Here is a 144,179-nt window from a genome sequence, read left to right on the forward strand (position 1 = left end):
TTTTAAACAGTTTCTGGACCTAGAGTATTTTACAACCCCTTCATTTGATAACTATCAAACCTGATGGCTTAGTTCACTAGCAGCACATCCCAAAGTCACAGGGCTGGGTAAGGTAAGGGGCAGATCAGCTCTCAGGTTACCTTTGAGATACCAGTAAGGATGAGGAAAAATGCTCCTTCCCCAGCTGTGACAGCTCCTTCTTGGAGAAATTTGCATTCACACTGGGAAGCAGCATCCTCCTCTCCTTTACTGGGAAAGAACAGATGAAGCTAACTTTTGAGTGGTCTGAATATGAGTGATTTTCCCAGTAATGAAGAATGAATGTGTGCTTGAAGCTTTTATAGATAAATACTCAAAATAACTCTCAAAAATAATAATATACTCAGAATAATCACATTGACTAGCTATTTTGCTTGGTTATGAGCTCCCAGAGGTGATCTTTATCTTTTTAAATTGTTTCTTCGAAGTTCTTGGATGCAAAAATACCTTTTCCTGTAGGTCCATCTTCTACACCAGCCTTTAAAAATCCCAAGAATGTGAATATATTTTTGAAACTTTAACTACTTTAAATATTTGGCTAGCTGAATTTTACCGTGTTGTCTAGTGGGGTCTCTAAAAAGCACCTCTGTCTGAATTTTCATTGCCTTCATCCCACAAAACCAGGTACTTGGGAACTTCCAGATCTCTGATCCTGAGATCTGTACTGAGGCATCTCAGTACATCCAGAAATCTGCCCTGCTCCTTTTATGAGAAATGAGCAACTTGTTTTCACGCCTCACTTGCAAGAAACAGAAGATCACTGCTGGATTACTGACTTCGCAGCAAGCTGGAGTGTGATATTTGCTAGCAGATTCCTCTCCCAGAGACTTAACTCCAGCCACATCTGCAGCTGTAATGCTGAACCCACCTTCCATCTCTGCAGAGGCAACATTTCCCCCAGGGCTTAGGGAGCAGATTTTTCTACACAGAAGAGAGTCAAAGAAATGAATGTTTTAATTAATAGTCATTCACTAGACAAGCTTTAAATGTAAATACTTTCCTTTGACTGTTTTCTAATTTTCTTTCTTACTAAAGCATTCTTGAATCACCCTGTTCTACTGTTTCACAGGTCTGCTCTCATGTGCATGCAGATAGATTTACGTATTTCTTCTGTAGATCATCCTGCACGTGAAGTTCCTGTTTGAGAAAATGCAGACCTCTACAAGCAGGGCAAGTGTCCCAGCGCACACGCTCTGTTAGTTCACTGCATATCCCTGAGCAAGTGTTTTCAATGCCCAAGGAAAAACTGCCATCTTGCGCTCCAGCTGTAAGTTATGTTGTTGGGCTGGTGTCATGCAGCTGACAGCTACGAGATAGAGAAACAAACAGCAGAATGGTTCTAATAATCCTACCTGGGGGCACAAGAGTTGTTAAACTAGAGTATAAAACCATATTTCATGTTTCTAGGGGACAATATGAAGTCATTGATCCAGGAACATCTTTGTAATGATGGGGTAAACCTCAGCCTTGCCCTCAGTTTTAGCATTGTGTTTCAGGGGCTTCTTTTGAGTTTGTTTGCTAATTCTGCTGGACAAACATCAACTTTATGCATTTCCCCAAATCCCTGACTGGTTGGAAAGGGCTTTTAAAACTACCTTGCTCCAACTCCCTGTCATGAGTAGGGACATCTCCCACTAGACCAGGGTGCTCAGGGAACACTGCCAGGCCAGGAAACACTTCCAGGGAAGTGTTCAGGTCCAAGCTGGATGGGGCCCTCAGAGTAAATGAGTATTTTGGAGAGTGTACAAGAAATTAAGATGCAATTTCAGGATGATTTGTCACCACTGACACAATAGCCTTAGGCCTACCCTTACTCTCCCTGTACCAGTACAAGTGTTTGCAAGGCTATTCAGCAACACACATTAAAACAATCTGATCCAGGCCAAAACTAATCCGTGAATATATCATGGAATAGGACAGGATGGTGGTCCCTGAATGTGAGCACAAATAATTAATTTCCTAGTTCTGCAGAAAACTTCGTGTGACATATTCAGTTTCTTCCAGACAAAAATTAGTATTTATTTGGCCCCCAGCTGAAAATCCCTTCAGCAGACTACTTAAACCAGCACCTTCTTAAACCACAAAACCAACAGGCCGAACACACAATTCCTTTTCTCTTTTATTGCTCCTGCCAATGTGACTACCTTTACACAGGCACACTGCTTTCCTAGATTAAAAACTATTTTATTAATCTGGAAACAGTGTTTTGACCTGCACCCCTCCACCTAAGGTTATCCAATTAACACAGAGTTATTCTTTTAATAAGTTTAACTTTTTTGTTTTCCACATCTGTGTAATGGTTACTTGGCAAGAATACATGCACAGGACGTTAAATGGAGACCAACCCACCGCTAAAAGGTAATGCACATAGAACATAATACAGTACTTAGACATCATTTCAAATAAATACCCACATACAAATGTCATAATTTTAAATGCAACAATATTTCTTATGAATCAATAGTGTAACAGAAGATGGAAGTGTAAGTCCCCACATCTAGGAATAATAATGTTTTTTCCAGCAAACAGAAATCCTCACTGCACTGCCAATATTAGTTCAATTTGTACTTTTATTGAGAAGTGGGAAGGCTCCCCACCAGCAAGTACCAATTTAATCATCCACACGAGCCTCACCAAACCATTGAGAACCTGGCATGGCTTGTTGATGCGCTTCTCTGTTTCTGTTTGCTGAAATCACAATTAGAGACAACGTGCAAAGGAGATCCCGATGTGCTGCAGCTCGCATCTGAACACGGCGCTGTGGCTCCTGCCCCCCACCACCCACACACAGCAACATTCCCGACGCATTCCCGGACTGATACCATACATGTGGTCATACACTGCTCATCTGTTCAACATGAGTCCATTTGGTTCCCAAAGTGTAGACAGGTTTGTTCAGGTTGTGACTTTGATTCTTTTCCCCTCTATACCCTTGAATTTGCAAGGATGCGCATGATGAAATATCATTGACTAACAGAATTTTTTACAATTCCTTGAATATATAAACTCTATAGTAAGCCTACCATTAAAAATGTGCGAAATGGGAGTTCACTTTGCACTTATTGCTCCACATCTTTAACAAATTCCAAACCAGCCATTCTATTCCTAAGTGACAGGACTTAGCCTATGCTACTCTAAGAGTTTCCCTTCAAATGATCAAAGGCACTACTGGCAATAATGAGTGACAGAAAGGCGCTGACAGATAAAACCCTATCACTGACCATTTACGAATTTTTCTTTCTAAATGTACCATAATTTGGCACAATAAAATGAAAAAAGTAACAAAACAATTCCAATTTGGAATTTAACTGGTATAGTTGTATAAAATTCTGTTAATCAATAATGCTTCACTTTCCTAAAACCCAGGAATTCTGGAATTTATATGTAATACTACTTATTTAATATCTTTCAAGTGCCTATTACTGTTTTAACCAGAGCAAAGTCAAGTTTTCTTCTTGTTACATTGAACTATTCCTAAGAATAATAATACAATATGAAAAAACCCCCAGAATTTGAATACCCTGGATTTCTTAATGAACATGGCAGTTAAAAAATCAGTAATTGAAACATATAAAGCATAACATTTTAATAAAAAAAAGATGCTGAAGCACAGCACATAGTTTAGCAGAGCTCCTGCTTTTTGCTGAAACTCTTTTCTAATCACAATCTAGACCCCCCCCCCCCAAAATCTCTGCCACATGCTGATATATAATTAATAAGTCACAAGTTTCAAATTGGAGAGAGACTATGAGCACAAACCACTGCATTTATATAAACTCTTCTACATAAGGAATTAAAGAAGCTAAAGAAAAATATCCAAAGTGCACAGGTTTAGCAATCAGGTAAAAAATTAGCATCTGCAATTAAGTAAATTCCCCCATCCAACATTTCTAGGAGAGCACAAACTAATATGGTGAGCATTACATTTGAAGTAGGTTTCTTCAGCACTTGTAAGGTTTCTTACTGCAGCAGCAGTTACAGGTAAAGCTTGTTTGTTTTATAGCTTCAGGCAGAAAGGGAAGGTTTCAGGTAGTATATAGGAAAAGGTGTTTTTTAAAGTTAGGATCAGGTCAGTGGTTTCCATTCTGTGTGCAATGGGCTACCACTTTGAACCAGAGTCAGGAGGGCTAACAAATGCTGTTGCACTGTTGAAAAGGCCTTCTCCAGGGACTACTCTACAGCTGAAAAATGGAAAAATAAAATAGCATTAGGAAAAAAAAAATATCAGTGTTTATTTCTCAATCAACTGAACACGTAACCCCACCCATGTGCTGCACAGGCAGGTTAGTTGGCTGAGGGTCTGTTAGCTGGGGAAACAGCAGCCACTCCAGCTCGCAGATGCCTTCCCACTGGGTGAACAAGGCTTTGTGGGCTCAGCCTGGAAGCAACAGCTTTGCAGAAAGAAGGATTCTTACAAGTACTGAATAAAGCTTTGCTCTTCAAGCATAAGTTAAAAGCAGTGAGTGTGCAAGAAATGCTTTCGGTGAAGCTTTAGGTTCCCCAGAAACATGCAGGTCAGTATATCATGCAGGCCTATGCAGAGAATCATTCCGAAGAGCCTGCTTGCAGAGGTAGGTGATGGCTTAAGGAATTTTCCATGCTTTACTCCAACCCATTGAGACCAATATGAAAGACTTAGAGCAAATGAACATCAAGAAATTGTTAATCAAAAGTTAAAAGACTCAGTCTTAAATATTACCCAAAAATACAAATGGCAGGATCAATACACTTTTCACCATTCCTCTGTCCTTTTTCTGACAGGATAAACCATAATGGTGATAGACTCAAAAACAGTCAGGTTGGCTCTTAGGGTTTTTCAAATATTTGCAGAAACGACTGAATATGGAAATGATCACTAAGGCTAATTGGGCTAATAGCAAAATTGCTCATACTCAGAAATGAAAGAACGAGCCAAGCCTGAAAGCAATAGCCACTGTCTGGTAACCAGAATTATTACAGAAAATTCCAACTAATTTGAAAAAAAAACAACCTAGCAATGCATTCAATTAGTTTCCCTAGTTTACCTTTTTGCCATAAGTATTTCACTAAAGTACTGTCCCTAGAGACACGGAAGCAGTGAAAACTGTGTTAAAGCTCCCCACTATGGTGGAAGCACAATTGTTATTGAGTCTATTAGAGCAGAGAAAGTTAGCACTCGAAAGCCTGCTTTCACCATGCATTTTTAAATTGTACTTGATGTAGGAATAAGAAGAATAAAGGCCTTTTGGAAGATTGTGCAGCAAAGAGAAAAGCAGGATTGAAAATTATAAAAGATATCTCTTCTAATACATCAATCCTGCTATTTAGCAATATTAAAGCTCAAATTCAGGAGAATTCAGTATTTTCTAGACACACAGGGCCTAGTTTCTAAAACCAGAATTGAAATTTGTTTAAACCCCAAGCAGTCATGTTTTAGAAATGTATTAGAATTTAATCACTTGAGGTTTTTTTCTTCCTCTCAAGATCAATAAATGCAATTCTGGCTCTGGGCTGCAGCATTTCCATGGTTCCCAGCTTTGTGGCAAAGTTCCATTTGTTTAAAATCTCACTGTATTAATTTAGAAGACTTCCCCCGCACATGCCAAAAAATATCTGGGAGGCCGAAATCTCCTACGATTTCCCCTCAGAGGGAACACCAGCCATGCTCTTATTAGCTTCTGTTAGTACTGGGACATCTCCTGCATGCGCATGGGTAGCGCACGGGTAGTTTACAGAGCAAGCTGTGAACATCGACAGGGACAAATGGGCAGGGGAGCGCAACCACAGCACAGGGTTACAATGGCTTTGGGAACCACACTATCAAGCACTCACGGCAAAGGCTCTCCTTTCTTTCAGTAACACTACAGGCACACAAAAGTATTTGAAAGAGTACAAAATGAACAGGGCTTTACATTAAAATAAAGTCTGAGGCGAGGCACTTCAAACTCCGGGTTAAACAAAGAACTGTGCCTTTCAGTGCTCCACAAATTTTCCACCATTTTAGAAGCAACATTTTCAATCTTTTTCTCTTATGTAGGCACCAATTAGAAAGTACACTTTTATACTATCAAACATATTGTAATTAAGTGGGTAAAAAGGCTCGTTTAAAGTTCAATATCGGACAAAGATTTATTTATTTTTGAAGATTAAAATGTGCACTAAGCTACTTCATAAATCATTATTAGCTGGATGATCTGGATCAATTTCCTGTGCCTCTAATGTAGAGCCCTGTGAAACACATGGCTTGCATATGGAATGCAGTATCTGCCATGTACTTAAAAAAATGATCAGAGCTCTGAAATACTACCTATTTAGGTTAATACTGAGAACTGATGAAAACTGTTTGCGACCAACAATGCTAGACCATAGACACATTAATTCTACACATATATACTGTGTGGCTACTTTCCTATAAAGGGTATCTCAGATAGGTTTTTTCCAAAGTTATGCTTGCAAGGAGCAACATAAGACCACACAGATCCTTCCAGGACGTAACTTCTTAAACAGGAACTGTCTAGCAGGCAGAATCCCAATTCTTAACATTTTAAATTTTGTATCAGATGGAGTTAATATTGCATATTTTTAATATAAATGTGCAAGTTTCTTCTGATTATCCCTCTGAAGAGAGGGACGCAGAGCGCAAATAACGTACCAAGTTTTCTTCTAGCTTTTAAAACCTATAAAAGCTTTAGAACTTTGGTTAGTGGTGATACAACAGCAAGTATTTAACATCTGCTACAACAGGCAAATTAGGTTTGACTCCAGTTTCCAAATGCTCTGCATTCCCAAGACATAGCTCTAATTTTAACCTTTGCTTTTCACCACTTAAGCCACAGTAACAAGGAAGATTCTCTGTTTGTTTCTGCCTATGAAAGCATTTATTGAAGTATGCTGTAACCCTGGAGAAAGGGTCACATTTGTGCTATCCAAACTACAGTAAGTAACACCAGATATATCCTTTATCAGGCGTACTATTAACACCATAAACAGCAAACCCCAGACATGTTAATCATGGAAAAAGCTAATTGCTTTCCACTATTAACTTGTTAATAGCATCCCCATACTTATGCATTAGTTACAGTCAAGAACACTGTAATAAACCTGTATTACCTGGTTCAACAACATACTAGTACGAGTCAACTTACTGTGACATTAGATAGTGGGGATTTACGCTGACAGTTACAGCATAAAATAAGATGCAGAATATGGTTTTTCTAGACACGTGACCTAGTCACAATAGATTTTATATTTCTCACTACAAAACACCTGGTTGTTCAGGACAGATCCTTCAGACCTGTCTCCACAGGACCGAATGTGACTTACACTGGGATTACTGCCCTTGGCTTTGGAGGCAGACTTTGTGCGCACCCTTTTGGACTGCTCATGGTCCAGTTCCAAATGCTCCAGGCGCTGAGTCAAGGCCAGTTTCTGTTGGATAGCCATCCGAAGCAAGGAGTTCAGAGTCTTCTTCTCATCCTCGGCTGCTGCAAGTTGCCGCTGCATTTCATCCAGCTGTGTGACATATTCATCGCATCTGTAATGAAATATATCAATCTTCAGCAATCCTGGTTCCATTATAAACACCTTCCAATATAAGCCCTTGTGTCCAGCCTATAAAGCAGTGATAGCTTTGCAGCTGCTTACATACACACTCTCAAACAAGAACTTCAACTAAATTTGTAGAAAACCACAACTACTTCTCACTGGGTTCTTAAAATCCCATACTCAGCACTTCGTATTTGTGCCTTTCAAGATGGTGTATAATTAACAGCCTCCTTGGAGAGCACAAGTGTAACTTGGAGAGCTCAATGTAACTGTACTCATGTCTGAATGTCAGTAAGCTGTCCTCCCATAGCAAGGACACCTCATGCAGTCATATTACTTTTATCTCTGCTTACAGAGATCACCATGGTTCTAAGCCTCAGGTTGGAAAGGGTCTGAGGGCAGCGACACGAGCACTGTGAAATGGTCATCTGAACCGTGCCAGTTGTTACTTTACACAAAGTCCATATAATAAATCTTCACTGGTGACTGAACAACACTATTAAAAACAAGCATCTTTCAGAATTCTACTTTAATCTACTCCAATTATGCTATAAATAGTGGCTGTCTTCTCAATACCAAGAGGCCTGTATTTAATTGTTCTCACCATCAAAATAAATTTTAAAACAATTAAAGGAACTGAGTAAGTCGGAAGGCTGTGGTAAAGCTGTCTGAATACCTCAACGCATTCTATCTACAGTCATTGTCACTGAGCCTAGAAGCTGCATAACTTGCACCATGAACAAGTTAAAAAATTAAAGTCTACATGTAGGCGCATATTTACTGCACAGAGATAACATTTATGCATATGGATAGAGAAGTAAATATTCAGAGGTACCAGCTGCAATTTACCATCTGCAAAATACAGCTTCTTCATAAAAGCAAAAATATCAGCAGTGAAGTTCCCTTAGATTTTGAAATGGAAAAGTCCCTGACTTTATGGGAAATTTATCATTACGTAATATAAAGCAGACTGGAAAAAAAAACCAACACCAAACAAAACCACATTGATATGCAGATTCATCAGTTGTGCTTATACTATCAAGCCTCAAATTCTACTCTCTCTGACTTTAAATAGCAGGATTAGGCCTATATTCCTAATTATAGTTGCTTGGGAATAGAAATAGGAAAAAGAAAAAAACCAGATTTTTATTTTTGAATACATAGAGAGATCAAACAGTAACTCAGAAATATAAATATAAAACTGCATGAACTATAACTGCACTGCAGCTTTATGGACCAGGAAGTTTGGGTGAATTTGGGGCCCCCATACTCACAGGAATCTGTCCCCTTGCATGTCTGGGCATCCTGCTCTGGAGTTCCTCACAGTCTTTCCCACACTGTGCTGCCCAGGAGAAACCAATATGTGAAGGGTCTTTTAAAAAAAACAAACCCAGGAACCTTAGACCTGTTGGAACACCAACACCTGCTCTTCTCAGTTGGGTCAGATGGACCTACACCAACTGCTACACTCCAGCGAGTGGAAGCCAGACCTTGTCCCATTAACCCATTTCAGCTTTAGAGATGAACAGATTGAAACAAGAAGTCCGAAAAGACTAAAATAACCTTGACAGCATAAAAGTCCTCCCCTCTGAGGGAAGGCGTCACCAGGTACAGAATGAGGATGTGGTCACAAAACTGAACAGCTCTCGGCATCCTACAGACCCTGTTCCCTGCTGCTCCAGAGTGTCAGAGGTGTTTTCTTCCCCTGGGGGTGGGAGCAAGAAGAAGCCTTAAAGATTTCTGGGAGGTAAGAGAGGCTGTGGGGTTTAGCCCCAGCTTTCAAATACACTCATGACATCTGAGGTAAAAAGCAAGGTCTGGTTATATCAGAAGTGACCTTTCTGCTTTTCTGCACACACCTCAAACGTGATTCCTCCCAAGTTCCACTATTGCAAAAGAGGGAGATGTCCAGAATAGCACTACCAATTCCTTGAGGACTGGAATATGATTGCTTCAGCAAAATATGATCTGGCACTGGAGTGACTTGTCCCTGTTCCCCTTGTTTTATGCTCAGTATTATCCTCCCAAAATATGTGGGCAACGTAAAAATACAGGGAGGTTCCCTCCCATCCTTTTCCAGCTTCTTTCTTGTGAATCAAAACATATCCACGTTTTTGTACAGAACAGTAAGTTAATGTAGCCCCAAAACTTTCAGCTCAGTGAAACAGTGTCAAGATTGCTGTTGTCTTGATTTGACATGCAGTAGAGGAATGTTTTTCCAGGCCAGCCAAAGCATGGGGGGGAGGGGAACCAATCTCTTTACCTTCACTCCAGTTGGAACAAAAAGAGATAAGGAAAACAAAACCATTGCAGTAAAGCAGAGCAGGGACTTCCCACACTGTCTTACTTGTGTTCTGGTATCACTCCTGCCTCTTGACCAAGCACAGCCAGTTGTGCCAAAGTCAATGGCTGACTGGTGACACAGATGCCTGGTATAGTCTAGAAAGCAGAGAAGTCTTTCCTATGTGAGCCAAGCTGTAATTAAAGCCAGGTTTTTGACTCCAAAAGATTATTGTAGCAAGTCATTATCTCATAGAGCTTCCTGTTAGCACAAAAGTTTACAACATCAACTGACTGTCCTTAGGAATTACAAGGTATTCACTATTTCAAATACCTAAAGTGGTTGCTGGTTTTTTTGTTTTCCATAGAGCTCTATTCAGGGAGTTTTTCCTTTCTTCCCCATAAACAGGAAGTGTTGTCAGTAGCATATATGCAGCTGCAGCTTTTAACTGTACCTGAGTGACTGTTTTCTCCTACAGAAGAGATGACTGGGGAGAGGCAGAAGTGTTAATTACTCTGCTTACGTGCCATCCTGCATCCTGAACCTGCTTTCCTGATTCTTTAATCCAAAAGGAATCATACAGCCTCAACCTCAAAACTTGTCCTGTGCAAGCATGGCTGTCCCAAGTCAAGGAACATCACACTGTACAAAGCACAGCAATCATTTCCTGGAACAAAGGGGCTAGAAGTTTCCTAGAAGTGGCTGTAGATGTTGATCGCACAGGTGGCCTGGGATCTGCCCCACTTTCTTCATTCATGCTGCTCACTGATTCTCAATTCAATTTTCTCAAAAAACCCAGCAATGTTGCCTCCCTACCATCTAGGATAACACGGGCTCTCAACCTGCTTTAGCTGGCAGCAGCAGCTATGGCAGCATATCTTTGTGTTCTGTGTATTTTTACTGCTTTGTTTGATAGAACAATAAAGGCTCCTTCCGTTTTACAATTCCATTTGTCATGTGCTAGGCTACTTCCCAGCTATATATTCAATAAAATCAGAATAGAAGATGTCTTTCTTTTAAAAACACCTTTGAAAGAAAATAATTTAGCTTTCACGCTTTTAGGAGGAATATGAAATCAGTATACGTCTGTTGTAATTTCACACATTTACAGCTTTAAGTAGAGTGAACACAAGGCTTTGATGCTGCCCATTTTCTTACTAATGGTAATTAACAGCAATAAAAATAGTTTAAGGAAACATCAACTAGATTATTAAAAACAACACCAGCTATATACAAATAGTTGGTGTTGTATATGCACAGAGAAAATAAATATCCTGAGTGTTAATTATAATGATGAGAAATAAAAACTAAATCTTCTGAAACTCTGAAGCCAAATCATTGAAAAACCTAACCTGGCATTTTCCAAAGCTGCATACCACTGCTTCCCACAAACATTGGTTTGGCCTTAGTTCTACAGACCAGTTTATGTAAAGGTTGGCATGTAATAGTTTTAATGTCATTTATAGGCAAATTCACTAGTGAATCAAGCTCTGTTCCAGAAAAACCAAAAAGTGATGTAACCAAATGCGCCTGGACATACCCATATTTTTCCTCTCTTCCCTGCAATCAATGAGTATCATGTGACAACTTCCAAGGAAACAAGAAAGGTGACTGACTCAACAGTGACTGAAGGAGGCATTAGAGAGAAGCATCAACTACCTATACCTTCAGAGATTAAATTGTCAACCCACTAAGGAAATTCAAATATGCAGGATTAGAATAACAATTTCTCATCTTTATTAAAAACTGAGAAACGTATTAGCAGAATCACAGTTAAAATTAGATGTAAATGAGCACTGACTGCATTCAGCTGTAAGACATGAGCAACCTGCTGCTTCTAACTCAATCTTTATATTAGAAATTAACACTAAAGACAGATTTTTAACACCTTCCCCCAGCTTTTCCCTACTCCAGGATCTAATTCCAATCTCTTCAGCTCTCTCCACCCCATACCACCCAAGCTATGCATGTGCTTTGCTTCTTACAACATCCAAGCACTGACACTTTCTTTGACTGTCAAACAAAACCAGGACTTGTCAATCTAAAACACCATGGAGACAACTAATTGTGGTTGCAGTAATCTCTCATATTTTAAAGTAACTCGCTTTCCACTTTGATTAAAACCAAAAGGGCAGACAAATTGCCAAAAAAGAGATGGCACAGTGTACTGTGAGGAACTCTCTGCGCTACCAGTATTTTACAGGAATGCATCCTGTGGTTCACTCTCCTTAGCAGCAGTGTTCAAGCAAAGCACCAGGAACATGGGAAGGTCATGTGAAAATAGACACTCCAACAAATCCTTGGAAGAAGACTGTTACAACCCAGATCCAGGGCCTATCTACAGGAGGCACCTTCACCAAGGTTGAATTTCAACATGTGCAGCATTACATTTTAGCTCTCAGACAGAGAGTCTAGAGCAAGCACCTCAGTGCTATAAAAGTGAGCGTGTGCACAATGTCATCTATGGGGATAGCATGCCTCTTGGACAGTGAAATGCCTTTGTCCCACCTGGGCAACTCCTTGCTTTCACATGGGTATTGGCAGCTGTCTTGGCTTGCAAAGCAGGATGTAACCAAAAGTATGTATTCTCTCACCATCTGTTAAAAACCAGGTGGGACAGTGTTCTTTATCTCTTCCACAACCCATCCTTCCTCCAGGGAGGTATCTTCTGTTAATGGGCTATTGAGTCCCACTGCATGACTGATAAAATCACATCATCCCATTGTGAGATGCTCCACCCAGGGGGAGGAGCCAAGTATTTCCTACCTAAATAAAATCTGAGATTTGGAACATCACAGGAGCCTTTTTCCACTGGACTGCAGAGGAAAACTGCACCCATCTATAGGACCAGTGCTTCAATACAACCACATCTGTGACTCCAGGAGGACTGCAGCCACCGTTTAATGGGACTGCTACCAACACCCTGACTGACAGGATGTGAGGCTGTATTCTGACTCTGTCAGTATTTTGTTGTTTTTTATCACTGTATTTTTATTTCATTTTAACTTTGTTTTCCTATTCCCATATGTTTGCCTGAGAGCTCCTTAATTTCAAAATTATAATAATTTGGAGGGTGGGGGTTTACATTCTCCATTTCAAGAGAGGCTCCTGCCTTTCTTAGCAGACATATGTCTTTCAAACCAAGACAGCTGCCCGGACCTTTTTTTGTCTCTAGATGCCATTCATCACCTCTAGACCTAGCACCAGGAATAGAAGGTAAGTGCTGTTGTTCCCGTCTGGGAATCCCTTTCCGGAAATGCTTAAAGTCACACCTTCTGAACCTGGCTCTTCTGAGCATTAATGAGGAACAGACGAGGGAGCTGGGTTTATTTAGTCTTGACAAGAAGAAGCTAAGGGAGGAATCTCATCACTCTCTACAACTGCCTGAAAGGCTGGTAGTGAGGTGGGGCCAGTTTCTTCTGCTGTGCCTGCAGTGAGAGGATCACAGGAAATGGACTTGAGCAGAGACAGGGGAGATTCAGAGCAGATATTAAAAAAATGTTTTCACTGTTAGGTGGCCAGGCATTAGAATAGGTTGCCCAGGGAGGTAGTGGAGTCACCCTCCCTGGAGGTGTTCAAAAAGCATCTGGATCCAGTGCTGGGTGATGTGGGTTAGAGGTTAAGTGGCAGTGCTGGGCTGGCAGCTGGACTTGATCTTAAAAATCTCTTCCAAACTTGATGATTAAGTGATTCTATGTGTCAGCAGAGTTTTATGTCTGTTAACACCACAAAGCACAACTAAAAAGTAGAAGCGAGTTCCAAAAACAAAATAATCAAATTAGCTGACACAGGTCAATGAAATGACAGATATCAACTGTAGGATGGATACTCTAAGACTACCAGGAACTTTTCAACAGCTTTACCTTTTTCTAGATCAAAGTAAAGCAGAGTCCCATCTTCAGTGTACAATAAATTTTGCATTGTTAAATTCACTCCTTCTCAGAGCTAATGGCTTCAAGAATCATTAGCTCTGAGAACAAGTAATTTCCCAGCCAACTTGAATAAGTTCTGTCACTACAGCTTTTTGTTTTGTAGCAGCACACTATATCCACGCATGTTTCTCATCAATTGGAGCATATCACAGACACACAAACTGCAAGAAATGATCTTGGGAAAAAATACTCACTGCTCCACTCTCTGCAGGGGGGATGTGAAGGATGTTCAACTCTTCCCCACATAAGCAAGGAATTTAAGTTTGAGGAGTTTGTTATATTCTTTACCTTGTAGCAAACATAGCTCTCAGGGAAGAGAAGGTGGCAGCATCTTCTTTCAAAGCCTTCAGCTCATTTCGCAGCTTCATCATGGTCTCTGTAACCATTGCTTTCTCATTCTCATACTTGCTTTTTAAGTTGGCAAGGGCTACTTCTGCAGTCTGTTGGTTACCAGGGAGCACAGAAACATAATATTTAATGAAACTCTTCATCAAATGGCTGGCTAAAAGATTTTTCATCACTATTCGCATAATGAAACATTTACTTTGTACTGGAATGTTAAACTTGTGGTCAACTTATCTCGTACAGTTAAAATAAAATTTCATTTCTGAACACTGGGAACAGACATAGCCGTCTCCTACTCCCATTAACCATGCAGCAGCATAAAGGAAGTCACAGAATATAGATGTAGTGAAACCTATCTACTAGCAACACAAAGGAACAAAACAATCCACTTAGTATCTCAATACTTTAAATGCATTTGTCAATCACTAGCACAGTTCTCTAATCCTTACAGCATTTTACGTATTTTACATTTGGGACACCTTTATTCAAATGTGTAAAAGAAAACTTAATGTGTTTATTTCATTCTTAAACAACACTAAGCTTTTTTTTAAAAATTCAATTTAAGCATAGAGAAGAAGATGAAGCATGTCATGTGGTACTTCAATGGCAGTTATTTTCACCTACAGCTCTGCTAAAGTCATTGAATATCCAATCTCTAAAGACTAATTTTTCACCTTTGCTATTTTGACCACATTCTTATACCGCATTCTCATATTGGAAGGCTCTTTTATTTTGCAGTTTGAGAGAGAACAATACTTAAATTTCAGAACTCTTTTAAAAGTAACTCCTAGAATTCTTTTGAGTAGAAAATAGGATTACCTCTTCATTTTAGGCATCCTACATTAAATATGACCTGATGCAATTCAGACAATCAGTAGATTGAAGCTACCTTAACCTTAATGAAGTCTCAGGAGTACATGAGAAGCTGAAGTTACAGTCCCAGTGCTTGTCTTTTAAGTGGGACATCTGGGTGCCTCAAATGGAACAGCCAGCTTAAGCCTCAGACAAGTCAAAAACCAGCAACAGAAGCCCCACAGAGCTGAGGGAATGACAGAAGATGTCAAAGATAAATTGTCTGGTGTTTATGACCTAATTCCCTGACACTGTAATCTTCAAACCTCTAAGACCTGGTTACCTGTTTGTTGGCTTTCAGCACAGTTCTCAGAGTTGCTATCTGTTCCCTCTTGGTGCTCAGCAAGGACTTCAGCTTCAGGATTTCTTCCATGAGAGCTTCCTTGTCTTTGTCCACCACTGGCCCAAGTTCTTGAGTAGCAACGCGCTGCCTGGACAGCTCGGTTGTTCTATCCACAGCAGCTTGCAGGTGTTTGATCTGATCCCGAATTATTGCAATCAAGTTGTAAATGTTCATTGGTTCCTTCCGAGGATCTGACACAGGGGATGGCAGAGATGACACTGGGGATGGGCTGCTGTCACAACTTCCATTCTCTGCCTTACCCAGCTCAATTGTTAACAGCCCTTTAGAAAGAAGAATGGGAGACCTTCTTCCCTTGGTCTCTGGACTACTGCGTCCACCTTTACCCTCCTTGTAGTAGTCCAGCATCACTCTGTTTGGAGTTTCATTGTTGCACATGCAAACATGGTGGTATAAATTGGCCAGCTCTTCACTGAAGGTGACTAGTTCATCTTGGGCCACGCTGAGGCTGCCCTGTGTTTCTCCAGCAACATCACTGACTTTCTTCAGCTCCTTCTCCAGCCTGGCCATCTGTTCTCTATCATGCCTACTGGACTTTTCCAATGAGGTGATCTTTTCAGTGAGAGCTTGGCTCTCAGTCTCATACCTGCTCTTCTCTTCCTCATACTTAGACTCACATTCTTTATATTTTGCCTTCAAATTTTTGAGCTCTTCTTTCAGGTCAGTAATTTCCACCACAGCCACTTTGTACTTGCACTCCAGGATCTCTGGCCCATTGATGTCAACCTCATAATAGTCTCCATCCTCATTGCTATCTCGGTCCTTCTCATTGTCAAGGGCTGACTGACGCTCCTTACTTACTTGGAGCTTCTTCATGGCGTTCAGATTTTCAGTGAGCCTGCCAATTTTCTCATGCTGCTCTGAGAGGGCCCCCCGTGTATTTTCCAGCTGCTTCTGAGATTCCTGCAGTGTTGTTAACAAGTTAACCTTTTCTCTTTCCATCTGAAATGCAGGAACACAAACATCTATGTTAAGGGAACTGTATCACGTAAATGGTTTTAATTCTAAGACACAGCAACTTAGCAAATGGTCCATATAGTTACAGAAATCAAATCACTTGCACATTATGGGAAAGGCTCTACAATGTATTCTAAAATTATCTCAAGTTCATTGCCAATTCTTTCTTATCGCCTCTTCAAAATGCACAGTTTTACATATTTATTTCCTCACTGATGTTTTCATTGTGAAAATTTCCTTTCCGCTAAGGACAAACTAAATTTAATTGCTATCTTCTAAATTATCAAGTAAATTCTAGAAAACACACAGCTACTCTATGGTGAAACCTTGGAACTTCATGAAAGACTCAGAAATATCAAAATTTTTCAAGTTTCTCTCCTTAAATTTCTCGTTTTTAAAAATTATGACAGTTTTTTACACAAAAAATAATACACAAAGATAATTTAAAACATGCTTGACAAAATACTAGTAGGAAACAGACATGTGCACCTTGTTCTAAACTCTTCAACCTCCTAATTGTACAAATAGCACAGAAATGCTTGGTGCTGATTAGGACTTCATGATCTTTGAATTAATTACAGAAAATATAAGTACAAAACTCCTTTCAATGAAGGTGATTGGAATAACTTTCAATTTTGAAACAAACTACTATTGCTCTTGCTAGTGACAAGAAGATGCACTAGACCTTTTCACCAAGGAAAGGATATGACTGCTAATCCCATTGCATTAAAAAAAAAAAAAAAAAGAAAAACAAAAAAAAAAGCTGTGGTTATTCACTGACAAACATTTAACACCCTCAAATTCTAAATCAACTGAAGCCCTTAAAAATACAGTATAAACAGTACGATGTGAGATACCGAAAGACTGAAATTACATTCTAAACAAACCTCAGAAGCTATTTGGAAGTACATGGCTCCTTAGGAAACCCATTTACCTGCATAAGCTGCTGTTTCAGCTTCTGGATTTCAGAAATGTTTAATTCACTTAGAAGATCTGAAACCAGACTGGGGGCTGGAGGGAAGCTTTCATTTTTCTTGGGTGTTGAAGTACTGTTCTTGCCATTGCTGAGTTTGCTGAGGCAGCTTTGTTCAAATCCATTCATGATTTCATCATTATTAGGCTCTGTGGCTTCATCGCTGAACTTCAGCCCATCTAAAGAGATATTTAAGTGGCTGTTGTACATGGAATCATTGATGTTCATGTAGTGAGACAGCTCCTTCCGAAGGTTGTTCTTCTGCTCCCGTTCTGTCTTCAGTGTCTCCAAGGCCTCCTCAAGTTGGCGCTCAGAGATCTCCTTCAGCCGGATGGCATCTTCTAGCTGGCTGTTGAGAAACTCGGTTTCCTCTTCCAGCCTTTTGATCTCATGTTTCAAGCCTTCAAACTCCACCTGGAGATATAAAAATAGGGGGAAAAACCTCTAATGAAAATGGCTGCCTGCAAGGCATCAAGTCATTTTGCTTTCGAATGTTTGACTTAAATATTATAGTAATAGAATACTTTTTTCATTTCTGGAGTCTAGTTTTAGCACCTATGACTGTAAACATGGCTTATGTAATTTACCTTCACAGAGATCACAGAATAAATTCACTAAGCAAACTGTCAAATGAGGTCATCTCTTCTAACTCAATCAGGACAGGTGGGAGATGCAGTGTGTCTGATACAGAAGTATCCCAAAAAAGTCTTTCCTAGGACTCCATGCAAACATTTGTTTGATTAACAAAATCCCTGATCAGCCTTCCCACAAAGTTAAGCTTCACATTTCCAAAACCTGAAAAGGTTTTGAAAAGGTGAGAAAGGTACACTTTGACACTCTGCTTCACTGCCATTCAAATATGGAACTGGGTTAAAACTGTGATCAAGCTCTGCTTTTATACATTCAAAATAAAATGCCTTAGCATTTCTCTCATCATTTCAGTGCATCTTGAAAGGGCTACAATTCAGACTTTACACCTCACACTCACATTGATGAGTTTGATGACATGCTGTCTAATATCTCTAATACTGCACTTTTTTAAACCTCTCTTGCACTGAAATAATGTACACAAACAATTCACATAACATTTTTAATCATTTGGGGGAAGCGTGGAGGAAGCAAACAAAGAATATTTTTCCTTACCCTGAAAGAAAGGAACTCATTCCACATGATAAGTCACACTATTTATTTTTTACTAATCGCTAAATGAATTTTAGATGTCAACATAGAGCTACCTGGGAATGCTGAACCACACCCAACTTACAAACCAGGAATCAAGCATATTAACTCAAGTGTTGCCTGGGAAAACTTGACAGCTGCTTCTAGTTACATCAGTAAGTAGAATAATTTAAAACTAGAATAATTAAAAGTTCATGAAGTAGGACTAAGGTAAGGTAGAAAATTCAATAATCCACTGCCATGAAAAGAACAAGCTCTTAGTTCTGCATACTTCCACTGAGATAAAATATTTCATATTGTAGTCTATTTTCAAAGTTTCCAGAATAAAAATACAGCAGTCAATAACACAGAGATAGCAAAGGTTAAATTTGCTAAAGGTTAAAGGTTTAAAGGTTGTTAAAGGTTAAATTTGTCTCAGGCCAGAAAGGCAGCATTCTCCAGTACTGTTATTCTAGAATGTGAACATGGAACTGGGAACTTTCACCTGCTGCTCTGAAAATGATGAATGAAAAAAAAGGGTAAAAACCAAAAGTAACCAGCTACAAAGGTTTGATTTTACCAGTCCCCTCTCTGTTCGAGCCTATTTCTACAGCACAACAGCCCTTTTTGTCCTACTACAGGATGTTAGGGCATCTAAAACTGCATAATTAGACCAAACATATGCAGATGAGAACATGTCCAACCTGGAACTCTATTTTGGGCAGCGAGGCCCAAAGTAATAGACACTAATACAGAGTTCAATTGGACATAAATAACATACATTTGATATCCCACATATCTAGCTTGGCAGGGCAGCTTTCGTTCAGAATACTGAAGGAGCTCTGCAGCAAATCCTAAAGAGATTTTACCATGTACTGACTACAACACATGGTATTAACATTGAGTTTTCTAAAGAATTTTGATTATTTTGTAGAACTGAAGAATTGTAGAATCAGAGAGGGCAGGAAGGGACCTTAAAGTCCATCTCATTCTTTCTCCTGCCATAGGTAGGAACACCTTCCTCTAGACCAGGTTGCTCCAAGCTCTGTCCAACTTGGCTCTTAACATTTCCAGGCATGGCACACCTGAAGCTGCTCTGGGCAGCCTGTGCTAGGATCTTACCACCCTTACAGCCAAAAATTTCTACTTAATTAATTTCTACATCTATCCCTGCCCTCTGGCAGTGGAAAGCCATTCTCCCTTGTCCAAGTTCACTTTCCAGCTTTCTTGGAGCCCCTTTAGGTAGGTCTCTGTTGGGGGTTGAGTGTTTTTCTATTACTGTGTCAATTTAAAGAATTTTTCCCATTATCATGCCAATGAGCCGGCCAGGTTACACCCAGGACCCTTGACGACTCTAGACAAAAGGGGTAGGTGGGAGCTGGGCTTCAGGAGGGACTCTCATGCTTCCGGAGGCACTCGTGCTTCTGGGGAGCTCGGAGGAGGAACTCCATCTGGAGCCACATTGTGGAACGCAGGAGAGCCAGACCCTCTGTGATCACCTGCCCTGCATCTGCCCAGCTACAGCCTCCTGCCTCTGCAGACACAGCTGACCAACAGAACCCAAACGGTGAGCGAGGAGCTGCCCACTCCAGCCCGTTCCCACCCGAGACCGCATGGCCGCGGCCGCCCCTTCCCACCTCCGCTCCCGCCCGCTTTCTCTAGGACAGAGAGAGAGTGTGCCTGCAGCTAAAGAAAGGACTGGAACCGAGTTATCTGTTCTGTTTTGTTGGCAATTTTAACAACTGCTGTTTTTCTGCTTGTACGGTTAGATATATTAGTAAAAGAGCTGTTATTCCTACCCCCTTATCTCTGCCTCAGAGTCCTTGATTCAAACAATTATAATACTCTGGAGGAGTGGAATTAAAGTCTCTATTTCAAAGAAAAACTTCTGCCTTCATTGGCAGACACCTGTCCTTCAAACCAGGACAGTCTCCCTGGAGCCTTCTCTTCTTCAGGCTGAACACCATCAGTTCTCCCAACCTGTCTTCAGAGCAGAGGGGCTCCAGTCCTCGCAGCATCTTTGTTGTCTATGATCTTCCCTTTCCCAACTGAGCTTTATTTATGCAATGGGTCTGACAGCTACCTGAAGAATAAAAAATAGCAAGTCCCACACTGATAGATAAGTGAGCCATGCCAAAGACCACATCTAATCTAATTAGCTCCCCAAATGATAACTCAGGGAAGTTCTTAAGAAGTTCCAAGAATGCAGTTTTCTAAAACTCTGGAAATATCTGGAACTGCACAATGTGACCTTTCAGAGAAGCAGTCACACAGATGTGACAGTGTAGAGCAACTGTAACAGCATTCCAAGTTTATTGAAAGTAGCTAGAATAGAAGAGGAGCACAGAAATGGAGAGAGAATTAAGTAGCAATAAAAAAAATATGTTTCAGAAACACCTCCATTTCCAGATACTGTAGAAGGATGGAAGATGGATGGATGGAGGGCACTGTAAAGAGATACTGGAAAATTACTGTAGCAAAAGGACTAAACCAAGTAACAGAACAGAGTGATAGAGACTTTTCTTCTATCAGAGAAAGAGAAGGCAATGGAAGGACTTGGAAGACAAAGCAGAAGCGATGAAGTATTATGACTGTGCATAAATAGAGACAAAACGGACAAGTCTTGGTGCTAAAATATAGAGCCTATAGTCTCAAAAGGAGTACAAAGGTAGAAAATAAGTAGTTGGATGTTCAAATGAGAAAAGACCATACTGTAACGCAGGAATTAACTGGTGCTACCAAAGCAATGCTCACTGGTTGAAAAACTTGCCTGACTTTGCTTCAGGACAGACACTTGTTTCTGGAGACAGATGTTTTCCTCTTCAAGCTCAGTATAGTCTTGCAGCAAACGTGCTTCTCGGAATTTATATTCCTTAATATCATCTCGCAGGCGGGCCCTTTGGATCTCCACGTTCTGGTTGACCTAGAAAAACAAACCAACCCAAATGATGGCAGCTGGATCAACTACAACCAAATTCCAAAATTTTATATTTTTTCAATATTTTTATGTGCACTAATTAATTTAATTATACTGAAATAGAAACTCTTCCACTCACCCCCTGAAATTATAGAAAACCAAGTCATTTACACAGTAATTAGATTTTGTATTCTTGCTTTTCTTATAAGTGCTCACCACTGACCCAGAAAAAAGTCAAGAAACAAGCATAGAAAGAAGCATTCACACTTGTGTTGTTTCACTGATTGTAGTATAACCAGCAAAAGTTTTCCAGACCAGAAGTCAGTGCCCAAATCTGTTTCCACTTTAAAAAGAAGGGCCTTTTCACTAGATAAAGACAAATTCAGATGACTCCAGATGTTCTTATTTGCTGCTGCTTTTCAGCTGACATTTTCTTTATAACCAGAGCAATAAGTTGAAAATATGATACAATTAATCCTTTTGGAGAGAGACACAGAGTTAAAACTCATGAAATCTAAGATCTTAGCCAGAAAATAATAGAAGCTAGTTGACACAAAATACTCTGCTCTCTCAGCCAAGACTTATGCAGGACTTAATTAAAAACTTCAAAGAAAACATTACTATTGTTTTGAAATAGATAAGAAATAAAAACCAATATATTGGTTTAGTATGGTCTTGGGGTCTTTCATGATTATACACAGACACTTGAATAAATTGAGATGGAACATATACAGGTATAGGAATGGCTCACTGTACTTAGCTTGTATGTTTTCCAGTATTATTTTCCTTCAAGCCCTATCCTCAAACGCTTAAATCATACAAAGTGCAAAGTATGTTCTAAAACATTCACAGAATTAGCTTCAGATACAGGCAAACAGAGAACACCGTTGTCTAGAAAAATAGTATTTTTGTAAATCTGACCCCAGAACTGGAGGTCATTGTAGTGATGCAATGGGATGGTTTTCCACAGTTCTAATTCAAAACTACTGCTAGCTGCTGACAGAGGCAGCTTGTCACTTCAGCTAGCATATGGGACCTGCTGCCTGATCTCACCTGTCCTGCAGCCTAGCTAAGCAAGCTTCAGCCTCAGGCCGACAAACTCAGATTCCCTCCAAGCTTTCCACTCCCATCCAGATAGAGGCATGTCAGGGATGACTATATATAGTCTCAGCCCCTGAGAGCAAGGCAGAAGAGGTCCACTGAGTAACCACACAGGTACAAACAGGCATACACAGTACACTGAGATAAGGGAAATGTTTGCAGCTGGAGCACATACCAAGACTTGTATCTGGCATGTTCTCAACACAAATACCTAATCACCTTCAACTGTTAAGACTAATAAATTTAAATTACAATTTTCTCACACATCAGGTAAAGATTAGACCATATAAAATGGTCTGCTTGTGTTTAGCCAGAGAAAAGAGAGCATAACTTCACAGCACATCAAGAAATCAAAACTGCTGCAATCAGACACTACAATACACCAATGCAAATTACAAGCTGCTATATCCCACATTCCATGCCTAAGTAAGTGTTGTCTCTCTATCTTTTTACAAACCCAGGGCCACAGGGAAAGTCGAGGACTGACATGACTTCTATGTCTGCTTAAAAGGTGACTGGAATGTGGCAGTATCTGGAAAGAAAAAATCGCCTCCAGCTGCAGTGACACTGGAAGAAAACTGAAAATCTGCTGCTCAGCACACTTTGAGAAGTGATCAGAATCCCTCACAGACACCATGCTACCTCTGGGGTGGGCAGCTTTTCCATTAAGCCGGTCTTAAAGGCTGGGAAATAGGGTTGTGTCTGCATTTCCAGGAACTGCTTCCCTGTCTAAGCACAAGGCTTGATTCCAAGTCTGTTCCACAAAGTTATAGGAGAAGTTGACTCGCTTGTTTGATCACTTGTGACCTCTTGTACCACAAATCTTCTCTGTCATATCCCAACAAGAAGCACCAGTGAATTCCCACATCTCCAGAGAAATAACTCACATTTCCTCATGGATTTTACCACCAAATATTATCCACATATGTGTTACTATCTCTTAAAGAAATTACATGAGACACTTGCAGCTGAGGTCACATGGAGTAAGTTGAGATTCAGATGTGCGCTCTTGGATAGCCTTTCCTCCTGGTAGGGGAGGCCAGCTGAGTAGTTTAGGACTAGAAAAGACTAGTCCCCAGTGCTTCAAAAGAAGGTGCAAGAAAACTCAGGTGTAGTAGCTGCTGACTGTTTTATCCATCCATCTGCAGTTTACAGTCTCTGTAATTTTACTAGTGTGAATTTAAGCAATGGTTTGAGCTCTCAAAACAATCATTTCTGCACCTGTGCCACAAAGAGTTCTGCTGAGCTACAGATTTTGTAAGTAATTAAACACTTTAAGTAACTTTTCAGCAATTATTTTTCCTTGAAAATATATGGTCTCAATAGTAAAACAATAAAAGGTCAAAGCTATTATGTTAAGCAACCTACATAAATGCAAAAGCCACCACTTCATAAGAGAAAACACAAGACTATAACCTTTACTATTCCCCGCTTTGTGCGTTTCAGTGTTTTGTTATAATCTTGCACCTTCAGAAATTAGGGAGGAAAAAGGGATAAAAAGGTAAATCATGCCACAAGTATTTTGCAGCAAGAAAATCTCATTGGGAATAAAGCAGAAAAGGTACGTCCAAGGGTCCCTGTGCTTGGCCTAAACAGGTTCCTCTGCTTTTTAAGGCAGCAATTCTGGAACTGATGGGACTGATATGCAGTACCCACAGGACCAGCATGGCTGAATATATAGCCATGAGCCTGTCAAATCACCTTTCAGCTCAAGACTCTTCTCTTTTTTTTGGTTACATAGCACTAGAAAATGTAACAAATCCAAGCTCCAGTGCACCCTGCACATCTTCACTCACCTCCTTCAGTTCCTGTGCAACAGAATTAAGGCGTTCATTTTCAGACTGTGTGTTGGCAAGGACATTTCTTATCTGCTTCAATTCTGTCTGCAACTCCATGACCTTCTTCATGTAGTATTCTTCTTTGGTAGCCGATTCTTGAATCAAGGTTTCCTCTCTGCTTTCTCCATCTGCTGCTACCTTCTTGTGGTTGGTATGGGCCTGTCCAAAAGCCTAGGACAGTCGGAAAACACATCTTTTATCAGTAAACCTATAATTCTGCATAAATAACTTCAATTTTAAATAGTTTAAAACATTTATCCTTATATATTTCTTCCAGGCAAAAGAACGTAACCTTTTCCTACACCCTCCAGTTCTGGGGTCAGATTTACAAATAGCTAATAAGTGGCAAACACTGTGCTCTTGAAAGTAAATTGCAGCACTCAGTATTTTGTGATGCAGAATGCTTAAGTAAAACCTTATATAAACTCTTGTGGGAGGGAACAACAGTGTAGTGACTTGAGTCTGCTGTTAAAACATGACTGGCTTTCAGCCAGATGACTGCAAGATAACCAGACACTGCTGCACACACATATTTCTCTATAGTGGGGTCAGGTTCACTTCTCTAACACCAGAATCACTGAGAACACATGTGGCATTAGCAGCCTGTTCCCTTTCCCAGGCTGAGAGTTCCCAGCAACTGCTCCTGGCTGGGAGATTACAATCCCCTTCCCTGGGCTTGGCGACGTCGGCAGGGCTGCTCCGGATCCAAGCTAAGCCAGTGGGGTCACACTGGCTGAAGTAGGTCAGCGGACAATCCCTCAGCCAGCTCGAGACATCAATCCCCAGCAGTGTGCCAGCAAAGGCACTCAGAGGTAGGTCGGAAATCCAACCCACTCTGCACAGCCTGCCTCTGGCTAGTCCTGACATTGGCATTACTTTGCCTCCTCACATTTCTTTATGGGGGTGTTCATTTTGCTTGGAACCTTCCAGGTGATGGTCCCTGTGGTAGTTCTCCACAGGTGCCCCCAGCCCATACAGACACCTCAGCTGCTGCGGTACAGAACAGCCTGCAGCTGTCACTGGCACAAGTTGGAGAGCAGAGCTGGCCACTTTCAGTAGTTATATTTGTAACACATGGCCTGGCAGATCAGCCATATCCAATGAGATTAAAAATGCAATCTTTTAAGTATTGTACCACAATCCCATCCAAGGCATATCTGGAGCTTTCAGGTGCCACAGTATCTTTTTGGGATGCCAAAACGTGGCAGGTTTTCCTAGTCAACATTAATATCAAATCAAGTCAAGGGCAGAGAAGCATCGCATGAAACTCCTTATCTAGTCATGAATTTTCAATTGATCATCTTTTGCCAGCTCTTCAGAAAAATACGGCCAGAGAATAAAAAAATCTGCTTTGAAGAGAAACAGATTTCAGTGTTTTATTACTTCTGTATATTAAAGCAGGCACATTAATAGCACAGAAACTACAAACTATACCAGGACTAAGACCACTGATCAAGTATGCTACCTCTGCCTATGATTAAAGGCACACTGCTCCTATCAGATTAAATTTTATTTCTGATAAGCAAGTCAGTGACACAGGAGACAAATATCCATTGCAGAAATTCTAGCCAGATTCATCAAGATAACCTAAGGGAAATTAAAAAGTGCCATATTTCAGACAAAGAGCACCATCTGTGCAAGTCCTCGTCAAATGAATTTCAACAAAGCGGCTTAGAAGCCTAAGACCTAAGATCTCCATAAATGTTAAAGGGATAACAAAAAGCACACCAGCTCCTCAAATACACTCTTTCTTTTCCCATTATAAATTAAGATTTGCATTTATAGACCAGCATGTATGACAAATCTCTGGCACAGAGAAAGGGACAATGGGCAAAGGCCCAGTGAAGTAGCACCATTGATGGATGCCAAAACAGCAAATGGAAGTTCAGGACGCTTAAAGCCACAGCTGATCAGCCAGACCTCAGAGTCCAGCCACGATTCCATCAAGGAGCTCAGTAATGCCACTAATGGAGGGATTCTTAAGAATTATGACTGATTTGTTCATGAAAGTTCCAAGGCAGATTGGGTTTCTTTAACATCTAGAAAGAAAATGTCATCATTTTGCCCAAGTCACAATTGACAGGGAGTATGTAAACACAGAAGCTGCCACAGAGGATGAGACTTCTTTTTAATCCAATATCTTGTCTTCTACAGAGGCTAATGCCAGATGCTTCAGTGAAAGGTGCAAGAAACCACATAATCTCTTCAAGTCTTAAGCCTCGAAGGAGAATGCCTAATGTAAATTTGGAAGTTACTAACATTGAGTTACCCATGTAAAATGCCTCTTTATTTTTCAGAGGTTTACACATTTTTTGCCTCAGTAAATCCTACAATTAATTCTATATATAAAAATCTTACTCTTACATGACAATTTTTCTCACCAGTTTATGAGTTTCTCACATTTCCATAAAAGAATACATATTTTTGTTCAGAGGCTTAAAGGTGTGTTGTTAATTCCACGGTCAACTGTCAATTATTCACTATTTTTTGAGATATCAATCACAACCCTCTATTCTCTGGTGATGGCAAGGTGAAGTTCATTAAGTTATCACTATTTTCATATGTGAGAGGTGTTTTCATCCACTACCACAATCACATTCCCTTTTCAGAAACTGCCTTTTACTACAACTTGTCCCAATTACCACAGCTGACCCAAACAAATGGGAACTGCTCACACACACTAACTGCAGAAGCAAGCTCATGGTCACTTCTACTAAAGGATGCTGCTGTTCCCTGTGGGCTACAGTTAATTCTGCACAGTAAGGCTGTGACTTGCTCTCAGTCAGCACGGTTGCGAAGTATCAGCAGAAACCCTGCCATTAGCTTGAGTATTAGTGTCTGGAGCTGTAAGTAAACAGACTCTGACACACACAGAACATGAGAAACCTCCTTCAGAGCCATGGTCATCAGGACAGGCAGCCTGGAACAATTCAAGCTGTGTGCATTTATAAGCCAACACTTGAAAAGCACTTCCATCCAACCAAGCTTTGTCATCTCTCTTGTATATACTTAGAAACAACCTCAGACATCACTATTACAAGCCATTTTCATAATCCTTGTGCAGAACAGGAAATGTAACTTTAAACAAAAATTGTGAAAAATTATAGGGCAATGCAATTACTTGCCATAGCTACAAGCCCAGACCTGTCTTAAATCAAGTTAGTAAAAGGAAAACTGACTTTTTACTTCTATGCATGAAACCCCTAAACCTTCATACATCCTGCATTCCAGCATCTGCCCATCTACGTTTGCTTTAACATCATCTAAAATACAGAAGCAAAAGTCAAAGTTACCTTGCCCTTCCTCCTCTTCCAAAAGTTTTATTTCCATCTACTAGGGAAGAAAACTGTTCACAGTTATATTGAAATTATAGACTTTGGAGTATCTCTTCAGAAAACAAAAGTTTCTGAAGTGAGGGCTATAAAACATCAGGTGCTGCTCAACAGCTGCCTCTAGGAATTACAAGACTTTTGTGTTAAGGGATTATCAAAGTTCTTATCTTCCAAATTCCCAAGATCAGGGCAAATGCAAAATCAAAGAGCTCATGAACCAAAATGCTGTCTTGCTATTTGCTCAGCTGCGCTTGTAGTGCATTGGAAAGCACTTTTCTGGACAAAGGTACAATTCACTCACAACTATCTCTTCAGAAAGCTGCACAGGACTCATATCAGAAGCCCTCCTTGGGTTTAACACCATCTGAAACCAACATAAATGAGCTACTAGTCCCCAGCACACAACCTCAAATTCTGTATGTAATACACAACCCCAAATTTTGTATACCCATTTACCTCTGGACCAGGCAAACATGAAACGCTTCCCAGCTGGGGACTTGCAGTTATGTGGTCCAAGGACAGCGAGCTTAGAGAAATGCACCAAATCATTCCAATGCTAATTTTTGATTCTTGCTCGTAACCTGCTGCCAAAGCTGCAGATAACTGAAACCCTGATAGGTTTCCTTTGATCAAGCTGCCATGCCCTACCAGCCATGTCAGTCCATGAGGTCCTTCTCCTCTTTTCTTTCAAATACACTAGACAGTGTCGCCCAAAGTCCAGTTATAACACCTCTGAAACACATGGAAAATTTACCATAATTTGCTAATGAAGATTTACCAAAATCAGTACTGAAAATGCTATTAAATGCTATTAAGTCAACTTTCATGTTTGCAGAATCACTTACATCAGCAGATTCAAGGCATGTAGAAAATACATGCTATCATATTCTTAAATAGTCCAGAAAATATTGTTGCTAAATTAGGGAGATTACCACAAATTTCAGGTGATGATGTCCTAAATCTCAAGAATTCAAAGCTCTCCACAACAATTATGAATGGAAAAAAGAATCTGAACTGCAAACAGATGAGGCAAGTTCATCCAAAAACTGCAATGTCAAACCCAGCACACTTCAAATGAAGCCCTGGATCAAACTACATTTAGACTGAGTTTAAAGTACTGATTTCCAAAAGACAGTCTTAATAAATGATGAAGCTTCTTCTAGTTTTGATGACAACACAAATTCATCTATTTATGTTGCAGGAGGAACAAGATCTCAATCATGCAGATGCAGATAGTTTCTTGCATGAAACCCAGTACACTGAAGAATGCTTTCTTATAAAACTCTAAACTTTGAAAAGAAAGTTTTTCCAGTTTTGTGAAGTTTAGCATACTGTAGGTGAGATACCAAGCTCTTAAAAACATCATTAAAATTTTAAGCATGATTTTTTGAAAGAAGCTCTCTATCACAGCGCAGCTGCTCAGGCAACACATGAAAATGTGAATAATCTCTGAAAACGCTTCTTGGAGAATTCCAAATGCTTCTCTCAGAACAGCTGCTGTGATATGGGAGATGCACAGATTGATCTCGGTCATGCTCAAAAGCAAGACTCTCAGGCCTTCAGGAAAATCAGAACAGCTCTGCCTTACTTGCCTCTATAATCTGTCACTCCAGACCTCTACTTAGCCCAAAAGTCATCCAAAGTATGCTGGTTATGCTTCCATATTTTCTGGAGTCCTGAACTAGACTGCTAAAAACAAGAGTAACACAAAATACTGGGATGCCGCTATCATATAAAACCCCCTAAATGGATGCTGGAAAGGGCTTTTTCTGAACAAACCCAGTATTATTTAAAACCCTCCATTAACCTCTGCAAAGACCTGATGTCCTAAATGCCTGTCAAGAGCTGATCAGAATTCAGGTGCTACACTGGAATTGTTTTGAGGTTCTAGAGGCTGCCCTGCACTGTCTCTAGGGCATTACCTTCTTTCTCTCTGTCTACTCACACACATTGAACCACTAGGAAAGAACAAAAAAAGACTCTCATACCTGCTTAAAACAGATATACTGACAAGGAAAGTCACAGCCCACCTGTTCTGAGATGACATAGATGAACAAACAGAGGAAGTGACATCCTTCTCATACTCAGTCAAAATGACAGGAAGGTTCCTGTGCCATGCAGGAACACATCCAAGCAAACAGAAAACAAAAATATTTCAGTGAAGGGATTTCATAAATTAAATTGCTTAAAAATTGATTTGTCATCTAAACAAGAACTTGTGTTCTACATTTAAAGAAATAGGGAGGGGGCAGAGATAAACCATTGCTTATACATGAGCTGAAAAAATAAGAAAGAGGGAGAGAGCAATCTTAAAAGAGCACAGAACTCTACAATACAGATCAACTTCTGGACATCATCGATCCCTATGCTCATTTCTTCTCAAATGAAGCCTCCTTCACCTGCACATATCCTCATTTCTTCCCATTTTCCAGGCTGTGCATCCAGTCACAAAGGATGCTGAAATGTCAAGCAGCAGGGGCAGCCTTTAGTAAATGTCACACTGGCCTATTCTCTGCCATGAAACACTGCTATATTATGCTAACCATCCTCAACATATGAAGCAGAATGAGGCAATAACCCTTTCCTTCACTCACACAGTGATATTTAAGAGATGTTCAGCCCTTCTTGCTATCACAGTCACATTAACATGACTGCAGCACCACCACAAGCATATCAGAACATGAGTACATTCCTCCAAGAAACACATTAGAAAGAAAAGGAATTAGTTTCAAACTCACTGACAAGAAAAGCTGAAATAAATATAGGAGAAAGGCAATAAAGGAGAGTCTGTCTGAAAAGAGTCCCTTGCCCTTCTCAATCAAGTTTGAAAAGCAGAGTGATGACCATGTGCATGCGTGTACCAGAAGAGCAGTACCATGTACATCCATCAGAGGAAAACACACACATAGAGGTGCCTATGTACCTTTGTAGTGAGGTTTGAGAGCACTCTAGTAGATGTGTTTCTGTTTCTTTTGTGCTGAAGATCAAGAAGGATTTGCAGAAAGTGCTCCTTTTAGAAGGCTATCATTAGCTACTTTTGCAGTGAAAGAATGGTTTACTCATAAAAATTAAACAGAACCCAAGCCCCCAATAAAACAGGTGTCATTAATCAAGATGTTCTTTTTATCTAAATAAAGCATTTAAAAGCATAACAGTCATGAGACTAAAAATCAAATAAGACATTTTCCTTCAGTTGTTTTCTACCACTACTCAAGAGAGATTCAAGTCTTTTTTCAGGAGGCATTCTACTAACAGAGATCAGCACTCATCCTCCCCTCCTTTCAATTGCAGGTACCAAACTGTGATCTAGGTACACATGTTCTCTCTCTTTGGTGTAAGGGAGCAAAGTCCCTGCCAGAACTCATTATTGTCCACTCTGGCTTCCAAGCAGAGGTGCTGGAAAGCTTAGAGTTAAAAGCCAAGGACATTAGTCACAAGGTATTTCATTCACCACTATCATTCATCACTGCTGTGAAAGACTGTAGGCATGACGCTCTTGAAGATCTGAATGATACTTTTGTTTCAAAGCTCATGCTATAAATTAGCTAAATACATATCCTCCCAAAATGTCTCTGTCACTTACAAATACATGACTACTGACCTCAAAAGGACATTTCCTGACAGTTGTGGAGCATTTCCTCACACTCAGTGTACTGCTCTGGAGACAGTGGACAGGATGGTGTCCCCATGGCCACCTCAAAACCTGCTGTTGCCTTCATAATTAGTCACCTTCCCAAGAAAGCCATACAGCCAGCAGTCCTCTGTACAGCCCACCAGCAAGTCCAGCTGTTCTCAGTGGCTGCAATGGGCACTCAGCCAAAGCCTGAAGTTTTGGTTTTGGTTGAGCTGTTTTTGTAAGAAAAATTCCTATAACTGTAACAGGGAAGGAGAACTAAAAAGGACTCAGTTGCATTCTACTGAGTTTAAACCAGTGAGGAATGGAAGGTTTGGTGAGCATACATTTCTGCTTTCTTATAAACAAAGAAAAGCTGTACGTGAGTGGAGAAAGGTGAGGTGCAATGACACACAAATCAACAGAAAAAAAGTACTCTTCAGGATAACTTTAGGTCTGATGCGTTAAGGAAAAACATAAAACAGGCTATCCTGAGGCATTTTTCCCTGTTGTGCATCATAACAGATCAATTAACTGCTGCCAGCAACATCTATACAGCTCCAGACCAAGCCTCAAAGGAAAGAAAGATGGAAAGATGGAGGAGGAGTTAATGCTGGTGAACATCAGCACTGTTTAGGAGCTAGATAGCAGAGGAAACTAGAGATTTCTACTTACAAGTGCAAAGGGTGGTATCGAAACACAGTTCAAACTCACACTTCCCAGAAGTCACACTGCAGGAAATTTGATCATCAATTGCTGATTTTTAAATCCTTCTGCTAAATTTGATAGAATTACTTATTTGTACGGGCCAGTTCACAACATCAGCTGATCCTGCTAAGCAGGTCATTGGGTCATCATGCCCTATGTATGAAACAAGAAGTGACTGCAAATGGACTCTGTACAATAGTGCCCTGCTAAGAATGTCACTCCTCTGCAGGCACTCGACCTAAGCACCTGCCAGGACATGCATTAGAAATGATTGTGCAGAAACTTGATGTAGGTATTATCTATAATGAAATAATATTTAGAAACTAAAAACCAGAAGCAGTGATCTGCAAGTATTATACTAAATCTCTAGCAGCTGACTTCAAAGAATAATTTCATTAAAGCCCATAATTAGTCCTGAGAAGATATGTTATGAACCTTCAAAGAGTGCAATGGACACTAGAAACTTAGAAGCAGCCTGTTCCTTCTTAAAATGTTAGCTCCTTACTTAAAACTCAACAAGATCTTACTGAAATTATACATTTCATAAAGGACAATGCAGGGTTATCCTAAGTATGTGCCTCACACAGCCTTTATTGTAATAATTCATAGAAGAAAAAACTTTAATCTAGGGTTACTAGCCAAACTTTACCCATTGCTGTTCCATAAGTGTCTGATCAATAAATCACTGGAAACTGAGCAAATGCATCATGCAGTACCTCTGCTAACATCATTGCATTCTTTCTCATCTTCACCTTAGATAAGGATAGTAGACTAGAATAATATTTCTTTTATTCTAATCATATTAAAAAATAATGTAACCTTGGAGAAATAGATAAGTCTGACAAAGCAGAAGCCATGCTAAACAATGATATTGCACTTCCTCAAAAGCCGGGGCTGAAAAACAGCCACCTAAAACGGCCACCAGAAATTGAAGACCACCAAAGAAGACTCCAAAAACACGTAAGGACAATCAATAAGGGGGGCAACTATGTAAAATAAAGTAACACCTACACACATCAAGTAAGCAGGAAGAGCTAATGACAGAGTTATCAGTGGGTATGATAAAACCTCTGTTTACCAGGGCACTCCATTAGAGGAAGGATCCTCCAAGTGATGAAGGCTGCAATAAAGAATGCCTGCTTTCTAATACTCAAAACCATGTTAGAAAGTTTCTGTCTGGCCAATTTTGGTACCACTTTAACCCACCCTGTGGTTGTGCAGGGCTTGGAGGCTGGATGGAGTTAGAAAACAACATTATCACTAAAACATCCTGCAACGGCCCGAAAGAAAAATCAAATGAGATCTCAGTCCTCTAAACATGTATGTGGCTGTATTTATAGTTAGGAGGAGTTATACCTACTAAAGACAACTTATAAACTTACTAAAACCAACTTATACTTATAAAAGCCACTATATGTGTTCTGTCCTTCACATTAGACCAAAATGGAAATAGTTTAACTGCCCCACACACAACTTGTAAGCAAAATCTTTCTTTTTTTTGATTTGTACACAATGGTTTGCCTATAGTCTGTCAGGCATATGCATTGGGAATATGTGTGGCCTTGCAAGTAGCAGGTGTGACTGAATTCCTCTTGGCAACCCTGGATCTCCAGCCCAGCACCACCACCTCCTTCATGCACAGCCCCAGCCCAGATTCAGCCTGTGGCCAGCCACCACTTGAATGCCAGTACAGCCACACAGATCTCAGCTCCTTAATTGTTCCTCGCCATGGCGAAAGCTCTCACATTTCCACGAGTTTGGGATTAGGCCCTTTTTCCCACACTCCAATATCCCCAGGTCTAGATTCACAAACAACAGCTCACACCAGATCTGGTACCTTCAGGGAAGTTGTGAGGCTTTTCAAAACTTTACATGACTTCCCACCATGTCAGCCCACTCCATACTGTTATATATGTGATTCGCACTAATTAAACTGTAACTGTATTAGCAAAATTGTTGCTTTATAATTAATAGAAAACTTGTATTTAATTGTTATAAAGCAAAAAGGATAAAGGAAATGGTTAAACCAAGTGGGTAGAATCATCCTCCATATGTTTGGTGGGAGAAAAGATAGGAAAGTTACAGGTCTAAGAACAGCATCTAGAAATAAAACTTTCAACCTTGAATTGGGCCAAACTGGGATGATTCCAAAGGATTGGACACGACTTGTTATGGGAGCATAGGCTTAATTATATAACTCTGAGCTTAGTGCGCTTGCGCTACCTGCAAGGTCAAACAGCGAACACTGAGGAAGACCCAGAGCCTTCATCAGAAACAAGATCCCCAAAAGGAGGAGAGACCCCTGATCTCTGGTGAAACACGCACAATATAACATAATGATGTAGATTTTAGGAATAGAAACTAGGAAGAGCTTTTTAGAAGATTCTGTATTCATATGTATTAGCAAACAGTATATAAGTGAGATTTAGCTTGACTGATTTGGTATGGCGTGAGAGAAAGGGCCCCACCTGTACCCCTGGTTGCAGTATCCCCCAGTCAGTTTTGCTTACGCTTTATTCGGACCAGAGCTCAATTATACTAAATTACTCACTGCCAAATTTTGTATTTACTTAAATATATGTAACTAATATACTTTGATTGTATTTATTTATATACAATTGCTGCTATTAATAAATTTCTGCTAAATTTAACCTTGTTGTTTCGATTAATAGGACAAAACAAACATATCAAAAAATCCATTCATAACAATACTGACATCAAGCATCTTCCAAAAGGTCATGCAACAGTGAAGATTTGTGCACACTCCAGGAAACAGTCCAGTCCTTGACCTGTTTCATTTTGCTAAAATAATGGTTTACACTTTCTTTGGAAAAAGCCCAGTTAACACACCAAGTAATTCTAGACTGCCTTCCATAAAATGTTGTGGTGCGAGTTGGAGAAGGATTATACCTTCCAGAGTGTCACTGCAGTTCAACCCTACAGCAGAGCTCAGTTACTCTTAGGTGCCTTTGAAGTAATACACTGTAATGAAACAAAGCGGCGTTGTGGAAATTTGGAGTATGGGGCTGCTCACCTACAGCTGTAAAAGCCTGCTGAGCGTGCCTCAACATGATTAAGTCCAGAATTGAGAAAAATTGATGCAGCACTACGAACTACTTTTCTATAAAAGGAACATAAAAATAAAGCACAAGATATAACATCCTTGCTCCCACACAAGAAAGACTACTTACTACATGAGCACAATCCACTTACACAACCGATGCTTAAGTGCAGGCTTCTACAAGGTCAACCAAGAGTTTAAGTTGGCACCAAAGGAACTGCTCTCTGGCTCAGCAGCCAGTCCCAAGAAATTAGGTTTAACCTCTCTCTCACCTGCTCTGCCCCAACCCAGCACTTGAAATTAGAAAACCGAGAAGATAATTGTTTTAACTGGGAGCAAGATTGAGAGGTTAGGGATGAGATGATACAGCTTCCACTCACTTTTTAATTATTGTTAACCAAAGGACCACACATACACACACAGATACAGTGGTGATAGAAAATACTTTTCATCCTCTTCACTGGTTTTTCTCCCCAGCCAAGGACATTTTATCTGTATGAGTAACAGTAAGCATGAAATCCTCCAGCAATACTCAAGTAAACGTTTTCCTTGTTTTTTTCTTTAATACAATAGCTAATAACATTGGCATTTCATTGCATGAAGACTACTCAGAACAACACCCACCTGCTGTGCAGGCACACCCACTCTAAAAATAAAACAAGGAAGTAGGTTGCATCCTGCAAAACATATATAATGTACAGCTTATTACACTGCTGCTTGTTTACCAGCATAGTGGCTTCCCCTGGTGTGACAATAATAGAGGCTTCCAGGAACAAACCCTGCTTTTCAAGGAGTCAGAAATATGGCTGCATAAATGCATTCCAGTACATATAAACACCTACTAGTCGTCAGTACCAGAATGAACCAGGACATGAAGCACTTTGGAGAAAAGTCAAATAATTTTTAAAAATCTCAGACTAATTATTTAAAATACCTAAGCAGATTTTTAATCACTGAAGTATTAAAGGAGACTAATGCCAAGTGTGGAATCACTTCCTGCATATGTCAAAGTTGCCTGTGCTCATGTGAGTTCTGTTGTTCATGTACCTTTATGCCAAGAGCTTTATAAAAACCAAAACTACTAGTCAGGCTTTCTGATTTTAGTGGTCTTCAATCATTCTCATACACACGCACACACACATGTGCACAACTGCATGAGACATTCCAACAAATGTACCATTGGCAGCTAGTTTGCACAGCAAAAGCAGACATTTTCTTGTTATCTAATTGCCTTTTCATTGATAATTCATTGCACCTGAATAACACATTTATCTTCCCCCTAGAACCTAAGCAAAGGTCTAGATATTTTAACCCAAGTACAACGACATAATCTTTTGTGTCTTACTAGCACAATATTTACAGCAAACTCCAGAGGAATCTTTCAATTCCCTCTGACGGGTTCTGCTTGCAGCCTACATCCAGGCTTCACACTGAACTACAGCATGTTCACTTACCATTGCCCATCATGGTTATGTATTGCTTAAAAAAATAAACATTAGACATATTTTAGCCTCTATTTTAAGGTTTGGGTTAAAAAAGCAAGAAGGGAGAGGAAAAACCTTCTTCTTGCAATTTCAACAAACACCCTGTAGAGAGCAACTGCCAGCTGCAACAGCTAAGTGGCCAAATCACTGGTGTGCACCAGTTAATCTGGAACACACAATTCAGTCGATACTCAGTGTGGCTGGTGAGGTACTGCCCAGTGCCCTCAGATGTCTGTCTGCCAGTGGTATCAGCATCAGAAACAATTCAAGGACAGAGTTTCACTATCACTTAGAAAAGGGAGGACAAGTGCATTTCCACCTGCACAACTCCGTGAGACTTTCTGGAGTAAAGGAGAAGATTAGAAAAGAGAGAGCTACAAAATACAGGAGGAAGTGAAGCTCTGGTGCATGACTTAAACACTAGTAAACAGGAAGCAGAGGCTTCCCTTAGGGCCTCATCCCTGGAGGGGTCCCAGCAGCACTGCACAGGAAGGGAGAAAGGTCCTCAGCACAAGACAGCACAAGCACACTGGCAGCTATTTTTACAGGGCCCTGTCAGGATTACAGCAGTCACTGCTCATTTTGGAGCAGAATACCTGTCAAAACAGAGCACTAACAGGCACTGTCCTTGCTGGCAAGAGCAAGAATTTTGGCTAAATCAGACAACACAACAGAGACCTGCACACCGTCACATACATGTTGAAGACGCTATGAATCCTGCCACTTTGTTCAAGACCGTTCTAGCAGCATCCAGCACACTTAATGAGACTGCAGGTTATCCTGGGATGTGTCATCTGAGTTCTGTGGCCATCTGAGAGGTCCTACATCACAATGACACTATCAGCTGCAAAGCAAGTGTGTCTTCTCTCAACACTCAAATATTATTCATGATTTAAGTTGTTTTGTTTTCTACCTTATGAGGTAACCCACAGTGTCCAAAGTTAAGGTCTGATGGTTACCATGGGAAGTAAATGAGTCTCACTGCTTGAAAGACAGCTGCTAATTTCAAAAGGAGACCTTACTTCACCAAGCCCCAACGTCAGTAACCAACATGAACTTGGGAATTCTCTAAATTTGATGCAATCTGAGAAACGCAAAGATAGCTTGTGAACACAGTCTGCTCCTGACTTCAGAGACCTTTCACAGAAACTATCATTAAAAATAAAAAATAAAAAATTTTAAAAATCCCCACCAAAAAACAAAACAGCGCTTCAGAGAACACCCAAACAAAGCCCACAATGTTCTGTCTGTGCCAGAAACACAGTAGCAAGCAAGCAACAGCAAAGGGTCAATAAAAAGCTGTCCTCGGATTTCAAATTAATCAAACACAATTGCTGGCTACTGAAAAGAGAGCAGAATTAGTGAAAATAAATTATGGAATAAAAATAACACAAGAGCCTGATTATTATTTGACATAGCAAAGGGTAGTCTTTTTTTCTTAATTACAAGACTGTAAAGAGAAGTTGTGTAGATTTTTAAATTATTGGCTGAACTGGAAAGCACTTTGTCAGAGAAGAAAAACATATAAAAAATTCTTCCAAGTTAAAAAATGTGTCAAAACTCGCAGAACTCGACATAGAAAAGATGGAATTACCAAACTCTTCAGAAAATTGCTCAGCAAACATTAATTACACAAAAAGAGCAGTTACTGTTAGAAATTAACAAAAATATGGATCATTACAAGCACCAAAGGATATCTTGAAAAAGCTCTGTCTTGGAGTCTAAGGCCAAAGTCTGAAAGCTGAAATTACAATAGTGCTTCAGAGGATCCAGTGAAAAATAAGAAAGAGTTGAAACAGCACCATGGATTCACATATAGTGTGAAACTGACAAAACCATTAGAAAGGAAATCTGTTCAAGATTGTCAAAGACATGAAATTGAATATATTACTGAATATTTGAATATTCATTCAATATTCCATTGAATTAATGATTTGAATGATCTACATTGTTATTTTATCCTAAGGCCTTGGACATTCAGAATTAAAAGGCAGCAAACCAGGTCTGTGAATTTTGGAGACCTTGACAGCAGATCATGCAGCTCCTAAAATAGCCTTACACAACTTAGTCAAACCATAAATAAATCCTGTATTTCATTAAAGAATTAATTTCCAACTAATAATATTGAGACTTTGTAGGTACATGCATGGGTGTGATTTTCTCCTCCCTCCAGATAAATTAAAAATAAATACATGTTCTTCATCATTTCAGGAGATGATCTCCATGGCTATTTGCTTCCAACTGCAAACCCAGGAATGAAGTGTTACTGATGCAGGTCCCGTATGATTTCACACTCTCTGCCACCATGAGAAACACAAAATCCTGATCACGAATAGCAGATCCCAAATTGCAACACGAGAGAACCGCATACACAGAGGTAAGGGCTAAGTTCAGATTCTCTTTTTATAAGGAGTACTAATGAAGAGACAAAGTATTATTAAAAAATAAAAAGGAAGTGTTTTTCTTCCAAATATTGGATCTAATTTTATTTTGTGCTCCTAAGTTCATCACACCCCTGATTTCAGCAGGGCAGGACACTGCAGCAGTGCAGAGCTGAGTAGCAGGAAGGAGGAGGAATGTTTACATTCCTGAGCAGTGCTCTCACTGCCAGACCCACTGAAAAGAAATCAATGTCATTATCATATTTTAAAAAAAAGCATACAGGAAACTTCATTTGGCATTTTGGACGCGTAAGGCACCGTCACTCTTTAACTGTTCCAAGGATTAATTCAAAGGCCACTTGTCACCACAACAGCTGTCTGGCCAGCTCTTCTGTTTTGCCTATGTTTTTGTTTTCTTAGATGGGGAATGTCTGTGACAGATTCATTCATGTCTGTCACCATCCTCCAGCCAGCAGCCCCTCATGTGGTTGCTAACTGAAAACACATCTTAAAACAAATAAACTCATCTTGACTTACATCCTGACCTCATGTTCAGTAGGAACACAATGCAGCTTTTGTTGCCTCTAATAATAATTTAAACATCTCTATGAAGGTTCAGTTGCCCAAGGTCTCCTCACCTGAGGAGGTGATACTTGATACAACCCCTCTGCCAGCATCCAGCCAGATGGATGCTCACTCACCCACTTAGGTGAGGACCAGACTATTCAGGAGCCATCTCCTCCTGGGCCACAGACAGATCTAGATGGCCCACACAAGGTCTGATATTTGTAGTAATGCTACAAACACTGCTATATAGAATCGTGAGTAAGATGGAAAAAACTGGCTTACATAAGAAGCATTTTAAGAGGATTTTATATAATAGTATATTTCAGATCCTATTGCTAGAATTATCCCACTAAAATTCTCCAAATTACTTTTTCCCCCTCAAGGAACTTGTGTAAAAACATGGAATCAAAGCAAGCTTCTGGATGTTTCATTGACAAGTGTCCTGGTTTGAAGGACAGGTGTCTGCCAATAAAGGCTGAAGCTTCTCTATGAAATGGAGAATACAAACCCCCTCACTTCAAATTATTAAAATTTTGAAATTAAGCGGCTCTCAGGCAAAGATAGGGGAATTAGGAATAACAGTTCTTTACTAGGAAAATTAAAATAGAAATACAGTATTACAAAGAACAATCCCAAAACACTGACTGAGTCAGAATACAGTCTGACACCCTGTCAGTCAGGGTGTTGGTAGCAGTCCCATTAAATGGTGGCTACAGTCCCCCTGCAGTGACAGATGTGGTTCAGTTGAATCTGTGGTCCTGTAGAAGGTGCAGTTTTCCTCTGAAGGTCCAGAGATGATGTGGAAAGGTCCAGTGTTCCTCTGGAATCCAGTGGAAAGAAGGTAACTTGCTGTTCAAAATCTCAGTTTTTATCTAGGTAGGAAATGTTTGGCTCCTCCCCCTGGCTGGAGCATCTCCCAGTGGGATGATGTAATTTTATCAGTCATACAGTGGGACTCAATGGCTCAGCAGCAGATGATATCTTCCTGGAGGGAGGATGGGTTGTGAAAAAGATAAAGATGATTGTCCCACCTGGTTTTAAAGATGGCCCATTAGCAGATAGTACGTGCCACAGAGATAAGGAAATCACTACCCCACCCGGCTTCAACAGATGGTGATAGAATACACATTTCTGGTCACATCCTGTATTGCAACCCAAGACAATAAGCTGCCCACAAACTTGTGTTCCCATTATTGCTCCCTCCATCCCATTTGACTGCATTTTCTTTAAGCAAATCCACATATTTATAAGCAAATAAACACTTTGCATCTTGCTCTACAGACACAGTAGTTCCCCTAAGGAGAGGCATAAAAGCCTAGTCTTAACAAGGGCTCAAAGGGAGTCTCATCCTGTCCCCATAGGCGAAATTTGTCCTTTATTAATCCAGATCAGCAATTCCAAGAGCAGTGAAAAATTAAGCCCCCCTCATTGATTCATGTTGTGGCAGAAGTCTTATGTAACAACAATAATTTATACTACAGTTTTATGCACACAGTTGCCTTGATTAAAACAAACCAATTCATACTGCCAGGACTGTTTGCTTCAATGCAATGCTTACACAGTGCATGGCTGGTGTCTAGTGAGTGGACAGCCAACAGCATGGACTCAGCACACAAAGTCACAGGCAAAGTTATTTCCCATCATACCAGCATCTAGGGTAAGGACTTCAGAACCGGAAACCTTCTCCCAAGTTTCATATGGTATGAGCCATACAAGGAAGTGGTAAATAACTCCTATACTTCTCCATACACATCTTAGGGGACTTTGGAGTTAGATCTCCAGGTAGACCAATCAAAAAGTATGAGTCCTCTCCACAGACAAACCATCCAGGACCACTGTTGTACAGGTCGGTTGGACAGTGGCCCAAACAATAAGCTGTTTTCAGAAAACCAGGGATTCATCCTCTTATGTGGCATGAGGGAGGGATTAAGCCTTAATTTAGCACCATTTAGAAAAGATTACCCTTTAATTGCAATAGGAATTGGCAGACACCGGCAGCAATGAAAAGCTTTTATCCTGCAAAGCTTTCAAGCGGTCAGTGACAGCTCCCAGGCCAGCAGCAGAGATCCAGCCCATGCTGTCCCCAGCCAGCTGCTCAAGGCCACTGGACTAATGGGAAGAAATGCAGGATCACACAGCTGCAGAGACAAATCCCTCATTCACTGGCATTCAGATTGCCTAGGGCATGTGGGGCTGCCACAGTGCGCTGAGGAGTCAAAGCCTTCAGAAGGGCTCAGCTGCCAGTACCACCCAGAGCTCTGCCTGGCAGGACCTAGCTGGTTTGGGCAAAGATCCAGCATTGGGGATATGCCCACTTCCTGCCTTTTGGTATCCGCCTGGCCCAGTCAGCAGAGGAAGCTCCCCACTGACCTCAGTTCTGCCATTCTCTGGTGACAGGGCAAGCTGTATTTTCTGGCACTGAGAACTCTGCTAAAGCAGATGCATGACATGCCTCAGGTGGAAGGTTGCCAGATCCCTGCCAAAGGTTCCCAGTAGCCCATTGCCACTCAGGAGCCCATTACAAATGTCTTCTAATTTGGAGCAAAGCTGAAAATGTAATTCTCGTTCAAATAGAATTTGCCGCAGCAGTAATGTCTGTTTTATATCTGCACTGGATTAATCCAAGTTTAGGCTGGCAGAGGATATCCCAAAGTCTACTGCATTTTAACTCAACCCAGCTTTATTTTTAAGTTAATGAAGAGTAACAATTTCTGTGCATAGACAAGGCCTTAAATCAAGGTTTAACTCCCTTCCCCCTACCTCTTACCCATGCCTGGCAGTGCCTGGCATTTCTGACAGCCTCAGGCTTGAAAGATGAAGCCACTGCCCAGCTGGCTGAGCCATCTCAGCTTACTGGGAACCAGTGAGGGGAGAAAGAACTCTGCGGCAAGGAGGCTGGGAACTGGAGGAGAAAACAGTCAGAAAAAGACTGATTATATGAGGATCCTTGAGAATTACTAGTGCCAAGGGAGAAAGCAAATCCTGTAAGGAGGAGGCAAAGAGCATGTGTCCAAGGGAAAAGAGAGGACAGTCAAGACAGTGGCACAGGGTAACAGTGGCAGCAGGATGATCAGCGACTGCAATGGAATTCAGCAGGAAACCAAGGAAGAGGAACAAAACCAAGCGCAGAATGAAGTAAGAGTGGGAAGAAGAGTCATGAGCTTGTAGCTGCTTTTCCACTCCTGATATGAATGAGCAGCCTCATCTTCTTTGTGCCCTAACTGCTTCCAGTTTCCTAGCATAAGGATGAAGTTTGTCTCCTACCCTGGAAGAAAACCTGACCAGCAATTGTGTCATTTTCTCAGGGCATTCTTTAAAACAACTTCTAAGTTTTGGAAGTTCAACACCATGTAGCCTGGTATTGCACTCAAAAATATCTTAGAAGAAACTTCAGAGTGTATTCTTAGTTACCCTTGGACATAAATACATTTCTTTGCATTTACTGTCACTGCTACCCTTGTTGCTCATTCTCAAATGAAACACTGGGTACATCTATACAGGACTGATGTCTAAAGCACAATTAATTCAAAATAAAATTATGATCCCAACATAGAACTGAGAGTTGCATCTTGTACTCAATGACACACTGAAGCAGACCAGTTTTACCTTTTAAAACTACAAGGAAGAATTCTCTATCTCCCCAGAAGTTAATTTCATATTTAGAGCTTGAATTTCAGCAAGTTGATTTGTTGCAGACAAATAAACAGACACTACTTTCATGCACGTGAAGGCCAAAAAGTTAAAGAAAAAAATGAAAGAAACATCCCCACAGATGTTATTCAAATTCCTCAAACATAACTGTTCCATTATTACTGCACTGCAAAAAGAAAGAGAAACAGACATATAACCATTATCTACAGACCTGAAATTTCAAAAGACTAGATCAGTAACCCAATAGGAAAACATGTCAACTACACTCTGCTGCAACACCAGTTCCAAATGAACCATTAAGAGAGATCTTAAAACACAAGAAGAGGAGTTAAACAATTTAAGAGTTAAACAATCTTGGATCTGCATGAACTTCAAATCTCATGGAGACTCTGTTCCCTTGTACAGCAGTGCCTACTGAAGATTAAGGCCACATTCTTCACACAAAGCCTAATGTTACGTGCAGTAAGACAAAGCTAACACATGACTAGCACAGCACGGTACCAGGCAACAAATGGAGCCCAGGGTAAGAAAAATACTTTTATCAAATTAATCACTTTCTGTGGAGATGACCCTTGCCACAGAGAACAATGATAATAAAACAAAAAAATGCATTTCTCATAAAGCTAGAAATATAGCATAGAAATATACTGTCAACCTTAATGCTCTTTCTGGTCTATTGTGGGAAAAAGGGCATACACAGTCACACTGCGAGCAGCAGACCACAGGGCTGATAAATGCTCCTTGAGGCCAGTTCTTGCAATTCCCAGAGCCAAGAACCTTAAAAGCAAACAGATGCCTCACAGGGGCTTTGCCAGCCCCAAAAGCCTCCCTGGATGAGCCAGATTCCAAGATGTTCCCCAGCAGCAGTTCCTCACACTGAGGAGCGTGAAAGGAATTAATGCCTTCCTATGCTCCCAAAAACCCAAACAATAGGGAGGTCAAGAGAACATCGGATCAATTTTAATGTTAACAGGCTTTGTGTCACATTAAAAGGGTTCATTTACTTCAGTCCCAATAAGGCATTTATATTTTAGGGCACTTGGCCACACAGGCTACATTAGAACAACAACCTACAAACCACTGGAGTAGCTATTTTATATAGCTATGTGTGTATGTGTGTCTGCATATTCCTTTACTGTACTCTTATTGTCTGGTTTTTACCTGTTTCCCAGGTACAGTAGGCATTAGAAATGAGAAATGAGTAGGCATTTCTCCTTGTTTCCTTCTACAGAGAAGATAAGAACAAGCTGATTTATTATTAAGTGCTCAGGTGGAAGACACTGTCAGGAAAGCTGTGCTCTCCCCTTCCATGTGAGCCTGAAAAACAGAATATTTCAATGGGAAAGTTTTCCTCCAAACTTCCAGGACAGACAATGCTCAAGTCCACTATCACAGCAGCCTTGACAAAACGTCTACAACCCAGCTCTCAGAGGCCCTCTCTACTCCCTAAAAGCCTCCTAGATTTCAGAAAGGAGAGACTACAAGATATGTACTGAAGCCTCAGTCAAGTCATGAAGAGTCCTAGCTACAATTTCCCTCCAATTCACTACTGTGCTTACCTCCACTGCGAACCCAGGACAGGAAAGTATAATGGCTCGCATGAGTGAAAATTAATCCTGGAATACAGGATTTTTCCCACCCTAGAACTCCACAGAAGTTAAACGTAACTACAAGTCATTCACATTGTTTAAGGAGATACATTAGCAGTTTACAAGTATTGATAATCGAATAATGCAGAATACATGCAGAGGTGAGAGGAAGGCTTCAAAATTGCCAAACATCAGAGTGATTAGAAGGATCCTTACAAAAGGCTACATGCAGGAATAGAACTATAAAGCCTGTGAAATGCCTGACAACGACAGATGATTAACTCCCCTCTGCATTCCTTTCCTAAGGGGTAACACTGCAAGTGTCACAGTAGTCAGCATTCCTTCAGCACTCCCGAAATCCAAACAATCAGCTAATATATCTCATAGGATTCACTTGGTAAAATGTAGATTCAGCTACTCAATCCTCCAGTGTGTATTCACTGACTAAATAGAGCTAGAGAGGGTGAACCATTAAAACTAGTTAGAGCTTTAGAATTTAAACTGTGGGACATACTTTCAAGCACAGTATGTAAAATCATACATATGTAAAAACCAAAGGAACAGAACTGTAGAATTGTTGATACTGAAGACTGGAAGGGAGCTCTAGAGATCATTTATTCCAACCTTCCTGCTTAAAGCAGGGCACTACCAAACATGTGCTCAGGACATTGTCCAGTTGGGATTTCAGTAACTCCCAAAATGAAGGCCACATAACCTATGGGCAAAGAATAGAAAATAAGTTACACGTGGCACGTTGTGTTTGTGGTAACTTATATTGTGTCAGGGCTCAGTGTTTATGGACTGTTCTGTAGCAACACAAATAATACTGGAGGCTAGAGCTGAACCTACTCCACAGCTTGATTTGTTCCAAGTGATTCAAATCTGTTCTTAAAATATTTCTATGATTACTAAACGATCTTAGCACAAGACTTTGTTGTATCCAGTGGGGAAGGGGAAAATGTTTTAAAACAATCCTACTGCCCAAACACTGCACTAATTTAGCCATTAAGTGCAAGTGCTCTTGTTCCCCAGGCAAGAGTTTGGATATTTTGGCTTCAGCCCACCTTTAAGTAGCTTCCTGAACTGGACTCAATTAATAGAGAACATACATGCAAAAAAAGGGAGGTATTAATAACCCCTAAAAGAAAAAACTTGCAAAAATGCCTTATATTTTGCATTTTGTGTCTGAATCGCAACCTGACAGAGCTTCAGGTGGAAGCAGATGTTATACTCAACCCTGTAAACTGCACCAAGAGCCAGAAGTGTCTAGTGCATTCATATGAACCTTCCTACCAGCAGATGCTCCTCATCAGCACGTCCAGATCCTTTTTCATCCATGTCAACCACTGCAACATGAATCTCACTCTCAGTCAAAAAATACAATCTCTCATCAGTTTCTAAGTCAGCTACGTGCTGCAGTGTGGCACCTTCCCAGGGAAATCCCATCTCTGCTGAACACCCTCACAGCACCTAGCATGCCTGACCCGATAAACCACCTTGAGTAAGAGAAGACAAACACCAAGCTATTAACAGGCAAATCTGGTGTAAGACCATCATCAGCTCTCCACCACTGGCAGACTTGACTTATCTGTCTGCAAAGACAAACTTTCCTGGGAAGCTGGCTAGCCATTTCTTGTTTAAAACCACATACTTTCTGAAAGCATCCCCAAAAGGGATGGTGAGCCAAGTGGAAATGCTCTGCAGAGCTGTTGAACACAATGAAAACCAAGATACAAGTTAGACAGAAGCTTTTACTCACGTGGATATAAGCCTCATAAAGATACTGTATTAAACTGAGCCACAGAAAAATTCAAATCAGGACCACTGCTGGATGATTTCTGCTGAATCAGAGACCTAAATTTTTTAGGGAAATATGTTTTGGCAAGATGACTTTCTTCATTTTATAATATGTACCAAAGCTGAAGGCACATGCTACATGACATGCTTGTTACTGTTCATGACCAGTTGGGGACAGTCACACTCATCCAACAATAGCCAATTTCTATTTCAAAGGCCAAGTGCTCTCTCCAAATGACATGGTAGAAAACCACTAAATAATTATATATGTACTGTATGAAAATGCATTCTCTCCATTTCATTCCTAATATCACATTGTTGAGAAGTTTCACCCACAGCTTCCAAGAGTGAGACGTCTGAGTGGATTACATGCATCACAACCAAATTTCTCCCCCAAAACACACACAAGCCTTGTGCAGCAAAATGCGAGAAAATCCCCTCTGGTTTAGAGTCACCTATTCATACAACAGAACAAGCTCCAAACAAACATCATCCTTCATCATCAGCAAATACAGTGGATTCTGACCTTGGAGACTAAAATCAGATGTAACAAACTCTCTGTTTACAGGAAGCAATGAATCTTGTTTGGTTTTGGTTTGGGCAGGTTAGAAGCCAGTTATGATATACTTCTCTGTCTTGGAGCCAGAGCTGAACTACAGATCCAGCTCTGTCCAGAACTGACACTGAACACACAGAAGGACTTCCTAATAAACTTAAAATACTGTCTCACTGCCTGCAGCACAGCACTCCACACCATACTGGGAGTTTACCAAGCCCCACACTGCACACTGGCAATGATTGAGGGGTGAAAAAAAATAATTAAGGAGACCAAGGACTGCAGCATGCCACAGAGTCTGGGCCATCCAGCACAACTCAGCAACCTACCAGACACACCACTTGTTTCAGTGAGAGTTGTATAGGTCTTCATATAGCACAGCTGCTTCCCAAACATGGACACAGGACTGCAGAGAGTCCATATCCATTCCCACACTGAGCTTCAACTCTGCTCGGGCCAAACATTCCAGATTAGTCAGTCCCATGTTCCTGTTTGCCCAGAGGCCCAGTGGCAAACTTGTTTGTGGGCAAGACAGACCACACCTTTTAGCAGGCCCCTCTGGCAAGTCCCCACTCCAAAGTGAGGTGAGCCTGACATCAGCTGCCCGGTGTGTATTTCAGCCAGACTAATGAAAACAGCTGAGAGGAGAGGAGGGGAGGAAAGTAGGAGGTAGAAAGAAGGAGGATGAACTGAAGAATGGGGAAATTAAGAAAAAAAGCCACAGTTTGCAGCTATTATACCTAAAACTTCAGCTCTTCTCTGAAATGGAGGCTCCTCCATTCATTTGGATGGCAAAGTTGATCTTTTGATGGCAGTTGATCATTTCCCTCTGCTGAGGTTTTGTAGATCATATTTTAAACCCACACTATATTCCTCTGTTGCTGGGTTACCAAATCTGAACAAACAATTCTCTGCAGTCTGCCAAATGCAGAGAAAGAAAGCAAATGATTGCCTGGAGTATGCATCACCCTCTGGAAGTCATCTTACGGCCCAAAGCTGATACAGATTAGTCACAAGCTCACATACCATAGAGTGAAAGAAGTCTGGGGGCAGTGCATAGACTTAAGAATTGCTGTTCCCACTCTCCTGTCCCTCCTAGTAAAATCGGGCAATTGTCCAAATCATTAGAATTCTCTTGCAGACTAGAAGAAATATGGTCCTAATTCAAAGGGATAAATTGGGTATTAATACTCCTGAAACTAGCAAGCATGTTCCCATAGATTTTGAAAGGATGGATCAAGATTTGAAATGAGGAAACCACAACCCATGTGACAAAACAACATCAGTGACAGTAAGTTTGAGATTTTCAGTTTCCAGGCAGAACATCTGCCACATCAGGGGCTGCACAAACTTCCACTTCAGGGATGTGGGAACACACAGGTGTCCCCCACTGTGAAGCTGTCTGAGTGAGCCCTCCAACCCTCAGCAATACTGCTTGGAAAGAACCCTCCCCTGCAGCACCTGTGCAGAGAAATCACCAGTGTGCTGCACTTGGTCTAGTGTTTCTTATGTGAAGATGGTCTGCCCCAAAAATCAGCCTGCCATCCATCCCACCTTCAAGCCTCAGCTCCCAGGCACCCTCATCTGGGACTGTACATTGAAGGATGCTAAATGCAAAGCTGTAACGAACAATTTGTGTAAACACAAGAAATTCTGCAAAAAAGACTACATCCCAAGGACAGACCTCAACCAAAGCCACCAGCCTAACAATAACATTGCCACTGCAGCATCCCCAGGACTGCTAATTCCCAGCAGCCAGACCAGACAGACCACGATCGCTGGGCAGCTGCTGTCTATGCTGCTCAGGCAGCAGCTTCATCACCAAGCTTGGCAGAAAGACTAGCTGAAGATGTTCCTCTCATTCCTTGTTTGCTGCTGCTTTAAGACATTCTACGTGCAGTGGTACCTCCACAACCACATACAACATGCCTGTGACCCAAACTGGGGTACTGACCTAATTCAATAACAAAACCAAAAGAAAGAAAAATAACAAAGGAAATCTGGCTCAGTTCCACAGTATAGTTTCACTATAACCACTGCACAGGACAGCAAACACTGTACTGCCACATCTCCAGGGAGAAGATAGGTAGCAAATTGAACTACTGCTGGCAAACATTGAAACCCTGGCTTAAACTTAATGTAGAAACTTAGAAACAAATTATCTAATGTTTGCTGGAGGTTAGGGACAGCCCTCATTTTGAGCCCAGGCATACACAAACACCACAAAACAAAAGTAAAACATGACTTTACCCCAAGACCCAGCTCTCAGTTGAGACTACAGCAGCTTAGGGAAAATAATTTCTGTAGAAATATGAGGGTTTTTAAAATAATTCCACATGAAGGTCTTTACTATTCACCCTTCTAACGCATAAGGTATCGTTAATTTTATCAGAAAAAGACAAAGAACAACATCCAGAAATTTCATAAAATAATCTGAAATAATCACTTCAAGAATACTATTTATTATTTTTAAGAAAGGCAGTTCAAGGAACACTGGCAAAGAAAATTAATTTAGTAACATGAAACATTACAGGTTACTATTTCTAGTACACCAGGAAAAACTGGAATGCTTAATTTTTCACATTTTGTTTTGTTACAAAATAAGGATATGTGAGAAAAGTAGCTTTTCCAAAACACAGTACTAAATGTCTATATCACTGCAAACTTCAGATTAATATCAGGGGTGCCTTTATTCTTTATATAAAGCAACTATGATTTATCAAAATATAAGAGGTTTTCATTTACACAGAAATTTTGCTTACCCCACACAGAGTTTTCAGTTTGATTTGACAGTAGAGACAGCAAATTCTGTTCTAAAATTTCAAGTGTGGCAGGTGTTGAAGTCGAAATAACAATCACCATTATGTATCCAAGACAGATTCACGAAAGTATAACCATTTTCTGTTAGTATGTGCAAAATCAGTATCAGCTTCCTAAATTCAATTTGCAGGTGTACTTTTCCTACTCTAGATTTACAACTATATAACCAGAATTAAATTTCAACTAAACTGGTCTATTTAAAGAAACATTTATTTTATGCATTAGACCCTTTGATTTTTAAAGTGCTGTAAAATTAGAGGTAATCTCAAATGATATTAATGTCCTTTCAGAAGGAATCAATATATCACCTGAAAGGTGCACTGAAGCCATAGAGGTATTGCAACTGAACATCATTACTTACACCACAATTGAACAGAAAGACTTGGTCAATGCAGTGTTGATTCATGAGCACAGAGGGTCTAATCCCAGTCGGTCATGGGTTTGTTAGGTAACTTTAGCCTAGCCATTTCTTACACTCAAAATGGGCCAGCAGTACAAACTGACAAAATGCTTTGATAAATCCAGTGGGGAAAACCACTGCTACTTCAGCAAGCAGTTTACAATGTCTGTCTACAAGGTACACAGCACTACATGAGGTAGACAGGAAAATGAATGATTTCTCCTTCACTTCTGAAGATGCACAGTTAAATGTTACATTAATAACATGTAACATAATGAAATGTTAAACCAGCCTGGATGAAATATAACATACTCAATTAACTAGTACATATGTAAATCAACTAAGCAAAGCAAAACTTCTGTCAGCAATCACAGATCACACTTCACCTCAATATAAACTCAAACAGCCTGGGACACATCACCTCAGCTGCATCATATGCCCCACTTGGGCTTCATGGGAAATGAAGCAGCAAGGTGTTATCTGCCGGTTTCTTTCAAAGTCAGCTTGCAAGTTTACCCAGGAATCATCTATAGAGAAGTCATGAAATGACATTAAAATCAATATATTAATTTTAAAGGCAAAAACAGAAACAAGGGCCTTACAAAGAAATTAAGAGCCCTGTGGAGATCATTGCCAGTATTCTTTTAAGCTTGTTCCCCCCTTAAAAACCACAAACCATATACATTACAGTAACTGTGACATACTAGTATGTGTTTTTAGATGCTAAGGACAGACATAGTCCACTTATGAATTTCTGCTTTTTTACAGAAATAATCATAACCCTTATATTTTCCAAGGGTTTAAACACAATTCTACCATCACCAATACAACTACTTAATCAGAAAGGAGCTTTGGAGAGCAGCCAGTTTCATAACTGAGCTAGTAGTTGGTTATATATCTGACATCTTGAAATACTGAACAAAGCTGATAACCTCTTCTTCAAGCAAATCTTCCATGCCATGTTCCCCCACAAATCATCAGGAAAGCAATAACCAAATCCTCAGACAATCACTTTTGTGAGCTGCAGTGCACAAAGGTGTGATTGTGTCTATCATCCATGTAAGAAAAATATCCCAGGTCAGGCAGGTAGACAGCCCTGTCATTTATACAATTAGCACCATCACAAAGGCTTGCAGGGTGATTTACCAGCTGAAACATAGCCTACAGAAAAAAAACTTAGTTACTTCATCTCCTTGACGGAGTAAAAAATAAATAAAATTATATGTTCACAACACAACATAGAATTTCACTATAAGAAAACCAGTATCTTATTTCTCTGAACTGGGGAAAACATTTATCATAATCTTTAGAACAGTTTGAAATTAATTCCCTTTTACAAAAGCAAAGGTGGCACTGCAAAAAACAGTAAGGCTACCTGGGAAGACACCTGGTACTTCAGTTTTGTTCTGTCAAATAAAATGACAGAAGAAATGCAGCAGAAAGTACTTTAAAAGATACATGTGATCAAGTCAGCCCATATACAAATAAAAGAACAATCTTAGAGAAGACCTGATCCCAGTTAAAAAGGGGCTGGTGTGTAGGCTCAGCAGTGCAAGGACAGAGCAGCTCCCCATTTTCACCAGGACAACTTGGATTACAAATACTGAGAGTATACAGTCATCTTTACAAAATGGGGTACAGCTCTGACAATGCCATTCACACTCACCAAAGGGACACAACAGTGGTGGTTAAGGCTCTGAATTTCTGCCACATTGAGGACTGGGTGGCAGGGAGGAGAATCTGGCCAGAAAGATCTGACGACTGTAGCAGAAAAGTCTGTACTTTCAACAAACTCCATTACTAAGTTCCCATGCTCAGAACCTATTTACCTATGGTCTGTATAGGGCCATGACACAGGAATGCTTCATAATATTAAACAAATTAAAGCATATCCAAATCTACAACACCCAGCAGGACAGAAAACCACAGTGTGCTTCCCTGCACCCTGCCTAACATGGGCTTGTGCCGCTTAGCTCTCTCAACACAGATGAACAAAGTAAGCTCTATAGAGACTAAAAGGGCTGTATCTTAAAAGGCTGCACGAAGTCACAGTTAAGAAGCAAGAGATGGACAGCAATCCTGTTCTAGTTCGACATCAATCTTCCATATTCCCCAAGAACAACTTAAGTAACCCAAGGTGGAATCCCTTTAGGTTGGAGCATTACATGCTTGTATGCATGTAAGTCTTGTATGCAGCGCTCCTCTAGCTGAGTGTGGGGAAAAAAAAAAAAAGTTACATAAAACAGCAAAGATGATTAACTCCTTCTCTGATCATATGCTTCATATATCTGATAAAGGTTTACAAGATTGTCAGCAGACCAGATTCCTGCACAGCACTAAGAGAAAGCTAGAGGAGCAATGCTCTTTCCCTGTGCAGGCTATTAGAGTCTCCACAAGCTGCTCCCAGAATTGTCTGCCTCCCAGGGTGACTTAATTAGAGCGGGACACGCACAAACAAAGCAATCCTATAACATGTAAAAAGCAAAAAGGAGTGAATCATTGCTGATTCTGCCTTTTTTTTTTTTTTAATCTCTTTTACAAGCTTCTCAATTGTTACAGCCCTAAAAGAATGAAATGACAGTATCATCAAGCTTTTTTCCCATCTGCAAGTCAAAACATGTAATGCCCAAACACACACAGCACAGCCCAGTGACTAAAGCACTACCAGTGATCAAGGCATCCTGGCGTGTCAGGCACTGCCTTACTGAATGAGGCTGGGCCAGTCCCTTCACCTCTCTATGCTGTGTTTCACATCCCACCTACCAACTGGGTTTCCTGACTTTACTCTCCCTTGAGCTCAACTCTACAGCTGCCTCTGCTCTTGACTTCCAAGTTTCTGCACCTGTATGCTGCTGTAACTGTGCTGGTCTCAAGTGGCTTTAGGAACAGCAGCATATCAGTTTAGCTTGTATATTTAGTTAACAAGTCTATAGCCATATAATTTAAAATAATTAACCTCTTTGCTTATGCTTGTTAAACACAATAAAAGCAAAACAAAGCTTTATTTACAAGACTAAAAGATATATAGTATGCAGGAAGGAAGGGCATTCAATCAATACAGCTGATTTTGCACCAGTCTGTTTCAAGGATTTACTTTTCCTCTGAAAAACTGTATTCTGATTTTACTTAAAATTCATTTCCAACCGAATAAACTAAAGCTAAGCCCCAGTGGATACAATTTGTACTGGTCAAATTCACCTATATTCACCTCTTAGGCTGTGTCAGGTGTTTTACTATCAAGGCAAGGCCTAAATCAGCTGAAAAGCAGCAAAAGGTTTGCCTGCATGCCAAATCACAGAACTAAACAAAGCTATATGCAGACAAGTTCCCATGGGCTATGCTCAACAGTGGGCTGATGGGATCAACTCATAAGCAAGCAGCGCAAGCCACCAGTCTGCATTCTCTGTTCCCTGGACAGTTCCCTTTTCCCACATTCTACCTTTTAAAGGAGATCTTGCACGAGAAAAACTTAATGCACAAATTCCCTAATATAGCGTTTTTACTGACAAACTTTACTCTCCTGTTCAGATTAGATCTGGAATTTCCCTTAAAATACAAAATAATAAAAAAAATATGCCAACGGCAGGACCTGCACCAAAACAAAGCTGTGTGAACTGAAGTCTGCTGTATTATTTTCGTGGTGGTCCCCACTTAGGAAGTGATCAACACCAACCTAAGATTTCTCCTTCCACACAAAAGCAGGCATATGACAGCATTGCCACCGCATCCTTGTCCCGGCCCACGACCCCCGCCGCTGCTTGAGTTTCTCCCGGGGGCGCGGTGGCGGCAGCCCCAACCCCAACGAGGGGCAACCCCGGCCCGGCTCCCCGCCCTGCAGCAACCCTGGGACGGGCCACCTACCGGATCTCGAGGCGAAACAGAACGGAACGGGATGGGAAGAGAAAGAAAAGCGTTTACCCGCCTCCCTCCCACATCCGCCTTAACAGGAGCGGGGATCGGGGCAGAAAGGCCTTTTTTCCGCATCTCTTCCCTTCCCTCTCCTGGGCCGGCCTGCAGCCAGGCGCCTCGGAGCTGTCATTTTGGGGAAGGGTGCAACCGCCCTGCCGGAGCCAGGCCGAAGCCTGGGAACCCGCCGGTCGCCCCACAGCAGCCCCGGGGCCCCTTAGCTTGCCGCCCCAGGACTCCAAACCGGCTCCGCTCCCACCGCTCCGCGCTGCCCTCGCCCTTCCACCCGCCACGACCGGGCTTGGGCCCAGGCCACCCATCTACCGCCGCCCCTGCCCCACCTCCTTCAGCTGCTCCATCTCGGCGCGGATGGTCTCGTACTCCAGCTCCAGCTCCTCATACTGCTGCTTCAGCTGCTGCTTCTCCTCCAACACTGCCAGCCCATACTCCGCCGCCTGGATCTTCTCCCGGGTGGTCTCGCCCAGCTCCTGGAAGAGACGCTTGATCTCGCTCCGCAGCCACTCGGGCTCCGACTCCATCACCAGCCGGGCGTACTCCTCCTCCTCCATGGCCTGCGACATGTTGGCGGAGGGGCCGCCGGCCGCCGAGGCGGATGGGCGAAGGGGCGAACGCGCAGCCCGTCTGCCACTCCTAACAACTGCACGGCCCGCAGGCGGCCACGACAGGGCCCGCTCGGGCCGCCATCGACGGGCCAGGCGCGCGCTGCTCCTGCTGCGGATCCTCCCTGGATCCCGCCCGCCGCCGCCGCCGCACTCGCCGCAAGCGCCGAGCGCAGTGAAATCATTCAAAAGGCACGGCGGGGCCGGCGCCCCGCGGGACGCTGGGAGTGGGAGTTCTCGGCATTCGCCCCTCTGCGCGCCGCACAGCTCGCTGGACTGCAGCTCCCGGCAAGCACCGCGATGGGTGGGGGTGGTGGCTGGTGGGGAGGACAGCGACCTCTGCCGGGTGGAGCGGGTAGCGCGGCATCGTAGAGTGCCGGCGGTGCTCGGGGCGGCCTAGGGCCGACGGCGAACGCACGCCGGGACCCTCCAGTGACCCCGGACACAAATTCGGGCACACGCCCCGTGCACACAGCCTATGTAGACACCCTGGCGACCCGAACCACGCTCAAGAGGGCGGGTTTGAGAAAGTGCTGAGATCGGCTGGATATGAAAAATAAAAATGAGGCCCCTGCACCAGAGCGTGCGCGGGGGGAGACGTTCCGGTGCGACGGGTGGTGCCGCAGCAGCACGGAGAGGACAGAAGGTCACAGGAGAAGGCTGGCGCCAGCCCCACGCATACCGAGAGCTGTCAGCATCTCTCTGTTCCGGTTTTCTGCATCTGGAGGTGGAATTCCCACTACAAGGCGTTCTTCTTCCATCGAGAGAGACCAAACCGTGTCCCCCGAGTCATCCTGAGGATAACCACAGCCACGGGACAAGGTGTTCCCCTATGGCTAAGCTACCTGATGAAAGGAGGGATAGGCTGCATCAAGACCCAGTGCCGTGACCAGCCGTGGAACAGGGACAATTGGACAGCTGTACTGTGATGCCTGAAAAGAATTTGTCAGCTTGTGAGGAAAATGCCATCAGTCTTTGCGACAGGTTACACCTATTGGGTACGTTTGGTGGCAAAGGCACAGGGATTGGGACATTCATTGGGGCACCACGGGTAGAACTAATTTCTAAAGCATAGTGAAGACTGAACAAACCTCTACTAGTTGGACCATTGCAATTCCTAAGCAGCCCTATAAAGGTGTGTGTCCCTATGGGGTGGGGAGATGCTTCATTCCCATGGTCAGAAGAGCCCTGCAGCTTCATACAGTGAGTGCAGCTTGGATTTTGTTCCAGTGTCAAAAACAATCAGTAATGAATTGGTGAGCAAATAGCAAGCATAATAAAAACAATTATATGTTTGAGCACTCCACAAGGTCTCAAACATAAAGAAACTTGTTTGCTCACAGCTGCAGGGTTTTTTCCAGCTACTTTGAACTTCTGCCTGTGCATATATCCCTTATCCTTTAATAAGCTAAATGCTGCCTGTTAGTCATGAAGCTGCCTTGATCAATTTTTCTTCAGGGCTCTGACACTGCCTGGAGCTCCCTGTGCATCTAGTGCAGGTATGTGTTTGTCCCGTGAGCACTGATGTGACACTCAATCACCCAGACCTTAGAAGTAGCAAATCATTCTTCTCAGCCTAGAGTGTGCATGTAAAATTACTTTAATTTTTTTTATTTTCAGAATTCTCAGTAGAAGGCATTTTCAATCTCATGCGCCTCTGTACCATCATGACTGTCACAGAATGTTTTAGGGGATTTAAACATTCTGATTCTTTTATAAAGATAAGTGAGGAAAATAACAGCATTATCTCTCTTCCACACTCTGTTTTTCACTATTAGAATTTCTCCATGGCCTTTTATGTTTTTCTGTGGTCTGCCCAAGTCGGTAGCTGTCTTGGTTTGAAAGACAGGTGTCTGCTAGGGAATGCAGGGGTCTCCCTTGAAATGGAGCATAAACTCCCTCCCTTTGAATTATTATAATTTTGAAATTAAGGGGGTTTCAGGCAAAGATATGGGGAATAACAGTTCTTTACTAGTACGTATAACAAGTCAAAAAACCCAACAACCACGGAATTAATAACAGAAAAGGAACCCAGCTCCAGCCCTCCCGGCCGCGGGCGCTTTCCCTTTGGTGCAGTTCCCATCAGAGCCGGCAGGGAGCGCTTGCGGCTCCCGGTGGGCGGGGCAGGTGCGATGTTCCCCCGCGGCTGCAGGGGGCGCTGTGGCGCGGGCCCGGGGAGCACGCGGTAACGGCGGCGGGCCCGGACGGGGAGGGGGGGAAGAGAGAGGCTTTGCTCACGGGCCCTGCGCAGCGCCGGTCCTGGTGCTGCAGCAGGACGCTCGGAAACAGCAAACTGAAGCGGCAGGGTGACCTGGGAGGGCGGGGGGCCGGGGTCCAGCAGCAGAAGAGGCAGTTTCTGGCTGGGCTATAGCCGGGGTAGCGGTGACCCTCTTCCTCTGAAGCCAAGAGTGATGAGAGAGAGCAAACTGCCCCCCGTTCTCCTTTCACCTGCTTCTAATCTCGCAGTGTCTCTGTCCCTCCCTCCGAGAGAAACTCTTAAAAACCAGAGAGGTTGGTTCCACCACCCCTGTCTCAATAGCCATCAATGCTTCTTTAGCAAGTGAATGGGAAAATTTCCACAGGCAACAGGTAAAAGAAAAGTACTAGTTGCTAGTCCCACCCATTCACGACTGATTCATCATTAAGATGTTTCTAATAATAAACACTGATTTGTTGTCTTTCACCTCATACTTTCTGAGCCTTAATTCGAGGTTTTCTTTGCAACTCTGGGCTCAAGCACATTAGCTGTCCTTTGGTGCTCCTCCTTCTCCTAAACTAAAACCTGCATGTGACGACTTGCTCTCGGACACAGAGCTTCTGTTCACATCCTGAATATTTCTGGGATTACAAGTGAATTGTGCGATACGACTAGTTTTGGGGGTTAATAGAGATGAGCTGATCAACTAGCACAAGGGACTTCACTGGGTAATTTGGTCTCTAGGTCATATCTAGAACTATTGTTTGTTTCTAGGTTTCAAACCTTGTTATTTTATAAACTGACCAAGATGCAAAGACAGAAATTATAAATACTGAAATAGCTAATTCAAAAGTAGTCCTGCCCAGAAAACTGGAGTCACTCATTAAAGTTAAGGTTCCCATCATCGTTCAAGGTAATGATGCAGGATAATAAAAGCTTGTATAATGAGTGGCAGAGTACAACCTGACCAGTGACCATCACCCATTCCTGAGCACAGCCAGAGACCATTTCCCCAGGTCACTGTCCCCAAACTCCACCAATGCAAAGGCTTGCTTAGCTGCCACCCCACTGATTCAAGGTGTTATGGCCAAGTGTATTTTGGTGATATAGACTTACACAACAGCTGGAGATTGTTGCTCTTCTTTTTCCTGTTGAGATTTTAAAGTTATCCATTGAGAACAAAGTGGTGGAATTATACAGGAACCATCTTGAATGCTAAAATAAATTTGGGCAGTGTTTCTTCTTGTAGAAATTAACCCACAGAAATTTTTTTCACTAGTGGAAAAGTCACTGCAAAGGCAAAACCCTGCAATGCTAGTTTTACTTAACCTTAGTACAAATCCCAAAACAAATTCCAATGCTGCAAAACATTCAGGTATCTGAATGTGTAAACCAACCTATCCTGTGATTTAAACTGGGGTCATTGCAGACAGGAAACTCTTTCTAGACACCTTTCTTTTCATACACTACTTTGGATAAGTTCAAGTGTACCATAATTAGGGTGGTAGAGCTTGTTATAATTTCAATCTCCTTTTATCCACTGCATTTGTGTACAGCTCAGCTATAGCAAACACCAGAACAAGAAAGTATTTAAATTTACCCTGAATCAGCCGTAAGAAACCCTAGCAAGCTGTTCCTCTTATTTTCTACTAAAAAAACCCCCAACTTTAGGCATCAGACTACTTTGGGACTTCTTAGATATTTGGAAAAGGTAATGACCCTAGGTGAAAATAAAGTCCTCTAGACTGTTCAGTATGTGTAGCCTATGTCAGAGGAAAAAAAAAAAACCAAAAAAACAACAAACATTATTTTTCAAAGTACTAAAACTCATTCTGGAGAAAAAAAAAGGAACTGCATGATCACCTTGGAAATACCCAGGGTGGGGGGTGTGTTGGAGAAGAAAAGTTTTTTCCTTCTTTTTTACACAACAAGTAAATTCCACAGAAATAGTCTGTCATCACCAATATATTTAATGAAGATTGCTATAATGACTTGAATGCTCTTTCTCTGTTTATCACAGCTATGAGGATTAAAATTTAGCATACTGTTGTTCAGTACAGTATATATTTCTCTTTGCTTGAAGTCTTTATGCACAGATTGTCAAAAGAAAATTTCAAAAACACCAAAACACACCAAAAAAACCCCAAAATAAAAATTCACTCCACCAAAAGCAAATAGTATGAAGGAAATCAGATCACAGTACCCAAAGGAAGCTGATATCTCCAGCCTCAGGCTATTATCATAGGGACTCTGACTGTTGACTTAAGGTGACCTCTGTCATCTGCAACAAAATTTCCAATCAAAGAGCTGAATCAGTTGATGAATTGGCCAAATGCTCAGATCATTCTGGCTGGCAGGAGAGGGAGAAAGGAGAGAGGAAAAAGAAAGAGAAATCTTAAGATTTCAGCTTTATTTTGGTATTCAAGTCCATATGTGTTGCCCTCAAAATTACAGTTGCTAGAGCTGCTACTGCCTTCAATTTTGCTCACTGCCATTTGAAATCCTGCGCTTTCCTTCACAGACAGCCATTGCTCTTGCCAGCAGCATGAGAAAGACAGGCAAAGGAAAAGCAATTTCCAGGTGCAAACTGTCACCCCCAGTGGCAAGAGACCTCGGTCCCAGCTTTCCATGGCAGAACTACTGTCCTCCACCTCTCTGCCCTTCCACACCTTTAGGTCTGGGGGGAAAAACCCTTTAAAACATTAGACACAACCTGCTTGCACAAGCACAGATTCACAGGAACTGCAGTCCCAGTACAGACCATTGTGAGTGGGTAGCACAAGTGAAGCTAAAATAAGCTGTAGTCAGGGAAACATTCCAAGAGAGCTGTATGGACCATGAACATGGGTCTGAACTGGTAGAAGGTGATATGGTGTATGGGGCTGAGTGAGTCCAGCTGCTAAGTAAAATAAGCATGCTACTGGTTCAGACACATGGGCTGAACAGAAAAAACTCAAAACAATACAAACAAAACCACCAGAAAAAGGGCTAAACTGAGGTAAATAGTAATGGCAAAGGATTAATAGAATCCACATGGATTTGTGGCCCTTCTTTCTCTGGTACGTGTGATGATTGTCTGGAAAGTTGCTGTGGCCTTGAACGTAGAGTTTAAGAGCTTCTTATTTTACCTTCAGGAACGCACAAGAGGGCAATTAGAGCAATTCGGGAGCAAGCTGGCTAGAATAATTTGCTGCATGTTTTTAGTGTGTTTATCCCAATTTCTATGCTGGAGGGAGAAACAGGAAGAATGCCTATTTAGTATCTATCTTCAAGAGAGAAATTACCTCTTGTCCAATTTTGAGATGATTATCAGAATTCAAAGCATGTTTACAAAAGCAGCAATCTGGAACAAGTCATTTTGCAGCATGACTGAAACAGTTCCTGCATCCTTTCCCAGTCACTCAGTTCTGGGATCATGCTGAGGCAGCTATGTGAGCAGCAAGCATCAGCTCTGCAGCTATTAGAAAGATTTCAAGAGGACAAGAAATTACAAAATAGAGAAGGCAATAAAGAGATGCATAATTAGCCAAGGATGAATGGGCTTCCAAAATTCAGGCCAGAATTAACTAAATTCAGATTATTTGTAGGAAACAAATAACAAGAGAGATGGCTCTCTCTCCTTATCTAAATATGTTTGCTCCAAACAGGAAATACCTTAGAAGGAACAATTTAGGTTTCTCTGTCATAAATTGTGGATGCAAGTGCACTTTCCACTCTGCAGAGCTACTGTGGAAAGCATGGAAGGGAAGTTGGTAATTCATTTTTGCAGACCAGTAAGAAGGTAGGCATTGCCAAAAAAGGTGATGGAGAAATTGCCTAAGACAAGAAAAGCTTAACAAGCAGGTCTGGAGGAACTGGCATCAGGTGAAAAGGTCAACACTTTGCTGGCAGAGATGCACATGATGTATCTCCCATATGAGGAGTAGTGGGGGGAACGGGGCCACCTACATCCTTCCACTGAAAAACCATATCAGGTTATTTGACCAGCCAGAGCATGCAAAATGAGGGAAGATTTACCCCTCTCCCTTTGCTTTAGCTCCTTCTCTCTAAAATGGGGCTTCATATAGTCCCTCCCTCCACAGGGCTGAAAAAAGATGCTGTGAAACTTGTGCTGTGTGCTATAACCAGAAGGATTTGGTAATTTTTAACAGTTATCATGGACTCAAGAGGTAAGACTTGAGTTGCCCACTACGTGTGAAAAGAAAGTAATTTAATGACTACTTAGTCACGATTGCTCTTTGCTGTTCACTTGGTTGAGGTGAAGGAAGTCCTGAGAAAACATTTATTCTAAGAAAAGTTACCAAAGCTGACAGTCTTCATCTGCATTGTAACTTCCACTGGAACATGGAGAGAGGGATCTGGAACGCATATGCAGTCCTGAGATTAGGAGGTTTTTAATGGCTAATGCATTTTCTGCAAATGTACAAAGTGTCATCTGACATATGTGTACTCCTCATGGATCTTATTTCCCAATAATTGGAGTGTAACTGATAGGCTGCTGTGCCTCTTGGAAAGTGTGTGCCTTGATTGGAAAATATTGGGGTCTTCAATGCCTTTAAGGGGGAATAGAAAACTTCTATCTATGGCAGAGATAATACCATTGTGGTGTTAATTAGGCATTAACAATTTAGGTAGGAAAGCATATTTTGGGGATTAGTGACCATCTGGGAGAAACCAATGGCCTAAGAAAACCTAATTATTAGTGTATAGGCCTTGTTCTTACTCAAGGTCATTAGTAGGGCTGTAGGATCAGAGTCCAAATATCCGTTCAAAGGTGCCTCTGACCCCTGAGTTTGTGCCTGGTTTGCAGCCAGCTGCAAATAAACTGGTACTGTTGAGAAGGTTTTGAAAGCATTCAGAAACCCTGTTTGAATGAGGGATTAAAGGTTCAAAGATAAGATAAGGTTTAATCTTTTCAGTTTATAATATCCATCAATTAATTTATTTTATAATAAGGGTTTTACCCTGGAGCTCATTAGAAGCAGTTTTGCTGGTGTCAGTCCCCAAAGACAAATCTAAGACACTCCTTGGTGTTTCTCAAAATAAGTGGGAATTGCAGAATAACCCACCCAAACAAGGAGATGTTATTGCTTTGGTATGAAATTTGAAAGTTTAAATTTTAAGTAGTTTTATATACACGCTTTGTGTACATACTCATAGGTATGTGCATACAGAAAGAGAGAAAGAGGGAAACAATGTGATGACAATGGCCCAAATGGTTGGATTATTTCATCAGGTCTTATTTCTCTGGCTCCCCCAGACAGGTGATGCACCACAGCTTTGGGTTTTTAAGCAGGCCTGACAATTGCAAACATCTTCCTGGTTTTTTGCTTTTATCCTGAAATCTGGAGCTGAGGCAGGAAAGGCCTTGGGCCCATCCTCAGCTCTTCAGTGGAGACTGAGGGCTGGGGTCATGCGGAATCAGCAGGAAGCCACAGCGAGTGCTTGGAAGAGCAGGCCCAGGTTTGCATGGGGCCAAGGGCAGGGATGGGGGTCTGGCTCAGCCCCACCACACCTGGTGGCCAGTGAACGGTGACAGAGGAGGAACACTGGTGGCATTGGTGGATGGGCCGTGGCATGGCCAACGGAAAGGTGAGGTGGGCAGGGCAGCGGTGCCGGGGATCTACCGGGCACCAGGTAAGGTTAGGTGCAGTACCGGGTCAACATTGGCAGCTTGCTCAGGCACGGTCAGGCAGGGACCCTGCTGGCTCCAGGCAACTGAGCAGAGATGGTGCTGCCCAAGCAGCCTGTGGTGAAGGCCGTGGGGAAGCAACTACCCTGCAGCAGCCCATGAAGGTCCACACCTGCAGAGATCCACCTGCAGCCTTTGGAGGAGCCCAATGTCATACAAGGTGAGTGTGCCTGAGAGAGATTCTGACCCTGTGGAGACACACTGCTGGAGCAGGTTCCTGGCAGAACTTGTGACCCTGAGGAGAACCCACACTGGAGCAGCCTTTTCCTGAAGGAGTGACCCCATAGAAAGAACCCATGCTGGAGCTGTTTGTGGAAGACAGTCTCCTGTGGGTGGGAGCAGGGTGAGGAGGAAAGAGCAATGGACAATACATATTAAACTGATGATAATCCTCATTCCGCATCCTGCTGTGGGGTGTGTCTCAGAGTCTCCCAGAGATGGTTCTTTCATGGCTGTCAGGCATAATGGAAGGGTGACAGTCCCCCATCCTTCCAGCTTTTACAGAGACTAGAGGCAGGTATGGGGGCAGGAGTCAGAAGGGGAGGAGATCCTGATCTAAAACCATTCAGGTCTGAGGGTGAGATCAGACCTGGAGATGGAGCAGCTCAATGTGCTCAAAATGTGTCAGGGATTTCAGGGGTGTCACTTGGGTCTTCCCTTCCCCTTCTTTCCCCAGTGAAAGAGCTCCATGATTTGTGGCCTGCTCTATCCTACATCTCACTCAGCAGTCCCACAGTGGTCTGGCCTTGGGTTGTAACTGCCCTGTCAGGAACACACACTGGCCATGGAGAGATGTGGGAGAGGCTATCACAGGACTGGCTTCTCCTGACATGCCAGGTGGAGTCCAACTAGAGTCCAGGAAAAGGAAATCTCTAGCTGCAATATGGAGTCTCTGTAGTGTGCCAAGTGGTTTCCTGAGAAAAGCTCCTGAGGGGAAAGAAAGGTAAGAGACACAACAGCCACATGCATCAGGGGAAATTTTTAGCTGTTTAATGCAGTGGTTTTCCAGAAAAAAAGCTGTGTTGGTGCTGATGGGTCAGGGGTGAGACATGAAGTAAGAAGGGAGAGCAAGCAGTTGTTGCTGTGGGGGCAACCAGGCCTCAAATGATGAATTCCTGGGTCTCCCATGTAGCCTCGTTACCTGTCCTGCAAAGGGTATTTATGTGTGAGCTGTGCTGACAGTCAGGGAGTTCAGCCCTACCGAGCTGCTTCTGCTGCAACCCGTGGACTGACGTACATGCCCATAAATTTTACAGCAGGTGATGGGAGGGAGAGCTCACCTGTTCTTCCACCACCAAAATCCCCCAGCAGAGGCTGTGGCCACAAGAAGCAGCACTGCAATGGTGATGCTGATGGTTGGAGCTGTGCTGTGGTTTTCTAGGAAAGGGAAAGAAGAGGGCAACTGTGTGAGGGTGACAGTGCCAGTCAGGAGCTGCCCCTCACAGGGTCAGTGTCTACTATCTGCAGCCTGCACCACATCCCCATGGGTGGCACTTACCCCACGGGATGAGAAGGCTGCGGGTGCCCAGACTGTGGTGGCGCACACGGCAGACATAGCTGTGCCCATCACGGGGGGCCACAGCCAGGACGCTGCGGAGCTGGTAGGTGAGGTCAGCGTTGGGCAGGATGGTGCTGGTGTTGAGCGCCGGGCCTGGAGGCACCTCCTGGCCATCCCGCAGCCAGGCCACGCTGATGGGACGGGGATAGAAGCCAGTGACATGGCAAACAAGCAGCAGCTGGTCTAGGCTGGGGGTGCGGGTGAAGACCGTGGCCACAGGCAACTCTGGGGAATGAGAGCAAAGCGGTGGGACAAGCCCTGGGGGGGCATAGCTGGGCCCCAGTGCGGGGGGCTTTGGGGTGGCTGTTGCAGGGTCAGGGTGGTCTCACCTTGTCTCTCCAGAATTTCTCTCCCATACCTCTTCAGGGTTTGGAAGTTGCTCTGGCATATCCAGATGGTGAGAAGGTACTCCAGGAGCACTTTGACAGATTTCTGCCTGTTGAGGCTCTTGCTGACCACCTCTGCCACCTGGGATGGCTGCCGGGCCTCCCAGCGTTGTTTATCTACCTCAAAAGTTACGAGGTCTCTGCCACCCCAGCCAACATTCAGGAAGCTGTGACTTGTCATATTGGGACACAGCACACAGCCTGCACGGAACTGGACCACCAACGGGTCTGTCAAGGGCAAAGCCAGTGGAGAGGTCCCATGAGTGTATGGAACATGCATGGCATGAGGTGGGATGTGGCTGAGGGCACATACAGGGATGCAGTGGAAAACAGGGTGCAAAGGGCAGCAGGGGTTAAGGCCATACTTCAGGTTGACAGACATCCTGCAAGCCCTCAGGCCCTTTGGAAGAATGAAGTGGAAACTGATATGGGGTGCTTGCCTAAAAAGAATTCTCTCCCTCAAAACATTTGCCCCCAGTTTTCTCTTTCATGATCTTCTCTGTGTTAGTACTGCAGCTCCAGTAAATCTGGTGGCAGCCCCTGACATACATTCCTTGTTCCAGATGGTAGAAGCCTCGAGGGGTATTTTTGGTCTGCTGCCCTACCCACCCCTGCTAGTCATATGCCCCAGCAGCTGCAGTGTTTCAGGAGCTGTCACACCCTGTGAGACTCCCCCAAATGCCATCTTGGTGGGGAGGAGGCCACAGCCAGAAACTGGGGAGAAAGACTAGGGCTCTGGCAGGACTCTTTCCTGTACTTACAGTGCTGTTTTGTCTGCTGAACTGTGTCATGCACAAATCGGATCATATTGCGCAGAACAATTTTGTACTGGGACATGATCTTTTCCCCATCTCCTTCAGCTGCAGCCTGGCTGACCCAGGGCCAGTGGAAGTGGATGCTCCAGTTGGCTGGATCCAGTGTTAAGATGGGTATGTCCCCTACAAGTGCCACGCATGACACCTCAGCAGAGCTGATGTTGGCAAAGAGGCCAGTCAGGAGGTACTGGATAACCTGTGGCTCTGCTAGGAGACAGGATGGAGACAGGAAAGGGTGTAGGAAGAAGATGAGTGGAGGTGCTAAAGGGGAAATGGGAAGTGGAGGTGCTGGAGAGGGAACAGGGAATTCAGGCTAGATAATAAAAAAGACATTTTTTTGTGAGGAGTAGTGAGATACTGGCACATGTTACCCAGACATCCAGATGGATACCCCGTCCCTGCAAACATTCAAGGCCAGGTTGTTTGGGGCTCTGAGCGGATAAGGTGTCCCCGCTCATGGCAGAGGGGTTGGACTGAATGGCCTTTAAAAGTCCTTTTTGCCCCAAATCATTCTGCACTTCTATGATTCTATGCTCTTCATCGTGCTCAGGGGTTGCTTTCCTGTCTGGACTTCCTCTGACTTCACTGCTCTTCTTCCTTCTCTATTTTAATTTTGACAAAGTGGTTGTCTCCTGCAGAGGATTTTAGGCATTTTGTCCCCTCTCTTCCATGCCTCCCTCTTGGACAGAGCTGCTGTCTGACTGTGCAGAGCAGATGAAGGGGCACCTTGCTGCTCATTTGGGGTGATGCTTCCACCCAGGAGAAGAACCTGTGCCAGGACCTGTATCTGCCAAAGACACAGTACAGAGGATATGGAGGATGGTTGATAGGAAAGGGCATTTTGTCCAGGTTTGGGATTCCACGTTAGGGTCAGGACACCAGCCCAGCCCGAGATCAATCTTGCCTTTCTGTGTCTGATGCTGTCTGCCCCAGAAGCATAAGGTCTCATGGGGTTGTGGTAAAACTCTCTTTGTGACAGCAGTACCCAAAACACCCTCTGGCAGGTGCAGCTCCCCAACGAACAAAAGGGCTGATGGAAGGGGCCCTCAGCACCATTTGGAGCTGAGATCTGCCTGGCACCAAGGGGCTCCCTGCAGGGGAAGGACATCTTGCAGGGAAACTAACACCCGAGGCCTGGCTGGGGACCACTGTTGTCTCTTCTGCTTGGGTGCCCAAGTCCCTGTGTCGGAGCTGGTGGGGCAGAAGTCCTGCGCTGGAGGCAGGAACAGAGGCGGTGGGCAGGGGCAAAGCATGTGTGGGTGGTGCACAGTGAGAGGTGGCTCTCTGATGCTGGGAATCATCCACCCCCACATACAGCACGGTGGCCTGGCCATGCCTCCCCTGAGCAGAACTTGTGGAGTCCTCTGACAGGGCAGGGGGGTGAGAGCAGTTGAGGTGAGCCAGGGCTCCCACTTACCCTCTGGGTCTGCCCACATCCCAGGGAGGAGGATCGGGAGAAAGAGGAAGAGGAGGAGGTGAGGGGGCTGCATGGTGCATGCGGCAAGGCTGAAGAAGCAACAGCAGTAACTGTGAGAGGAGGAAGAACCTGTGGGATCCAAAGCTTCAACCCAGCCCAGCAGTCACTGCGGTGGCTCCCCACCGATTGGAGAATCAATGTGTCAGGGAGGGGCCCAGAGGTCCTAAGCTGAAGGCTGGGGACGCGTGGGAGGGACAAAAGCTGAAATAAGGTCTTGAGGGCGAAGTACCATGACATGCTGGGGCTGGGAACAGCCCAGCCAGAAGGAGAAGGCAGGGAAAGAGAGTCCCAGGAAACAGCACTAGGAAAAAAGATAAACATCTAAGCTGGGCTTTCCTGACTCCCCCTCCCCACCAATATTACATTGTCCTATTCCTGTTCTTGTGGGACGCATCAGCACCAATGCAGATGACAATGGCTTTTGGATTTCAAACCTGACTGAAGATGTTTGCTGTCCTCTCAACCCCTGCATAGGGAGAAAGAATACTTTGAGTCACCCCCCCTCCCACTCAGGCTGCTCCTGCATCACTTGTGTAATTCTGGGGATGAGGCTCCCAGGAAGGAGGTGACAAACTGTACCACCTAGTCCCAAGCTGTAGCACACTGCTGGGGAGCCCCAGGTCTGCTCTAAACACCTGGGGATGGGCCTAGCAACTCCCCTTTCCTTCCCACCAGCTTTGGTGTGTGTTGGGGGTTGAGTGTTTTTCCTATTGCTGTGTCAATTTAAAGAATTTTTCCCATTGTCATGCCAATGGAGCTGCCGGGTACACTGCGGATCTTTGCGGGCTCTGGACAAAAGGGGTAGGTGGGATCGCCTTGGAGAGGGGCTCTCATGCTTCCGGAGGGGACTTGTGTTTCCGGGGGCGGGGGGAGGAGGATCCTCTCGGTCTTGGAGCCGCGCGGCGGAACGCAGGAGAGAGCCAGACCCTCTGTGATCACCTGCCCTGCATCTGCCCTGCTCCAGCCTCCAGTCTCTGTGGACACAGCTGAGCACCAGAACCCAACGGTGAGCGAGGAGCTGCCCGCCCCAGCCGCTCCCCCCTGAGACCGGCGCGGCCGCGGCCGCCCCTTCCTGCCTCCACTCCCGCCGAGAGAGAGCGTGCTCACAGCTAAAGAAAGGACTGGAACCGAGTAATCTGTTCTGTTTTGTTAGTAATTTTAACAACTGCTGTTGTTTCTGCTGGTACAGTTAGATATATTAGTAAAAGAGCTGTTATTCCTACCCCCTTATCTCTGCCTCAGAGTCCTTGATTCAAACGTTTATAATATTTGGGGGAAGTGCAATTCGGGTCTCTGTTTAAAAGGAAAATTTCTGCCTTTCTTGGCAGACCCCTGTCCTTCAAACTAGGACAGTGTGGAATCCAGTCCCCCTCCCAAAAAGCCCACTGTGCATGGGAACAGAAATGGTGTGAGCCATTCGCCTGCTCTGTTCCCACTGGCACCAGAGTTCAGTGCTGGAGGGATCATGGGGTGACCACAGTCAGCCTCTCCCTCACAATATCTCCAGTCGACTGCTCTTCCCCAACTCCTCCCCTCAACATGCAGTTTCTCTTCCCCTTTTTTTGGGTGGTGCCTGCACTGGGGGCTAAGGCGGAACAAAACCACAACCAAGGGCAAGTCTGAGGGGTGCACCTTGATAGCATCCAAATACTGAATACTTTTGATTCCATAGAGCTGTCCCAGAGAGAAATAGGGATGCTGTGGCAGCCTGGTAGGCCCAGAAATGACATCAACTTCCCCAGCAGCATGACGCAGGGGATGTCCAGCTATGCCACCACAAGGTCCACATCCCTCCCACTAGTCCTAGACCCAGAGGAGCCTGCTTGTCTGTCAGGATGGCAAAGCGCAGCCATGGGGCAGCCAGGGAGGGAAGAGACAAGGGGGCTTTTGTCTCTGCAGTCCTGTGAGGTGATCACTTGTCCCCATGGTCTCACCTGAGATGACTGCTGGTCGCTACTTGCTGAGCACCTGAGAGGCCATTCATAGCCCTCTGTCCTGTGCAGGTGCATGTGACACTACTGGTGTCTGAGTTGCTCATAGGACAGGACCAGGCACCTGGCTTGTGTGGATGGTTACAATGTGTTCAGCCCCTTCAGAAATTCCTCCAGATGTCTCCTGCTGTTGTAGTGGATCTGCTTTAAACTTCCACTTTAGCCCTTCCACTTCTCTATTGAATGTACTTCTAATGTTTGGGGTTTTTTTCACTTCCTTTTTTTGCTCACAACTTCTTCCTCCTTCATATTGTCACATCTTTGTTCTGAAAATGACCCAAGGGGACAGGAGGCTGTTGGTCCATAGAGATCACTGGTCCTCAGAGTCCTCTCAAGTGACCATGGTACTCAGAGTCACTCCCAGGTCCTCACAGTTCCCTCAAGTGACATTGGTCCTTACAGTCCTCTCAAGTGATTACTGGTCCTCACTTTCCTCCTGCCCTAGAGTACTGTAGGACTTTAAAGTTCTCATGTGGCCTCTGGTCCTCAAAAACCCCACAAGGGACATTGGTCCTTGCAATCTCTCCTGAGGTGATGGATGTGACCCCCAAGCTGTGCCTGGGTGAGTTGGGATGGGGTGGACAGAGATGCAGTTCCTGGACAGAGATGCAGTGCCTCTGGGTGCCATACTGGGTAGGTGAGTGAGCAGCAGCAACTGCTACACTGGGCTGTGATTAGGGGCCTAGGGAACTCTCTAAAAATACCTGGGTGGGGTGTGTTATGTAAGATCTCTTCGGGAAGTGAGACAACACTTGCAGACATCCCCCTGGTACCAGGTGTTTGTGAGTCTTATACTGTAGGGTCTCTTGGGAGGTCATTCACATGAACAGCTTTCCTTAACAGGTTTCCTCACTAGCTGCACCTGCTCTTCAGGTCTGCCTGGTCCCGTGAGTGCTTCAGGATATTCCACTTTGCTTCGGAGAGGAATTGCCCCATTTGCCCTGAGGGTGCCAAGGCTGCAGGGAGGCATGCCCACACCTAAGAGTTTCATCTGTCTGTCCCAAGTCAGCAGGGGCTGGGAGAGGCTTGATGTCACTCTTGCAGAGAGGTCCTTGAGCCCTGTGATGCTAGCAGATGACACTGTCTGCTAGGGAAATACAGTCCTCACCCCAGCAATGTCGTTTTCAAGTTCTGGCCAGGGGAGAACAAACACCATTGGATTTGTGGTGGAAATAACCAGAAGCCAGCCAGATTTTCTGGCTTGCATACAACTGCCAGACTTATCCTGGGAAACTTTGCAGGAAGTTGTCCAGTGAAACTAAACCTTTTGAAGCTACATGTTCTAGTTGATTTGGGTCATAAACTACATGCCTTCCTGTGTGTGTGTGTGAACTCTGCTATCTTTGATGGGACATGGGCTTCCTTTTTCTCCCAAAATTGGAAGGATACACATGTACAGTTTTTTCCCCATGTCTTGGTGCTTTCTGCAAGTAGTGCAAATAATTCAGCAGTGTTTCAGCTTCTATACATGGCTGATCAAAACCTCTTCAAGCCCATTCAACTGCTAAGGAAAGGCACATAATCTTAGTGAAAATATGAACGGTTTATTTTAATTTCATACACATCTGCAGCTCCCGCAACAGAGTTTCAATGTTACTCAGCACTTCATAAAGCCATTTCTGGCCCGGTTCTGTTAGTCTCTGTCCTGGTTTGAAGGACAGGTGTCTCCCAATAAAGGCAGAAGCTTTTCTTTGAAATGGAGAATGTAAACCCCCTTCCTCCAAATTATTATTATAATTTTGAAATTAAGGGACTCTTAGGCAAAGATAGGGGAATTAGTAATAACAATTCTTTATTAGGAAAATTAAAGTAGAAATACAGTATTACAAAGAAAAATCCCAACCTTGACAGAGTCAGAATACAACCTGACACCCTGTCAGTCAGTCAGGGTGTTGGTAGCAGTTCCATTAAATGATGGCTACAGTCCTCTTGCAGTGGCAGATATGGTTCAGCTGAAGCAGTGGTCCTGTAGAAAGGTGCAGTTTGCTTCTGAAGGTTCAGAGATGAATCTTTCAGATGTGGAAATGTCCGGCTTTCCTCTGAAATCCAGTGGAAAGACTAATAACTTGCTGTTCAAAATTTCTGTTTTTTATTTTAGTAGGAAAGGCTTGGCTCCTCCCCCTGGCTGGAGCATCTCCCAGTGGGATGATGTAATTTTATCAGTCATACAGTGGGACTCAATGGCTCAGCAGCAAATGATATTTTCCTGGAGGGAGGATGGGTTGTGAAAAAGATAAAGATAATTGTCCCACCTGGTTTTAAAGACGGCCCATTAGTAGATAATATGTGCCATGGAGATAAGGATCACTGCCCCACCAGGCTTCAACAGATGGTGATAGAATACACATTTCTGGCCACACCAAACCAACACAGTCTGTGTGGAACAGTTCAGTCTCAGCACAAGTATTTCTGGAGTATGGTTAATAAAGGCAATTTTTAGAAAAAAAAAAAAAGCAAACCAGAAAGTCACAGTAGAAGGGGACAGATTTCCACCTTCTGACAAAAATGTCACTGAAGCAAAACCAGGAGAATTTGCCATTGGGCATTGAGGTGCCCTAAAGCATCAGTGGGTGGACTGGCCAGTGCCACAAGCTAAGAGATGATCATGTGTAACAAGTGAGGAGGTCTCAGACTTGCATTTGTGTGTGTTTAGAAAATTCATGTGAGTCAATAGCTCAGGTTTCTCTTGTGCATCTCTGAATTTAGTCTTGCAATTGGCAATGCCCAGAACTTAGGTGAAGCAGAAAAAGGTAGATCTTGTTGCTATGAAGGCAGTGGGAGGGAATGGGGACTGTTGGCTCCCTTCTGAGCTAAGCTTCTTTGCTCAGGATAGAGTTCCTGGATTCAGATTCCTCCATCTGTTGGTGCTTTCTGAAATGAGAGGGGGACAGCTCCATGTCAGAGACCTTATAGGAGTGCAGACAGCATCTGGCGGGGCCAAAGCAAGAGTTTTGCTGCTCAGTGCAGAAATCTCCTGGGAATTTCCTCCTGTCCTCTCTCACTGCCGCTCCATGGGGCAGACAGGGACTCACCTTTGTCTCCATACCCAAAACACTGACATGGCAGCTATGGCCGTGGCTGCAAGCAGCCCAGCCATGAGCCCTGTGATCAGCACCACTTCTGAGTTCCCTGGGAAACATAAGGAGAAGCTGCCATGAACTTTCTGGGTTTTGCTCAATATTGTGGGGCAGGGTGGCTCAGGATCCCCATTTCATCCCCATGGGTGGCACTTACCCCACGGGATGAGAAGGCTGCGGGTGCCCAGACTGTGGTGGCGCACACGGCAGACATAGCTGTGCCCATCACGGGGGGCCACGGCCAGGACGCTGCGGAGCTGGTAGGTGAGGTCAGCGTTGGGCAGGATGGTGCTGGTGTTGAGCGCCGGGCCTGGAGGCACCTCCTGGCCATCCCGCAGCCAGGCCACGCTGATGGGACGGGGATAGAAGCCAGTGACATGGCAAACAAGCAGCAGCTGGTCTAGGCTGGGGGTGCGGGTGAAGACCGTGGCCACAGGCAACTCTGGGGAATGAGAGCAAAGCGGTGGGACAAGCCCTGGGGGGGCATAGCTGGGCCCCAGTGCGGGGGGCTTTGGGGTGGCTGTTGCAGGGTCAGGGTGGTCTCACCTTGTCTCTCCAAAGCTGTCCTCCCATACTGCAGGAACACCTCCATTTCATCGGCACAAGTATCATTGAAAATTATTTCTACCAGCTCATTCAAGGCGGTGTAGTTCTGGAGAAATGACTGGACATACCGTGACAACTCGGTGTCCTGGGAGAGGGTCCAGGTGACATTCTCTGTATCAAAGCTGAGGAAATCCTGACCGTTGTAACCCACGTAGGCAAATGCCTGGGAGGTTCTGTTGGAGTACAGCACACAGCCTGCCATGCACTGAACCACAAAGGGGTCTGGTGGGTCAGAGAAGAGAGAGAGGTTACATGAGGGGCTGCAATTGCCTTCCTGCAGACATGGTCAGTGTCTCCTATACAGTGCCAACACTATCAGATCCTTCCCCACTTCCCAGCTGCTTTTCAGAAAGGGGATGCAATGAAGACTGGGCACTCACAGGGGATGTCCCTTTGCATGGCCCCTTCGTTGATCAGATGCTTGAACTTCTGCAAATAGACCTTAAGTAGGTTCTCAATGGTGTCCCAGTCAACGTGGGGCAGGGCTGGGCGCACCCAGGGCTGGCAGAAGTGGATGGACCATGTGTGTTTATCAAGACAACCAAGTTCAATGTCTTCAAGCAGGCCCAATCCCTCCATGTCCGTAAATGAAGTATTTTGGAAGGTGGTGGTCTGGAGCAGCCGGAGAGTGAAGGCCCCTACATGAGACAAGGGTTGACAGGGAGGAGATGGGACTGGGAGAAGAAGGCTGAGGAAAGTAGAGGAGCTGAGGAATGGGTCCTTGAGGTTGCAGGGATCTGTGGGTCCCCCATAAGCCCCTTACAGCCTTTGCAGCCCCAGTTCCCATCCCCTGCACCCACCTGTGGTGGCTGCATCCCTGCTGGGGAGGAAGTATGGAGCCAGGGGACAAGGAGGAGCAAGGAAACAAATGCCCAAGGTGGGTGGGGAGCAGGAAGCCTCTCCCCTATGGAGTCCCATGAAGGTAGGTATGTATGAGTCAGGGGTCCCACTTACCCTCCAGGTTTGCCCATGTCCCAGAGACGAGGAAGAGGTAGAGGAGGAGGGAGAGAAGGCAGCAGAGAGGGGACTGCATAGTTCCAGCAGCGAGGGCCGGAGTGTGCAGCAGCGGGTGCAGCAGCAGGAAGAATAGACTGTTGAGAGATGTGGCCTCAGATGTCTCCTCAGGCTGGCTCTGCCTGGGCAGCTCTGCTGGTGCTAATGGCCCTGGCAGCCAATGGGGCTGGCACTGAGGTTTAGGGGAGGGCTCTGAGGTTTCCCACTTGGAGTGAGCTGGAGCATCCTGAGTATGGCTGTGTGTGGTGGGGGAATTTGATTGTGAGCAAGGTCATTCCATTGTGTGCAGGAGTGGTCCCTCTTGGCTGCAGCAGCACTTTTACAATCAGGGTGATATGGGTGAACTGAGGCCTCTGTTCTACCCCCCTTTCAGGTGCACGTGTCACTTGGCCATGCGCTGTATGCATTGCCCTGATAGGAATGTCCCTTACTTGTGCCTGGCATATCTGGTCCTGCATAGAACAGACATTGCCACCTGCTTTGTGCTGCCAGGTGGGTTCACAACAGCATGGCTGGTTTCTCCACAGGGCAGGTAAGCCCTATTCCCATCACAGGGCTTCATGCCTGGGCTCTCTGTGCCCCCAGGCTGTGCACTGGTCCCATGCCTCTTTGTTACCTCCCAACCATACCATAGCCAGGCTACGCTGATGGGCCACAGGTATATAAGCCAATGATGTGGCAAACCTGCAGGAGAGCTGGGCCATGGCCTTGGAAAGCTCAGAGGGGTAAGAGAGTGAAGAAGAAAAGCTGATGGTAATATCCCTTGACCCCTCAGCACTGCTGGTCTTATCCTGAGGAAGGGACTTGCCAGAGTTGAGGTGATGAGCACTTTCAGCCTGGACCAGCTGGAGGAACAGATGGAACAGCTGGAGGGAGCAGTCCTCCAGGAGCTCTTCTTCAGGTGCAAGGAATGAAGGGACTAGAGCAGCTATAGTGTGGTGGTCCCCAAGGGGAAAGATAGGCTGCAGGGCCTGGAAAGGACTGCTTCCACTGACAGTCATCAGACTCCTGAAGCAGTGGCAGTTGGCTGGACAGGATCTTCAAGCTGGGATGGGGATGGGACTCCACCATGAAGCCTATTCCAGGGAGTTGCAGTGGATATGCAGCTTCCCCCTTTCTACAGAGTTCTATCCATGCCATGGGACATGGGAGCTGCCTCTCTGCTTCCCTGCACCCCACAATGTAAGGGAGCCTGAACACTGCCCTAAATGCCCTGACAAGGGAGGGCCTGAGGATCAGCTGCAGTCTGGCAACTCCCCTTCCCTTCCAACCAGCTTTGGTCAGGAATCTGGTCCCCCTCCCCAAGAGCATCCTGTGCATGGAAACAGAAATAGTGGGAGCCATCCCCCTGCTCCGTCCAAATTGGCAGCAGTGTGCAGTGCTGGAAGGACAATGTGGTGACCAGAGCCAGCCTCATCCCCACAATGTCCCATATCCACTGCTTCTCCCTCACCTGCAGTTTCTCTCCCCCTTTCCTGGGGGTGCCCATGTTGAGGGCAATGGCAGAGCTGAAACCACAGCCGAGGGGAAGTCTGAGGTGGGGTGCCCTGATAACAACCAAACACAACAGGGGCAGAGGTATCCATGTTGGTATGTGACCCCTCCAAGCACAACTGGGACTAAGTATCACCACTCCATGTCACCATTTTTGGTGTCTCTAGCTGTAGGGACATGGGGGGGAGGCCAATATGGGGCTGCTGCAGGCTGAGCTCTAGCACCCCATGACACTGAATCAGACATGGGGACAAAAGGACACGAAACCACTTCCCTTCCATAGAGCTGTCCCAGAGAGAAATAGGGATGTTGTGGCAGCCTGGTAGGCCCAGAAATGATACCAACTTCCCCAGCAGCATTACGCAGGGGATGTCCAGCTATGCCACCACAAGGTCCACATCCCTCCCACTAGTCCTAGACCCAGAGGAGCATGCTTGGCAGCCAGGGAGGGAAGAGACAAGGGGGCTTTTGTCTCTGCAGTCCTGTGAGGTGATCACTTGTCCCCATGGTCTCACCTGAGATGAGTGCTGGTCACTACTTGCTGAGCACCTGAGAGGCCATTCATAGCCCTCTGTCCTGTGCAGGTGCATGTGACAAAACTCAGAAAACATGCAGTTCCCTGCATGTCAAGATGAGGTCCAGTGTACACAATTCACTTTTATCTACTCATATTTAATTTCTCCTTACTAGTGGAAAAAAGTCACAAGATATAAAATTGCTAAATCCCACCAACTCCTCAGGAACAAAGATAAACTCAAAATTCAAGATGGCATCTGCCACAGCAACCATGTTTAGTGAGACAAAGGGAAAACAGAGTCAGCCTTCCACCCTGCTTATATCTCCATCACCAAAGGTGGCTGGCACATTCGGGCAGGTGATTTTCAGCAACAGCTAGAACTCATGGACAGACTTTGCCTTCCTTGTGGCACAGAACAGCAAGGCAAAGCAAGGCAAGGCAAAGCAGCTGGGCTGGGGCGACTTGGTGCTTTCTTGCCTCAGCTGGGCACTGCTGGCAAGCTATGGGCTCAGACTGAAGCAAGGCCACTCTCTTCTTCATGGGACAGTACTGCTGACAGGCACTCCTGGAATTTGACTTGAGTCAGTCCAAAATGCAAGAGATGAACAAAAGGGAGGAGGGAAAAAAAGAAAAAACAACAGAAAAGCCCAAAGCAAAGATTCTACCTTGAGCAAAGACCACAAGGCAAGAGGGGTCTGTCTGAGAGACCCCTGACTTTGAAAAGGAACCCCAGCAAGCCCTGTCCCTCACGAGTCAACTTCCAACCTGGAAGTGGCACTGGATCTTAAAGAGACAGTAACAAGTTTGAGCACAGATAGCTATGGACTACAATAACATCTTGGCTTACCAGGACAATGCTCAGTTGAAGCATACCAATTTGGCTTTCTTCCTGCCATTTCCCAGGCTCAGCTTACCCTCAGACTTCTCTCCTCCTACTCATTACAACTGCAACTCATACTTGGATGCCACTAGCCAAGCACAGGGTTACAGGGTCTGTGAACAGTGTGGCCTCTCACTTTGCCTGTCCTCCCCCCTGGCTTCTCTGCAGATTGCAGTCCCTTCAGGGGTGGAAGGGGGTGGCCCTGGCTGGCAGGTGACCCCCCCCACCCCGTCCTGTTGTTCACCCACTCCCTCAGGGGGACAGGGGAGAGTGTCACAAAGGCAATTGTGAGAAAACACTCAAAAGTCAAGATAAGACAGTTTAACAAGTGAAAAAAAGCTCTCAGAAAACACTTCATAACATCACACTGTGGCCAAGGCTAGCAGGGAACTCTGGAGGCCATTGGCCCAAGCCCTTGCCCAAGCAGAATCATCTACAGGCAGCTGCCCAGCTCAGGGGGTGGCTCAAGAATGACAGATCATTTATAAAGCATAAATATGACAGCAAAAAGCTACCTGAGCATGGCCTTGGCATCTCTGAAATCTTAAATTCCAACCTCATTCCATTACATATTGAGTACATAAATAATTACCTAAGTTGTAGTGTAGTGGCAATATCTAATGCAAAATATTTATCTGTAATTTTGACCTTTTTAATGCTGTGAAGCACAGTACTGAAGTCCATCTAATACTAGAAACCTCTGATTCTTCTTGGAGGGAAACAGTATCTTCTGTATGGTAAGTCTGATTAAAACAACTCGCAGTTCCAAGCTGATGCTTGTTTTATTAGAATACACATAATGTGAAATTCACAATTTATGACACTTAAGGATCAATATCTTAAAGTTTTTTGCTCTATTCCAAAACCTCTAAGATGTGAAGAAAAACCCAACATGTTGTAACCCAACATCTTCAGAATGTTACTTTGAAAACATAAGCAAAGTAAAATTTAATTTAAAGCACTTAATAGCTGAGACAAGCAATGTAAGAAGCTGAATTACAGAAGAAACAGTGCAACACAATATTCATACTATAAATCTACCTTTCCGCAACAATTAGTACTTCCAGGTCAGTTTTTTCCACCAAAAAGATGTTGTAGTGGTGAAAAGATGATGCTGGGGAAACAATAACAACAACAACAGACTTAAAATATTTCTCTAAAAATCGGGAAAAAGCTAACTTCTGTCCAATAGAAAGACACAAAACAATACAGAGGGAAACTGAAAAAATAGAGGAAACAATTAACTTGTGCACTAATGGTTTGGTCTCAGTCATTAAAGGAATGGCACACATTACAATTAACAAGGAGTTTTATTTTTAAAAAAATTAACAAAAAACAGCAGCTGCCAATATCCAGCTGGTGCTGTGCAATGACGGATGGCACTCACAGGATCCAGCCTTGGCTAGAGAGAACTCCTTTGTGCAGCCAGCAGGTGTCTACACAATGACACTGGTTTCCATTTAAAATGGTGCCTTTGGGATTCAGAGTTACAATGTCCAGATTTGCTTAGTGGCCAAATATAGGTCACATGCACCTTAATGGGGCTGAATGTCCATCCAGCAAGACCCTTTTAGTTGGCACTTCTCAGCTGAGAAAAGCTACTTTGTATAAGGGCTGTGATGGAGGTTCAGTAACCCTCTCTCATCACTTTTTCCCCGAAGGCAGCTCAGAGGAGGAACATTTACTGGAAATGCTGCCCTCAAGCACGAGATAAAATGACATCCCTTTTTTTTTTTGCCTTGGGACACTTTGGTTTAATCACAGAAAAGATGTTTCCCTCCGTCAAAATGATGGAGAACAACCTGGCACTGCTGGAATCAGCCTTTGACACAGGCTTGGACAGAGCCAGGACTACCTCTGCTCATCAGTGGAGGATTAGTACCTTCTCCAGAAGTGTGAAAGACCTCTACCTTCTGACTTCACGTTTTCCTTCTTTCCTGTTTGGTCCATTTGCTGCAGCAGCTGCACTGCACCCTCAGCCTGACTGGCTACCCTTTTTTGCTCAAGAGCAAATTCCACAGGTTCCCCTGTAAAAAAAAGCAGCAAGAACAAAACCACAACCTCACTCTCTACACACTCCCTGCATACCCAGAGGAATGAAACTCAGTGGAATCCAGGAATTCCTTACTCACAGAAATTCAGTTGGTCACAGTCTTTAGTAAGGGATGCTGGGCTAAACTCAAACTCATTTGCTTTGGAGGAATTCTAAAAGGAAAAAGAACCCAAGAACTGTTACATAATCTTATATTCTATTCTACAGAGATTTTTGTTAGCTTGCTTCCTGAAAGTATTAAATAGCAAAGTCTACACTTTTTGTTTTGTGGTTTCATTTGGAGATTTTTTTCTGCTATGATGAGGACTTTCTTCACCAAGGTATTTTTACAGCTCCCTTGTCAAGACATAACATAAAGCTGTAATTCATCTAGAAGACTTTAGCATACCAGATAGTGAACTAACAGTAGCTATGGAATAGGCAGAGATTTCAAAAAACCTGAACAGAAGAGCTGTGGGAAACAACAGACCCTGGACAGTGCAGGCCATTAGCCCTTCTAAGATGCAGTCCTGAGACACAGACTTAACTTGAAGGGGCAAAAACTGAAAGTGCCAGAAGCAAGAGGTGGGCCAGGAATACCCATTGGGAAGGTGATCAAGAACACAAAGTACCACCAAAATAAAAATAAGCATATAACAATACAACAAAATCAGCAGGTAAGCTTCTGTATGAGAGTAAACCCTAAAACAATGACAGGTCTGGATGGTGTTTCCCTTGCACTAACCTCAGAACCATTTAGGCTGGGAAAGCCCTGTAAGATTGAGTCCAACTGCTAACCCAGCACTGCCAAGGCCATCACTAAACATGTCCCCAAATGCCACATCTAAGCTCAGGTTAACACAAAATTCCAAACCTCTGATGGCCCGAGATCTTGGCAGTTTAGCCGGAGAGCATTAACTAAGTTAGGAAAATTCTCTGGAGTGACAGGCTGAGCATCTCTTTCTTTCTTTGACTTTCACTGGTGCACTGTGTAACTGGAAAGACATGGAGGTTTGACCACATTCATCCTGACCAGATGTCACCATCACAGGCCTGGGAGACATATGGAAGACAGCTGAAAATGCAATCCATTGAACAGTCATGTGCCTGTGGCACTTCTTTGCTCCTCATTCTGAATTCAACATCCCAAAGCCAATCCCCACGCACCATATAGACACATTTCCTTCCTGTTTAATGAGACCCCTTCTTGAGAAGCATTATAAAATACTGGGTGGATTTGAAACCAAAGCCATACACTGATAATAAACTGAGAAAGGCCCTTGGAAGAATGACCAGAAAAACTGTGATAATCAAAGTATAAGAGCAACTATGTTTTTATCCTGACATGTTTTTATCCTAAACCTAATCTTTCTTCTCATCCTGAATTAAAAGAAAAAAAAAAAACCCAAAAAAAAAACCCAAATGGAAAGCATGTCACAGAAATATTTGGCTTTCATCTTCGAAAAAATGCATATATTAGGAAGACGAATTCTGGCCATGATTTCAGACAGTACTTGTCACACCTGATCTGGTGATCATCAACAGAACGGTTTGTGTCCAGACATCCCTCTCAGGGTAACAGTGCCTTGACTAGTGCAATTTTGAGGACAAGTCATAATGCTACAAGCAGCTGTTCTAGAGAAGGTTCTTCTCACTTGAGTTGGTATTTGCTGAGTTGATTTTTGCATCACAGTTCCAGTTTACCCGAAATGCACTCAAGACATGCCCTCCATCATTAGTTAACACAAGAGGAACTTACAGTGATCTCTGCCCCCTCTCATACTGTTGCTCAGGCTCCAGGCTGCTAACCTGGAGCTCCAGCTTTCAAGGACTGTAATGTCTTGAAAACTGCACAAACAACAGAGGAATTCTGGAGGTACTGGTTATAGCAAAGTGGGGAATAAAAAGCCATCTTACAGAAGATGACCCTTATCTCACCAATAGTGTGTTTGGAGTACCCAAGGAAAGAAGCCAGACAGGGCATGTGTAGAGCTGTCACTAATACTGCAAAGGTAAGCAGACGGGGGAAAAAAGGGATGCAAGTTTTAGAGACAAATAAATCTGCTTGTTTTAGATAAGTTATTCTTTAGTGAATGCTCCCAAGGAGTTACCAGGTAGTCTTCTTCCTATCCTGCAAATCCAACAAACCTGTCAAAAAACCCTGTTCTGAAAGAAAGTTTTGGGCTTCTTTTGTGGGCAAGCCCAAGAAATGTGTTTGCCTCTTTGGACAAACTCTCTTCCAAAGAGTTTGAGAGGGGGAAAAAGCCAGGAAGGTGAGAGTGTGGTAAGGATCTGAACTAAATTTAGAATGGGTATCCAGAAAATAGATTAAGTGCATTTGGGAGCATGTGCAACAGCCAGGAGGACACAGGCATTAGGGTGTGCCTAAGAGCAGCTCTATCAGAACAGCCTTGGAGCCTGTGGGCTAGAAGAGAAAGAATCCTTTCCTCCTTACAAGAGCTAAACAGTGGGTTTAGAGAGCAACAGCCAATCCCTCTGCAACAATCTCGTCATGAATCTGCCTTCTGGTGCCATAGTGAGAAAAGGCATGGCACTTTTTCAGGAACAGGGTGATGGCTGCATGACCATCAGCAGAGAGAGGGACACTGGTGGGGAGTGGGACATGGTGCCACTCAGACACAGCAAAGCCAGTGTCAAGATGCCAGCTGTTGGCCCTTTGTGGACTTCTCCAGAAAGGACTATGTGAGATGACAGAGGACTGGAGTCCTGGAGAAAAGGCAGGGCATCCCTCAGGCTCGTCTCTCAGAGGCTGAGGCTACACCTGAGCTTGTAGCTTGACAATCAGAGAAGTTTGTGTCATCTAACAAAAAAAATGTAATTCATCCCTTTGCTAAGTCTGGTGAGGAGTCGAAAATTTTGAAGGTGATGCAGGGAAAAAGGGGACAAATTACTTGCCAGTATTTTTATGCCTGCCATTGTAAGGGTCCAGGACTAAATAGGTGCTGTCGTCTCTTTCTGAATATTCTGTAGCTTACCTTTTCAAATCCATGTTCTGCTTTACTCATCTGGTGAACACAGTCAGCTCCAGTTCTGAAGATAAGTAAATAAAAACTGAGTTTACAAAAAGTCATAAAAAGGAAGCAGCTACTCCAAGTACTTCACTAAAAAACAGGACTTTAGTAGGATTCCACTCAACAAGATACATAGCCTTAATCTATATTTGTACTCATGTTTCGAAGTCTTCCTTAAAAATGAAAATATGTACTCATTCTGCTTTTCTATGACAACAAACAAGCAGTTAAAGAGAAATAGTGTTACATGAAAAGGGGGATGAGCAGAAAGCTGAGAAAGCCTGCGAATCCTACAAGGTCACAAGGGCAGGTAGCAAAAAACCACAGAAAGATCTTGTAAGACATAGTCATGGAGCATTAAAATGGCAGAGGAAACTACATATGGGGAAGTATGAAGGGATGCACGCACAAAAAAACCATTCTGGCTTCACTTGACATGATCAGAATGACTGGGACTGCCACGTGAAGATTCTGATTTCTCGATACTCGGTAGCACCCCAAGAAAACCCAAATCCCCCAAAAGAATTTAGGAGCAAAAGAGCTTGTCCAGAAAGAACACAAAGAGCTGGTCTTACTACAGCAACTACACTTCTTCCTGGGGCAGCGAAGATACTAAGACTGAATGAGCTCTTCAGTCTCTAACAGTGTAACTGGAAAAAAATGACAGAAGGCTTAAAGCTAGTGCTCGCCAATTTGATTTTGAATTCAAGCATACACTTAAGAATTATGGATTGTTCTAATCATAACTGCTGCGGCAACATACAGGACCTAGACCGAACTGCCAGACTGGATCATGAAGTAGGTCCTTTCTGACCTTGTATTTTATTAATCTATGACTTGTGTCTTTGGTTTAAGAAATAAAAAAGCATTCTGAATCCTGGGCTCATTATTCCCTCATATCCAACAGTTGTTCTGTGAGTAGAAACAGGCCAGGGGAATGGGGGTGGGATTAAAGGACTACATTTACATGAGCAGGAAAAGAACTGCCTTCAGATTTTGTTAATATCTCTGCATGAAACATGTTTGGGAATTGGGTAAGATATAAGGCAACAAGGTAGATGATTGGATATAGTCCGTACATGGGAGGGGAAAGGTGCATATAAACACTTGTGACTGCTGATGTACCCAGGACTTGCTTGCCACATACTTGTGAGAATTCAGTACAGGTATAGATTTTCTTGTTTCAAAAAAATACACTCTAAAAAGAAAGAAACCTACCAGCCCATAAGTAATACTGGGTCTCTGAGAGGTAGTCAAGAACTAGCCCAAGGTTAGCCAAGAAGCAGCCCTGTACCCTCATGCTGGTGTTCAACACCCTGAGCTGAATTAGGCAGAGCTCTGCCAAATCAATTCCCTCAAGCAGTGATCTCTCCCCTCTGCTCAAGGCTGCTGAGCCCTTCTATCCTAGTCTGGACCAGAAACCCCAGTACATGACTGGGACGCACGGGGATGAATCTAGTCAAGGGCCACAATGCAAACATGATGATGGGACTGGGGCATTTTTTGTAAGTGGAGAGGCTTTAAGAGATGAGGCAGTTTAGCCTGGAGAAGGCTTGAGTGGGATCTTACCAATGTACACCTAATGGGAGGGAACAAAGAACAGAGAGCCAGGCTCTCCTCAACCCTCTTGTCTTCTGGCAGGACAAGGGGCAAAGGGCACAGACTGCAAAACATGAAATTAAATTTGAACACAAAACCTTTTTGACTAGAACTGTGGTCATACACTGCAGCTGGGCTCTCTGGAAGCAGGCCCAAGGGTGGTAAGCCTGAGTTAGGGGTGAAATCAGTAGCACAGCTGAGGTGCATGTATACCAATGCACGCAGCATGGGTAACAAACACGAAGAGCTGGAGGCCATGGTACAACAGCAGAGCTAGGATGTAGTCATCATCATGGAAACGTGGTGGAACGACTCACACAGCTGGAGTGCTGCACTGGATGGCTACAAGCTCTTCAGAAGAGACAGAAAAGGGAGAAGAGGTGGAGGGCTGGCCCTTTATATTGGCAAGGCTTTTGATACCATAGGTATTGAAACTGATGATGAATGTTGAATGGGAATTGAATGGGAATTAAAATTAGAATTAAGGGGAAGGCCAAAAAGGCTGATACCCTACTGGGAGTCTGTTATCCTCCACCCAACCAGGAAGAAGAGGTGGACAACTTATTCTATGAGCAGCTGGAGAATGTTTCAGGATCACCAGCCCTTGTTCTTGTAGGTGATTTTAACCTACCAGACGTGCTGGGAACTTAATACAGCAGAAAGGAGCCAGTCCAGGAAGTTTTTAGAGTGTGTGGAGGACAACTTTTTGTCGCAGCTGGTGAGTGAGCCCACCAGGGCTCACTAGGGGAGGGACTGTGTTATATCTGTTGTTTGCAAATAGGGATGGAGGCCACTTGGGGCATAGCAATCATGAAATTATACAATTCTTGATATTTGGTGAAATCAGGAGGAACATCAATAATACTTTTATGATGGACTTCCAGAGGGCAGACTTTGGCTTATTTAGGAGACTTATTCAGAGTTCCTTGGGAAGCAGCCCTTAAAAACAAAGGAGTTCAGGAAAGGTGGGCGTGCTTCACAACAGAGATCTTGAGGGCACAGGAACAGACTGTCCCTGTATGCCCAAAGACGAGTCAACGAGGCAAATGTCCAGCCTGGATGGGCAACGAGGTTTTGAAGGAACTTAGGAATAAAAGAGGATGTATCATCCTTGGAAGGAGGGTCAGATCTCTTAGGAAGCATTTATGGGGGCTGCTAGGGCATGTAGGAAGAAATATCAGGGAGGCCAAAGCTCAGTTCAAACTTAATTTGGCAACTTTTGCAAAAGATAATAAAAGAATGTTTTTACAAATATATTAATGGTAAAAAGAAGGGTAAGACCAAATTTTGTTCTCTATTGGATGTGGGAGGGAACTTAGTAACTGCAGATGAGGAGAAGGCAGAAGTACTTAATGCCTTCTTTGCCTCGGTCTTTTAGTGGGAAGATAGCTTGTCCTCAGAACTGCTGTCCTCCTGGGTTGGTAGATGGTGTCTGGGAGCAGAATGGTCCCCCTGTTATCCAGGAGAAGGCAGTCAAGAACTGCTGAGCTGCTTGGATGTTCATAAATATACAGGGCCACATGGGATCCATCCCAGGGTGATAAGGGAGCTGGCAGATGAGACGGTCATTTACCATCAGTCCTGGCTCAGAGGTCAGGTTCCAGATGACTGGAAGCTGGCCAATGTGACTCCCATTCACAAAAAGGATGGGAAGGACGATTCTGGTAATTATAGGCCAGTTAGCCTGACCTCAGAACCCTATGGAGCAGTTTATGTTGCACTTATTTATACTGTAGTTTATATGCAGCCCTTACAGGATGGCCAGGGTATCAGACCCAGCCAGCATGCATTTAGGAGGGTTAGGTCATGTTTGATCAAGCTGGTCTCCTTTTATGACTAGGAGACCCACCTGGTGGATGCATGAAAGGCTGTGGATGTTGTGTACCTAGACTTGAGCAAAACATTTGACACTGTCTCCCATAGCATATTCCTGGAAAAACTGGCAGCCCATGGCTTGGACAGGAGCACTCTTGGCTGGGTTAAGAACTGGCTGGATGGCTGGGCCCAGAGAGTGGTGGTGGATGGTGCTGCATGCAGCTGGTGACCAGTCGCCAGTGGTGTCCCCCAGGGATCTGTGCTGGGGCCAGTGCCGTTCAATATTTTTAGAGAGTGGTGGTGAATGGTGCTGCATCCAGCTGTGGACCATTCACCAGTGGTGTCCCTCAAGAAGCTGCGCTGTGCCTGTTCTGTTCAATCTTTTTATTCATGACATGGATGAGGGTATTGAGTCTTTCCTCATTAAATTTACAGACAACACTAAGGTGGGAGCATGTGTTTATCTGTTTGAAGGTAGGAGGGCTCTGCAGAGAGACCATTGGATGGTCAGATGGGCAGAGTCCAATGGGATAAAGTTCAATAAGTCCAAGTGTCAAGTCCTGCATTTAGACAATAACTCCCTGCAACATTATAGGCTGGGGACAGTGTGGCTGAGGCCCAGACAGAAAGGGACCTGGCAGTACTGGTTGACAGCCAGTTGAACACAAGCCAGCACTGTGTCCTGGTGGCCAAGAAGGCCAATGGCATCCTGGCCTGTATCAGGAATAGTGTGGCCAGCAGGAGCAGGGAGGTCATTCTTACCCTGTACTCAGCACTGGAGAGGCCACATCTTGAGTGCTGTGTCCAGCTCTGGGTGCCTCTATTTACGAAGGACATTGAGACGCTTGAGTGCATCCAGAGGAGGCACCAAGGCTGGTGAAGGGCTTGGAACACAAGCCTTATGTGGAACAGCTGAGAGAGCTGGGGTTGTTCAGCCTGGAGATGAGGAGACTGAGAGGTGACCTTATCCCTCTCTACAACTCCCTGAAAGGTGGTTGTAGTCAGGTAGAGGTTGCTCTCTTTCTCCAGGCAGCAACTGACAGAACAAGAGGACACCAAGGGAAATATCTGTTGGATATTAGGAAGAAGTTTTTCACGGAAAGAAAAATAAAGTACTGGAATGGTCTGCTTGGGGAAGTGATGGAGTCACCACCCCTGAATGTGTTTAAATAAAGACTGGATATGGCACTGAGTGCCATGGTTTAGTTGAGGTGTTAAGGCACAGGTTGGACTAGATGATCTCGAAGGCCTCTTCCAGCTTTGTGATTCTGTGATTCTGCAAGTGGCTCTCCACAGCTGTGGTGGTTCCACCCTCAGAGTCTACTAAGGACCTCAGGGAACTTGCTTTGAGTGACGCTGCTTGAGCAGGAGGGGCTGAACTTGACGACATGAAAGGACCTGTCCAACCTCAACCATTCTGTAAAATCCAGAGATAGAGATCTTCTTGGGAATGACCATGAGAAGTTTAGCTACCAAAGAAACATATGGTGAAGTTGTGTGACAATACTAATGTGTACACACAACATGTGCAGATGAGATTTTAAACGAGATTTTAAAGCGCTTGGAAAAGAGCAAGTTCCAAGGCCTTGAGCCAAGAGGGTGGCATTCATCAGGTGGCTCAGTGGAGCAGGCTGGGAGGCAGGTGGAAAACTGGTTCCAGTTGTTCCCTTGCTGTCCTAGACTCAGGTGTGCAAGACAGTGCACTGTTCTGTGTGGCCGCTGAGCTATCACCTACCTCACTGTGACTCAAAAGGTGATGTGAACACAGAGAAGTTAAACAGGCGGAGCTCTGGTCAATGGTATGGGAACTTGGAAAGTACAGGATCACTTTTTTCCCCAATATGAGCAATGATGCTTAGATTCTGTTACCCATGGAAGGAAAAAAAGAAGAAAAATGGGGCAAAGGATTGCACAGAAATGAAACATGAGGAAGGTACAAGAGACATTAAAAATATTAATATGTGCCCTGGAAGACTCTTTTGGAATCAACTGACCTGTCCATGTATGATTGTGGGCATGAGGCATCATCTCTGTCTTCCACTCTTCTCCTCTTCACCAATTCTTTCATTGCAGTACTTTCTGACACTTCATTTCTTCTCCTGACCTTCAAACATTGCAAATTTGATATTGCTAACAATTTATTTTGACCTTTCTATTTTAGAAGAAAATTAATAGTTAATGTACATTCATATTTTGCAAAAATTGTTCGTGCTTATATGCTGAAAACCAAAGAAGGATTCAGGACTAAAACAAGCATTGGGAGGTCAGCCAGAGAATTATGCTCAACAGTTTTAAACAAAGTATTTCCTTCTAGGACATCCTATTTCCTCCATTTTCAGAGGACTGCCAAGGAATGTAAGTAGCAGGAATGCAGAGATAGAAAAATTACTTAGGGGAATTTGGATTTGAATTATTCTTCATTAATTCACTTCAGACACTTAGCTCTCATTACACGAAAACTTCTCAAATAAGCATAACTTTGCTGTTTATGACACAGTACCTAGGGAACTACTTAATTGCTTAGCAATATCAACCTCACAGATTCTTCCAGTGAAGGAAACACTGGACAGCTCACTCAGGCTTGCAGAAAATCCATGGAACTGAAGGCAGTAGCTCTCAGGTCCTGATATAGGACTGCTTTCCAAGCCCAGCAGAACTGTCAGAAGAAAACTTCTCTCCCCTTGGATGGTTCTAGGTGAGAATTCCATGCCACTTTACACTGACTAACTCCTAGTGGTAGGAGAACTCTAGCATTGCCTAAAGGCATATATTCTGCTTCTCAAGAGTACTTAGAACATAAACAACAAAACAAAACCAAATGCACAACTTACAAGCTCATCACTGCCCTTGTTTACTTCTTTACCTGCAACACAGGTATAAAACTTGGTGAATATTTAGACTGGACTTTCTTTAACCAACTGAAAAGTACACCTTTGCACTACAATTCCTATTCCAGGAGCAAGATAAACTACTGTGAAACAGTCTGGACCTGCATATGATACACTGAAATAGAAAATGCTCAAATACAGCTGTTTCTGAACCAGAATTCCTGGCTATAAACACCAGATATTAATGGGACAGGACAACTGCTTGTCTTAAAGAAGTCAAAGGTGTCTTCAGAAAAGAAGAGCCTGAAAAACAGTTAGCATCTCTCTGTGCTTTGGGTACCAGATAGAAGATGCAAGGGCATCTGGAACACAGCCTCTAGAGAATACTGGCCAGCTGTAGGACGTATGGGATTCAAACATATTTCCCAGAAGAAAAATCCCCACCAGGAGAAATTTGAGATATCAAGTCTGAAAGTAACAATTCCTTACACTGTTTCTAATTTTAGAATAGCAATGCTGTACAACTATCTGGATAGGGCAATTAAATACTGGAGCAAGTGTACAGGGAAGTGAATGAACTCTCCATGGTTAGAAGTTTTTACATCCACACATGGGAAGTTTGATAGGGGATGTAAACAGATAAGACTAAGAAATTACTAGCTGGTCATTTAATAAAGATCACATTATCTGCTAAGCAGTCATTAAAAAAAAAAAGTAACTTTTTTTAGCGCCTGATAATCAGATCAGGAAATAGTAAGAATACTCAAGTTTCACAACAGAGAGTTTAAATGTACAGTCCCATGGAGGTCTTAGCTGTGGCCTGAGGTTGTTCAGAGAATTCATAGAAAACCTGGAAAACAAGACACTATTGAGGTGAAAATGTTTGCTAATTATACAAAATACATTATTGCCATGATTACTATCATTATTTTTTTACAAAAATCCATTCTTTCTTTAGGAAAATAGCAACAAAGAATGTGATGTTCTATGTCAACAAATGTAATCAAGCACAAGGAAGAAAAACATGTCCCATATACATGTATGTGCTGGCTCCAACCCAATGACTGACATTAAAAAAGGAAGGTTGGGACCCACTGGACATTGCTTTATAAAAATACCAGCTAAAGAGTCAGTGGTGATTGAAAGACAAAGAGGAATTCAGGGAATTTTAGAAAAGCAATACGAGACAATAAAGAACACCCTGTAATGCACTATCTCAGACTCAAGGTAGAGTCATCCCACATGCAGTTTTGCTCTCTCTGATTCAGATACAGTAGGCGAAGGAAAAGAGAAAAGCAAGACACAGATAGATCATAGATGTTTCCAGAAATTACCAAAAAATAATCACAGTGACTTACCACAAGATATGTTTCGCTGAAAGGAGTTCAATTCTAGATACAATGTACAAATGTAGGGATAAGGCACAAGATGGACATTCTCATGTTTGAATTTCATCTTTGATACTTGCTCCCATTTACTCAAATCTGAGAAGAATGATAAGACTTAAAAACACAACACTAACATTTCAAAGGAGCGTGAGTCCTGACAATGTCTTCTAAAACTTCAAAAGTTACAGCACACTGCACATGCGCACAAGGGAGCAAATACAATCTGTTACTATGAACTTGTGTAAACTGCACCAGTATCACACTACAGGAAACACTTATCCAGGTTTACTTATCCACTTTGCCCCATCAGTCACCTGTATTAATAGTGTTCTATACCCTTAACTGTGTTTGCCTTCAGTACTGACATCCTCCCACAAAAAACCATGCCAAGCTCTTCTAAAGCTATGAATAAAAAACCCTCTCAGCAGTCTTCCTAATTAAATTATTGAAAATTTTTATTTAAAAATTGAAAACTATTTGGATTCAAGCAGCATCATTAAATCTACTTCACAGTTCAAAATGGGGGAAAAAATTGACATGACAACCACCACAGTTACAGTCATTCATATGAGTGCAGTTCTGACATCCAGGAGCTTCTGCCTGGAAGAATAAATGGTGCTGGACATAAGTCTCCTCACTCATCTCTGATCTCAGTTAGAAATAGGTGAAATGAATGCTGTTAGTCCACACTTGCTAGCAGAAACTAACATCCTGGGGGTAGCAGATGATGAAACGATACAATAAGCTCCTTTAAGGACTGAAATTGCCTGGGTTTTGGCTTGTGGGAAGAGCTAAGACAGAGTACTGTGGATTTAATTAGCATATGCAGTTTGATAACCAAGATGCCTTGGCAAGAGCAAACAGAGCTTTGAAGATTACAAGAAGATTGGATCAAGACTGGCCACAGGAAAGAACATTGAACTAAGTAGAAATGTAAAGTTTGTCTGTGTGATGTTTAACCCAATGAATGTAATAAAAAATTACTAGCCTTCCTAAAAATGGTGTATAAGCATCTGTAGCTCACAGTAAATTCAGATTTTGATCACCTGTCAGTAGTACCCATCTCTCTCTCTCAATTGTCGATAGAAGGACTTATAGCTGATGATTAACAAAGAGTCACACTACAGAGAGGAGCCTGACACACCAACTGTAAGACAAGTCCTCATGCCAGGCTTCTGAGCTCACAGTTCTCTTGCAGACCCAGTGCTGGCTAAACATGTGGATGGACTCACAAATTCTACAAATACAAGTCTGTGAACCAAACACTCCTCAGCACACAGGCAGAACTGGCTGAGCTTTAGAGAAGCAAACCAATAATGTTGGCTGGGTTGGGTGTCTTCTGTACAATGATGTTTTTGGCTACCTTAACTTCTTGACTCTAACAGGAATAAGCTGCTGTCGCACGGACCTGCTTTGGACAGAAAAAAAGGATGGCCTCATTCCTGCCTGCTACTAGGAGGCATAATGCAGTCTTCTGCATTATGCAGAAGGGGAATATGCATAATATAGGAGGGGAATGCCTTGAAATGTTCATTACTCCTGGGCACTCAGAATCACAGGAAGTGATGCCAGACCTGATCCAAAAGCTGATACACCTTTAGGACTGGAAAACACTAACATTTAACTGAATTATTTTTCTCTTCAACAAAAGCCTCAGGAGAATAACTTCTTAACCCATTACACAATAGCAACTACACAGAAATATTAATGATTACCATCTATTTTATAAAATAATAATTTAAATTAATTTATTCATGTCAATTTAAATTAATAATCTGCACAATATGTAGCAGACACGACTAAATTCTGTCCAGTTGCACAAGCCAGAGGAAAAAAAACGAAGGCCGGTCTTGGTGCATTCTGATGAAAAAAACACCTAGAAAGTAGAGGAGCCTGTAGTACAGCTGCTAGCTAGAATAATCCAATCTCAAATGCCTCAGAACTTCTGCATCAAAAGTGAAATCCCAGGAAGCTGCACTCCTCAAAACTGTGCATGCCCATATTCAAGTATCAGCTTCTACACAACTATGTTGTGCAATTGCACAGAGCTTTTACAGCATTGTTTGTGGACAGCATGCCTTACTGACAGCAGCTCAATGCCTCTGCAAACTTTAGGGAAAATGGAAAAGATCTGCTGACTGGTCCCACAGGAGTGAGGGGCATGAGTATAGTAAGGTGAATGACACAGTAAGGTGTGGATGACATTTGCTTCACGTCAGGCTTCAAAGATGTACACTGAAGAGGGGATAACTGGATGACAATCCTGCAGGTGTGTTGAAAAGCCTGTCTGGACTTCCAATTATCTTAGCTCAACTACTGCTCCTTGTAAAGCTCACTCTGTGAGGTATTTTTTGCTTCCCTCAGCCATCTCTGTGGAGACACGAGCACAGACTCACACTTGCTCCCACCCTCCATCCCTAAAGGCTCATGGTAGTTTAACCTCGAGGGACCTCACAACAGCACTGTGAGTTTCCCTGCCCATGGGCCAGCACTGCTGGGCCTGTAAGGAGTGCTTTACATTATACGAACCTTTGGGAATCAAATGCGCTTGCAAGTGCATGAGGTGGGCTTCCTGGCACTTTATATATATATATATATATATATATATATATATATATATATATATATTTATATATCTGCTCTGGCTAAACCTAATTTGGAATGCAGGGCTGTGTGGATGAAAACACTGCAAAACACGCTTGTCACATCAGTTCTTTGGTGAAGGCAACATCTGAGGTGTTCACAGTATCTTCAGCCAACATCAAACTGCAAAGATCAAAGTAGTACTACTCCAGCTAACGATCTGCACACTCCTACACATAAATACTGACTTATGCAATGCTCAACAGATACTAATCATTAAATCTTTTCTTTTATGAGTAGGAAAGAAAGGATACAGGGAAAGACAGTGAAGTGGTCTGTAGAAAATGGATGTAAATCATCAAGATTTCCAAGGATCACTCGAATCACTTCCTGGAGAGGCAAAAAAAAATAAAGGAAAAATATTAAAAACATAGTCACAATTCCACTGTCAAGTGCATGTTCAAGGTTTGGGAAAAAATTAACCTTACTTTACAGTTTGCATGAATTATGGAAGTCCAGGTTCTAGATATTCTGCTTTTTCTCCTCCCCTTCTTCTCCCCACTCCCTCTCACCATTTTAGAGTGCACTGCACTGATAGACTCACAGAAATTTAGGTGAATGAGTATCTTAATCTTGAATTAACATAGAAGAATGACTATGGGAATCGAAGTGTGCTTTTAAATTTAAGAAGTTTTAAATTTAAGGAATGTAATTTTATTTTCCAGCAAAACACTCATAGCATTTACCTATTCCTCTTTCTCTGAATATTGACTCAAATCAGTTACAAAGGAACTGCAGTTAAGCCCCAACAAACTCTTCCTCTACAAACACCATTTTTTTCTAGTAGTATCTTTCAATATTTTCAAAAGTGAAAAAAATTTAATTCTTCATATCAATTAAAATCAGCATATTTTCTTCAGTAAGGTTTTTAATGCTATTACTGTACTCTGAAGCCTTTTAGAAATTAAGTAATAGGAAGGAGCATTTTTAAGCAGGCAGTATACTTGTCTCAATTTATTAGTAATGGCAAGGGCCTTCTTCTGTCTCAGAAGAAGTTGACAACAATACAACTCATCAGTTGTGACCATCAATTTGTGCTTGGACACAAAGCAATGGCATCATTAAAAGAACACCCATTGGTTCCACAGTTGCAAGAAAAGCACGTGCAATTTAGCATTAGATCAGCCTTCATTAAGCCAGCTCACCAGTACTTCCATAGCTCCTGAAAAACCAAGAATCAAGCCTGACAACTTGAAAGTGGTAGTCAGTTTCGAGGTTAAGACTGAAATCTGGGAAAGAACTCCTGCAAGAATGACTCTGAAGAGGAATCAGACAGGAACTGGGTGTGACTAGATCAACAAACAGGAGTTTTCATTTGTCCAATTTTAACAGTCAGTAGCTTCTTTGGAATATTTCGAACAAAAGCATCTCTTCTACACCAAATTCTGCCTGTTGAGGAACATTTTTCATTTATGTCTTTTTTTTTTTTTTTTCATGCTCAGACCCTCCAGGGAAGTTCTTCACCACTCACATTTGAAATGCTGCACTAGACAGAATGTTCTCAGTCCTGTAACAAGCATATGATTTGTTCAGCCTAACACCCATCTAAGATCCTATTGACCTGCCTCAGCTCCTACCTCTGACTCCTTGGCAGCACTTTCAGTGAGACCAAGATTGGGAGAGCTGTGAAACAAAGAGAGAATTGGAACCATCCCAGTCAAAACACAATGAAGCTACATTTCATGTAAGAGTTTAAACAGCAACAAAACAATTCTCACTGAACAGGAAAAAATACTTAGCGGGCAGATTAAATCCTAATCTATTACTCTTGAGAAGTATCCCTTATTCAGTGTGAACTTTCTACCCACCTGTGTTTTATGTTTTCAGGTCTTGTATTAACTCATAGCCACACGGAGTCAACAAACAGCAGGCTCACTTCTAGGCTTTAACACACATACCTGTTGAAGTTGCCATACCGGAGTTTAAATTTGTACACATGCCTGCCAGCATGAAGAAATCTTGTTTCGGGCAATGGGTAGGTGAATGGTTTCAACGACATCTCTCTCCCTCTCTCCCCCTGAACGCCAGACTATGAAAACAGAAGAGTCAAAGGTAAATTCTTAAAACCCCTCACCACATCTCGTTCTGTCATATGAAAAGATTACAGGCAGTTTTTTCCCAGGGCACATTTGCAGAGAAAACTCTCCTAACAGTCAACAGACAGCTACTCTGAGTGTCCGTTTCAATAGTGTTTTTGAGCAGGATGCGAGGACAGACCTGGACCGTCGGCCACCTGGTCTTCAGCTGCGCTGCCTTGCAACTGTCTCTGCCGGGGTCCCTGGAGCTTCACGGCCTCCTGCCCCGGGGCTGGCAACCCCCACCGCAGAGCCCTGTGGGGCCCGCGACCGGCACGGATGCGAGGGAGACCCGGCCACCGCAGATCCCGCCCACCTCCGGGATCCCGGCCCTCAAGAACTCGTTGCTCCCCACCCCCAGCGCACGTCCCCGGCGCCCACCGGCTGCCGCCGCAGCCACTAGAGGCGAGCAGTGCCCGCCTATCCCCAGGGTGAAGGAAGAGCCCTGGCCCGCTGAGACAAGGCCGAACCCCCTGCGGACACCGCCCAGCGTCTGGCCCGCCAGTCACAAGATGTCGCCCCCTTCCCAGAGTCGGAGGAGGCCTGAAAGGCCTTCGAACAACTCCGGCGCCTACCTAGGCCACCCTCTGCTCCACGTCCGCTCTTCCCGCCGCGCCAAGCCCTCGCCTCCCGCAGAGCTGGGCCGAGGCTGCAGACTGAGCGGAGCCGAGTGGCGCTCAGCCGAGCACAGCCTAACCGAGGCGAACGGAGCTGAGCCTAGCCGAACCTGGCTGAGGCCAGCCTAATCCCCCCGAGCCGAGTTGAGGCCGGCTGCAGGTAGGGAGGGGGGATAGGACCCAGAGCGGGTCCGCAGCTCTGCAGCCCATTTCCCCTGAGGGGTGGCGAGGCAGGACGTGCCGGTGGTGCATGCTGGAGTTGGCCGGGGCTGAGGTGGCATCTCAGATGAGGCAGAGGCTCCCGGAAGCACTAGACCTGCCACGGGAGGGACTAAGGGTCGATCGTTAGCCGCTACAGCGCCTCTTTCTTTTCCCTTTCTGACTCGCACAGCTCCCTGTTCACTTCTGCTGCAGCCCCTGTTGTTCCCTTTATATGGCTGGAACATTTTATATACTACGTCTCTTTAAGGAAGACTGGAATTGAAAGATCTTTCCTTTCCCCCACAGTATTGGTATCCAGGCACTGATAGAGCGTCCCTCACCGGTGAGATGAAGTGAGATGAAGTCCAGTTTCTATAAGCAGCTGCATGATAATTCCCCTCAGCATTGGTAAAGACATGATATAGAGAATAACTCAGCAGCTGCTGAAAAAATTTTGAATTTATTTTCACTGTCTTTTGGCTAAAAAAAAAAAAAAGTAAAATAAGCTTAGTGAGTCAGGAAGTAAACTGATGCACTGATTTAATGTACAAGCAGTGTGCTTTACAGGGAAGTGATGTTCAAGCAAGCAGATAACGCAGTGGAAAACACAGCTGCACTAACAACTCTAATCTTTACTAACAACGCTGGCCCCAGCATTCTGGGGGCATCTCAGCAAGAAGGGCTATGTCCTGTTTTAGCTGCTCTTCAATAACAAATGGGAGGCTCTAAGTTGGGTCTACAGTAGAACAGCCCCCTCAGGAGTATTACTGCACTACTGCCAGATAAAGTGACCTCAAAAGCTGGAATCCGATTTTTTTTTTTTTTTTAATTAAGTATCTTAGAACTACTATGCTTCCTGATATCCTCTGGTCATACCTGGAACACTGTATGTTCTGCCCCCTCTTAGCCATACTAGAGAAAATGCTGAGGGAGAAAGGTTTGCAGATGTAGTACCCACAGCCACCTTTAATGATGCATGCCTGTCTTTCCAACATTTTCATGTCCAAGAAGACCAATACATTTTATGCACTATGATCTTGTGCTCAAATTCCATTGATAGGAATAAACAAGGAAAAAACCTGATTCTGTTCCCCTTCTCTGAGAAAATGGTATGGTTTCTTGCAGCTGTACTCTATAGAACTAAGATATTTCATATGTGCTATGCAAAACTGTTCAAATTAATGCCTAAGATGTTTAAGCCTTAGGAATTTTATTCCATTTTGTGTTTCCAAACAATTCTAGTAAACAACTTTATATATTTTTTGTTTATGTAAAACACACTGTAAGCTCTTAAGGTGAGCTTTGGGCATAAGAATTTGGCTGAGATTGCTTTTTTGTGATAGTGATGTGGCAATGCTCTCTGGTGAGCAATTACAATATCTTTGAGTCCTGTCTACTTCTGAGGAGAATCTGTGTCAAGGCAGGGAAAGGTACTTAGGCACTCTGAATATTTGTGTGATAATTGATAAAAGATTTGTGTTAATCCTAAAAGTATTGGGGTTTGTATAAACCAGAATACTTAGGTCTGAAATGAAGCATGACACTAAAGAAAGGAAAATGTATGATTAAATAATTTTGTTTTAAATCCTCCTGTTATGAATATTATGTTTCTAAATAAGTTGTATCTACTGACAGCTTGCAAAACCAGGCTTTCACACAGCCCAACAGATTCTACAAAATCAGGTTTCTTGCCTTTGTGTAATCAATTAGCCTATCCCTAAGACCAGACTTCGTGACTTCTGCCATTTCCTTATCTACCAAGACCAGATGGTTAGCTATGGGACTTGACAAATTGTCCAGAGACTCACATTGTCCAGCTGTCCCACGAACCACCACTGCTTACCTGGCAAAATTATGACAACAAAATAATAACAGTTACTGATGACTACAAGGAAACCATGCTGTAAAAGGGAGCTGCAAACCAAAGTTGGGTGGAGCATGGAGTGGGCTGTGACCCCTCTGCCTCCCCAGCGCTGCTTGCTCTGTCTATATAAAATAAAGCAATCTAAATTTTGCTAAATATTGAGACTTTTGTTTCTCATTTATAACATTTGTTTGTGTATGCTCTGAAAAATGTATTAAATCAACTTGAAAATAATTCTTGAAAAACAGTGAATATTGCCAATGTGATAATTTAGCAATGTGATCGTATTTTTAATTTTTAAAAAAATTGTTTTTCAGTACTTTTTAGGGGATTATGATGAATATCCTTTAGACAGGTATTAACACCTTGCTCTGCCTTGGTAAGAAAACCCTGTGTTCTTCAGTCATGTTTTCATGGGCCTACTGTTAGAAAAATAATTTGTTTCTTTTCAATATTTGTCAGATTTTTCTTCCTTCTCCTGCTGTTATATACCTAGATGTGACTTGTTTGAATGTGTTGCCAGCCATTTTTCTGGTATATCTTTCCTTTCTGTAGGATTTCTATGGAGGAAAAAAGCCTCAGATGAGAAATGCTTGAAGATCTACCAGAAACATTTCAACATTGGGCAGAAATTCTCAGACGGAAACTACTGTCGTACCAAAGGCAGACAGATGATTACTATAATTTCTGTCTGAGACGTAAATTCATTCAGGTAAGGCTTTTAATTTCTTGTAGATGTATTTTTTCAGTATGTAGCTGAAAAGACCAAGAATTATGTCATTGTCTTAATCCATATCAAAATACTAAAATATATGCAGCAGACTAGAGACAACTATTTGGGAGAAGTTAGATGTGAAACTGGACTTTTGCACACATTTGTTCTTGTACTATATGCACTCTAGAAACTGGATACATCAAAATTATATTTTAGCAACAGTACAGTATGGTAATTTGCTGTATTCACAGAACACATAAAAGCAATTACTAAATAGATTTTTTACATATTTTGGCATTTGATAATGTTCTGTGTTATATATGCAAGGATGTAATTTTAATGTTTGTTGTCACAATTATTTTACTTTGAGGAGTAATAGATTAAAATTCTGATTTATCAGGGGTTTTACAGTTAGGAGCTGTAATTTAACCAGAAGAATGGTAATTACAGATATATCTCAAGGTGCACGTTATTGGCTTATTATTGGTTTTCTTTGAATAGCAGATAATGAGACATATTTGGTTTGTTTTATATTGCTATTCAAAATATCCTAGTATTAAATATAGATAGTAATGTTATTACTGTCACACTATGCTTATGCAACTGTGGACATCATCAGATCTTAAATAAATAAAGGATTTCTGCTCCTACTCATTTCTGTTATAAAAACCATGAAGTTTCTCATTTTTGTATATAGAGAAAAATAATATTGATTTGTATATAACTTCATTTTAAAAAAATATCTATTATATACAAGGTTTTGGAATATAAGAAATTTTACAGGATTTGGAAATACAAATATAACTTTTCTATATTTTCTAAATTTAAAAATAAAAGGCTTGAAAAATGTAAGAAAGTAGGATCTATATGAAAGAAATAAAAACAGTGTATATTTACTACACTGTTCTGCTCACTGCCCCTCATTTTCTCATTCTGGCCCAGTGTCCTTCCTGATACTCCTTTTGTGTTACTCTGTCCTTTTATCTGTTTTTCCTTCTTACCTGCTCTGTCCTTCTCTCTGTCCTACTTGCCTCTCTCAGAATCTCCCTTTTTTCTGTTGTTTTTTCCTGCTCTGTGGGCCATTGCTTCTCACTGTATCTTTCTGTCCTGTTCCCTGCCCCTGTTTTTTTAATAGCACTGTTGTGCTGCCTGTCCCATTTTATTTTCTTCATCTCTGTCCTCACCCTGTCCTTATTTTCCTTAGTCTTGCTCCTACTGCCTCTTTCCGCCTCTCCTCTCTCCCCTATGTTTCCAGGAGGGATTCCCCAAGGGGCAGGTGGTGGTGCTGCCTTCAAGTGACATGGTTTAGTGGTGGACTTGGCAGTGCTGGGTTAATTGTTGCACTGTGACGATCTCAAAGTTCTTTTCCAACCTAAATGATTCTATGGTTCTTTATTTCTGTTCTGCTCCCTCCCCCCACTCCCGCACCCCTTGCAGTTCTTGTCTCTTTTTTCTTTTCCCTGTCTTTTCTGTCATTCTCTGTCCTATTCCCAGCCTTGTGCTTTTCCTGTACACTCCCACCACCAAGCTGACTCTTCTTCCTCTTCCTCTTCCCCTCCCTCTCCCTCTTCCTCTTTCTTTTTTCTCGTCATGGGCCCTGCTGCTCGTTTTTTGTGGACTCCCTGCAATCTCACAGTCAACTGACTTTTTTGTGGTTCATTTCTGTTTGTTTTTTTTTTTCCTCAATCATGTTCTGTTTTATTCTGTATGGCTCTGTGGTGCTCTCTGTGCCATTGTTTCCCACAGGATCCTTGTGTCCTGTTTGCTGTCCCTGTTCTTTTTTAATCCCTCCCTCTGTGCTGCCCATCCAGTATCCCAGGTTTTTTTTTGTCTGGTTGTGTTTTTTTTAATTTTGTTTTGTTTTGTTTTCAATTTCATCCTGCACCCCGATCTTCATGTTCTTCCCGTGTCCTCTCTGCTGGTACTCCTTCTTTTTGCCTCTTGTTGCCTGTGTCTGGAGGGCTGGGGAGGAACTTCAGCCCTTCTGGGGGCTGCCCCCATTTTCCTGGTGGAGCAGACTCCGCTTGTTGGGGCATGGACACAGAGGACAGGTTCGAATAAAGTGCCGTGCTCCTGCCCAGGGCAGTTGGAGTCGTTCTGTGCCTTCTTTGGGGGTGAGGAAAAAAGGCTGAGGGGGGGCGGGGTTGGAGACTTGGGGGCTCCGTCGTTTGGGGTACCCCAAGTACCCTGGGAGAGGGAGCCACTCTGCGGTGGGGGAGCAGGTGAGTGTGGAATGGGGGGGTCATGCAGGATGCCCTCCCCCAGCGGGACCCAAGGGTGCCAGAACATTCACAGGGAGCCGTGGGTGTAGAGTATATGAAAAATATAAGTATAAAAATTATCTAAATATAGTTTAAAATAAATGTTTTATTGGTTTTTATTTGTTAAGAAGCAGGGTTTTAAAATAAATAATATAAATATAAAATGGAAATAATATTTAAAAATATGTATATATTTATTATAGAAATGTAATATGTAAGTAATATATATAATATAAAATTATTGTAATATTATTATAGTATGTGATATATAAATCTAATACATAAATATAAATAGGAAAAATATAAAAACTTAAATATCTTTTAAAATAAAGGGTTTTTTTGTTTTTATTTGATTAGAGGCAGGTTTTTAAAATAAATAATATAAACATAAACTAAATATACAAATATATAATGAAAATATGCATTATATAATTATAAAAATAAATATATACAAAGATAAATATAAGTATAAATATAAATTATAAATGTAAATAAGTAATATAAGTATATATTGTATGCAGTTATAATATATATAATATATATAATATATATAATATATATATAATATATAATATATATTATATATATAATATATATAATATAATATATATAATATAATATATAAATATAGATTACAGATTAGATTATAGATTACAGATAAAGATATAAATATGAAAAATATAAAAGAATACTTAAACATAGTTTAAAATAAAGGTATTTCTGGTTTTTATTTGTTTAGAGGCAGGGCTTTATTATAAATATTAAAAATATAAATATACAAATATATAATAAATATATAAAGCTGTAGATATATATAAATAAATATTAGTAATATAAATATAAAAAAATATACATAATAAATTATATAAATATTTTATATATTGCTAAAATATAAATTAAATTGAAAACATAGATGCATAAATCATTAATATAAATATGGAAAAATAGATGTAATTTTCTTTAATATCTGAAGGGGGTTTTGGTTTTTATTTGCTTAGAGGCAGGAGTTTTTTTCCTTTTGTAGGTTTTTTTTGGGGCATCCATTATATAGGATTTTTTGAAGGGGGTGGGACTTGTTCTTTTTTGTCGCCACTTCTCTGTCTCTCCCCAAAGCGCGCCGCAGCCCCGGGCTGAGCTCGGCGGCAGCCGAGCCGTGCAGAGCTGGGGCGAGCTGTGCCGGGCCGGCAGGCGGGAGTGGCAGTACGGAGCCGATCCAGTTCCAGCTGCTGTGGCCGCTGCGGGCGCGGAGCTCAGGAGCCAGCGGGGCCCTCCGGGCCAGGTGCCGGCCCCGCTGGGCGGGCAGGGCTCTCTCGGCGCGGGGCCGCCCCTGCCTGCCGGAGGAGCTGCCCGAGGAGCGGCTTGCCTGCTGGGAGCGCAGAGCCGAGCCGGGCACCGAGTGCCGCCGCTGCCGTGGCCCCCCCGTTCCCCTCGCACCGGAGAGCGGCCCCGGCCCCGGAGCAAGTCTCGGCACGGGGCGCTGGTGGTCTCCTGTGGATTGTCAGCTTTAGTCTGTGCTTGTAAAAGCCACGGAAGGGGAGAGGGGGGAAAACCCAGCCCTGACCCTTCCGGCTTTTTGTGGGCTTTGTTGGTGCTGCTCTTTAACCGAGCCACAGTTTTAAATAATAACGTGGGTGCCTTCTACAAACAATGTTCAATACATTTTGCACTCTGTCTTGAGACCATCGGGTCCACGTGTTTTCGTTGAAGCGTCAGTACAACGGCAGGGCGGAGGCAATTGCAATTGAGGTGTGACGTGGGTGTATTTGGGCCACGGCGTTTGTTTTTTTGCATTGAAGTAAAGTTGAATAGTTTTAAAAGAAGTTAAAATTGTGGCAAATTTTTTCATTTTGGCTAATAAATAAAGTTTGTTAAAATAAAAAACTGATTTTTTTTTTCCCCCTTTGGTTTGTGTTAGACAATATAGTTTGGAGAAAATTTGGGGGAGGATGATAGAGGATATCCTACTATAGTATCATTCTAGGACATTTATTTTTTATTTTATATTGTCAGCTTGATGCTCAAATTAATATGTTTTAATTATATGTATTTATATATAGTTAGTTAAATATATATAGTGGCAGTGCTATTTAATAAATAATGGTATTTATATTTGGTTTTTATTCAATATGAAATCTTTTGGTGGTATATAATGTGTTATTTTATTTTTTGGTATTATTTACTATATGTAATTTTGTTTTTGAGTGAAAGTAGCTTTATGGATGGCTTTGTATTTGAAGTAGAATTAATTTAATAAGGTTTTTTTTAATAGACTTTTGATAAGTATGATTGGGATTTTGGGTGGGGCCAGCTCTGGTGAAAATCTGGGTGTTAATTTATTAGATGACTTTTGTTAGATGTTAGTTTTAAGTTTTTTTATTTAGTGGTTTTAAGGTGGTTTATAATAATTGATTGTGTAATTTTATTTTATTTGTAGATGGTGTATGATAAGGGATATGGTCTATTAATTTAATGTTATGTTTTTTAGTTTAGGTGTTGATAAGGTTTTTTTTTTTACATTTACTTTTCATGTTGAATTTTTTTGGTGGGGTATTATGTTTTTAAAGCGTATGCTATTTAAGGTTTACGATGGTGTTATGGACCCTAGCATAAGATGTGGTGGATTGTATTATTGTGAGTATGTAATGTTTGTTTTGGTGGCTTTGAGTTAGTATCATGTAGTTAATTTGTTAAGTTTTTATTAATATTTATATTTGGATTGTTGTTTATTATATCATAGGGGTTTTATTTATTTGGTTTGTTTGATTGTATTATATGTTTTATAGTTATGGTTATTTTGGCAAATATTGTTTATGGTTAAATTTATCTTTTGGTTTTGTTTTTATCTATACCTGGTATTTGTGTTTTGATGGTTTGGGGTATTATGGTTTTATTGAGTTAGGAATAATTTTTTTTTGTGTTGTTCATTTAGGTTTATTTGTGGTGCTTTTATTTTTGTAGTTTGATTGTTTTGGTGTTTTTTATTTTATTTTTGGGAACATGGGCATTGACATGGTAGATTTTTTTAGATAGGCTTTTTATTTGGGTAGCGATTTAAAAATTATTTTTAGTACTTTAGATTTTTTTTATGTTGTTAATTACTATGGGGTTTTTTAGTTATTTTATAGAGTATTAGTTACTATTTATAAGTTAGTATAGAGGTAGAGTTTGGGGGTGTTTTTTGGTAATGTTTAGGGTCAGTTGCATGGTTTTGTGTTTGATAAGTTGGTTTGATTTATTTTTTTAAGTAATTTTTGTGATTTGTTGTGATTTCAGGGCTTTTATATGGTTGTTTTTGATTTTTGATTCATTTTTATGATGTGATAAGAATTGTTACTGAAAGGGGTGTAGTGTGGTTTTTTTGCAGGTGGAGTTTTTTCGTTTGTGCTATTTGTTTTCGGCTTTTTGGTTAGTGAGATTAGAGTTTTTTGTTTTGGATTAATTTGTAATTATTTTTAAGATTTTAGGGCAATTTAGATTTTTTATCTGGGTGCACTGTATGATAAGACTAATTTATTTATGTGGTATTGGTGGTATGGTGGGTAGAGAGCATTTTTGTTTTGAATATTTATTTTAATATTGGTAGTTGGGATGGTAGGAGGAGTTGTGGTTTAATGTTTATTGTTTTTAAGGTGGTTTGGATTTTTTTTTTTATAGGTGTCCTGGTTTGAAGGACAAATGTTTGCCAGTAAAGGCAAAAGCTTTTCTTTGAAATGAAGAATGTAAACCCCCTCCCTTCAAATTATTAAAATTTTGAAATTAAGGGGCTCTCAGGCAAAGATAGAGGAATTAGGAATAACAGTTCTTTACTAGGAAAATTAAAATAGAAATACAGTATTTCAAAGAACAATCCCAAAACCACTGACAGAGTCAGAATACAACCTGACACCCTGTCAGTCAGGGTGTTGGTAGCAGTCCCATTAAATGGTGGCTACAGTCCCCCTGCAGTGACAGATGTGGTTCAGTTGAATCTGTGGTCCTGTAGAAGGTGCAGTTTTCCTCTGAAGGTCCAGAGATGATGTGGAAAGGTCCAGTGTTCCTCTGGAATCCAATGGAAAGAAGGTAACTTGCTGTTCAAAATCTCAATTTTTATCTAGGTAGGAAATGTTTGGCTCCTCCCCCTGGCTGGAGCATCTCCCAGTGGGATGATGTAATTTTATCAGTCATACAGTGGGACTCACTGGCCCAGCAGCAGATGATATCTTCCTGGAGGGAGGATGGGTTGTGGAAAAGATAAAGATGATTGTCCCACCTGGTTTTAAAGATGGCCCATTAGCAGATAATATGTGCCACGGAGATAAGGAAATCACCAGCCCACCCGGTTTCAACAAATAGTGATAGAATACATATTTCTGGCCACATCAACCCAACACAATAGGTTACGGGGATTTTTGCTGGCTGTTGATGCTGTTGTGATTTTTTTATTATATATGTGTGAATTTGATGCTGTTTGTTTTGTTATTTTATTTCCAGGAATTTGACTTTTTCAGTAGATGTTTTGGGTTTTTTGGATGGTCAAATTGGGTTTTAAGAGAATTGGGATGATTTTATAAAATATTTTTGTTGCATTTTTTATGTAATGCTGATGGATTGTGGATGTTTTAGAGTTGTTTATTTAGTATAGTTTGGATTAGTTTATCGTAGATTGTAGGATTGCGTGGGTTTTTTGGGGTAGTTGGTTTTAGCTGTATTGCATGGTTTTCAGGTGAAGGTAGATTGAGATTTTTACTTGGTTGTTAGAGGAATGGAGAAAAACTTATTGATAATGTTATTTTGTTGTTTTGGATTTTAGTTTGTATTGGAGTTTTAATATGTTTGGTACAGTATTGTATAATGGTGGAGGTATTTAAGGTTCATAGTTAATTTTTATTTATCAAGATTCATGTATAGGTTAAATGAAGTTGTTGAAGGGTCAGTGGGTTTTGTTGATTTTTTTTTTTTTTTTTTTTTTTTTATGGAGTATTTTGTGGGAATTACAGTATTTTGAATTTGGTGTTGGTGTGTTATTGAGGTGGTAATTGGTATCTTGGCGTTTTTATAAGAAGTTTTCTTATAGGTTTTTTTACAGTTTAGGTAAGGTGTTTAGTTGTTAATTTATATTATATTTTTGTTGTGTTATAGTAATTTTAAATGATTATTGGAGTTTTTTGGGTTTTTGAAATATTTGTTTTAGAGGAAGTTTATGTTTAGAATGTATGTGGTTTTGGGTTAGTTATAATGGGATTTTAAAATTTTATTTCTAGCTAGTTTTTTTAGGTTTTATTACAGTTAAATTACAGTAAAGCAGAACTTGGGTATTGTGAAGAATTGATAAAGCAGAACCTGTGGATTGAGAAATCAGCAAGGACCAGGCTCCTGGCTTTGGCCAGGACAAGCTGACCTGGGAACTAGCCAAACCTCCACTGTGCTTGCTCAGAGATGGGGTCAAACAGCGGACACCTGAGGAAGACATCTTTTCTTCATCAGAAGACCTCTGCCCACGACCACCAGGAGGCGTGGCACCACAGAAGACTAATTATAATATGAATCACAAGGAGATGGAGAAGGGGCAGGGATGGGAGGGCATAAAGGTGTGGGTTTGTGGGATCTATGTGTATTTAAACCTGAAACCTGTCTTGACCAGGTATGCATGTACGGTGGAACTATCCCCCATGGGTCCCAGCTGGAAATAAAATATACCACTTTGCAATTCTCAGTTGTAATGTCCCTGTTCCGCAGCACTGTTTTGGTGCCATGACTTGGATTCTCTTCATCTAACTGCAAGATCTCCCAGGCATCCTAGGTGCGGCCTGGGTCTTTTCTGGAGGAACTTTGCTCCTCAGAGCATCCTCTGAGGGGGCGAATAAGATCCTTGTATAGAGCAGATAAGGTATGTTTTATCAGAATTAAGGAGGGCCCAAGGTGTACCTATAAGACACTGGGGACACCTGCACCTGGCAGAGCCGGTGTGTCAGATGTCTGACATATAGTGCTGACTTTCAGGAAAAGGTATTGGAAAGCTGGCAAAAGGGGGGTTTCTGCTGACCACATGGGGTGGCTGCTAGCAAGCTTGGTGGTAGCTTGAGCAGAACCCAAGGTATTATCAGTATTTTCTATGATCTTGCTGCTTTCATCCTTTCTGGCTGAAGGGGGGTTTCTGCTGACCACACGGGGTGGCCACTAGTGAGCTTTCTGCTCAAGCAAAAACCAAAGTATTAGTATTTTCTATGATTTTTTCTGCCTTTATGGTATTTTCTGTGATCTTGCTGCTATAATTCTTGCTGCCACAAATATTTTGTGTAAATTGTCCTTATATTAATAGATGGTGGAATATATGGTGTTTTAAATTTACATTTTAATCTTTGCTGGTTGAAAATTTGGTTAATTAAGTTTCTTTATTATTCTCTTGTTTGATAAAAGAGTGGTGGTTTGGAGTTTGTACATATTTTTGTGGTAACACTGGCTTCTTGTGTCAAAAGATATTAATTACAACAAGTCAATAGCTTTCTGAGTTGTCAAAACTGGCTGAGGCTCCAGCTCAAGCCTGGAGAGCCTGACCAACTAAGAGGGCTCTTGGTACATGGTTTCAGCTCCAACTGGGTAAGTTTCTGAGTGATGAGGGGCAGTGGACCCTTGTAGGGAAAGAGCACGGAACAGAGAATTGGGTGTACTTAAGAGGAATGTACTCAGACTCAGCAGGTCATTATCTGGCTTTTGACTGGGAATAACCACCAGTTGAGAGAGAACTGAGAAATCCCAGTATACAGGAACAAAGGAGAGTAAATCCATGTTTTATGTGTGGACTGACAGTCATTGGGGTGGCATTCAGCCTGGTCTTCTCCAGTGTAAACAGTGTAAAAAGAAGTGGTATTGTATATTTAATAGTTGAAAGCCTATATGCCCCAGGTGTACCCCAGAGGAGTCACAACATTATAATCAGAACTTAGCTTATGCTGAATGTGAAATAATGAACTTGATCTATGGAAAGAGTAATTTAGTCTCCGAGGGTTGGAATGTTTTTGAAGACGATTGGGAAAAAGTGAAAGATCACTGTAAGCAAAGGTTTGGGTGGAAATTAAAGAAGAAAGAGAGAAAGAAAAATAAGGAAGCAGACAATGGGAACCCAGCAGAGTAAGGAAGTCCCCAAAAGAAGCCCTTTAGGATGGATATTAGTCCATTGGAAGGAAATTGTAGGGACAGGAGGAACAGAAAGTAAAAGTGTTTTGATTAAATATTGTATTCAGTGGTGGCCTCTGCATAAGCTTCTGGAGGATAGAGCAAAGTCACCACTGGGTGGGATCACAGATTACCATACCATGTTGCAGTTAATGTTATTTTTGAGATGGGAAGGAAAATGGAATGAGGCATCATATGCAGATATGTTTTTCACTTTACAAAACCATCCAGAGTGGCAAAGGGATTGTGATATTATTCCACCACAAAATCCTATGTTTCTAACATCAGAAAGGCAAAGCAAAAGGCTCTCACATAAATTAGGACAATGCTGCTCAGTCTGTAGTACTGGCCAGCGGTGCACTTGGAACAATAAGATATATAAGGAAGAAGATTCTGAGTTGGATGATCTATATAGACCCCCTTCCCGAATCACTGGAGTTGGGTGGGAACCCAGGGAGGGTACCAGACTGAGCCCCAACGCCACCCCCGGGAAACCCAGTGTCCTTCCACACAGGGATGAGACTTACAGAACAGCCAGCACTCTTGCAAGCACAAGCACCTCAGAGAAGCAGTAGGACCAGATGAGACAATGATGTTAGGTCCCTTTTAATATGAGTGATATGGAAATATGCAAAAAGAATGTAAAGGATTACCAAAAGGATCCTGTAAGCATAGTTGGATATTTCCAGTTAATAATAAAACAACATAATCCTGATTGGAATGATACACAGTTACTGTTACATTCAATGACAGAAACAGAGAAACAGCTGATTCTAAAGGTAGCAGGGGATTTGGCAGAGCACCATAAAACACGGGGAATAGACCTGAAGAAATTCTTTCCCCTGCAGGATCCAAGGTGGGATGTGAACAGAGCAGCAGAAAGGTAGAAATTGCAAGAATATCAGGAGTGGATTGCAAAGGGAATATAGAGGACCATCCCCAAATCCATTAACTGGTCGGCTTTGTGTTCTGTCAAACAAGGTCCCTCTGAGTCTCCATCTGAGTTTTTGGATAGGGTAAGAGATACAATGCGTTGTAACACCCCTTGGACCCAGAATCAGACCTAGGCATACAGCAGTTGGTGTAATTGTTTTTAGGGTAATCTACCAGTGATATAAGAAAGGTAAACTTCAGAAATGAAGACCTATGGAAGGGAGGAAGGAAGGAAGGAATCTAGAAATATTATTGGATGAGGCCTTGAGCAGGTTTAGTAACTGTGAAGAAGGGAATAAGGGGAAATGAGGAAAGGTGATGCGGTAGTTAAGAAAGAGGACGAAAGTCCTAAAAAGGGGCCCCACCTCCCCACCTGGGAAAAAAACCTGTGCTATATGTAAGAAATTAGGCCACTTGAAAAATAAGTGCCCAGAACTTGGAGAGAAAGGAACCCCGCTGTGGTGGTGGCATGTGTGAATGAAGACTGACAAGAACCAGGGCAATCTACCCTAGCAGATCCACTAGTTACAGCAGAGCTGGGGGAAGGGAGAGAGCATAAATAAGTAGAATTTTTAGTTGATATAGGGGCAACATATTCAGTCTTAAACAAAGCTGTAACATGTTATGGTTAAAGGAGCCACTGGCCAAACTAAAAGGGCTTATTTTTGCAAACTGCTAAAATATAAGTTGGGAAAACAAATGGGTATACACGAATTCTTATATATGCCTAACTCACCACAGGCAGTACTGGGAAGGAAACAATTAAATGCGATAATTAGATTTGAAAAAGGGGAGATTACTCTGGAGGTAGATACTCTCAAATAATGTGTTTACTTTTAGTTGCTATTCCCACAGAAGAAGAAATCAGTGAAGACATCATAGCCCAAGTGTACCCTGAGTGTGGGCCACTGAGAAGTCAGGAAGAGCTAAAAGTGCATCACCAATAGAGGTAAAGCTTAAAGAAGGACAAAAGGATAAAACAATATCCCTTAAAGAAAGAAGATAGGGAAGGAATCCAGCTGATAATAGAAAATTTTTTGCAATGGAACTTGTTAAAAGAATGTGAATCTAATTTCAACACTCCCATATTACCAGTCTGGAAGTCTGATTGGACTATAGAGTGATCCAGAATTTGAGAGCTGTTAATAAAATAGTATAGGATTTATAACCTGTAGTAGCAAATCCATATACTTTGCTAACAGTATTAACACCAGAACTAACTTTATTTACTGTTTTAGATTTAAAGGATGCATTCTTTTACCTCCCTCTGCATGAAGCAAGCCAAAAGATATTTGCCTTTGAATGGGGAAATACTAAAAGTGGACAAAGGATTCCACTCACTTGGGACTGTGCTGCCTCAGAGATTCAAAAATTCACCCACCATATTTGGTAATTAACTTGCCAAGGATCTTGAATCTTGGAAAACCCCATCTGGGAAGGGAAGATTGTTACAATACCTAGACAATGTTCTGATCACTATGGAAACAGAAGACTCTTGTATGGCCTGGACAGTGAGTCTCTTAAACTTCTTAGGGCTCCAAGGGTACCGAGTGTCTAAAAAGGAAGCCCAGGTAATGCGGTGAGAAGTCATTTACTTGGGCTATGAGATTAGTGCAGGGCAAAGGACCTTGGGACAAGCCCAGAAAGAGGCTATATGCCAAGCACCAAAGCCACAGACTACAAAACCTGAAAACTTTTCTCAGGATGACCAGGTGGTGTCTCCTTTGGATCTATAATTATGGACTACTGGTTGAGCCCCTGTATGCACTAATCAACACTGAGCAGAAGCATCTTCAACGGTATAAACAAGCCACACAGGCCTTTGAACAGCCTGAGTGTGAAGAAAGCCCTGATGTCAGCTCCAGCCCTGGGACTCCCTGAGTAAGTTTTTCTTTTTGTTTTCTCATGAGAAACAAACAATTGCCCTAGGAATACTAGCACAAGATTTGGGTCTATGCCATCAGGCAGTTGCCTACATTTCTAAACAATTGGACACGACTGCTAAAGGACGGCCAGGATGCTTGCATGCGGTATCAGCCATGGTACTAAACATCCAAGAAGCACGAAAATTCAACTTGGGACAGAAAATGACTGTGCTAATGTCCCATACAGTGTCTGCTGTATTAGAGGCAAAGGGCAGGCACTGGCTTTCTCCACTGAGATTCCTGAAGTACCAAGCCATAATGGTGAAACAGTATGATGTGGAGATTGTGGTCACTAGCCTTGTCAATCTAGCTTCTTTCCTTAGTGGAAACAGAGGGGAGCCAGTGCACCATTACTGCTTGGAAACCATTGAAGCAACGTACTCAAGTTGTCTGGATATGAAGAATACTGCTATGGAAAATGTAGCGAACTGGTTCACAGGCGGAAGCAGCTATGTCCTAAATGGCAGAAGGCATGTAGGATATGCTGTCACCACTTGCCATGAAGTAATAGAGTCAGAGCCGTTGCCCATCAAGACGTCCGCACAAAAGGCAGAAATAATCACCTTTACCCGAGCCTTAGAATTGGCCCAAGATAAGAACGTGAACATATATACAGACTCAAAATATGCCTTTGGAGTTGTGCATGCCCATGGAGCAATCTGAAAAGAAAGGGGACTTTTGAAGTCCCAAGAAAAAAACCATCAGACATGCAGAAGAAATTCTGAAGTTGTTATAGGCAGTACAGCTCCCAGAAAAGATAGCAATCATGCACATCAAAGCTCACCAAAAAGCACTGTCACGGTGTGTCTTGGGTTTTGCCAGTTTTAATATATTTAATCTCTTTTAGAGATAGGATTTGGGAGTAGAGACAAGGCAGGCTCAAAACTTAAAATGATATAAGAAGAAATTTATTAATAACACAAAAAGAATTCAGAATAAGATTCCTAGATTGTTTCCCCCTCCCTTCATTCCACATTCCTTAACAACATCATACAGAAAAACACTTCAGTCAGTTATCCACCCAAATAATCATTTCAGTTCACTTAAGAGAGAAAAGTCCCTTTTTTAGTTATGGCTTAGGGGGTGTCTTCACCTTCACAGTCTGCATCCGCCTGGGACCTACAGAACCATGAATTTTCCTCCTTCCAGAGCCATGTTATGGGTTACAATGGACACATGGGGTACTACTTTTTAAAGGCAGGCTGCTGAAAAACAAAATTCTCTTCATCTCCTTCTCTATCAAATGTCTCTGTTCATATTCCAGTCCCAAAACAGAGAGCTCAATTTCCCCGAGGCAAAAAGTCTTCTTCTCAAGCACCCCAAACCTCCCCAAGTATATTTCACAGTTTAAAGTAATTTTAGTGAAGTCACAATCCCCTTAGCCCACAAAAAAGGTTTTCAGCTACTTATCAATTACATCTTTTCAATCTTTTCCCACCAGGAATTTTATCTTCATTCCGCTGACCTCTGTAGTCTCTATGCTTCATTTCTTCTTATTCAGGGGAGCTCAGGAGATCGAGCATTTTATTCAGGCATGAAAAGAGTTAAAATTGTATCCAGATCGTGAAGAAGCCTCATGGGCAGTTGGAGGCCTCTTCTCTCAGAACGAGGAGGGGAGGGGGGAAGGGAGAGCCTTTGGTGGCTCCCCGATCCCCCCCGCTTGGCCACGCCACGTGGAGGGTCAAGCCCGGGCCGCGCGAGGCCGCCCGGAGCCATGCAGTTTGGGGGGGGCGGGACCGGGACTATGCGGCCAGGCCGGGCCCCCCACCAAGCTGGGGCCAGGGTGCCGAGCGAGGCCCCCCGCAGAGCCCGGAGCTGGGCCAGAGCCCCAGCCAGGGACCACCGCACCTCAGGAGGCTGGAAGCCGAAAGAACAAGTTAACTTAATCCACTATGATTTGTGAAAGTGAAATAATTTTCATTGGTTTCCCAAGCTGTCCATCACCAAATCAGCTCTCTGATTGGTTCCAGCAGCTCACAGGGGAAGCCCTCAGATACGGGACAGCCCCTCCGTTCCCCGGCCTCGTGGTGCTTTCCCTGAGGCGAATCCACCCCTCCTCCGTTTCATGTGCAACCAGCACAAGCACATTTGGAATTAAAAAAAGGAAACAAGCTGGCAGACAGAGAAGCAAAAGAAGCAGCCAGGAGAGAGGTAAAAATGGAAGGAGCTATAATTCCAGATAGAAAAATTTCCCTTAAAGGAAGCCAAATTGTAACAAAGAGGATTTGAAGTTAATCACATATCTGGAAGGGATATACAATGAAGAAGGGTGGGCCTATACTCCAGAAGGAAAAGTAATCATACCTAGAAATCTGATATGGTCTGTGGTAAGGAAGGAGCATATGAAGAGAAACTGGGGAGCAGAGGCCCTATATAAAGACTTGATTCAAGACATTATAGCTAGGAATTTTGTACTACCATTAGACAGATAACCCAACAATGTAATCTCTGCCTCCAGACTAATCCCAAAACCAGAAATAGATCAGACTGGGAGGGGGAATGGACTTGGCCAACAGTGGCATATTGATTTTTTGGAACTCCCAAGAAAAGGGTATTTCATTATTTACTGGTGTTAACTGATACCTTTTCAGGATGGCCCAAGGCTTTCCCCACCAGAACCCCTAAGGCTCGAGAAGTGGTCAAGGTAGTAATCAAAGAAATAGTACCACAATTTGGGGTTCCAGCCATCATTTCATCAGACAGAGGGCCTCACTTCATTTCAAAAGTGGTACAGCAGGTTAGCAATACTCTGCATATAGATTGGCAATTACATACCCCATATTGCCCCCAGTCAAGTGGGCAAGTAAAAAGATGAATCATCTGATGAACAACAAATTGTGAAATTAGGACAAGAAGTCAATCTGCCTTGGCCTCAGTGTCTTCCTTTAGCTCTCTTACGCATATGGACTAAGCCAAGGGTAAAGATAGTAATGAGTCCCTTTGAGATCTTGTATGGGCAAACCTATGAGATGCATGAGGGAACATAAACACAAATAATGGAAGAAACCATAACAAAATATATGGTAGCCCTGAGGAAACAATTCAATATAATCAAGAAACATGTAGTGGGAACTCAGTGTAAGGGATTGGATGGGCCAGTACATAATGTGCAGCCTGGAGATAATGGTCTATGTAAAGTCTCTTACAGAAAAGACTTTGGAACCATATCAAGTGCTCTTCACCTTCTTCACTGCGATCAAGATCAGAGAATAAGCTGCATAAATCTGTCACACTAAGATCAAAAAGACTTCACAGTCACCATGGAAAATAAAGCAGGGGCAACCTGGAAAGCTGTGGCTTTCACAATCATAGTCATAGCCTGTGTAGGAAAGAGGACTGCCCCTTTTGTGCTGTGCAAATACAAGTTTCCACAAGTTGCAGCAGCAAGCTCTGGGCAAGGCTGTTGTCCTAGCACAGTTTCTCCATGCTAGGAGAAAGCTTTCCAGTGAGGTTGAGTTGACAAGAGAGGCAGAATGTGGTGGTACAGTAGCATGGGAGAAGGAAAGTGCATGGTCCAGGCATGTTTTGACAGAAGGAGCGAGCCGGAGCGCTTCTCTGGTGGTACGGTGTTCTGTGCGAGAAGCAGACAACAGCTTATGAAAGGAGAAGAACGAAGCTGCAGAGCACCGTCCTCGTGTGTGCAGCATTCAGACTGCAAGAGGGGCACGGCTGCCACTCGCCTGCCTACTGAGTTCACCTGAGCACTCGTATACTCGTTGTCACAGACAACTTACTCGTGCTGCTACCTATTCCTCTTCCAGCTCTCTGTGGAAACTATTGCGCTGCCCTTTGAGGCTCTGAGACCCAGAGAACGCAGTATGGAAGGTGCAGCGAAGGATCTATGTGGATAGGAGTGCACCGGTGAGTTTTAAGGTGTATCACATGCAAAGAAATATTGCTTTTGGCATCTCTAAAAATTAATGCCAGCTGTAGATATGACAAGATCACAAGTCTGCTCACTGAAAATTTTGAAAGACAGCAGACTGTCCTCAACAAGATTTAGAATGAGATGCAAAAGCTACATCTCTTTTCTGATTTATTTTGTGGCCACAATTTCATTTCTTTACACCCTTAACATAGTCTTAAACTGTACTTCATCATCATTTGTTCAACTCATTAGGTTTTTTCTTTATAAAATTGTATTTTCTCAAGGCAAAGAAACCTACCATTCTGCAACTATCTGCCTTTGAGTAGAGGAGCATATACAAAGTGTCAGGGTAAGAGATTATTCATACCAGCAAGGAAAAGGCAGATATTGAAGGAGACTGTTGAAGGAGAGGTAAAATCTTAAATGCTAAAACTGAACACAGAGCACCACTAAGTCAAATAAAAGTCTATTTGCTTTTAAACCGATACAAAGCAAGAAAAAGTAAATTAGTATAACTACTTTAAATCTAGTAAAAATTGTGCTGCTGTGTGCATTAAGACAAAGGTGGAAGTTTACAAGTTACAACTGCTTAAAACACTTCTTGCATAGTGTTGCATCAGGCAATCTACTGTTCCTACTGTTCTTGAAAGATTTGCATCTCAACAAGACATGACATATGAATTCTTAAATTAGACAATAATAATATACACAAAAACAAATAAAATATTCTCTCTTCCTTCTCCTCCCTTTCTTTCTGCTTTCTTGTCATAGAGTATGTGACTAAGGAGGAACTGAAAGAATCCATGAATGATAGAGCTTATTCCAATCAATATGCTTCTCCCTGATGGAGTGATCAAAGGCCAGCTGTAGTGGACAAAATAGGGTTTAAAGTAAATTTTATCCTGTTGAGATCAGCTCAAATATAAGGGATGAAACTGCCTTCCCATGGCTGCTATCCAAGCTATGAAACTGCACCTCAGTAGCACTAGCGAATTTTTTTTTGCTTGAATCCCCAGAGTAATGATTCTCTCTATCTCCATCCCTTAAACTCCAGTTCTGTCAGCTTTTCAGTGTTCAAAAATGGGTTAGTTAAAATAGCAGTGAGGAAAAAAAAAGAACAAAATTAACTTATTTTATTGTGTAAATAAGTAGATTTGAAACAGAATTACTGAAATGTAAGTATACATGGACCCCCATGCACAGTTCTCTTTACAGTTGTATTTAAGGACTGTACTTCAAATGTGGTTACACAGATATTTCCTCCACACACACACACACTGACTGCCCCTTAATCTTAGAACCTAATCTGCCACAAAATTGCATTAAATAAAACAGACTGAGAAAATACTACACAATGACTGTTTACGAAGAAGATAATTTATAGTATACAATTCCTGATAAGGTAGAACAAGAGTTAAAAAAACTAGACTGCATTACAAAGCATTTCTTCAAACATCCATTTTGGATTTTTGCTGTAAGGTACTAATTAGTCTGTTCTAGACTAATTTACAGGCATTCATAAAATAGTAAAAAATGCATGCTTTAGAAACCTGGGACATTTCATGCCTTTCTGGTAACAGAACATGCAGATGGAAGTGACTGGAATTTTTCAATGTAAATTAGTAGCATTTAGAGTTTTTTGTCTTGTGTGTTGATTCTTCGTATTTTTTATCTTTTTTTTTTTAGGTGATTTTTTATCTTCAGGTTTAGTCCATGGAGGGCTGTGCAACTTCTGTAGAGGTGAAAACATCATCAGTGTAAACATGGTGTACAGAATACATATATACGTAAGCAAAAATTTTTAAAGTCTGTTAAAATTCCATGGCAATAGTGCACATAGAGCTATATTTGTATTAACTGATGTACTCAAAAATTATTGCAGCAGAATATGTTTGCCAGCTGTCCCTAGAAAAGGGTCCTAATCTCTATTAAAGGAAGCATATTTAACAACCTTCACAGAGCAAAACCATAAAAGTCTGATGCTGCATACAGCTTCATATAAATGCATGCACACATATAATTATCTTTCCCTGCTCCTGCTTCCAGGGCTATAGATATCACACTATCAAATTAAATCATTAAGTCATACTAGTTCTTCAAATATTTAATAGTTTGCAAGTTGTTATCAGCCAGAAAACATTTTGAAGAGATGAATTGCAATCAGATGCAGACAAAGTCTGAAGTAACTAGTCTTTCTTTTGAGACAGTACTTGGTGAAGAATGTGTAAGTATACTTCAAGTAATTGCATTTCAAAAGCCCTTTTAGTAAAACCCCAACAATTACTCTGAAAGAGAATACCTGAAAGCTTGTCTCTTTTTATGCTGCCTTGAAACGAGATGTTGAATCATTAGGATTCCCCAAACGTGTCTTCGCAACCTGTCAATACAAATGTCAGAGATAACTACTTCATTTTTTTTCCTAAAATGTTAAGTTTTCAAAAAAATTTAAATATATATATATAAATCACCGGGTCTTCTTTTAAGCCTAGTTGATGAAATGGAATAAAGTTTTCATAGCTAAGCTTATCCCAGACTCTCATCATCCCTGTAATAGTCTTTAAGAACATAATAATAATACTTATAATACTTATCCAGCTTTTTTTCTTCATGTTTAAATCTCATCACCAATAGTGAAGTTTACTCCTACAAGTGGTCCTAGAGAACAGAAAAGTAGTTACAAGTGTCTTTTATGGAGGAAATAGTAACAAACAGTTGAAAATCAGCATTACAGTTAGAGCTTCTCTATTACTATTCTCTTGTCTAAACTCTAGATTTCTTAGGTATAATAATCCCTGAATGGGAATATAAAGTCACTGAAAGGAAAAGTCAGATGACTTCCAAGGTGCAAAATCTTGTTGCATTAATTGCTGTCATTTTACTCAAGGAATAATGTTATATTCTTTGCTAATATGCTTTTTAATATCTGGGAAAACAGAATTGCACAGCATAAATAAAATTAATTAAAAAGTAGATTTTTGAACCAAGGAGATCTTCAGATATGAAACCAGGGATTTTGTCAACACTGAACATTCTACTATACTTAAATCAACGTCCCTTCAGGAGTAGGATTAAGGATGCCATAGGAAAAGGAGTTGAAACATTAAATACAGTCAAATATTCATAACACTTGGTCATTCTAAAATAAGTTCACATTGGAATTTGTCTACTTGTTTTGCTATTAAAACTGATACATTTAAATGGAGTAAAAATGACGGGGTTTTAAAAAAGTTTTAAGTCATCAAGACTCTTTAATGTGATAGTGGGGGGGTTTAGTAATGTTTTAGCTACTGAAATGAGCCACTGAGATGATGCAGATGGATTTGATGTGGGAAACTCTTTTTCATATTTTCCCACTCTAGATAATAGAAAATAAAAGTTGGGTTGATATAGGGAATAATCAAGGCAATATCGATTAAAATAAAGTCTATTGATAAAGCACCTACTCCTTTTATGACAAAAAAGTCAATCAAAACATCAATCAAATGCGGTTTATGTTTTAGATAAAGCCTAAAAAGTCAGATGACAGAGTAGCAATTTTTAATAGCCTTTTAATACTTTAAAACCTTATAAGTGTGGTCCTGCCTATCCTGGGTTGATGTTTTGACTGAATTCTCACCCTGCCCCCCTTGGCCATGAAGCTGTCTGCTCCCAGGGGGAGGGGACGGCTGGGCTGCTCGCTTGGCTCTGGCTGCTGCTGCTGGTGGCTATCGCTGCTGTAGTGGTAGTTCGTGGCCTGGTTTGTTAGTTAGCTGGTTTTTTGCTTGATTTTTTGGCTTTATATTGCTTGAATTATTTGGTTTAGCTCGCTGCTGTTTAAGGCTTGCAGGCTATTCCGGCTGTTTTTTTTCTTTCTCTCTCTCTCTCCCTCTCCCTTCCCCCCCCCCCTCCCTCACCTCCCGAGGATCAGCACCAGCTCGCTCCGGAGGAACCCTGCGGCCTGCCTCTGGACACCGGCCAGAGAAGCGTTTCGTCCTTCTAGTGAAGATCGAATCGTCCACGTCTCTCTCTCTCTCTCTCGGTGAAAATTTTTTTGTCATCTGGATCTGTGCTGGGATGTGTTTCTCTTGTATGTGTTAATAAATAGCTTTTTTTCCACTTTTCCCCCTGAGTGAAATATTTTTTTCTTAAGTCCAGTGGGATAAAGAATTGGGGGTTTATTCCCTGGGGAGCTCTTCTGGGGGTTTTTTCCCCTAAGTTTGTCCAAAGTAGGACACTTCCAAAACTTCCATTTAATTATTTACTATTAATTTAGATTTAAAAAAAATTTTTCAAGCTGAATCATGTTCAGAAAAAAATGAGGATTTGGATGACTTCTAGGTGTGCAGCTTGAGGTCAAAAGATACTATAGGTTTAACAATGAACAGTATTGCAAACTGTTAATGAGGAGGACAGAAATAATCCTAATTAAATATAAGATAATTTACATATCCAGAATTTGCTCAGCTGAACATACTAAGAGACTGTACATACATGAAATCAGGAAACGTATTTCACCAACATAATTTATAGGAGATAGGAAGCAAAAACTATTAAATGATGTTATTAAAGCCATACGTCAACTGCTTAAGACATATGCAAAGGAAGAAAAAAAATAACCACGTCTGCCTTAGAGAAGATAAAAGCACATGATAAAAACAATGCTTTATGAGTGAGTAATCTGCATACTCTTATCAATAGACCAGATAACAAAGGCTGTCTTGATAGGAAGAGAGCAATAAAGACTTAGGTCTGTAGTATTTTGTTTGTTCACTCAGAGTTCTTTTCTTTTTAGTTACACATCATATGGATCACTGTTGGAGAAAGATAGTAAGGACTTTTTCTAAAGAATTTTTGTGTTGTTAAAGCATAACACATTCATTATTGATTCTTTGCCACTCTTAAACATTATATATCATTAACAAATAAATTACAGATTGAACAACAGCAATGACTTCAATCTGCCATCAGTCAACAGCAGTTCAATAGCCAGAATTGTAACCAGTTCCTATGGATGAGGTGTATACACACACATATATATATGTACATATATATGCACACACATACATACATATATATGCATACATATACATACATACACACGCACAGAGGTTGTGGCTTTTTATCAGTTTAGTTTCCAAATTGAGTCAGATGAGTATTAACAGAATCTTCTGCTGTATCTGTAAACAGAGCTTAACAGAAGCCAAACTGAATATCGTTTACACACGAGCTCAGGCATATATAAGCACATGCACATATATATTTACACACACACCTACGTGTGCATTTACATGCTTATGCATGAGCATATAAATACACAAACACACACAATACATATATCTTTGTCCCTCAGCTAAAGACCAATGTACTAGAATACTTTTCACAGTCTTCATTGACAGACAAAGAAAGCAAAATATTAAACTTCTGTTATTGTTGCTAGTTACCTCTATGCCAAGTAGTGGATTGTTTTTTATGTTCGTCTGTGTGACTTTCTGTCTCTCAGATTCCCTCCCATGAGAGGTACATTTTGTCTCATTACAAAAGGACAGAATGAGAGCCTGACATTGCAGAAACTATCAAAAAGCAAAAATAATTTGTTGTGTTGCTTTTATCAGTTTTGCATGCAGTCCAATTAACAAAGTATCTGTATGTGAATTTCTGGTTATAAAATCTGCATTTTGATCAGTAATGTACAAAAAATTTGAGATGTTATGGTATTTAATTCTCCTAGTAAGTGACTGCAAACCTGGAGAGCTTCACAGCTGGATGTATAAATGACAAAGGTGGATAAATGAAGTGTGCATCTTTATTTTAAAAATTTTCAACAAGCCAGTTAGAACTCAGCATGTCCATTGGCTATTAAACTGTGCAACTTTATCTGTGAACAGCTGAACAATATAACTAGAAGGGTTCCTCTACTGCATCAACTCAGCAAGTAGGAACTGGCTTTATGGCCAAAAAATTATAACAATTTAAGGTCAAATAAATCGCAAGTGGACAGGAAATCAAGTTTAAATAAATAGTATTATAACAGCTTTTGCAGTTAGAAAATAATTCTGCTGCTCCTAAAATGCAATTGACCAGACATAAGAGTATCAATGTTCCTTTGCATTGTTACTCCTTTTGGCTTCAGAGGGCACAAAAAGCAGATATGGACATTTTTTGTAAATTGTGATGGGGGAGAAAGTACTGAGTTAATTCTGAAGAAAATAAACCAGATACAGGAGAAAAGGATGGTGTGGTTAGGTCAACTGACAAACTAGTTATCTCAGTTGTTATTAACCAAGTTAGGTTCACAATTAATTCAAAGATGTTTTATCAGATTTGCTCATGAATTTGTTACAGATCAATACTGGAAGCTGCTTTAAACACTGTTAGAAGAAAGATACAGAGCAAGAAGTATGTGAAATCTGCATATACCCTTTCAGAAGATACCTCTGCAGTTTTTCATATCCTCCTGTGTGTTTTAGATCACAATGTACTAAGGGGATGGTTAAACTCAGATGATGTAACTTCTTATGACCTTCCTAGTCCTCATTTACAGAATCAAATTTATTTAAAGGATTTTATTAGTTTGAAATTTTGTTATAGCTGTTTTTTTTTCTTATTACTCCCTTTTTAAAACAATTGGAGAGTGTAATTTGATCAAAGCTCTGAAACTGATCTAAGGAAATGAAACAAAATGCTGTGGTTGCTTAGATATATGTACAATTTTGCCTCCAACACTCAATGTCCTTTGTCATTGAATGGTTAATGAACATATAGTGTTTGTTTGCTGCAGGGAATTAAGGCAGTAAATAAAAGCACTATCACTTCTATTTACCAGAGAAGATTCTACAATGACAAAGCAAAAAATCTTAACAGCAGAGAAAAAAGAATAGTTTTATAAATTCTTTGATGTTTTAGCAATACCAAATAGATAGTTTTAACTGATATGTTATATGCATAAGAATTATTTTATATGAAAAGGGAAAAAAGTAAATTCTGGTGCAAAAGCCAAAATCCCAAAAGCTTTTCAGAAGACAGAAAAAGGAAGGGATACAGGGGAAAAAGCTCTGTAGAACTCTGGTTCAGGAGCCAGACATAGGAAAACTGTTGCAGCTGGTGTAGTTTGGGGTGAAAACTAAGTAAAGGAGCAGGAAAGGCCTTTGCAGGGGTTTACAAAGATTTTTATTTCATCCACAAGTATGCACTCTCCATACTTCAGAGAACAAAAGGCCAGGTACTTTGTAAGGGTCTAGGTTAAATACGTGGGATGAACAGGGCGGGGAGAACACCAGAAACCAATTACCAGGGGACATGAGGGTGTCCCAAGGGAGGGGTTAGGGCATGGGGGCCAATAGAGAAACAGGGTGGGAGTGACCAAAAGTCTGACAGACAGGCAGAGGGCGGAGGGCTGACCCAGGGAGCAGAACAGGAGTTGCTTACCCTAACTAGGTCTCGACAGAAAACATCTCTGGAAAAGGCTAAGAAAAAGTAGTATTGACAAGATACCTCAAAGTACAAATAATCTAAATAATGGAGACTTTTGCAAGAATACTGAAGTTAATATTTTTTATTAGTTTTTGATGAATTTCAGATTATGTATCACAGGATATACTGCCTACTTCTGGCTATTACTAGTCCTACGTCAAATTTCATTACAGATAAATATCAGCAGTGTCTAATTTTCAAATGTGCTACTAAATACTGTGAATAGGCATAAACGCCATAAATACAAAATTGCAGAGAGATCACAAATTTAGGGCAGAGATGCTTAGCCATACAGACTTAAAAATACCAGCTGGGACCAGCAACCAACCATTTTGCTTTATTTTTTGCCTTAATATCTGCAAGATTGAATGTTCTTCTCTAGTTAGTCTTTGCTACCCTAATTATTCCAAAACAAAAATCACATTTTATTTATCAGAGACACAATAAAAGGATCTTTGTAAAATTGTTAGAAAGGATTGCTGAAATACTAGATTTCTAAGCAACAGAGTTTTAAGTACATCTTCACTAATTTTTCTTAAAAAATTCTGCATTACAACCTATGTTCTTAACCATCCAACCTTAATCTTCCTTCATTGGGTGTTAAGCAGCTGTAAAAACTTCAGAAAAAATTACACATGACTAAGTAATGATAAAAATACATTAAAAAATCTTCTCAAGTGTCGAATTTTCTCCAAGTGATAGCGTTCACAGGTACAAATTGCAGCTTTGTATTACTAAAGTAATACAATAATTCGGGAAAATAAATTCCAGTTCTTTCTATCTCTAATATCTCTAATGCCAATATATGAAGGCTTATTGTGGAGAGACATTTTTAGTTCAGTTCTCAAAGCTAATAATTCAAATTCTTCCTTGTGTCTCTCTTTTTCTCTATGTTAATGTGAGACAATGATGATGATGGTGATGATGGTGATGATGATAATGATGATGATGAAGACGAAGAAGTTGCTAGCCCAATGTCATCCCCTGTACTATTTTTATGTCCATGGTAGCCTATGTTCAGAGGGACAGCGTGTTCGTCCACTGACTGACTAAACAGTTGCTAACTGACTAAACAGCTAAAAATACTAGTTGCTAGAAGCACAAAAAACAACCACCAGTTAATCTAAGTAACTAAAACAATGATTTTATGGAAAAGTAAACCTTTAAGGTGTCTTTCATTGCAGTACTTGATACAGAAATTAAATACCCTCTTGATTTTTGAAATATATTAGTGGTTATTTTCTTTCTCTTTATGTATTCACTTCTGTAAAAAAGAGCTGTTTAAACTTCCTTACACAACAATTTAGCCTAAATTGCTTCAGTCTCTACTGAAAACATTCTACATTTCATCAAACCTTCCATAACTTTTCCAAGGAATAACTAACCTCTAGTCATAATCTAAGCAGAGCTCACTCCAGCTTCATAATTTTACATGTTTTTCCTTCTTCTCCTCCAATTTTTATTAACAAATTAAGTTTTCTTTAGACATTAAGAAATGTGCAACAGCAAAGTATGCACTCTTAAGGATATAAGGATATACAATTTCTCCTTGTTCTGTAGAGGATGTGGGAGAAGGGAGGTAACTTATAACTGAAGAAACTAGTAACATCTTTGTGAAAAACAGATACTGTGTAATTTTTAAAATAACTTATTGTATCCTGAATTATCTAAGATTTTTTTCCTGAATTTTCTTCACATTGCCATGATCACTAACAGCAAGCTACCCAGTTACCTCCACAGGATTTTATGTCAAGATATAACAGTATATTCAGTACATATTGAATATTTGATATATGTATTTCCCTGCAAATAACTCAGAGTAACACTATACTTTTTCAACTATTGATCAGAAAATCTTCAACAGTCAGAGTAGACTCTCAACAAAATTTGTCTTCCTCATTTTTTGGTTTTTTTTCCTGTTCTCTTTGTATCTTTATAATTACAGCCACAATACATGCATTTGAGATTGCTGGTAAGAGCTCATACCATGCCGTTTGACTGAGTGTACTGTCTCAATAAAAGCAACAGATTTAGCTTTCTGTCAGAGCTATCATTAGAAAAACACAGCTTGCAGCTTTTCTAGACTGGCAGTGAATGGTATCTCATCCTTTCAACTATTAATCTGCCATGTCTTATATCTCCCAAAAGGCTTTGCTTCATTAAATGAAGCATCTGTGAAGGCCATGCCTGATTATTAGAAATAAATAAATCAGTAATAAATATAAAGATATGTAAACAAGGTTTTTGCAACTTGCTATACTGCATGCAACACTTCAACCAGGAGCAAACAAATTCTTGAAGTGGTTAAACATGAAATGACACACTTTCTACCACTGCTTTTCCTGCAACAGCTCTACCAGTTCTATTCAGCAGTCTTTAAAAGGAACTTGGATAATATATATGCATAGATTGACAGCAAAGGGCATTTTCTTCTCAGCAATGTAATACAGAACATAGCTGGCTTATAAAATATGTCTACCACCTTGAATAAGAAAAGTCCTGTTGACAGTCATCTAAAGTATTCATGTTTTCATACAGCCTAGATTAGGCCTTGTTCTTCAGGTGATCTAATCTTACATCTTGAGAATCACACTCCTGGGTGCTTTGACTTTCTTCCTTTTTCAAGGTCACATGAAAATTCTCTTTCTCTGCTGAGACATTTTGCCAGACCTGAAAAATAAAAATATAAAGTAATAATTTATAAACATTAATATAATTGAGATAAAATATCAAATTATTCACATGTGAAAATTCAGGATAACAATAAAAAACCAACAGATCATATACTGCAACTGTTAATTACTTTATATACTGCATTTTCAGCAAATTTTATACAAGGAATGTCTTAATATACATTCTCATTAGAGCACTAATTATTACCGTGATATGCAAAATCTAGATATTCTATCTAAAATGCCAAAGGAGGGGAAAAAAACATTTTCAGAACTCGTATTCCTGTGACTCTTGTGGATTCTGGGAAAGACTGAGGCAGTGAGTTGACATGTTTATGAACTGCTTTAGCTTACTTCAGCTGTCCACAGCCTCTCTTCTCTGCTGGGATCTCCCAAGCTGCAAGCTGGCAAAACATGTTCATTTTCGTGCTTTTCACTCCAAAATGGACTGCTGTATGGGGAAGGCACTCTGTTATTGCTTTATAAGCAGTGAGCCACTCCTGAACGAGTGGAACTTCCTTTGATTACTGCTGATAAGAGGCCTCTGGGGAGCGCAGCGACCCGGAGCGGGCAAAGAGGAGCGGGCAAAGAGGAGCTGGGGTGTGGACACCGCAGTTTGCGCAGCAGTTCGCACAGACAGGGCAAGCAGGCAGGGTTGGAAGTTTTCTTGCTAGTAAGGTGTCCTCTGTATTTTGTGGTTTTTTTGGTTTTTTTTTTCCTGCTGGCTGCTTTCATTTCTTTTGAGGTTTCTGTTAGTAATGGTTTCTACACGGTCGAAAACTGTGGTTGGTGTAAGTGTGTGTGACCGAGTGGAACCCTCCAAAAAGGATATATCTGTGCAGACTCATTCCTGCCCAGGGTGTTTGAGCTTATCAGTGCTGTCAGGGGGTGTAGCCTGCAGTGTGAACAGGTGAATGACCTCCTTTTGCTGGTGGCTGAGCTTAGGGAGGAAGTTGAAAGATTAAGAAGTATCAGGGAAAGTGAAAGGGAAATTGGGTGGAGTTCAGCCCTTCCATCTTTAAGGGAGGCCTCTGACCAAGAGTCTGAGGGCTCATACGCCTCCCACTCTCAGGCAATAGAAGGGCACCCAGTAAATGAAGGGGAGTGGAAATGGGTCCCCACTCGGGGAGGTAAAAATAAAAACCCCTCCCCATCCCCCAGCCAGGTGCTGCTTCAGAACAAGTATGAGGCCCTGGAAATAGTGAGCCAGCCAGATGATGATTTAGGTAATTTAGAAGAAAATTGTCTACCCAGTGAGCCTCCCAGCTATGATTCATCTGTAAAAAGGATCACCACCTCTAACACCAAGAAGAAAAGGAGGGTGATTGTAGTAGGTGACTCTCTTCTGAGGGGAACAGAGGGCCCCATATGTCGACCGGACCCATCCCACAGGTAAGTCTGTTGCCTCCCTGGGGCCTGGGTACGAAATATCACTGAGAGACTTCCTGGGCTGATTCAACCCTCTGATTATTACCCACTGCTGATACTCCAGGCTGGCAGTGATGAGATTGAAAAGAGGAGTGTCAAAGCGATTAAAAGGGAGTTTAGGGCACTGGTTCAAGTAGTTGATAGGACAGGTGCACAGGTGGTGTTCTGCTCAGTCCCTTTGGTAGCAGAGAAAAACTATGAAAGAAATAGGAGAACTCATATCATTAACAAGTGGCTCAGGGGTTGGTGTCATCAGCAAAATTTCGGATTCTATGATCATGGGGCAACTTTTATGGCACCTGTTCTACTGGAACTGGATGGGATACATCTATCTGTTAAGGGCAGAAGGTTTTTAGCTCATGAACTGGCAGACCTTGTTGAGAGGGCTTTAAACTAGGTCTGAAGGGGGAAGGGGATGCATCTGGCCTGTCTGGAAGCAGGCCCAAGGGCGATAAGACTGTGTTGGGGGAGAAATCAGTGGCCTAGCTGAGGTGCATGTATACCAATGCACGCAGCATGGGTAACAAAGAGGAAGAGCTGGAGGCCATGGTGCAACAGCAGAGATATTATATAGTTGCCATCACAGAAACATGGTGGGATGAGTCGCATAACTGGAGCACTGCACTGGATGGCTACAAACTCTTCAGAAGAGACAGGAAAGGGAGAAGAGGTGGAGGGGTGACCCTTTTTTTTAGGGAGGTCTTGGATGTCATAGGTATTGAAACTAATGATGATGAAGTTGAGTCTCTATGGGTAAGAATTAAGGGGAAAGCCAACAAGGCTGACATCATACTGGGAGTCTGCTATCATCCACCCAACCAGGATGAAGAGGTGGACAACTTATTCTATAAGCAGCTGGAGAATGTTTCAGGATCATCAGCTCTTGTTCTTGTAGGCGACTTCAACCTACCAGACATCTGCTGGGAACTTAACAGAGCAGAAAAACGGCAGTCTAGAAAGTTTTTGGAGTGTGTGGAAGATAACTTTCTGTCACAACTAGTGGGAGAGCCCACGAGGGCAGGGACTATATTAGACCTGTTGTTCACAAATAGAGATGGGCTAGTGGGAGATGTGAAGGTTGGAGGACACTTGGGGCACAGTGATTATAGAATTCTCAATAATTGGTTACATAAGGAGGAATATCAATAAGATCTCTGTGTTGAACTTCCAGAGGGCAGACTTTGGCTTATTTAAGACACTTATTCAAAGAGTTCCTTGGGAAACAGCTCTTGGAAACAAAGGAATCCAGGAGAAATGGATGTGCTTCAAAGCAGAGTTCCTGAGGGCATAAGAGCAGACTGTCCCTGTGTGCCGGAAGACGTGTCAACGAGGCAAGCGTCCAGTCTGGATGAGCAAGGAGGTTTTGAATGAACTTAGAAATAAAAGAAAGATGTATCATCTTTTGAAGGAGGGACTGATTTCTCAGGAAATATTTAAGGGAGCTGCTAGGGCATGTAGAAAAAAAATTAGGGAAACCAAAGCCCAGTTTGAACTTAACTTGGCAACTACTGTTAAAAATAATAAAAAGAGTTTTTACAAATATATTAACGGTAGAAGGAAGGGTATAACCAACCTCTCCCCCTTATTGGATGAGGCAGGCAACCTAGTAACTAAAGACGATGAAAAGGCGGAAATGCTTAATGCCTTCTTTGCCTCAGTCTTTAGTGGTAAGACAGCTTGTCCTCAAGACCACTGTCCTCATGGGTTGGTAAGTGGTGCCAGAATGGTCCTCTTGTCATTCAAGAAGAGGCAGTCAGAGAGCTGCTGGGATGCTTGGATATTTATAAATCAATGGGACCAGATGGGATCCATCCCAGGGTGATGAGGGAGCTAGCAGATGAGCTTGCGAAGCCACTCTCCATCATTTACCAGCAGTCCTGGCTCACTGGTGAGGTTCCAGATGATTGGAATCTGGCCAATGTGACACTCATTTTCAAAAAAGGTAGGAAGGAGGATCCTAGTAACTACAGGCCAGTTAGCCTGACCTCAGTACCAGGTAAGATAATGGAGCAGTTCATAATGAACGCTATCACACAGCACTTACAGGATGGCCAGGGCATCAGACCCAGTCAGCATGGGTTTACAAAGGGTAGGTCGTGTCTGACCAACCTGGTCTCCTTCTATGACCAGGTGACACACCTGGTGGATACAGGAAAGGCTGTGGATGTGCCCAGAGAGTAGTGGTGAACGGTGCTGCATCCAGCTGGCGGCCAGTCACCAGTGGTGTCCCTCAGGGCTCTGTTCTGGGGCCAGTTCTGTTTAATATTTTTATAGACGATATGGATGAGGTCATCGAGTCTTTCATTAGCAAATTTGCAGATGACACTAAGTTGGGAGCTTATGTTGACCTATTGGAAGGAAGAAGGGCTCTGCAGAGAGACTTAGATCGATTAGATAGATGGGCAGAGTCCAACAGCATGAAATTTAATAAGTCTAAGTGCAGAGTTCTACATTTTGGCTATAAAAATCCCCTTCAACATTACAAGCTGGGAACAGTGTGGCTGGATAGTGTACAAGCAGAAAGGGACCTGGGGGTGCTGGTTGACAGCCAGCTGAATATGAGCCAGCAATGTGCCTTGGTGGCCAAGAAGGCCAACGGCATCCTGGCCTGCATTAGGAATTGTGTGGCCAGCAGGAGCAGGGAGGTCATTCTTCCCCTATACTCGGCACTGGTGAGACCACATCTTGAGTACTGTGTCCAATTCTGGGGCCCTCAGTTTAGGAAGGACGTTGATATGCTAGAACGTGTCCAGAGGAGGGCAACAAGGCTGGTGAAGGGCTTGGAACACAAGCCTTATGAGGAATGTTTGAAGGAGCTGGGGTTGTTTAGCCTGGAAAAGAGGAGGCTTAGAGGTGACCTTATTGCTCTCTACAACTTCCTGAAGGGAGGCTGTAGACAGGTGGGGGTCAGTCTCTTCCACCGGGCAGCATCTGACAGAACCAGAGGACACAGTCTCAAGCTACGTCAGGGAAGGTATAGGTTGGATGTTAGGAAGAAATTTTTCACCGAAAGAATAATAAAGTACTGGAATGCTCTTCCCAGAGAGGTGGTGGAATCATCATCTCTGAAAGGGTTCAAGAAAAGGCTGGACATGGCACTTAGTGCTATGTTATATTCTAGACTCTGAGTTGAGGTGTTAGGACATAGGTTGGACTCGATGATATTGGAGGTCTCTTCCAACCTCAGTATTCTGTGAAATCTGTGAAATTCTGCGTATCAACCCTTAAAGGCTCCTTTAAAATGGCTAGTTCCAAGGCCAAGGCAACAGACTGTTTGAAATACACATCTCTTATCTCTACCCCCCACTGGGTGAGGAATTGCCAGGGTAAGGAATTCCAAATACCAATTTCAAGGAAGATGATTGAATTATTCTTGCCAGACCAATGGTAAAAGCCGTACCTGTGCCATCTTGGTTTCTATCACCAGCATTCAGAGGAGTTTCTTTATTTCCCCTTTTGCATTCTTTCCACCTGGCCTGAGCTCTGGGGGTGCCAGGGTGGTGGAGGTACCATTGTATTCCTAAAGCAGCCATAACCCCCTGAAGGATCTTTGCTGTAAAATGAGTTCCCCATCTGATTCTATTTCTTCCACACTCCCTTATCTTGGAGTTGCTTGTTTTAGAAATACCTTAATAAGCGATGCAGTGATTGCTGAAGAAGTCAGAATTGCTTTTGCCACCCTGTTAGCTGCCATGCTGTCACCAGAAGATATTTGAGCCTTCCTGCTCAGGGCATTTCAGTGCCAGGCTCTTCCAAGCACACACAGCTCCGTAGGTTAAGCTGACCATGTGGATGGTAACCTGCACTTGCTCTAATTCCCTTTCCTTAATCAGAGCATGTCTTGGAACTCTTTTCCCTTCTCCTGCCCTTGCAGACCCATCCATAAACACATTTTGTGTTTGTTCAGGCCAGGGAATGTCTCATCAATCTCTCCTAGCCTGGCTCTGGAGCTCTGTCACTTGAATGCAGCCATAGGTTTGTTCCCAGCCCCTGTCCAGGCTGTTCAAACAGGAGGCTGAGTTAAACCCTTCCCCTGTCCTCAATTATAAATCCTCCCATGCCACTGAACAAGTTTCATTGTGTAATAACCGAGTACTGTTCATCCATGTAGAGGCTCTTTTGGTTATCAAAGTTTTAACTTGGTGCCACACTTGAACAACAGGAGATCCTCTTGCCTTCAGTTTTTTGGGCCTCAGGTGCCATTAAATCTGTGGCTGCACAATTCTTCAGACAATGAGGCCACTCTGGCCACTGGATTAAACATTTTAGATTGAGAATTCCTTTGGCATGGACCTTTATATCATCCACATTTTAAAAAATGAGATTCACTTTCCTAGTAAATATTTAAATGTTTAATAAAAGACAGTAAGAGACAAACAATAAAGCAAAAGGTTATAACAGCAGGGTGCTGCATTCCTTAAATGCATCAACATGTTGCATATTCACAGATCTTCATGCATTATTCAAAATAATTAGCCTCAAATCTGTAAATCAAGATTTTTTCCTTCCATGGAGTCTAGTGTCCCATAATCCAAGAATATGAAGGATTTCCTGATTATCTTTTCTACCATTCTCCCAGTTAGTTACATGAACAGAAGTTTTTTACATCACCATGTTATCGTCCAAGAGAAACATACTCATCAGACTACTGTTTTTCAGTTTTGTTAATATCTGTCCTGGGTTGATGTTATGGTGCTTGTATTCCCAGTTGTGTGTTCTGTTTATGCCTGGTATTATGTTCTGTGCTTTCAGGACTGACTCTGAAAGTGAAGGTTTGTTTTTTCTGGTTATCAGCCAGCTCACCTCCCCCATGGTCTGTGCTTAGGAGAGGCTAGGGTTGCTTGCTTTTGCTTTTGCTTTTGCTTATTAGCGAGTTTAGCTAGGCAGTCCAATTTCTTTCCCTGGATTGTTTTTTTTTCTTTCTTTCCTTTCTTCCTTCCTTCCTTCCTTCCTTCCTTCCTTCCTTCCTTCCTTCCTTCCTTCCTTCCTTCCTTCCTTCCTTCCTTCCTTCTTTCTTTTCTTTTCTTTTCTTTTCTTTTCTTTTCTTTTCTTTTCTTTTCTTTTCTTTTCTTTTCTTTTCTTTTCTTTTCTTTTCTTTTCTTTTCTTTTCTTTTCTTTTCTTTTCTTTTCTTTTCTTTTCTTTTCTTTTCTTTTCTTTTCTTTCTTTTTTTCACCATCTGAACCTCGGAAACACCATGGAACACCGGGAGTCTGCATTTTGTGATCTGCAGCTGTCACCCCCAGCGCCGGAGACCAATAACTGGCCAACCACTCGCAGGAGAGACTTTCTGAGTTTGTCATCCTCTCAGAGCAGTGAAAGAGTTTTTTTGTCATCTGAGGCTGTTCAGTTTTTTTTTCCCTTGTGTTGGGGAGTGTTTTGTTTGTAAAATAAACAGGTTTTTTCCACTTTTCTCTGAGGAAATTCTTCCTGAACCCGGTGGTGGGGGGAGGAGTCATGGGGGTTTGTTTTCTGGGGGCTCCTTCTGGAGGTTTTCCCCAAATTTGCCCTAAACCAGGACAATATCAAAACTAAAAAGAACTATGTTCATACAGCAAAGTTTTCCAACATTTTACATGTATAATTCATTTTAATATTTGCCAAAAGCTAATAATATAATATGTACTATAACACACATACAGTTCATTTTTTTTTTTCTGGGTCTGGAAGAGCCATGGCTGGGGCAGCAATCATTTTGGTTTTATTTAATTTTCATAAGTTTTTCTGTTTCTTTTGTCCATACCGCAATATTGAAGCTATCTGGGGTTAAAAAGTCATACAATGTTCTAGCTCGAACAGAGCATCCTCCGTCCGGGTCCTGCAATTCCCTATTTATCCTCAGAATTCTCCCAGCTGCATTTTAGTGCTGGTAATGTTACTTCTGAGATTCCCTGGTTCTTTTCTGGGTCAATACACTACAAACCTTCAGCCAATATATGTCCCAAATATTTAACCTTTTTACCAGCATTTGCGGTTTTTTTTTTCAAACATGCAAGAATGATTTTTAGCCTGAACATTCAGCCATTTCACAGGGACTTCTTTTACTTCGTTGAAGTACTTCAGAGGTACAGACTTCCCAATGCACCTACTGCATCCCCCCCTTAATATGCACCCCACTTTTGTATAGCTAACGATATTCGTGGCTCTGTTAAGTCTTTGTTCTTCTCCTGGAATTTCATTAATTTAGCTGGACCTTGGCTGAGCAGCAGTCTGTTTGGTCAATTAATAACATTTTCTGAACCTGATGGCTTTTGCTTTCACTTCCTTATGTACAGATCTCTGGCTCTATCTCCAAGCAGATTCCCAGCATCTGTTTGTAAAGACACTTTCCTGTTCTTCCTTCCATGAGGGTCCCCCGTTTTCAGGCCATCCCCCCAGGAGCAGGGTGTCCCCACTTGGTGCAGCCCCGCCCCTCGGGCAGTGCTCAGCCAATGAGAGCGCGCGGCACTGATGACTCACAGTGTCCAGGCAGACCGCAGCTCCCAGCGTTCCCCACCGGGACCCCACCTGCGTCCCCCCCCGGGCCCCAGCACCCCCCGCGAGGGGAATTTGGGACGGTGGGAGGAGGGGAGCACCAAAGCCGGGCCCCCCCCCGCGCTGTCGTGGCGGGAGCGGCTGCAGTGGGGACCAAGTGCGGGCGGGAGCGGCCGAAAGCCCATTGGGAATTCCTTGGGATGAGTGGATTTGTTGACTTTCAACCCCAGAAAATCTTTTGCATTCAATCCTGTCTTCTGGTGGCATCCAGGAATATTGAATGGTCTTGGAGGTCTTTTCCCATGTGGTGGTTTGTACAGTTTTCCTTAATTTTTTTACCTGCCGAGACCTGGGCAGTCTCCCTTGTACCTGACAAGAGCCCATCAGTGTTGAATGTTTAATATTGACACATTGACACATTGTTACAGTAAAAAGCAAGTTTATGCATATTTCTGAAACACACACAACGCAAAAAGCCCCGGGAAAGTTCTCTTTCCCTTCCAGCCTCTCACAAACACCAGCCCGGACCCCGTCCAAGCTGCCCAGGCCGGGCAGGGGCAGGCGGGCTCTGACTCTGATGTCAGGAAGCTGCCTGGCCCTGTTTTCAACCAGAGACCCCGATATCCAGGGAAAGGAAAGACCTGTTTCTAACAAATCTGCCCCCCGGCACGGCCGCGGCTCGGCAGAAAACCCTTCCCTGCCCCGGCCCGGAGCGGCTCCAAACGGCCGGGCCCGCCCCGCTGCCCCCGCGGCCTGGGGGAAAAACAGCTGAGCCCCGTTTTGGCAAGGCTCCCACACCCTTGTCTGCTGAGCAGGGTGAAGGAAGAATCCCCAGCCCGCGGCTGCAATTGAGTGCAGCGGGCGCTGGAGAGCAGCCATGAAACCAGAAATTCATCACCGCTTCTCTGACTAGACCCTATAGTCCTCACCCTGCCCGCATCGTGGCTTTGAAAGACTCTTTATTGTAAATAGATCCGACCGCCCCACCTGGAAAAAATCACAAAAAACTCTACTGCCCGGATAAGTTATTAACTCTTTCAGTGCCCAGAATGAAACTTTACAAATACTTCATTCTCTCTCTGAAATTAAAAAAACAAAAAAAAAAACAAAAAAACAAACAAACAACAAAAAAAAAAAACCAAAAAAGAAAACAGAAACAAAACAAAAAGAAACAAAACAAAAAGAAACAACAACAACAACAAAAAAACCAAAATAGTAATACACACACAAACAATATAAAAACACTGAAACACTGAAATCAAACAAAACTCAAATCCTAAATAAAGAAAGGGGAAAAGTCATCAACTAAAATTTCTCTTTTTTTAAACTATGGAGAAGAAACTCTTGTTTCCCTATAACATATAAAAATATTCTGAAGTGAATATGACTGTTCTAACTGTAAATATAAACAAAAGCATTAATATGAAACAAATAATAAAATTGCTGTAATCCCCTAAGTTTAAATAATAAAAAAAAACACAGTTGTTTCCCCCCAAAAAAGAAAAGGAAAAAAAACCCTCTCTGTTCTCAAAAATTAAATAAATTTTTGTTTAAAGTGATATAATTCTTAAAGTGTGCTGGTAAGCTAATATAGTCCTCAGTAAAAGTTATGAGGAAAACTATTAGTTTGAAAAAGGGGTTTTTAGATAGTAATCAGATTTCCATTCTCCCGGGCAGCTAATCACTGTAAGATCAAAACCAAAAGAAAACTTTCTTATCAAGAAGTCTTCATAGACTGAAAAAAGTCTCCTCTTTTAAACTGTTTTAATGATGATAAACTAACTGAGTTGTTTTTTGGGCTTCCGGAGGAGACTTGTGTTTCTGGGGAGCTCGGAGGAGGAACCCCATCTGGAGCCATGTTGCGGAACACAGGAGAGCCAGACCCTCTGCAATCACCTGCCCTGCATCTGGCCTGCTACAGCCTCCTGCCTCTGCAGACACAGCTGAGCACCAGAACCCAAACGAGCTGCCCTCTTCAGCCCGTTCCCACTTGAGACCAGCATGGCCGCTGCCGCATCCTCCTGCCTCTGCTCCCGCCCACTTTCTCTAGGGCATAGAGAGAGTGTGCCTGCAGCTAAAGAAAGGACTGGAACCGAGTTATCTGTTCTGTTTTGTTGGTAATTTTAACAACTGCTGTTGTTTCTGCTTGTACGGTTAGATATATTAGTAAAAGAGCTGTTATTCCTACCCCCTTATCTCTGCCTTAGAGTCCTTGATTCAAACAATTATAATACTTGGGGGGAGTGGAATTGAAGTCTCTATTTCAAAGGAAAACTTCTGCCTTTATTGGCAGACACCTGTCCTTCAAACTAGGACAGATTTTGGCACCCATCGTGGGGCCCGAGGGCATTGAGAGGAGAGTTAAGACAGAAGTAACAGCTCTCTTAAGTGGCAACATGCTGTCCAGTTTAATCTGGTTTGGGCTCCATGTGGTCACAGATATCTCTCTCCCATTTGCAAGCCCTTATTTGAATATGGGCCCCCTCACCAAAGTTACTGTAGCTGTTATCTGATTCGTTTGGTGGATTGATTATGTCAGGAATTCATGGTATTTTAATTTTCTCTGGGAAGTGGCCACATGGATCCAGAGCTATCGTACTCTAACTGCGTGTTTCTGGGGTTATTTCAATAATGGTACTTACTATGAGGAAATGAATGCAAGGGAAATTTTCTCCCAACCCATCACCCAGTTTTTTGAGGCTACCCCACCAGTTTTCAAGGATTTCAGGTCTGTTTTAATTGCTAGTGTTATTATACAGTGGCTGGCGTTGCTGATAGGCCTGCTCTACTTAGCATTCAGAAACAAGGGAATATTGGCTTGGATAACAACTCTGATATCTACCCCAGAGACTAGGGATGTTGCCCCAGAGTCTGCCCCTGCGCCAGGGACTAGGGATGTTGCCCCAGATTCTGCCCCTGCCCCAGGGACCAGGGATGTTGCCCCAGAACATGACCCTGCGCCAGGGACTAGGGATGTTTCCCCAGAGTCTGCCCCTGCGCCAGAGACTAGGGATGTTGCCCCAGATTCTGCCCCTGCCCCAGGGACCAGGGATGTTGCCCCAGAACATGACCCTGCCCCAGGGACTAGGGATGTTGCCCCAGATTCTGCCCCTGCCCCAGGGACCAGGGATGTTGCCCCAGAACATGACCCTGCGCCAGGGACTAGGGATGTTTCCCCAGAGTCTGCCCCTGCGCCAGAGACTAGGGATGTTGCCCCAGATTCTGCCCCTGCCCCAGGGACCAGGGATGTTGCCCCAGAACATGACCCTGCCCCAGGGACTAGGGATGTTGCCCCAGAGTCTGCCCCTGCGCCAGGGACTAGGGATGTTGCCCCAGAGTCTGCCCCTGCCCCAGGGGCTAGGGATGATGCCCCAGAACATGACCATGCCTAAGGGACTAGGGATGTTGCCCCAGAACATGACCCTGCCCAAGGGACTAGGGATGTTGCTCCAGAGCCTAACCCTGCCCCAGGGGCTAGGGATGCTGCCCCACAGCCCACCGCAGAAATGAACCACCCAGAGTGGGTGGGGGCTCTAGTGAAGGATGTAGGCCAGGTGTTGAAGGAGCAATGCCAGATGTTGAAGAAGCACAGCCAGATGTTGAAGGAGCACTTCTCTCCAGCTGGTGAGAAACCCTGCCCTAAAGAGGGAGAGTCAGATGGTGCTGCAGTGGAACCCGTAGATGTTGTATCTGTCCAGGTTCCAGCTGGATACCAGGGGCAGCCACAGCCAGCAGCAGTTGCCCCTGTGGAAACTAGAAAATCTAAGATTAAAACGAGGCACCTAGATAATGGGGATCATCCAGGAGGGTCCTCACAACCAGCAAGAGAGCCAGAGGTTGAGATCATCACCGAGTCCCTCTCATACGATAGTCTTCGTAACCTGCGTAAAGATATTGCACGGCGAGGCCGTGAGCCTTTTACAACTTGGTTACTCTGGGTCTGGGACCTTATCGGAACAGGTGTGCAACTGGATGGAACTGAGGCAGGAATTTGGGATCCTTGGCCCAGGACTCAGGTGTGGACCAGATATTCATAAGGGAGCCAGGCCTCCTTTCCCTCTGGAAACAGCTTTTAATGAGTGTGAGAGAGAGGTTTATCCACAAAGAGAGAATGCAGGAGCACTACCGTGGAATGCACTGGAAGACTCTTGAGGAAGGGATCCAGCAGCTGAGAGAAGTGGCAGTATTAGAGGTACTCTTTGGGAGGGATGAACAGCATGACAATGACCCTGACAAGGTCAGGTGCACAGGGCAGATGCTGTGGAATCTGGCAACCCTGGGGCCATCTCAATATACCACCTTCATTGCAATGATCAATGCTGATAACCACCAAGAGACAGTGAGTTCTGTTGCCAACAGACTCAGAAATTTTGAGAGTATGATGAATGGCCCAATGCAGGCCAATGTCTCTGCTGTGGCCAGGGACCTCCCAGAGGTCCAAGATAGGATGGAGGAGATGAGGGAGAAGATGAGGGAGGAGAAAAGGGAAGAGATAAGGAAGATCAGTGCAGCGCCAGTGCGAGTCACAGGCCCCAAATCTAGAATCCAACGCCCCCCAGCTAGGGAGAGAGGGTACACCTCACAAGCTGACATGTGGTTCTTCCTGCGAGACCATGGGGAAGACATGGGAAAGTGAAATGGGAAACCCACTTCTGTCCTGGCAGCACAGGTGCATCAGCTCAGACAGGAAAATGCTAACCGAGGGAACCGCGCTAAAATGAAGGTAGCCTCAACTTCCCATGGTAAAGGTGCAGGGTATTACAGGAGGGAGGATGATCTGTCTGATCCCCTGGAAGGAACCTCCACTATGTATGCCCAGGAAAGAAATAATAATCAGGGCTAGAGGGCCCTGCCTCTAGCCAGGGAGAGGCATGGGATGACAGGACCTATTGGATAGTGTGGGTGCGATGGCCTGACACATCAAAGCCACAGGAACATAGAGTGCTAGTTGATAATGGTTCACAATGCACCCTGATATCATCAGAACATGTGGGGAAGGTACCTGTTTCCTTTGTTGGGGTGATGGAGGGATCACAGGAATACACTTTGCTGGAAGCTGAGATTAGCCTGACAGGGAAGGGGTGGCAGAAACATCCTATTGTAACTGGCCCAGGGGCACCGAGCATTCTAGGCATAGACTTCCTCAGGAACGGCTACTACAAAGACCCAAAGGGATTCAGGTGGGCTTTTGGAATAGCTGCTGTAGCAACAGACAGCATTAAGCAGTTGAACACCTTGCCTGGACTATCAGAAAACCCATCTGCAGTGGGACTCCTGAAAGTGACAGAGCAACAGGTACCAATTGCCACCATGACAGTGCACCGCTAGCAGTACCGGACAAATCGAGATGTTGTGATCCCCATCCACAAGATGATCCGTGAGCTGGAGAGCCAAGCAGTGGTCAGCAAAACCCACTCACCCTTCAACAGCCCCATCTGGCATGTGCGCAAATCTGATGGAGAATGGAGACTGACTGTGGACTATCATGCCTTGAATGAAGTGACTCCACGACTGAGCGCTGCTGTGCCAGACATGCTGGAACTCCAGTATGAGCTGGAGTCCAAGGCAGCAAGGTGGTATGCCACCATTGACATTGCCAATGCATTTTTTTCTCCATTCCTTTGGCAGCAGAGTGCAGGTCTTTGTTTGCTTTCACCTGGAGGGGCGTGCAGTACACCTGGAACCGACTGCCCCAGGGGTGGAAAGACAGCCCCACCATCTGCCACGGACTGATCCAGGCTGCACTGCAAAAGGGTGAGGCTCCAGAACATTTGCAGTACATCGATGACATCATTGTGTGGGGGAACACGGCAATGGAGGTATTTGAGAAGGGAGAGAAGATCATCCAGATTTTGCTGGGCGCTGGTTTTGCCATTAAAAAGAGCAAAGTCAAAGGACCTGCCTGGGAGATCCAGTTCCTGGGAGTGAAGTGGCAAGATGGATGGCGCCAGGTCCCCACTGAGGTCATCAACAATACCATTTAAAGTGAAACCTGTTTTTTATCTTCCTCCTATATCTCACAACAAAAAAATTTCAAATTAGTAACCCAAAACCACTATATCAAACTTCAATGATTCCAGGATTTTGATTTCCTATTGCCCAAGGGTGTTTTGCACAGCCAAATGCTGATGAACTGGGGCAAAGATCAAGATTTTGGAGACAGAATCAAAAAAGGTTCTTCCCTCCCTCCTAAGCACATGGATCCACAGCTTGCACAGACATGTGTTGCAGTGTGCTTCTTGTTAATGGTGTGTTCTGTTACTGCCCAAGTTAATGGTTTAGTCCAAAATGATACCATCCCACCCACCTTGTCAATCTATCCTGAATTACCTGTCAGTCCTGCTTTGTGCCAACCCTCTGCTTGGAATTCCGCTTTGGAAATCCCGTAAAACTGGACATCTCATTAGTCCATGCGACCCAGTTTCCCCCCCTACCTAGTGTCTTTGTGAACCCTACCCTTTATCCCTCCCCAGAATTTCCCCAGAATTTTTCCCTGAAAATTCCCCAGAGTATTAAATCCTTTTTATCCTATGCAAGACCTTCACCTCCTCCTTGCCTGCTTCGAACACAATCTGAGAGCCAAAAAGCCATGGAACAATAGCTCAAGCCACATCTAAGGTCTCCTGTTCTGGGAGTGTGACCCACTCTAAGCACAGAATCGTAGTGGCAAAGTGAGTGCAGCTCTGGCCGCCACGTCAGTTGGTGCCCAATGTGGGGCCCCAGTGAGCAGACCCCATGGATGAACTGTGGATTTTAATCCAAAAACGCTCTGGCCATCAGCTGCCCCTGAGTGCAGCCGATTGGAAAGTTTTCTCCAGCAGCTTGTTTTGGGGAGGAAGTGATAACCTCTAGCACCTGAGGAACACTTCCCTGAAGGAGGATTTTCGCTGCAGCACCTGTCCAGTGGACCAAAAGGAGGGTGAATACCCCCGAAGTTAGGCTGAGGGTGCTCCAAGTACAGGGAAGGTTGCATTGGACCCCGGGGGGGAGCCGGGTGGGCCACAAACATACGGGCTGCAATAGTTAGCTGTGGAGAGAGCTTCCGGTCCCTGAATCTAAAACTGGCCCTGGATCCTTCTCTTTAGTTGTTTCTTTTTGCTGCAGTGAAGAGTGGAATTTTGTTGTGCTGAGTGTAATGGTTTTGAAAACAAAACCAGTGAGAGACTCCAAGTCAGAAATACAATTTAATAGGGAAAAAAACCCCAACAAAATACATGCAGTAGTACAAAAGAAAAACCACCTTCAGAATCAGAATACAACCTACAGCCCCACTAGTTAGTGTGTCCTCCAGTCCTCCTGGAGTGACAGATGTGGTTATGTTGAAGCAGTGGTCCTGTAGAAGGGTGCAGCTCTCCTCTGAAGATCCAGCAATGATGTGGAAAGGTCCAGTTTTCCTCTGGAATCCAGTGGGAAAAGCCTGCTTTGGTGTTCCAAAGCTCAGTATTTATCTAGGTAGGAAATGTTTGGCTCCTCCCCCTGGGTGGAGCATCTCCCAATGAGATGATGTAATTTTATCAGTCATGCAATGGCCCATTAACAGAAGATATCTCCCACAGAGATAAGAATCACTGCCCCACCTGGTTTCAGCAGATGGTGATAGAATACATACTTTGGGCCATATCTTTACATTGTTACCTAGGACACCTACGTAGCTTAAGATCAGGGAATGTGGGTGTGAAACTGTCAGCACAGCAAAGGGGGACTTACTTCTTAATTGTGGGTATTTTGGAGGGAGGGAAATGAAAGTTTTCAAAGCAGTTGTTAAAACAGTTTGTTCAATGGCTTTTCCTCTCCTTTCCAAGGGTATCCCCTGAGGAAATACCAACCATTCCATTTTGGGATACAGTTGGAAGGAAATTGCCAGAGTTAACAAGTAAAGGGAATGCCTCAATCACTAAATTCTTATCATTCTTTGTGCTAACTTGGTCAGTGTCAGTTGAGGAAAGGTAAGTGGAGGAAAATCTTGAACTAACCCCCCCTGCTCCCCTGTCCCCTGATCCAAAACCTTTTTCCCCTGCACCGGAAAGTCTGTGCGAGGCAAACTGCAATGCAGAGCAGGAGAGCCACCGACTCCCTGGCCTCCCACAGACTTCTCGGTACACTTGCCTTGGTAGTGATGGCCAGACTGTCAAGGACCATTCCCTAATCCCCACTTTGCCGATTGTTAATCCTCCAGTTCAAGTTGATGCTCCCAAAGGAAATTCCCAAGTTTTCTCTGAGTCCTCCCTTGCCATTCAGAATGGTCTCCAAGAGACACAAGAGGATAGAAGCCACATGGCTCAGCCCCTCCCTTGTGTTTCTTTTTCCCAAAATCCCTTTCACCCTGTCCCTCCCAACCCCTTCTTATTCCCTAACCCAGCCCCTTCCCACACCCCTCCCCCTCCCCCTCCTCCTCCTTCCCTGTCTGCAAACTCTGTTGTTCCTCCCTGGGTACCTCCCCTTCCTTTTGACTGGCTCTGTCTCCCTTTCCTATGACCTCATCTGTTCCCAAGAGATCACCTGTAAACAACACTCCCCCTTCCAGTTGTTGTCCTGCCCCTCTTCCTTCCTCTTCTGGCAACTCTCCTGTATTTCCAGCTTCAGGTTCCCACAAACTCATGGGAACGAGAAAAGCAATAAAGCCAAAGAACAAAGCATTCCCTTCGCTGCACCTGTTACCTATACACGAGCAAGAGGAGCTAGGTGGCAACCTTTTGTTTACCAACATAAGAAAGAAGTCTGCAAGGCTCAGAAGGAGTTTGGGAAGAAAAGTTAATATTTTAAAAGCCTTCTAAAGGCCTACTTTTCCTCAAATACACTAGCTCCCAACGATACCAGGGATTTGTTTCCATGTCGCCTAACCCAAACAGAGTATCTGTTGTGGGAGAGGACATTATTATGGGAGCTCCTTACTGAGCTCTTGCAAAGCCCTGACTGTGCATGGATGCAGATAACAATACTCAATGAACCATTTGTGTGGTGAAGGGAATTGGTCACAGGCTACAACATAAGCTGAAAAAAATACCGCAACCTGTGTTAGAACACGTAAGAAGAGCTGCCGAGAAGGTCTTTATCCTTATGCCCACAAAAGAACCTCAGCAAAGTTATGTGAATATTAAACAGTCTCCCTTTGAGGCTTTTATAGATTTTGTCGAAAGGCTTTGAGTCGAGGTGGAGAGGCAGGTTGAAACTAGGCCTTTACAATAACAGATAACATTGGAGGTGGCCCAAGCAAATGCTAATGACATCTGCAAAAAGATCATCCCGGGCCTGCTGTTCGAACCATCTCTGACTCTTGTCCTTATCATCGAAGCCAGCACAAAGGGAGACACCATCCCAGAGTCTTAAGGGAAAGGACATAGAGTGGAGAGAACAGCTGCTGCTGCTGCTGCTACTCCAAAAATAGACCAACAGCCGTTTTGGTGCTTAACTGTGGGCAGGAGGGACACTTAGCAAAAGTTTGCCCAAAAAGACAACTTCTGCAATATAAACCAATACGTTTACAGGGGGAGGGGAACAACCACTTCCAAAAAACTAGATGGGGGGTGCGCGCCTGCTTGGTGCATAGAAAGAAATTAAGCCTGTCAGGATCAGGACCCAGAAAAAATTTGGAAGCCACAAGCTCCTTTACAGCTTGTCATGACACAAAACATACTCTTTTATACAGGCCACTGGCAAGTCGTGCCAGCTGACCCACTTGACAAGGACTTACTTGCTGGACTGAACTGTAAGTATGTCGTTATTAGAGACACTAAGCACACACCCCAAGAGATTGAAATCTCTCTGGAAATCATAACATCAGAGCAGGAGGTGCTCATTCTCATGGTGCCTTGTGTCCACTTTTTTATGCCACAGGGCCAAATCATCACCCAGGAAATTCCAATGCCAAATAAACTGCCAGTGGATGATGATTCTTCATCAGATATCTATCAGGCAGAAGTCACTGGAGAAAACAAGCGTTGGATATAGTGTGGACTCCAGCGAGGTGAAGATTACCTTCCCCTAGGTGGAGTATTGGATACAGGGGCAGATATGATGCTCATCCCCACCACCAAATGGCCGTCACATTGGGAATTGCAACCCATGACATGTAAAGTAGAGGGCTTTGGGGGTATCCAAGTAACCAAACGATCTAAAAACCTTGTCCAAATTGAAGGGCCGGATGGGCAATTGGCCAGTTTATGCCCGTTCGTTTTAGACTATAAAGTTTCTCTGTGGGGGAGAGATACCATGTCCCAATGGGGAGTGAAAATTGAAATCCCAAAAACCCCTCGGAATTTTTCTTAGCAGCTGCTGATGAGCACCCTACCCAGAAGCTGAACTGGAAAACTGACCAGCCAGTCCGAGCAAGTCAGTGGCCGCTGAATAAACAAAACTTAAAGGCACTCAATGAACTTGTAGAGGAACAGTTAGCAAAAGGCAACATTGTGCCAAGCTCTAGTCTTTGGAATTCCTCAGTCTTTGTTATCAGGAAGGAAAAGGGCATTTGGCGGCTCCTCCACGACTTCAGAGAAATTAATAAAGTCATTGAAGAATGGGGTCTCTTCAACAAGTAATGCCCTCCCTGTCTATGCTCCCCCAGAACTGGAATTTAGCAGTTATTGATATAAAAGACTGTTTCTTCCAGATTCCCCTTGACCCTGTCGATACCCCACAGTTTGCTTCTCAGTTTCCTCCATCAATCAAGAAGCCCCAATGAAGCGCTACCTTTGGAAAGTTTTGCCTCAAGAAGAGCATGCATGAAGAACAGTCCCAGTATCTACCAGTGGTACATTGCTTCACTGCTGTCCCCATTGTGCGCCAAAGCGAGGGAAGCCATCATCCTGCACTATATGGATGATGTGCTCGTGTGTGCCCCCAATGAGGATGTACTACAGCACGTGCTTGATCTAATTGTCAATGTTTTAATTGCTGCAGGATTTGAACTCCAAAATGACAAAGTTTAACAGATGCCCCTTTGGAAGTATCTGGGGCTCCAAATTAACAAGAGGACCGTTACTCCTCAAAAATTGACAAACATAAACAACCCAAAAATCTTAGCTGATCTCCACTAGCTGTGTGAGTCCTTAAATTGGGTCAGACCCTCGCTGGGCTTAACAACAGAAGACCTAGCCCCTTTTTCAATTTATTGAAAGGGAGAGAGGAGCTGAGTTCTCATGGAGTCCTAACCCAAGAGGCCAAGCTAGCTCTGGAGAAAGCTCAAGAAGCAATGGCACTAAAACAAGGTCATTGCTGCCTGCCAGACTTGCTGTTTACATCTATTGTTTTGGGAAAACTTCCACACTTCCATGGCCTGATTTTCCGGTGGGACCATGGTCCGAAGGATCCAGTTTGAATTATAGAGTGGGTATTCCTCAGTCACCAATGGCCCAAAAGTATCACCAACCAGAGTTGATGGCTCAATTGATCCGGAAGGCCAGGGCAAAAATGTGAGAACCGGCGGGGTGTGACTTTGCATGCATCCATCTACCACTTACCCAAACATCAGGTAAGTTACCAAAAGAAATTTTGGAGCAGTTGCTTCAGGAAAATGAGACACTGCAATTTGCTCTAGATAGCTAGCTACCCAGGACAAATTTAAATTAAAAATCCTGGACATAAATAATTTAATTCAGCATTCAAATTAGTCCCCAAGGAAAAACAAAGGCAGAAGTCACTCAGTGCTCTGACAGCTTTCACAGATGTGTCCAGATCATCCCACAAGTAAGTGATGACCTGGAAGGATCCTCAAATTCAGTAATGGGAGACAGATAATAAAGAGACTGGGGGCTCTCCTCAAATTGCTGAGTTAGATGCAGTTATCAGAGCCTTCGAGAGGTTTTCTGAATATTTTAATCTAGTCACCAATTCACCATATGTAGCAGGGGTGGTATCTAGAGCCAAGAAGGCTGTTTTAGAGGAAGTCTTTAATCCCAACCTCTTTAAATTGCTATCTAGATTAGTTTATCTTGTTTCCAACCAAGAGCAACCTTTCTATGTGATGCATGTGAGGTCACACACTGACCTGCCAGGTTTCATTGCAGAGGGGAACAGAAGAGCAGATGCCCTGGCCACCCCAGCCAAAATGGTCAACCTGCCAGTAGTGGCAAAGTGGGTGTAGCTCTGGTCATAGCATCAGACACAGAAATCCTTTTCTTTTGGCCTTGATTTGCTTTTCATTTCTTATCATCCCTTTAAAACATCCAACACTAAAAACAAAGACTCTGAACTAAGGTATGGGTGGGGACATAGGACATGGTGGGTTACAAACAGGGAGGGGGTCATGGGGACACATGGACATGGACGGTGTTGTAGCCATTCATGGGGACATGAGGGGACATGGGCATGGATGGAGATGTGGGGGACAATGACAGGGATGGAAACATGGCGCGGACACAGCCATGAGTGAGGACGTGGTGGGACATGGCCACTGACACATGGGGGACATGGCCACGACCAGTGCCATGGGGGGATCTTGCAGGGGCTGTGGGGGATGCTGGGTTTGAGGGAGTTGAGGGTTCCTGGGAGGGACTTGGGGCTTGCTGAGGGCTTTGGGGACCCCAGGCCGAGCGGCTCTGGCTGCGCTGGGAGACCCTAGCAGAGGTTCTGGGGCAGCTGCTCAAGGACCCCCTGCCCAGGAGCCCCAGCCAGGGATTGGGCTCCTGGAAGGGAATGAAGGTCCTTGTCCCCAGGAAGGAAATCCCAGCACCCCCAGGGTGTCAGGGGCAGCTGAGAGGCCACAACAGGGAGGAGAAAGCCAGACAGAACAGTCCCCCTCCAAAACT

General features: G+C 42.7%; 3 protein-coding genes across 9 annotated transcripts; all 3 read right to left on the reverse strand.

Annotated features, from left to right (window-relative positions):
• Window positions 1-2,140: 2,140 nt before the first annotated feature.
• Window positions 2,141-55,041, reverse strand: BICD2 (BICD cargo adaptor 2). 4 transcript variants are annotated; one of them, XM_056501157.1, is made up of 8 exons: window positions 54,485-55,041; window positions 24,237-24,449; window positions 21,193-21,345; window positions 17,226-17,678; window positions 15,257-16,276; window positions 14,065-14,216; window positions 7,342-7,552; window positions 2,141-4,220 (listed from the first exon to the last, which is right to left on the reverse strand). In XM_056501157.1, the coding sequence occupies exons 1-8, from the start codon at window positions 54,722-54,724 to the stop codon at window positions 4,215-4,217; spliced, it is 2,448 nt and encodes an 815-aa protein (XP_056357132.1). In that variant the 5' UTR covers window positions 54,725-55,041; the 3' UTR covers window positions 2,141-4,214. The 4 variants fall into 4 exon arrangements, with proteins under 4 accessions (XP_056357132.1, XP_056357131.1, XP_056357133.1 ...); XM_056501156.1 differs by having other exon boundaries at window positions 7,285-7,552; window positions 54,485-54,956; XM_056501158.1 differs by having other exon boundaries at window positions 7,387-7,552; window positions 54,485-54,935.
• An 8,609-nt stretch (window positions 55,042-63,650) lies between these two features.
• On the reverse strand, window positions 63,651-74,259 carry LOC130258492 (uncharacterized). Its single transcript, XM_056501894.1, has 12 exons — window positions 73,517-74,259; window positions 72,943-73,200; window positions 72,503-72,784; window positions 72,114-72,398; window positions 71,912-72,008; window positions 68,275-68,342; window positions 66,829-66,957; window positions 65,358-65,618; window positions 64,540-64,824; window positions 64,151-64,435; window positions 63,933-64,029; window positions 63,651-63,798 (listed from the first exon to the last, which is right to left on the reverse strand). The coding sequence occupies exons 1-12, from the start codon at window positions 73,593-73,595 to the stop codon at window positions 63,753-63,755; spliced, it is 2,172 nt and encodes a 723-aa protein (XP_056357869.1). The 5' UTR covers window positions 73,596-74,259; the 3' UTR covers window positions 63,651-63,752.
• Window positions 74,260-75,536: 1,277 nt separating this feature from the next.
• Window positions 75,537-94,808, reverse strand: MAJIN (membrane anchored junction protein). 4 transcript variants are annotated; one of them, XM_056501161.1, is made up of 11 exons: window positions 94,455-94,808; window positions 93,703-93,833; window positions 93,382-93,427; window positions 92,059-92,134; window positions 89,132-89,257; window positions 87,777-87,808; window positions 86,940-87,049; window positions 81,496-81,550; window positions 78,600-78,672; window positions 78,350-78,494; window positions 75,537-77,581 (listed from the first exon to the last, which is right to left on the reverse strand). In XM_056501161.1, the coding sequence occupies exons 2-11, from the start codon at window positions 93,801-93,803 to the stop codon at window positions 77,536-77,538; spliced, it is 810 nt and encodes a 269-aa protein (XP_056357136.1). In that variant the 5' UTR covers window positions 93,804-93,833; window positions 94,455-94,808; the 3' UTR covers window positions 75,537-77,535. The 4 variants fall into 4 exon arrangements, with proteins under 4 accessions (XP_056357136.1, XP_056357134.1, XP_056357135.1 ...); XM_056501159.1 differs by having other exon boundaries at window positions 86,940-87,097; window positions 93,703-93,805; window positions 94,440-94,531; XM_056501160.1 differs by lacking the exon at window positions 94,455-94,808 and adding an exon at window positions 94,022-94,407.
• Window positions 94,809-144,179: the final 49,371 nt, after the last annotated feature.

The sequence above is a fragment of the Oenanthe melanoleuca genome, chromosome 12 (genome assembly GCF_029582105.1).
Source record: "Oenanthe melanoleuca isolate GR-GAL-2019-014 chromosome 12, OMel1.0, whole genome shotgun sequence".
Lineage (NCBI taxonomy): Eukaryota > Metazoa > Chordata > Aves > Passeriformes > Muscicapidae > Oenanthe > Oenanthe melanoleuca.

Bases quoted from the DNA above. Each gene is read 5' to 3' on its own strand.
- LOC130258492 (XM_056501894.1), bottom strand. From the start codon at position 73,595: ATGCAGTCCCCTCTCTGCTGCCTTCTCTCCCTCCTCCTCTACCTCTTC. The intron at 72,399-72,502 runs GTGAGACCACCC...CTCATTCCCCAG, and splicing joins GACAGCTTTGGAGAGACAAG to AGTTGCCTGTGGCCACGGTC. The intron at 68,343-71,911 runs GTGAGTCCCTGT...TGATCCCTCCAG, and splicing joins TTTTGGGTATGGAGACAAAG to CACTGAACTCTGGTGCCAGT.
- MAJIN (XM_056501159.1), bottom strand. From the start codon at position 93,803: ATGTCGTTGAAACCATTCACCTACCCATTGCCCGAAACAAGATTTCTT. The intron at 87,098-87,776 runs GTAAGTTGTGCA...CTTCTAAAATAG, and splicing joins ACAAGGGCAGTGATGAGCTT to AAAGGTCAAAATAAATTGTT. The intron at 78,495-78,599 runs GTGAGTAAGGAA...TTTTTTTTACAG, and splicing joins CTGTGACCAACTGAATTTCT to GGGAACCTGTGGAATTTGCT.
- BICD2 (XM_056501155.1), bottom strand. From the start codon at position 54,724: ATGTCGCAGGCCATGGAGGAGGAGGAGTACGCCCGGCTGGTGATGGAG. The intron at 24,450-54,484 runs GTGGGGCAGGGG...CGACTGTCCTAG, and splicing joins AGATGGAGCAGCTGAAGGAG to GCTTTTGGACAGGCCCATAC. The intron at 14,217-15,256 runs GTAACCAGGTCT...GGTAACCAACAG, and splicing joins TGCTGAAAGCCAACAAACAG to ACTGCAGAAGTAGCCCTTGC.